Below are 144,179 nucleotides of genomic sequence, written 5' to 3'. Positions count from 1 at the left end.
CTCTGTTACCTTTGAACCTTGATTAGGTGTCTGTTGCCTGTAGACACTTCTGTAAAAACTTGTTTATTTGGCCACTTTCTACTAGATAGCTCCTTCAGGGGAGGGCTGTTCATTTTTCTATCTCAGCATCCAGTACATTGAGTGGGACATAGGTTCACAGGAAATCAGTTGACTTGAACAAATGATCTTTAGTCCCTGGGAGTTTAGATAAGTTATTTTCTCCTAATGTTAAATTATTGAGTTTTGTTTTCATAATTCATAATTTAAAGTAATATTTATTATTAAAAATAACATCTCTTATTTAGACTAGAAATTGTATGTTTATTTGTTCTAATGACTTTTACATTAGTTAGATAGACAGTATCACTGATTAATGATGACTTTTCTCTGGTACCATTTTAAAAAAAAATTTATTATTTATTTTATTTATTTATTTTTGGCAGCGTTGGGTCTTCTTTGCTGCGTGCAGGCTTTCTCTAGTTGCGGTGAGCGGGGGCTGCTCTTCGTTGCTGTGCACGGGCTTCTCATTGCGGTGGCTTCTCTCGTTGTGGAGCACGGGCTCTAGGCGTGTGGGCTTCAGTAGTTGTGGCACGAGGGCTCAGTAGTTGTGGCTCACAGGCTCTAGAGCACGCGGGCTCAGTAGTTGTGGCTCATGGGCTCTAGAGCACAGGCTCAGTAGTTGTGGCACACAGGCTTAGTTGCTCCACGGCATGTGGGATCTTCCCAGACCAGGGATTGAACCCGTGTCCCCTGCATTGGCAGGCGGATTCTCAACCACTGCGCCACCAGGGAAGCCCTCTGATACCATTTTAAATATGAAACTAGTGTAGAAAAAATGGGACTTAAACTTGTTTGGGGCTTTCATGAGTTAGCTTTACAATAATGAAGAACAGAACTTTTAAGCATTTTAAGTATTCAGGGAGAAAGGCAACCTATTCTGTTTACATCAGCATACAACTTGAATATTTTTCCCCTAAGTTTTAATTTACTTAGTAAAATAATGGACTTGTTATTTTGCAGTTTGACTTTGTTTTGTTTTGTTTTGTTTGTTTGTTTGGCTGTGCTGCACTGCTTGCGGGATCTTAGTTCCCTGACCGGGGATCAAACCCATGCCCCCTGCAGTGGAAGCATGGAGTCCTAACCACTGGACCACCAGGGAGTTCCCTGCAATTGACTTTTTATTTTCTCTGCCAGTAATTCTTCTTTAAATAGTATTAAGTCATTTAAAAATGACCTTCAGCTAACTGCAAATGTTTATGTTTATCATTCTATTGAGTACTGGGAAATATTAATTAAAAATGATGTGGTGGAGTATAGAGCAAACATCTCTAAGATAATACATACAACATTAAGTCAATGTGGTACCCAGGTAGCTGGGACCAGAAGTTTTCAATCATGATGAGATAATTTGGATGTTTTTTCAAATGAAGTCTTGTTTTTATTTTTTAAAATAAATTTATTTATTTTCTTTTTATGTATTCTGGCTGCATTGGGTCTTTGTTGCTGCACGCCGGCTTTCTCTAGTTGCGGAGAGCAGAGGCTACTCTTCGTTGCGGAGCACAGGCTCTAGAGTGCAGGCTCAGTAGTTGGGGCACACGGGCTTAGTTCCTCCGCGGCACATGGGATCTTCCCGGACCAGGGCTCAAACCCGTGTCCCCTGAATTAGCAGGCGGATTTTTTTTTTTTTTTTTTTTTTTTTTTTTTTGCTGTACGCGGGCCTCTCACTGCTGTGGCCTCTCCCGTTGCGGAGCACAGGCTCCGGACGCACAGGCTCCGCGGCCATGGCTCGCGGGCCCAGCCGCTCCGCGGCATGTGGGATCTTCCGGGATCGGGGCACGAACCCGTGTCCCCCGCATCGGCAGGCGGACTCTCAACCACTGCGCCACCAGGGAAGCCCTAGCAGGCGGATTCTTAACCACTGCGCCACCAGGGAAGCCCGAAGCCTTGTTTTTAGAAGCTAAGAGCCAAAGAAACTTCAGAGACTATAAGCTTTAAAAAAGAAATTAGAAGGAAATAGAAATGGTATTTGATTAGCTATGCTTTGTTTGAGTCTTATTTCTATTTCAGCTGCTCTTCAGAGGTAAGGAATTAATATGCATAAAGAGGGACTTATGTATGTGTAGTATACTTCATTAAAAATGGAGATGGGGGCTTTAGAAGAATTGGGAATTATTGTGTTCTTGCACTATCCATAGTACAAATGAGGAAACATTTTATTACCCACTAGTTAGGAACTAAGACCATAATCTTTACAGAGCAAGTCTCTGGTAATCTAATAGATGATATATATTTTTAAAAAGGCATAAAAACATGAATTGATTAATCATGTTTTGTTTAAAACAAAATCCAGAGAAGTAATTTGCTTTTTAGACTTGGGCTTTTCTAAATTATCATGAATAAATGTGATTAGTATTTCAAGTGGCTTTTAAAAAATTATAAATATTTAAATACCCTCATTTATCATTCCTTGCAGATTTGAAATGTTTAAAATGTCCTTTTCTTTCTCCTTCTTTTCCTCTCTCTTTCCCCACTCTTCCATCCCCTCTCTCCTCTACCCCTGTTCTCTTCCTTTCTTTTCTTCTTTAAATGTAAGCCCACACGTTCTCCTGATTTTTACTATAGTTCCTTAGTTTATTTGCCACCCCACCTATTGCGTATGCTCCTGGCAGCTTGGGTGTTCTGGTATGGAATGTTTTCGTGTTTGAATTAACTGTATAAGAATGATTTCTGATATAAGTGTCATGCAGTTTAGTTTCTCAGGGGCTTTAAGCTAAATGCTGGAAAAATAGGTTCTGTTTAATATTTCTAGAGACAAATAGAGCTGTGGATACTTTGAAAAGTGTGAGTTGTCCAAGTTTTTCCTAACTACCCAGCAGTTCTTAACATTTGCCATTTAAACTATTTTTAAGGAGGAGTAAACTATTTTGGGGTTGGAGGGGGGACCCTCCAATCAACCCCTAGCTTGATTCCATTTTTTCAAACATATATTAGAACTTAACCATTTGGAACACAACCAAGCACAAGGCGGTAACTGTAAAAGGTATACATAACAAAAGACATTTTCTTTGTAGAAGAGTATTCAAGCCATTATTCTAATCCTGTTTTCTCTTTTATATTCAGTTCTCTGGTAAGCTTGTTGATCTATTTTCTGAATCCATAGCAGATTAAAATTGAAATGGTAACTAACTGCAAAAGAGAAGGCATAAAAACTAGGGAAAGTTATAACTCAAAGTAGAGGCCATGGGCTTCCCTGGTGGCGCAGTGGTTGAGAGTCCGCCTGCCGATGAAGGGGACACGGGTTCGTGCCCCGGTCTGGGAAGATCCCACATGCCGTGGAGCGGCTGGGCCCATGGGCCGTGGCCGCTGAGCCTGCGCGTCCGGAGCCTGTGCCCCGCAACGGGAGAGGCCACGGCGGTGAGAGGCCCGGGTACCGCAAAAAAAAGAAAGAAAAAGTAGAGGCCAGGGTCATTTTAAAAAGGAGAAAACCATCTTATATATATTAATAGGCTTTGAGAGAATTGGCATATACTAATTAGTGTACTGCTCATGGTCACAATGGTGACTATGACAATTCAAGAAAAAGATATGTTAGGTTTAGCATAAAATGGTAGAAGTATGCAATGCACTTTAGAGATTTTATCCCAGTTGGCTAAAGTAAAAAAAAAAATGGTTATGATGTTTCATTATGATGTTTCAAGGCTATGTTTAAATCTTAGCTATCCAGAACAACTCTTCCACAGGAATTTTAGATCAAGTTTTATTGTGATTTTTATTGACATTTGCTATTTTGATGTGTAGATTTTTAGATGTAGAAGGAACTTAGAGATCTTTCTAGATGAATACTTTCTTTCATTGATTGGAAAACTAAGGTTCAGAGAGATTAAGTGACTTATTCAACACATGTAGCTGTGTTCAGGCTAACATTCAGGTGATCCTTCCTCAGTCTATAAAACAGAAGACTGTGTCTTTGAAATAGTCAAAAGTTACTCTGTCCATTAGCCACCGGGCACATTTATTTATTTAGTTAAAGTAAAATAAAATTAAAATTCAGTTCCTCATTTGCACTGGCCACATTTCAAATGCTCAGGAGCCACCTGTGGCTAGTGCTTACTGCATTGGATAGCACAGATACAGAACATTTCCATTGTTGCAGAAAGTTCTTTTGAACATTGCTGGTCTCAGACATAACTTGTTTTCATGAAGAAACTAGATTTAGTTGGGTTTTTAAAAAAGACCTCTGTAAGTGAGACAGAGGTTGTCAGTACACAGGATGACCATAGTTCTTGCTCCTGTTGGAATGTATTATTATCAAACAGTGAATAGCCCATGTCATGCCTTATTTATTCTCAAACTGAATTTTTTTTCTTTTAACTGAAGTATAGTTGATTTACAATGTTGTGTTAGTTTCTGGTATATAGCAAAGTGATTCAGTTATACATATATATGTATACATATACATATTCTTTTTCATATTCTTTTTCATTATGGTTTATTGCGGGATATTGAATATAGTTCCCTGTGCTATACAGTAAGACCTTGTTTATCTATTTTATATATAGTAGTTTGTATCTGCTAATCCCAACCTCCTAGTTTATCCCTCCCCCACCCCCTTTCCCCTTTGGTAACCGTAAGTTTGTTTTCTGTGTCTGTGAGTCTATGTCTGTTTCTAAAATAAGTTGATTTGCATCATATTCAAACTGAATATTTGAATCTCAAGGATGAAGAAGATGATGATGACTATGTTGAAGAAGGGGAAGAAGAAGAAGAAGAGGGTGAGTTACATTAGCCATTCAAAAATCCTAAAAAGCTATTATTCATGGATTTTAAAGAATGAGTCTATTATTCAAATTATCACTGATCTCTTTGATGTTGGTAACATATACTAGAACTCCTTGAAAGGTGTAAAACCTTTTTTAAAGAGGAGTGTTCTCAGGGTATTCATTAATTCCATTTAAAAGAAAAAAACAGCTTGTAACATTTATTTTCTAAACAGGAATGAAGAGATAATGGAACCATAAGCTCAATTTATGATTTTCTTAGGGCCTTTCATTTTGGAGGGGGTGAAACCTTATTTATAAGAGAAGAACAGTTGAACTCCAGATAATGCCCATTTTAGATTTGCTCTCTGCTTCTTTTTACCTAGGCCTTTCAAGAAATTTAAAAATTCACTAACAATTCCAATGATGTCAAGCGCTTGGTTTCTTGATCTGTACTTCATGATTTGGCCACAAGGGTGCATAGCAAGCTGTCATTATTTATGGATTTCTAAGTCTATTAAGGCGCATAGCAAGCTGTCATTATTTATGGATTTCTAAATCTATTAAGGCTGTTTCAATACTGAAATTGAAAGTAATGCAGAGGGGAAACTTAACCTATAATTTTCGTACACCATTAATTTTTCACTAAGATTCAAAATTCTGTAGCTTAACAAATATTCATTTGTTAAAATTAAGTATTTTACAGTTTTCCTTTTACTCTTTCAGAAGAAGAAGGTCTTCGAGGGGAAAAGAGGAAACGAGATGCTGAAGATGATGGAGAGGAAGAAGATGACTAGATCATTCTAAGACCAGATTCCCTAATGTTCCTGGGTGTGCAATAGAGTGATCACATCTTCTTTGTTTCTTCATGTACGATAGCTATCCCTACAGAAGATAATGTGTAACTTTTTATAGGAAAAGTGTGGTTTCACTATTTTTGCCTTACCATTCCAAATAAGATTAACTAGTCTGTTAATGATCATATTGTACGTAGAGACAAATTTTCATTGACCCCATTGTGAAATTCCCTAGCAATTTATTTAGAATCTTAATTTTTCTAATTAAAGCTCACTGTGTTAGTCATTTTTAGCATAATTAAAACATGATTGCTTTTACACAGGCATAATATGGTGCATTTCATTCATAGGGTTTTAAAATTATTTATAAATTAACTGAAATCACAGTTGGCTGGAATCTGGAATGAAAATAGTCTCTTGAATGATAAGTTGGTTATTTTTTTAGAGGCAACCCAGAGATCTTTAGTTTGAAGGCAGTGCAGTGACTTTTTTTTTTGGCTGAGGGTATTTGGGTGCTTTTTTGTCACATGAGTAGCTTGGAAAGTAGGAGCAGAATAGTAAAGGTTCTATTCAACAATATAGTTCATGGCTTTTGTGAAGGCTTCTAAAACCTTTTAAGCCAGATGACTAAGAGATTTTAGTTTTCAAGGAAAAATTGCTTATACTGAGTTCAGAGACATGTAGGAGAGCCTTTCTTCAAGTCGAAGATCATGACCTGCCAACGGTTGTTATTTTGTTTTAAGTGTGCATTCTTTGTTTTCCTCTCAGTGATTCTTTTATGATCACCTTCCTTTCTTGTTTCACTCCCCTCTTCTCAAAAAAGAGTTGGGAAACTTATGGATACCCAAGATGACTTTGTCTTATACCTCAACCACCTTTTCAGACCTGTCTTAGCTTTAAACAAGCTAAGTGAAAGATATTGAGTATTTTCTGAAATATGAATATTATTATCAATACAGTTTTATGCAACAGACTCTGCTTACTGTAAATCTCTTTCTTGACAAGATGTACAGACTGTATTAGGAGGAAGAAGAAAGAAAAGAAGCAGAGGAGGCTCTTGGAAGCAGCATGTGCGTTCCTCAAAAGTCAGAACAATTGCCTGTTGATAAATAATGAGACATTCAAATCAGATTAGCTTCCCAAATGATTTAGATACCACTCTGCAAAGTATTTCTAATTTTCCTGAGTAGAACCTTTAATTATTCTTTCTATAGTTTTAAAGCATTACCAGATATAGCATTTAATTGAAATATACTGGACAGTTGGAAAAATATTTGAAACTAAATCAGTATTAAAATTAAGATTTGGTTTCAGGTGGATGTCCATTAAAAATAGAAAAATATTTTGGGTAACTGTGTGTGTTTCCTTATACAGCTACTAAATATAATGAGTAGGCAAGTACATCTCCTTTTTTTGTTGTGGAGGCTCCATGTTCAAGGCAATTGCTTTCTTAATATTGGCTATCTAAAAATTTTTTCCCCTTTGTTTTGAATATTTGTAAGTTTTTAAAAAGTTAGTATCAGCAAATTAATTGAAGTTACACTTTCGTACTGGGACACATTTAAATTACTGAATATAGTATTGCTTCTTTTTTGGTTTAAAATGTATGACTTGGGGTTTTCAAGTAAAAAATTATGAAGTTATTTGTGGATAAACTACAAAAGTTGCATAACTGACTGAAATAAAACTGTTGGGATAAGTTTAGTGGGGGGATTGGAATCTCCAAAAGGCTAACATTTTACTCCTTTTTAACAATTATAATGCCCTGTTTTAGTCCGTTAGGGTTCTCATTGCATAGTATGCCAGATTATAAAATACTTATTTTAAAAGTTAAATCTATATATTGACTTTCTTATCAATCATCTTATTGTGCAATCAAAATGAGAGTTCTTTGGTTTGAAAACAACACTTAGAGCCTCCAAAAAACTTTTTAAGACTTACTTAGCTCTGTGGGTGGTATTTTCATGCAAATAAGTAAGGGTGGGTTTTATATTTTGTAGAAGTTTTTGGTCCTATTTTAATGCTCTTTGTATGGCAGTATGTATATAGTGTGTTGAATTCCTCAAAATCCTCCTTAAAAACTTTGAAGTTAATACTTTTGTGCAACTGTGTTTTGAATAAAGCCATGACAGTGTTAAAAACCAACAAAAAATGCAGTGCTCCTGATTATTCTTTTATTATTTCTGACTGTTCCGTGTTTTTTTTTTTCTGTGACTGCTGTAACTTAAAGTTTTTGAAACCGAATTGCTTCAAATAAATTGAAGATTTGTTGTTAATGATTAGTTTCACTGTATGACATTCATTTTTTGAACACCACCAGTGGGGGCTTTGAAGGTCTTTTTAGAAACAGAATCAGCTTGAAAGTTAACATTCAAACGCTTGGATGTGATATGAGCTACTACAATGTAATAGTTTAACTCATCAGCTTACTAACTTTCTTTCCAAAGAGCAGAAAAAATTGATTTTCCTTTTTGAGTTGCAAATTGAGCCAGTACTTTTTGTATTTTGATTTGAAGTAATAACTTATTACCTACAGTTGAAGTAACTATATCTATAGTTTAAACTAAAGTGATTATAAACCTCTTATACACCAAATCGTTTTCTAAAATGAGTCCAAAGTCTCCATTAATACTGTATAATGTTTACCTTCAGAGTCCTTAGGTAATGTAAATATAAATAATTCTTGCATGTTAACCTTGAGTAAATCCAACCTGAATCAAACATTTTTTCTGCTCTCATTTTGGCTTTCCTGTGATAAGTGATTTTTAAAATGTTTAATTTGTAGACAACTCTGGAATCTATTTTATAAAGTCAAGGCATAAGTGTAATGTTTTCATGATTGCTTTACAGTTTAATATCGAAAGGGTATTTTAATTATGGAATTCTGCTTCCTGACAGATGGAAAATATTGAAGTATATTTCAACTGCAGGAATTATTTATTGAAATTAGTATGGTATGTTTTGGTTTTATGGCTTAAAATATTCAAAGCCTTTCCCTTCTTGGTTAAAGAAGATGGTAGAAATACACTAAAAGTTTTTGGTGGAGGTGTTAGGTAGAGAAGCAATTCTGTGACAGATTGTGAAGGTAAAGAAGCAATTCTGTGACAGATTGTGATTCGAAAATACTTTTAACTATTGTTTATTCCTTGTTCTATATTTTAAAGAGAGGCTTTGGAACACGTGACATTTATTCTCCCTGTTGCTGAAAATTTCCCCTCAGTTGTTCCTAGTACTGGATGCAATGATATTCTGCAGCTGTTGCTTAATAATAGCATTCTACTACTGTATTCCTTTTTCATGTACTAATCAGCCTAAGATTTGAGAACCAGGCTTGGGTAATTTGGCCTGAGGCAGCTACTTGTGTTACTGCTAGTCTAATGAAGAGCCCTAACTTGAAGGAGAACAGGTTCTACCACAAAATGGAAATTACAAAATGATTTCCAGGAGAATCTTTAAAAAGCTTTATATATTGGTAAAATACTTTTATACAAATCTAGCCACTTTTTTGGGTGGTAAGACCCTGAAGCAGGGTTATCCCATGACAGCAGTTCTGCTTGAGTAGGAATCAGAAGCAAGTATGACTTTCAATTTTATGAATATTTACAAATAATTTAGATTTTTGTTGAGGCATCATTTGTACCTGGTTACTTATAAAATGGATACATCCACATTATTTGTCAATACTGACGCCACCAAATAGGCACACAACACGGGTGAAAACAACTCATTCTAGCTGTTCAAGAAGTGACTTCGTAAACAGTTCCCTATTTTCTCTGATTCTCCTATTAAATACTCAGACTGCACCATCTTGCAGATGAAGGCCATGACCTGTGCCCTCCACTTTAGTTGTAACTTTTCCTGGTTAGACTCACTCCACAGCTCCAGAATTAACTCACAGAGGCTATTGGGTTTCTCCACTGGAAGGCATTTTCTCCCACAGTCGTCTTCTCTTGGCACCAAGAAGCCAGTAGCAGTGTACTCAATGGAGCTCAATGTCATTTATATAGACAGCTGTGTCTGAGGAATACTGGGGTTGGTAGAAGAATCTATAAGTATCATGGAATGAACTGAAGTTGGAGCAACTATATTTCTTAAGAACCAATGACAGCAGCAACAGAGGAAGCTAGTGTCTGCAAGGGAAGCAGCAATTACCACCACGCTGCAACTCTAGCAGAAAAGCCAGTGCAGGTTCAGAGCTTTTAGCTGTGCACCCCGCCCCCGTTTTCTGAGAATATTCTGAGTTATGAACAAACTCATTTCTGCAGTGTTGAGGATTTATTATTTGTAGGAAATGAGTGAACTCTTCCTGAACAGGATTCCAGGTGAGGGGTCTTATTTTTACCAAGCTATCCATATTGCGATATGTGGAGGGAAATATCCTTTTTTTTAATTGTTTCGACATATTTGGCATTTTATCCTTTTGCAGTACTGCTTGATTTCCCAATGCCAAGGTTCCTGGGCTGTAAAAGTCAGTTCATGATGGATCAGAACCCTAGAAATCAGCCCCATCTATCTTGCTTTTACTCCATGCCCTTCTCACTTCAAGGACGCCAGCTTTAAGACTGAGTTTTTCTAAAACCTGTTTCTCATCATACTCCTCTGGGGCGAACCAACCACATCTTGCAGGTAATCTTATCCCAGTATCATTACTTCAGATTCTTGATAGCAGCCTGGAATAAACAGAGCGGGAGATTTTACTTAAATGCTTATATTGAAATAAAGTAGTCTTTTAGGGTATGTCTTTGAGGTTATCTGTGGTAGTCCTATGGTACACTTGCCTCTTTAAATTTTTACCTTAATTTCCCTAATCCTCTACCCCTGAGATATAAAGCAGTTTTTCTCTTCCTAGGGGATTGATTTTACAGAAAGGCGCCCTCCAGCGATTCTGGAGTCTCACGCAGTAGGAAGAGAACCTGAGCGTGCTGGGGAGAGAGCAACAGGACTTGAAATTACAGAAATACACTCTAGTTATAGAGAAAAATAAATAAAAAGTGCCAGTCACTTTAGAGTGTACCACTAATTTGATTCACGGAACACACGGCAGAAAGTTCTGACAAACTAAATTCTTAGATTCAAGAGCGGAGTCAAAAAGCCAGGAAATTACGGACGAACCTGGGCCACCCGAATTGCTCTGCAAGGGCGCTTTCCGAAACGCCTCGGATTGGGCCAGAAATGCCGCAACCCGGTCACGTGTTTTCGCCCCGCCCTCCCCGCCTCTAGATAAACGAGGGCCGGGGAGCCCCCTCGTCTTTAGGTCAGCGAGTTGCGCATGCGTTAGCGAGTTGCTCCAAGTCGCGCCGGGAGCTTGGGCGCCAAGGGTCCCGCTGAGGTGTTCCCTCCTCTTCTTCCTCCTCCTCTTCCTGAGTCCGCCAGCTAACGCGGACTGGAACTCTCCCGGAAGGTGGGGTCCTTACGACCTTCCTTTTCTTCATTCACGTTTTACAGCCCTCGCTTAACGGTTTACAGAGCTGTTTCCTTTCTAATTTTCAAATATTGCATGATTCTTAGTCCCACATTCACGAATATCATCCGATTTAACGACTATAAACTGAGATGTGTTATGTCTGTTTTCTAGATCTCTAAATGCGATTCGAGCTGAGGCCACTTTGTTTCTCCCTCTCCTTGTGCCTTCCTGCTTCAAGTTTGCACCTGAGTGACCTTCGTTTGGTGGTGAACTTTGCTTCTTGTCCCTAGGAGTTAGCCTGCTCTGCGGTTCCTATTCCCATTTTCCCTATCTTAAAGCCAGAATTTCTCGATTGATCTGAGCCATAATAGTTCAGTCAAGTCGGTACCTAAGGACGAATCAATTCTGGAAAATATTAGAGCAACCAACTAACTGGAGGGAAGTCACTAAAAAATGACGCTCAGCCCATATGTAAAATGATAAAGAGCTGTAACATATGTACGATCTTTTCTCTCTCCTAGAATGAAAGAACAGTTCTATTGGGGAAATTTTGTAAAGGTCAGTTTGCAGGCTTTTAGTTAAGGCAACTGAATTGTAGTTTGTTAGAAGTGTCTCAAACTATTGAAGAGAAGTTGTCATCAAATTATACTTTTTATTGGAATCGGTAAGTCACCTTTCAGAGACTATTTGATTCAGTTTGTCTTGTGCACCAGAAAGGTTTCTTGGGAGGTATGGAAAATGAAGACAAACGAATTCTTGTATACACATTTTTTTTTTTTTTTTTTGCACGGGTCTCTCACGGTTGTGGCCTCTCCCGTTGCGGAGCACAGGCTCCGGACGCGTAGGCTCCGGACGCGCAGGCTCAGCGGCCATGGCTCACGGGCCCAGCTGCTCCGCGGCATGTAGGATCCTCCCGGACCAGGGCACAAACCCGTGTCCCCTGCATTGGCAGGCAGACTCTCAATGACTGCGCCACCAGGGAAGCCCTTGTATACACAATTTTTATAAAAGTATTAAAGGATGGGGAATTCCCTGGTAGTCCACTGGTTGGGACACCACCCTTTCATTGCAGAGGGCACGGGTTCCATCCCAGGTGGGGGAATTAGGAGCCCACAAGCTGCGTGGTGAAGAAAAAAAAAAAGGAAAAAGTGTTCATGATTTTACAGAATTAGCAACTATAAATATTAAACCTCAGTAAAACTGATGCCAGTCATTTCTCAGGCATTTTCAATGGCTTTTACAAAACAGCCAAAAAATTGGGTAAAACAAAGGCCATCTTCTTCATTTAAAATAAAAGATGAGAACATACCTGTGTTTTTAGAAACCAAGATCTGTTGGGTAACAGCATTTCTCAGAAAAGGATTTTCCTTTTGTCAGAAATAAATATTTAGAAGTTTATTTATTTATTTCTCCTTGTGTTGAGGGATTATGTGTGTTTTCAGCATTGTTTTGATACTGCCACAGTACTCAGAAATAATTATTAGCAGAGGAGGTTGATAGTGAATTTGTTTTTTACAGCCCATAGGACATTGAGAAGCCACCTGCTGAGAAAGGGGCTATTGCCATCTGGTCTATGTTATGAAGCCAAATCATTACACTGATCCCATAATAAACCTCCATTTCTTTTTGTGTCATCTGTTTTCCCTTCCACCACTGTTTTATATTAGCCTCAGGTTGCTGTTGGAGTTCAGGGACAAATAAGAGGTCATATAATGTAGGTCACTGCATAATGATGAAATATCAATTCTGTAGTCTGTCTCTAAGGCTCTGTCCTTGATAATATAGTGTGCTGTGATGCTTATGAAGCTTTCACTCCACATTAGATATTATTATTTTTAGCTCACATGACTGTATAACTTCACTTTCAGGTTTTTATGTGTTCAATCTTTATAAGTGGCAGTTAACGGATGACGAAGTGAGGAGGTTATGCACAGTATTTCAAGGCAAGGAGACCTGTAGCTATGATCAAAGGCAAAGGATGTAGAAAAATGTTCATTTAACAAACTTTTTAATATCTTTGTTTAAAGCACCTAAGTGCTAGGAAAACAAAAATAAATAATACACAACCCTATCCTTTGAAAAACACAGTCTAAACACAAGATTATGAACTGAGAGAGAAAATGATGGAAGGTAGAGAAATGACTGAGCTGACAGCTTGTGCCCAGGAAGCTCAGAGGATGCCAGAACCTTGACTTGCTCACTTCAGTGAAGGTCTCATCTTCCATTTAGCATGGCTTAATTTTGTCAACGCAAAGTTGATCAGCCTGTGAGGGACAGGCTTGTGCCATGAAAACTCACAAGAGGCTAATGTCTAAACCAGAGGGTCAATTTATTGCTTTATAGGGAGATGGTATAATTACATTGACTGCAGTGTTCTTTTTCTTTTTTTAGATTTTTTTGATGCGGACCATTTTTAAAGTCTTTATTGAATTTGTTACCATATTGCTTCTGTTTTATGTTTTGGTTTTTTGGCCATAAGGCATGTGGGATTTAGCTCCCCAACCAGGGATTGAACCCACACCCCCTGCATTGGAAGGTGAAGTCTTAACCACTGGACCGCCAGGGAAGTCCCAACTGCAGTATTCTTGTTCAGTGTTCTTGTTCAATAGGAATATAATAATATCCACAAATGCGAGCCACAAAAGTAATTTAAAATTTTCTTTTTAACCATATTAAAAAAATAAAAAGAAACAGGTAAAATTAATTTTAACAACATATTTTATTTAACCCAACTTATCCAAAATGTTATAATTTCAACAGGTAATCAAGAAAATTATTACTGAGGTAGTTTATTTATTTATTTTTTCATACAGAGTCTTCAAAATCTGGGGTGGATTTTATACCTACAGCACATGTCAATTCAGATTAGCCCTATTTCAAATACTCATGCGGCTATGTGAAGGTCTAGGATATGCCTTTCCTAGAAGAAGTTAACTGGGAGCCCAAGATAATAATCAGAAGACTCTCTGGTGAGCATGGAATCAGAACAGGGGGTGCTGGATAGTCTTGAAGGATATTTTATTGGCCTGACAAGGATGATGAACCTACCCTGATCCAGTAGAGTATACCTTTTTGGTGGTTTTAGAGTTTGTTGCATTTAACATGTCTTGCATCAGCAGTAATACACTGATACTGCCAAATTCTTCTTTTGATTTTATGTAAATCACTTTTTTCTATTAACATTTTGTTCAAACAGGTTTAAAATTTTTTTACCTCTTTTATATTTAGTCATATTTGAATGCAGACTAGTCAATATTTGATTTGTATGTTCCTAATCTCTTCAGCCAAACAGTTATTCTTTCATGGGGTTAATACTTTCTACATCTAGCTAATTTCATCCATGATGTGTTTTCTAGAAATAAATATAAATTTATTGTAGATGTATTTTAAGAATGTAAATTACAACCATATTACCAACAATTTGGAAAATAGAGAAGAACAAAATTTGCCCCAGTACAATAATTGCTTATTAAAGTGCATATTTTTATTTAGTTGGACTCATAGACTGTAAATTTATATTCTGTTTGTTTTTTCCCTTCATGTAATAATACATTTTAAAAAAAAGCAGTTTCCCGCATTATTAGAATTCAAATGAAATGAAATTTCAAAACAAATGGAATTTCAACTGAAATAGAATTTTTTTAATGTGTTTAATTCCATATCTGTACACATACACAGATTGGCATGATAGATTTTTAAAAACATCCTTTACATGTAATTTTATATATATATATATATATATATATATATATATATATATATATATATATATACATATATATATTTATTATTTTTTTTTGCGGTACGCGGGCCTCTCATTGTCGCGGCCTCTCCCGTTGCAGAGCACAGGCTCCGGACGCGCAGGCTCAGCGGCCATGGCTCACGGGCCCAGCCGCTCCGCAGCACGTGGGATCCTCCCGGACCGGGGCACGAACCCGTGTCCCCTGCATCGGGCAGGAAGGCTCTCAACCACTGCGCCACCAGGGAAGCCCTAATTATATATATTTTATAGCCTTTTTCTTATTGTGATAAAAAACTAACGTGAGATCTACCCTCTTAACAAAATTTTAACTAAAATTTTACTACATTGTTAACTATAAACACAATGTTGTACAGCAGGTCTCTAGAACTTTTTCATCTTGCATAATTGAAACTTTATACCTATAGCCTTATTTTAAATTAATATATTAATTAATTTTTTTTCTTTTACACCTGGGTGCCCCAGTGTTGGAGGCCCCTTGTCCCAGACTCCTCCGTGAGGGGTGTGGCTCATCCCACCTATTAAGCAAACCCCAGTCCTCCTCAGTGCCTTCCCTCCTACTCAGAGTCACAGTGCAGCGCCACCTTGGCTCAGGGCCTGTGACCAGGTGTCCGGGACAGGGCTCTGGCTCCGAGGCTGTGCAGGGGAAGGACAGCCGTGAGGCCAGAACGGGGGAGTGAACTGCACACGCAAGGGGTGCAAGGCTCTTCTGGGGCAGTGACGTGAGCCCCTGGCCAGAAACCATGGGGCCCCAAGGTGCAAGGCCAAAGCAACCCGAACGCACATCGCTGGGGCCGGTTGTTCCCCCCAGCAGTAGTGAGGTGTCTAGAATTCGTCTCAGGAGACCATCGCTGCCTGTACCTGGAGCCTCTCCCCTGAAGAACAGACTCAGGGCACCGGTCTCTCAGACCCAGCCCAACTGCCAGCACCCTGCGATGGGGAAACTGGCCCATTTACCCAAGCCCCTCCATCCGGAAATGTTCTCTTTTCAACAGCATAGGGGACGCCTGCAGGCCGGGGCCAGGGCCAGGGCCTGGTCTGGGTGGGTGGAGTGTGGGGTTTCCCAGGAAGGTAAAAACAGTGCAGTTGGAGCACACAGGGTATACTTTGTGGCTTCGGGTGTGTGTGGAGGTGTAAATGTGGGTACAGATGGAGGGGCACGGAGAGAATGTGCTGGGACACGCTGACTGCGAGAGGTGTCTCAGAAGATGGTAGGATTTGAAATAGAATTTTAATCTGTGGGTATGGCATAATTTATCCAATGCTTTTTGAATTTTATTTCTCTTTTATTTTTATTTTTTTGTTTTATTTTTTAAAATAACACTCTAGTGAACACCTTGACATTATGATTACTTCCCCATATTTTAGGATAGTTCCTTAGAATAAATTCCCAGAAGTAGAATTTATAGGTTAAAGGATATTAATATTTTTATGACTTTCAATTCCAAAAGGATTTTTAACAAACTATCATTGATGATGAGAGTAACAGTTTTATTTCACTGGTCCTTGTAATGGTTATATCTTTCTTCAAACATTTATTTAACAGGCTTATCCATTTATTTATTCATTATTTATTCATTATTTATTGAACACTTGCTGTGTTCCAGCAATGTTCTAAGCACTTATGACACAGCAGTGAATAAAACAGACAAAAATTCCTGCCCTCATAGATCCTCCTGGGTGAAACAATCAACTAGATAAATAAATGAAATATGTGTGCTAAAGGGAAAAACTAAAGCAGGAAGGAGAATGTGAAGTGTCATTGGGGTGAACATTTTAGAGTGGCTAGTAAAGGTCTCATTGAATAAGTGCCAAATTTTAAAAAATGTTTTAAATTTAAATCACAAACCTATAGAAAACTTGCAAGCATAGTAGCAAAACCTTTTTTTTCCTGAACCATTTGAAAGTCAGTTACTTACCTATATAATGTTCCACCTACCCCCAAATACTTAGGGTGTCTTTCCTATAAACAAACACTTTTTTTTTTTTTTTTTTTTTTTGCGGTACGTGGGCCTCTCACTGTCGTGGCCTCTCCCGTTGCGGAGCACAGGCTCCGGACACGCAGGCTCAGCGGCCATGACTCATGGACCCAGCCGCTCCGCGGCATGTGGGATCCTCCCGGACCGGGGCACGAACTCGTGTCCCTCGGATCGGCAGGCAGACTCCCAACCACTGCGCCACCAGGGAAGCCCAAGACATTTTTTTACTTAACCAAAATGTAACCATCAAAATAAGGATATTAACCCTGATACATTATTACTGTCTTATCCTCATCTCTCCCCCCACCATCAAATTTTGTCAGCTGTCTCAATAATGCCCTTCATAGCAACAAGATCCAGTTCTCGGTTATGACTTGTTACACTTAGTTATCTTGTCTCTTTAGTCTCCTTCAGTTTGAAACAGTTTCTCAGTGTTTCTTCAACTTTTGTGACTTTGACACTGTTGAAAATTTCAGGCCACTTATTTTGTAGAATAGCCCTTAATTTAGGTTGTCTGCTGTTTCCTTATGATTAGACTTAAGGTTATACATTTTTGGCAGGAATATCACAGAAGCAATGCTGTATTCTTGTTGTATCTTATCAGATGGCACGTAATTTCTATTTGGCCCATTACTGATACTGTTTACTTTGATCACTTGATTTAAATGGTGTCTTCCAAACTTCTCCACTTTAAAGTTAGTCTTCTTCTCTTTGTAACTAAGTATTTTGTGGGGAGATACTTGATGACATTTCTCATCAAATTTTCAGTTTATTTGTCTATGTCATCATATGAGCTCATAGTTTCCTATTTTAATCAGAGAGCTAGTATCATTATTTTGGTGGTAAAACTATTTTCACATTTTCCCGTTGGAATATTTCAAGCTAAGCTTCTGTGTCTTTTCATCATGTCCCGATCATTCTTTGAACATGTCCTTGCTTTCTGGCATACCAAGACGTTCCAGGCTTATCTTGTACTTTCCTGCCCCAACCCTGGAATCAGGCATTTCTCCAAGGAGCCCTTGAGAATGCTATCTTGAAGCCACACTCTGTGTGCTAGGTATGATCATTGCTATTGGCATTTTGCTCCTTCCAGGTACTTTCAGTGGACCGAGAATATTTGTGTGTGTATACATTTACATATACATATATATCAACAATATACACATATATTTATTTATACTATGTTTATTATTTATACTATATTTATACTATAACTATATTGAAAACCATGAGTTCACTTCAATTTCAATCCAACACTTCAGTTTTCATTCTAGTTTTATCCCTTTCCATCTTTGTACCTCTATACTCTGTTAGCGAGAAATTAGCTGTCTTTAGCCTCAATGTGTTTACTTGTTTGATCAAACCCTCTGTGTATAAATAATCTCTTCCTCCGCTGCCACCCTTCCCCCTGCCTCGATGCCCTTCTGACTGAATATGGGCTCAATATGGGCTCCACCACTCCATGTAAGCACATCTTCACCCTGCTCAGGTCTGACACCCCATGCCAGGCCACCCCTCTGCATGGGTGCCCTCTTGGTCCTGCTTGGCTCTGACACACCACTATGGGCCAGTGTACCTTGTTCTGCCCCCACTGAATATCAAGACTGAACTGCCAGGAAAGGAAGGAAAGGGGAGGAGGAAAATAAAGGCATATTTTTAGTAAAGACCCAAAGGAAATTAGAAAGTGAGCTATTTGATATCTTGGTAAGAGCATTCCAGATAAAGAATAGCAAATACAAAGGCTCTGTGGTAGGAGCATGGCTTGTGTGGTTAGAGGGACACCAAAGCCACGTGGCTAGAAGAAGGTAAGCAAGAGGGACAGCAATATTAGATGGAGTCATGGCAATAAGGCGTAAGGTAGGGTAAGAAGGGAATAGATCATGTAGGGCTTGTAAAGTCTTTGGATTTTACTTTGAATGGGAATGGGCAACTATTGGAGAGTTGAGCAAAGGAGTGAGAGCATCTGCCTTCGGTTTTAACAGGTTCACTATGGCTACTCTCCTGAGAACAGAGGAAGAGGGGCAAGGACAGAAGCCAGCACACCAGTTAAGAGGTTATTGCAATAATCCAGGTGAAGATGATGGTGGCTTGGATCCTGGTGGGGGTGGGGGAAGTGAATTGAATTCTGGGTGTATTTTGGAGGTGGAGCTGACAGAAATTGCTGACTAATGAGATGTGGCATATGAGAGAGAGGAGTCACGATGGTACCAAGATTTGTGGCCTGAGCAACAGGAAGAATGGAGTTGCCATCATCTGAGAAGGAGAAGGATGGAGGAGAAGCTGGTTTGGGAGAGAGAGGCATTATCAGTAGTACAGAATGAGATATATTTGCATTAAGTTTGAGTCTGTTGTTAAAAATTCAAGTGGAGATGGCAAGTAGGCAGCTGGATATTCCAGTCGGAGTTGGAGATATACATTTTGGGAATCAGTGATAAATAGGTGCTATGTAAAGCCATGAGACTGGTTGAGGTCATTAGGTAATGAGTCTAAATACTATTGAATTCCTAGAGCACTTCAACATACAGAGGTTGGGGAGATGAAGAGCAAAAGAGCCTAAGAAGGAGCTGTCAGAAAAGTAGGAGGGGGCTTCCCTGGGCTTCCCTGGTGGCGCAGTGGTTAAGAGTCCGCCTGCCGATGCAGGGGACACGGGTTCGTGCCCCGGTCCAGGAAGATCCCACATGCCGCGGAGTGGCTAGGCCCGTGAGCCATGGACGCTGAGCCTGCGTGTCCGGAGCCTGTGCTCTGCAACAGGAGAGGCCACAACAGTGAGAGGCCCGCGTACAGCAAAAAAAAAAAAAAAAAGAAAAGAAAAGTAGGAGGAAAAGTAGGTTAAAATGGTACCTTGTTGTTGCTTTCATTTGCATTTCTTTGGTTACTGGTTGCATGGTCCTTTGAGATTGTTTATAACCTTTATCAATTAGACTTCAATGATTTGATTTAAAAAAATCAATTGTATTAATTTTTTATGTAATAGGGATTTTAACCTTTTGTCATATTAGATGAAATATTTCTTCTCTTTTTCTTTTTGTTGTTATATGAATGTTTAAAATATTTATGTAGTAAGTAGTAAATCAATTAGTGTTTTTATTTGTGATTTATCTTCTTCTTATGAAACCTAGAAATTTGTCTCACCCTCCAGAGATTTGAAAATCATTTAATTCTACTTTATTCTAGCTTTTCATTGTCTTGATTTATTTTTATTAACCTTTTTTTGTTGTTGTTGTTAACTTTATTTTACTGACTTTATTTTGTTTACCTTCCAGAATTAGTTTTGGTGCATAATGTGAGGTCGGGGTTTAAACCCATTTCCTCAAGCAAAGGGCTCAGGCAATCAACACCAAGTATTATTTGGTTCAAGCAGGAATTCATAAATAGAAGGGTCAGCAGGGTGCAAGGGGCCATGCACTCACTCTCCAGGAGAGTGGTGTACTTGCTTGAGTGCACCAGGTGTGCTGTGGTCAAACATGGGAGTGGGCTGAGAGTGGAGCTGAATTTGGGTGTCAAATAGCCTGAGCTTGGGTGCCAGCTCTTTAGGGAGCTGCTGGAAACACTAGTTGTCCAGCACTTGGAGACTTTGGAGGAAGGTGAGATCAGGCACCTCCAGATACCAGCCAGCTCATTGTCAGGCAACCCTGGGGGAGCCCCTGGGCCCATTCTTTGGACACTCCTTTTTGTCTCTCCATGCTCCCAAATTGTTAGTTTTTCCAGCGCCATTTATTATTGAATCATCTATCCCTTTGCCAGTGATTTTTGATATCTCCTTTTTAGCATATATTAAATTTTTATGGTTATATTTTACTTATGTCTAATTATTTTAAAATATTAATATCATTAACAGCAGGATAGTAAACTTCATGAAGTCAGATTTTAAGCATATATTAATTTAAAAAAATTATTTTATTTTATTTATTTATTTTTGGCTGTGTTGGGTCCCGTTGCTGTGCGCGGGCTTTCTCTAGTTGTGGCGAGCAGGGACTACTCTTCATTGAGGTGCGCGGGCTTCTCATTGCGGTGGCTTCCCTTGTTGAGGAGCACGGGCTCTAGGCACGCGGGCTTCAGTAGTTGTGGCTCATCGGGTCCAGAGTGCAGGCTCAGTAGTTGTGGCGCACAGGCTTAGTTGCTCTGTGGCACGTGGGATCTTCCTGGACCAGGGCTTGAACCCATGTCCCCTGAATTGGCAGGCGGATTCTTAACCACTGCGCCACCAGGGAAGCCGAAACATATATTAATTTGATATCCAAAACATATACTCTCATTTAATACAGGAACAGGTTAGCGTTAAAAGAAAGCATTATTTTATGTATTTACTATTCTTATTTCTGAGAAGTCTTAAGTTTTGTCCCTAATATCAATAGACTTTTCTCTCTAGCTTGAGTGCTATGGTTCTCTGCAGTAGAAAATTTTCCAATAAAGACAATGCTTAAAATAATGGTTTTCTATTTAATTAAAGCAGATATTTGCAAGTAGGTTTATTTTCACCTCACTTTTGAATACATTTGAATTGTTATACTCTTTTTTTTTTTTTTGGCCGTGCCGCTTGGCCTGTGGGATCGAACCCACTCCCCGTGCGGTAGAAGCACGGAGTCTTAACCACTGGACTGCCAGGGAAGCCCCATGTTGTTATACTCTTGAAGGTGAGGCATTTGTTTATTATTCCTTTATAATTATAGGTGGCTGCTAACATTCTGGTTCATCTTTTTTAAGTACCTAAAAGATGCCCTCTCAGTCTGAAAATAAAATTATCCATTGGAAAATAAAACTAGTAAGATTAATACTGAATACTAAAAATAAGTCTTGCCTATAAATATAGACTTCGAATCTTAAATAAAAAGATAAGCAAATAAATATTAAAATATATTAAAGAATAATTAATCACAACTGAGAAATGCTTATCTCAGAAATTTGAGGATGGCTTAATAATAAGAAATCTAATCTTAAAACACAGAAAATGAAAAATACAAGATCTTTTCAGATGCTGAAAAGATATCTGATAAAAAGTAAACATTCTATTTTAAGTACTTATTAGGAATGGAATAGAAGGATACCTCAACATGATAAAAATATTTTTCAAAATAACAGTATTCTTCTTTCTTTCTTTTTTTAATTAAAGTATAGTTGATTTACAATGGTGTGTTAATTTCTGCTGTAGAGCGAAGTGATTCAGTTATACATATATAAACATTCTTTATATTCTTTTCCATTATGGTTTATCACAGGAAATTGAATATAGTTCCCTGTGCTATGCAATAGGGCCTGGTTGTTTAGCCATTCTTAAAATAACAGTATTATTCCTAATGGCAAAAAAAAATTAAGGATGTTTCCATTAAGATGAGGAGCAAAATTAAGGAAGCCCTCTATTGCCTGTGCAAATAAATGAAGACCAACCAAATGAGAAAAGCAAAGGCTATTTATTCTGAGCTTGCTATAGCAAAGGAATCAGCCTCTGTTACCTGAGTTTTGTCAATGACTCAAAATCAGGTGCAGAAATGGGAAAGGTTCATAGTGGAAAAAGGGAAGGCTTCAGGTGTGCGCTGATTGGAGGCTGCTGGTGTGGAGAAGCTTGTAGGCAGGCTAACTAGAAATGGGGCATCCTGTGTGATTGGTTAGGGGTGCATATTTGGCTTTCTATAGTTGGTCCCACATTGGAAGTGGGGACCAAAATTAGGGAAGCTGTCAGTTATTAATGAAGTCCTGGCCATTTTGAGCCATTTGTTAGAGAAGTTATTGTTTAGCTACTTGGATTGTCACTATAGATAGCAACCTGGCTTCCTGCAAGTCTGACATAGAAGGCTGGCTTCCTGGGTTGTTTATTGTAGATAAGGGGCTGGTTTCCTGGGCAGGTGGGTGCAGCTGGTGGGTCAGGTTTCTATTTTCTATATGGTCTGGCCATTATCCATTTTTATATTTAGCCTCTCACTCACTATAATTTAAAATTGTTTTGAAATTTCTGACTCATGCAATAAGATAGTAAATAAATAAGTGGTTTAAATCCTAGGGGGAAATAGATGATAGAATTTTTATGTTAAACTGAACATTTGAATTAATAAAGTAGTTCAGGAAAAAAATCACTCTACTCTTCTGGCAATAATTAGGTAGAAAATGTAATGAAAAATATCTCATTCACTATATCAACAGATAAAATTCATAGGCATGCTTTTATTGAGGAATGTGTTTGACCTATATAATCCAAACTATCAAATTATTACCAGAGAGAAAAAATATTGGAAACACCCTTTAATAGAAACACCCTTAGTTTTTCACCACTGAATGAAAGGAGAGGCATGCTAAGTTTTGGATGGAAACCCTAAACATTTTGAAGATTTCACACCATCTTAAATCAACTTAAAAATTCAATACAATTCCCATTTAAATTCCTTATGGAGGTTTTTTAGGGGGGAACTGAAAATTTTTTATAAAGTTAGCCTAAAAGAATAAACAAAAAGACCAAGACAAGTTTACCTATTCAATAAGTACTTATTGATTTCTGTGTTCTAAGCCTAGGGATACATCTGTGAATAAGGTGTTACAATTTAAAAGTAATCAGGTGTAAGTATAATGTGTTATCTTCTCTTCTTATGAATTATTATTATCATTAACAAATGTAATTTTATGAAGATAAGAAGACATAGACCTGACATTAAAAAATTAGTGATAAAAATTTTTAAAGAAATCAAGTTAAAATAAAATGTGTTATTTTTTTCTCACTAAATTCCTATTATAGCATAATATTGTTTTTTAAAAGCAGGTATATTAAAATGATAATTTAAAATTCTCATTAGATTAACAAAATTAAAAAAAATCCTTATCACTGAAATATATTTAGATAGGATTATTTCTAATAATTTATTCTAAGGAAATAATCTGTAAAGCAGATAGTGAGTGCACTGGGATGTTCACTGCAGGGTTAATTATATTAAGGAAAAACTGGAAGCAGCCTAAATGTCCAACAGCAGAGTAATAGTAAATTATTCTTTACTCATAAGTAGGATATTATGGTGTTTTGAAATAATTTAAATGAAAAAGGGAAACACTGGAGTTGAAAGGAACATTGGTAATCATAGCCTCTTCATTTTACTAGATAGTCTGGAGAGGTAAAGTGATTTGCCCAAGGGTACACAGTAAGGAAGTATGCACTGTGGTTACCAGCATGGTCTCTGGAGTAAACTGACCTGACTTCGAATCTTTACCATTTACTAGTGTTATGAAGTTGGGGCTCATATGATCCCTGAGACTTAATTTCCTAATTTGTAAAATGGAGATGATAATAATAAGGCTTTGTGAGAGTTAAATGTACCTGTTGCAGATCAAGTCCTTAATAAATATTTGTTATTAATATGCATGTAATATAATAAAGAATAGATCTAGTCTTTGTCGCCAGTTCCTGGCACAAGCTTCAAAAACTTGGAATTTCCTGAGTATCTTTTTTTATTCATTACAAGCCCCTTTCTACCATACCTGAATTTATGCTAATGAAATGACTTTTGGCGGGCCCTTAGATAGATAGTTTCAAGTGAGGGACTGGCCTTACCAGAAAGACTTAGCACATGATTAAAGGATTGGAACTTTCAACCCCACTCCCCTAACCCCCATTCCCAACCTCCTGGGAGGGGAGAGGGACTGGAAATTGGATTCAATCACGTGGCCAGTGATTTAGTCAATCATACCTTTGCAGTGAAACCCCAATAAATATTCTGGATCTGAGGCTCAGTGGAGCTTCCTGGTTCATAGACACATTAATGTGCCAGGATGGTGATACACTGGATTGCATAAGGAGAAGGCATGGAACTCTTGTGTCCCCCTCCTCCCATCCCCCACCCCAGACCTTGTCCTATGTTTCTCTTCCATTTAGCTATTCCTGAATGGTATTTTTTATAATAAAATTGTAATTGTAACTACAGTGCTTTCAGTGAATTCAGTGAGTTGTTCTGGCAAATTATAAAACCTGAGGGGTTGTAAGAAACCCAAGAATTTGTAGTCCGCAGATGTGCAGGTGGCTGGTGTCTGAAATGGGGGCAGTCTTGTGAAGGACTTTGCCCTTAACTTGTGGGGTCTGCACTAACTCTCAGTAGATAGTGTCAGAGTCGAATTGTAGGACACCCAGTTAGTGTCAGAGAACTGGTGTTAAAACGCAATACAACTCACATACTAATGATAATAATCGTACCACTATTCTCCGAGTCCTCAAATTCTGTCTTACCTCATCTCTTATCTCCTATAACCAGTCTCTCTTGTATGTCCTATTCTTTATAAACCTTATGAGACCATTTTATTTGAGGCATCACAAACACGTTCTATTCCTAAAGTAACTCTCTGCATGTTATTTTGTATTTTTCTCACATGAGTTTTACATAATAATGACAACTTAATTTTCCCAAATGGATAGTTTCATTAGTAATACTCTTTTAGCTAAAAATATTCTGTGGGGTGGGCTTTCCTGGTGGCACAGTGGTTGAGGGTCTGCCTGCCGATGCAGGGGACACGGGTTCGTGCCCCGGTCCGGAAAGATCCCACATGCCGCGGAGCGGCTGGGCCCGTGAGCCATGGCCACTGAGCCTGCGCGTCCGGAGCCTGTGCTCCGCAACGGAAGAGGCCACAACAGTGAGAGGCCCGCGTACCACAAAAAAAAAAAAAAAAAAAAAAAAAAAAATTCTGTGGGGGAATTCCCTGGTGGTTCAGTGGTTAAGATACTGGGCTTTCATTGCTGGGGCTTGGGTTCAATCCCTGGTTGGCGAACTAAGATCCTGAAAGCTGCATGGCATGGCCAAAAAAATAAAAAATAAAAATAAAAAAAAATTTACGAAAAAAACAATTCTGTGGCACAACCCATTGCTTATTCATCAAGGTCTTCTACAACTCTTCGCTGTGTCATTTTCTTTCTTTTTTTTTTGTGGTATCCTTATAAGAATAGGAGAAGAGACACAGACACACGTGGAAGACAGTCATGTGAAGAGAGGCACACACAGGAGAATGTGATGATGGAGGCAGAGATTGGACTGATGTGTCTATAAGCCAAGGAACACCAAGGATTTCAGGCAACCATGAGACGCTAGGAAGAGGCAAGGAAAATTCTCCTCTAAAGCCTTCAGAGAGAGCATGGCCCTGATAACACCTTGATTTTTTATATTTATCATTCAGAACTATGGGAGAATAGATTTTTGTTATGTCAAGCCACTTAATTTGTGGTACTTTCTTACAGCACCCCTTGGAAAACAGTATACCATATCTCTCTGGTTTTGGTCACACTTTCCCCTTTGCCTGGAATGTCCCCCATCTCTGTTCACTAAGATCCTATCCATCGTCATGGCAGTTTCTTTTATGGATCCCTCTGGATACAGTCTTTCTCTAACATATCCTTGGATTGCTTGTCTAGACGTCCCACATGATGTGGCTGTTAGTCTCTTATCATCATTCTTCTGGTCCCCACCAAAATGAAAACTCCTGGAGGGCAGAAATTGTCTTTGCATCTTCCACCTTTTGCAGCAGTGCCTTGTTTATAATGCTTGTTTAGATTTTTAGAATTCCTTAGTTATCAGTTGCCTCATTACAGAAGTACAAGAAGGGAAAAATTTCAAGTATAGGTTAAAAATAGAGTTTACTTTTCTTGAAATATTTTTCCTTAAACTCATACTTTACTTGTTGCACTTTTATGTAACTTTATGTTACATAAACCATAAAGTTCTCTAGAGGCATTTTACCATATCACAGAAGGAGAAAAAATAAATTGTATAAAGCATTCCATAAGAGAAATACAGTAAAATCTCCAAATTACTATATATATATAGTATATATATATACATGTAATCCATATATTGCCAATTCAGATTAAACTGCTTAGTACAAAGGACACTTTGATGCCCAAAGTGATGCCAGGTGAAAATAAAGAAAATGTTCTGTAATGAATTAATTTACTCTGTAGACACTATTTTAAAAGTTTAAACCACCAGATGATACTGAAACCTGACAGGAGGAGATGAAGCAAGAGAATTTCTGAAGCTTACTTTCTTAAACAACAAGTGCTAAGCTAAAATAATTTCTTCCACTTCAAATAAGGAATACACCTTCTGGCCAGTTTAGGAAACAGCATCTGGATTAAAAATTCTTGTTTTTCATAAGTACTTTGGAAAAGATGAGAAAATAATCTGTATACAGAGTTTTCTTCATAAAGTTTCAAGAGTCAAAATCATAAGCAGTAATGAACATTGTTTGGAATTGTATCTTTGCCAAATTTGTCAGTGGGTTGGCAAAGGTAGGAAAGTTGTTTTCTTCTGGGAGTATATGCCATTGTTTAGTTATTTGAAGGTATTGTAAGCCTTAAAGATTGTAATTATAATTCCTTAAAGAATGTCTGAATAATACTTCTCCATGAAAAGGAAGAGTTTATGGATGCTTGCCATCAAAAGGATTATTGGGAAACTATATCAGAATGAGGCACCACAGGTGCTGTGTAATGAGCCTTCCCAGTGACAGCTTTCACTGTTAAAATCCTAGTGAAATGAGATGAGAATAAAATTTCAGCCAGTTCTCTCTACCTACCTGCAAGGGATAGGCCTATTTTTCATAATATATCAAGCTCAGTTCTCTCCTACAATGACTTAACTTGTTTATAACAACTGCTACAAAGGTCAGCTTTCTGCTAAAGGGTCACATCAAAGTAGCATTTTTAACTTTGCCATTTTTGTCTTTTGAAGTCAGATTCTATTTTATCAATCAAATTTCAACTTGTTTAACAGCCAGTATAGTTGGGCTACTGGACTTTTTTTGTCTCTTGAGATTTGATAGGTAGCTGTTGCCACATATTTAAATGCATGTTTCAAATTTGTCTTGCAGTGCTAGAGTAGATTCTCCTCATTGTATGTGTACTAGTGTCCAGGTTTTAGTCTTGAGATTCATGTTATTAAAGGTAAATAGCAAGTATGTTTAATAAAATGTGATAGTTATTAGCAACCAGAGAAAGAGAGCACCTGTACCTTTAAAAATTATAGACATGGTAATAATATGAGAGGTAATTACTCAAATGCTGAAATTCTGAATTAACAGGATATTAAAAGTACTAAAAGAGTAATGAAATGTTCCTGTATTAGTTTCTTAGTGCTGCTGCAACAAATTACCACAAACTTAGTCACTTTAAATAATACAAATTACTTTTTGTATAGTTCTGGAGGTCAGAAGCCTGAAATGGGTATTATGGGAATAAAATCAAGGTGTCGGCACAGCTGTGTTCCTTCTAGAGGCTTTAGTGGGGAATTCATTCCTTGCCTTTTCCAGCTTCTAGACGTGGCCCACATTCCTCAGCACGTAGCCTCTTCATCTTCAAAGCCAGCTATTGCATCACTGAGACCTCCACTTCCATCATTATATCTCCTCTGACTTTCCTGTCTCCCTCTTTCACTTACAAGGACCTTGTGATTGCATTTGGCTCGGCCAGATAATCTAGGATATGCTTCCCATCTCAAAATTGTTCATGTAATCATACCAGCAAAATCCCTTTTGCCATGTAAGGTAGCATATTCACAGGTTCTGGGGATTAGGACATGGACTTCGGAGGAGAGGTGGGGCGATTATTCTGCCCACAGTGCACAGGCTTCTAATTGTGGTGGCTTCTCTTGTTGCAGAGCACCGGCTCTAGGTATGCACGCTTCAGTAGTTGTGGCACGCAGGCTCAGTAGTTTGGTGCACTGGCTTAGTTAGTTGCTCCACGGCATGTGGGATCTTCCCGGACCGGGGCTCGAACCCATGTTCCCTGCATTGGCAGGCAGATTCTTAACCACTGTGCCAGCAGGGAAATCCCTTCCTTTAGCTTTTTATTTTGATCCATGTCATGTAACTTTTCTATGTTATTGTTTTTAACTTTTCTATGTACATTGTATTTAAGCAATATACATTCTAAATCATTTGGTTGTCCTTTAAAAGATCAGAGCCTAAAACCTTTTTGTCCCTGGCTTTATTATATGACTAGAAGACTTTCTAACTGAATTTAATTAGAGAGGATAGAATGAAACCAATATGAACATTCAGCAAAGCAACAGCCTCTAAGAAGAGGTCAGGAGTGATCACAGCTAAAATAGATATCCATTCCAAGGTTCTGCTAATAAGAGCTTGACAATTGTAGAGCTTTAATACTTTCAATTTCACTAAGCAATAAATAAAATATTAGATCTGAATGTGTTAATAAAAATGATATGTTTTTAATTATATAAGTGAATTAAAATTGTTTATTGATTCTTATTTCTTGTTTATTTCTCCAGTAAAACCAACTGGGCCAGTGAGAAATTTGATGAGAGGAGGAAGTTTCATTCAATGTCAGTCCAAACTATTTTTTATTTTTAAAATATCTAGTCCTCAGTCATTTGTAGGCTTTAAAATTCATAGAATCAGGACGTACACACATAAAGCACTTACATGAGGAAAAAGTCATTCATAGCAGATCTGAATAAACCCTCCTAATTAAACTTAGCTAAGTCCAGATTTGAAACATTCTCTGGTATTTTATAAGAATTTTCATATTATGTTTATGATCAATACAGATTCTCTGTTGCCTGACCCTCTAAATTTTGCTAGAACACAGTACAGACACTCATACCTCCCCCCACCCTTTCCCGATCATGTTTCCTATCTTCAGCTAGAAGTGCAAGCTTTATTTTCTAAGCACTTTGAAAGGAAGTGAATAGATCTAAGAAGTGAAGCTGCAACGTAACAGAGTAAAGAGTTTCCCACCAGCCAAGATTTTGGGGGTGGGGAGAAGAGCTGAAAATCTTAATTCTCTATTTTTTTTTTTTTTGTTTTTCATGCAGAGATGAAAGTTTCTTTTATTTCACTCAAATGTATGAATCTAGAGAGACTTTTTTTGTTTATAATTTTCAGGACTAATATGAATGTTTTGGACAGCCTTTAGCAGTTCTCCACCAGGGACGATTTTGCTCCCCAAGGGACATTTAGCAATGCCTGGAGACATTTTTGTTTGCCACAATTGAGGTAGCGGTGCTACTGCATCTGGTGGGTAGAGAGGCTGAGGATGCTGTTCAACATCCAACATTGCACAGGGCTGCCCCCACAGCAAAGACTTATTGGCCTCAAATGTCAATAGTGTGAAGTTGAAAAATTTTTGGTCAAGAGGACGCTATCTAATTTTTGACAGACTTTGATATGTCAGTATTTAAAAATTTTATTCTAAAAGTGTAAGCACTAGAGGGCAGTACCTGCCCAACAGTTGTGACTGATATTACTTTACTTTGGGGGTCTTTGAAGTTAAAAAGGAGCTCGTGATTTAGGTTACTTGAAGATAAGTGACTTTAGGAGACCCTTAAAGAACTATTTAAGTAATTCTAGACCAAAAGGCAGTTTTAATGACTACTCTTTCTGAAATCAGTAAAAGCAGAGCAAGCGTTTTTCTCTTCTTCTTTCTATAAATGATGCCCTGTGAACTTTTGCCAGAGAAAGGGGAAAATTCACGCTAGGTTTTTCACACACAGAAACACTAACATCATTGCCACCTACACTTCTGTTTGCTCTGTCAAAGCAGGTGATGGAAAGTCGCTATTCCTAGGGCATGTGGATCATTGTAATGCTGTGGAGGATGTGTCTGGAACAGGGGGACTAAGAGCAGAAAGGCAGAGCTGATTGAACCCATTAAATGAGGTAGAGAGAATCTGACTCAGCTCTTTGAGTCTCCAAAGCAGATAAATAATAACCAGTTTGTTTGAAGGTATTTACATTAGTTAACTATGCAAGAATGCAATACCATTTTCTGTTTTTTTCCTAAGGATCAGACCACTTTCTCAGAATGAAACAATATTTTCTCTTTTCAGTGTGAGACATCCAGGCTGAAGCCTAAGATTTTGGGTATTTTAATAAAAATTGAACCTCCCTCCCTTATACAGGACAAACCATTTGCTAAACTCACATTAAACCTATACATTCCTTTTTATTTATTATTAAACATTCAAGGTATACAACACAGTATAAAGAATGGACATTTAGGAACCAGTCCAATTGAAACCCTCTGTGCACCCTTCTCCAACTGCATCCTTCTCTTCCTGTCTCTCACCCTGCCATCATGCTCAGGTGCCCAGGTAAATGACTTTGATGTTAAACAATCCCATCTATTTCTTCATAGTTTTATTATATATGCTAAATATGCACAGTAATATATAGTTTTTGCATATTTAAAAACTTTCTATAAATGGCATGTAACTAAACTCTAATTTGTGTTTCCCTTTCAACATTATGTTCATAAGATTTATCCATGTTGATACAAGTATCTCCAGTTATACCAATATTATTTGTCATCCTCCTATTATAGTTATTTAGGTTATTTCCAATTATTTGCTAATCCAAATAATGATCTTATGTATGTTCTCATATGTAGCTGTTTTTGTGCATGTGTGAGAGTTCTCTAAGGCAGGAGTCAGCAAACTATGACCTGGTCCATAGGGCTTTCCACCAGTGCTTGTATGACCCAGAAGCCAAGAATGGTTTTTACATTATTGAGTGGCTTTTAAAAGTTTAAAAAGAAACACTGATATTTTATGACACATGAAAATTACATGAAAATTCAAGTTTCAGTGTCCATAAATAAAATTTTATTGGAACAGCCATGCTCATTTGTTTATATATTGTCTATGGCTGTTTTCAGGCCCAGTGAGTAGTTGCAACAGAGATTGGATGGCCTGCAAAGACTGAAATATTTACTACCTGACCCATTATAGAAAAAGTTTGCTGCTTTCTGCTCTAGTGTATACACATAGGATGGAATTGCTAGGTGGCACGTATTTATATTTTGCTCTCTTATCAATTAAATCTAAGTTTAAATCCTATAATCTGTTGCATCAGATTGTATATTTTCTCAAACTCTGAAACAGATATGAAAAGAATTCTCTGAATCTTACGCTTTCATTTGGTTTAAGTAATGAGCTTAAACACATCTTTGTTGTAGCTTCTTTCCCCTTAGCTCTGGGTAGGTACTAATTGGTGCAGTGTTACAGAATACTAATTAGGTTTATCATTCTTTTGAAAGGGTGCTGGGAATGGGGAAAAGACTAGGAAAATTTTTATAATTTTTGAGCTTACTTTTCTTTTTTAAAGAAGACGTTGGGGGTAGGAGTTTATTAATTAATTTATTTATTTTTGCTGTGTTGGGTCTTCGTTACTGTGTGAGGGCTTTCTCTAGTTGCGGCAAGCAGGGGCCACTCTTCATCTCTGTGCTCAGGCCTCTCACTATCGTGGCCTCTCTTGTTGCGGAGCACAGGCTCCAGACGCACAGGCTCAGTAGTTATGGCTCATGGGCCTAGTTGCTCCGCGGCATGTGGGATCCTCCCAGACGAGGGCTCGAACCTGTGTCACCTGCATTAGCAGGCAGATTCTCAACCACTGCGGTGCGTGGGCTCCTCACTGCAGTGGCTTCTCCTGCTGCTGAGCACAGGCTTTAGGCAAGTGGGCCTCAGTAGTTGTGGCTCGTGGGCTCAGTAGTTGTGGTGCATGGGCCTAGTTTCTCCGTGGCATGTGGGACCTCCCCGGACCATGGCTTGAACCCGTGTCCCCTGCATTGACAGGCTGATTCTTAACCACTGCGCCACCAGGGAAGTACCTTAAGGTCTCTTTTAAATATCCAAGAATATGTGATCTTAAAAATACCCAAGTAGTTCAGATTGACTTTATTGGTCATTGGCTTTACTGCCCTCTACTAGAATGTAAACCCCATGAAGACAGCAATTTTTGTCTATTTTTGTTTATACTTGTAAAAATGCCTAGCACATAGTAGATGTTCAAGGAATACTTAGTAGTTGAATGAATGGATATATAGAACATAATCCATCTGAATTAAAGCTTGAAATTCATTGAACTACCTGGATATTTATAAAAATCCCTTAATATTAAGCAACACTATATTTGGAATTATACAAGATATTTCCTGTTTTCATCTAGGTATTTTAAACAGTAAGGGCATAGTTTGTGACTTTGCTCTCCTTGGTGAATAATAATGATGATGAAAATAGCTAACACTAGTCTGTAAGTGCTAGGCACAGTTCTAAGTGCATTACATGTGTACAGTCATTTAATCCATATGTTGATAAGAGCTCTAGGAGCTAGGTACTATCATTATCATCATCTCCATTTTTACCAATGAGGAAACTAAACACAGAGAGTTTAAATAACTGCCTAGGGTTATAAAGCTAGTAAGTGGTAAAACAGAGATTTGAAGCCAAACAAATTTTGGAAGAATATATATATATATATTTTTTGCCAAGTCATATGGCTTGAGGATCTTAGTTCCCCCACCAAGGATTGAACCCGTGCCCTCTGCAGTGAAAGCGTGGGGTCCTAACCACTGGACCGCCAGGGAATTCCCTGGAAGACTGTTTAAATCCAGGAGGAGGGGTCTTTGAAGTCCTGTAGTCCCTCAGGGCAAGCTGTATAATAGGAATATAACGTGAGCCAATTTTTAAAAAAATAATTAATTAATTTAGTTTTGGCTACGTTGGGTCTTCATTGCTGTGTGCGGGCTTTCTCTAGTTGAGGAGAGCGGGTGCTACTCTTCATTGTGGTGTGAGGACTTCTCATTGCAGTGGCTTCTCTTGTTGCGGGGCACGGTCTCTAGGCGCACAGGCTTCAGTAGTTGTAGTACACGGGCTCAGTAGTTGTGGCTCGCAGGCTCTAGAGCACAGGCTCAGTAGTTGTGGTGCACAGGCTTAGTTGCCCTGCGGTATGTGGGATCTTCTTGGACCAGGGCTTGAACCCGTGTCCCCTGCATTGGCAGACGTATTCTTAACCACTGCTCCACCAGGGAAGCCCCTGAGTCACGTTATTTACTTTAAAATTTTCTAGTAGCCACGTTTAAAAAGTTTTAAAAAAATTGGTGAAATTAATTTTAATAATATATCTTATTTAACCTAATTAACAAAATATTATCATTTAAATATATAATCAATATAAAGACGGTTAAGATATGTTACATTATTTTTTCATACCAAGTCTATAAAATGTGATATGTGTTTTACACTTACAGCATATCTGAGTTTGCAGGAGGCACATTTCAAGTGCTCGATAGCCACATGTAGCTAATAGCTACTTTAAGTGAACAGTGTAGCTCTAAGTTATAAAAGAGGGAATGTAAACCTTGAAAGCACATAAGTTGTCCACAGTCATGCAATTAGTTGGGTGACTCACAGGTAAAGGTAAAAATTTTATGATTTTGGAAGTTGTGGGAGCAGTGCCAGGGATGATGGCCAACGAGAGTTTCTAAAACTCTAAGAAATGGACTGGGACCAGGGCAGACCTGTAGAAATACAGGGATAATGTGAAGTCCTGTAGAACCACTAAGTAGGTCTCAAATGGATTGATTTTAATGGCCAAGAAGTTATTTGTTCACATTCTGAATTGAGGTTCATTTAGTCATCTGGCATTTATTTGTCTGCCTAATATGGCGAGAGTAGTATTAATATACTGCATTTTTAGTAATTACCTGTCAATTATAGTAACTGGTCTCAATTATATTTGATCACTTTGCTAGCTGAACTCTACTTACTAGCTCTTTACCAATTAGAAAAACAAACAGTCATCATCACGAAGTTCTGATTATATGCAGAAGAGCTGGGGAGTGGGGTGGTAGGTTACTACGTAAAAACCATATGATCTTGGCTCTCATTAAGCTTGAAATCGAGTGGGAAAGTAATATTAGTATAGAGATTTTGTTAAATTTTAAACTATAGTCCTAAAGTGCTAAACTCTCAAAGTACTAAATTCATGGTTCCAGAAATGCAGAAGGAGAGAGAGTTCATCATGGATTCTGAGTTTAAATGAAATAACTAGTTATTTCAAAAACAACTTCATATTCATCCTAGCAGTCACACTGGCATTATTTACACATCATAGAGACAGTATGTTTTAAAGTTAAGCTTAATCTGTTTTGTTCCATTATGAAAAGTACCCTTTGAAAATTTTGAAAATATTAAAAAAAGAAAAACATTAATCCATAAAGACATCTATTTCTGTATATTTCCTTCCAAGTCTTTTAAAAACATTAAAAATACTTGTGATCATGAAATAGAATTGCTTATTTTGGCTTTTTCCTTAAAATTATATCACAAGCATTAAAAATGTTCATATATATCATTTAAAATACCTACTTGACAATAGTGAGATGTGTCATCATTTGTTCAGCCATGCCCATTTGATGCTTCAGTGACCATCTTTGTAAACAAACTCTTTTTTGTATTTAGGTTTTTTTTCTTAGGTCCAATTCCTGGAAGTTGAGCTGCCAAGCTAAAGAGTATACCTTTTTTTTTTTTTTTTTTTGGCGGTACGCGGGCCTCCCACCACTGCGGCCTCTCCCGCCGCGGAGCACAGGCCCCGGACACGCAGGCCCAGCGGCCATGGCCCACTGGCCCAGCCGCTCCGCGGCATGTGGGATCCTCCCAGACCGGGGTACGAACCGGGGTCCCCTGCATCGGCAGGCGGACTCTCAACCACTGCGCCACCAGGGAAGCCCAAGAGTATACCACTTTTGAGGTTCCTGATATATTTTGACACTTTGCTTACTGGAAGTATTGTCCCCATCAGTGTGAGGCCCATTTCACGGCAGTCAGCAGCACTGAAGTAGTCTCATTTGTTTTTCATTTGCTAAGTTGGGAGACAAAAAATGTTATTTTATTGTTTTAATATCAATTCTTTGATGACTACTATTAAGTACGTACAAGTCCTCATATTTATGGTTATTTCTTATTTATTTATATTATTATATACTTTGTAATTTTCTCAGGTTTTATCAGTTTGTTTGAGTTCTTGAGGTGTTAAGACATTGCTAGTTTTTTTTTTTTAATGGATAGTGTTGATAGTTCTTTTAAAATAATATTCCTTTAAACACCAGTTTTCAACATGTAGGGTTTTTGGGTTTTAAAAAATATATTATTTGGGGAAGACATTTAGTTTCCATTCTTTTTAGGCACTCTTTGAACTGCTTTCTTATGCTGTCAATGGATGTGGGCTCAAGTGGTGTAAACTACTTATACTAAGCAATTACTTTAAGAAAAATAAAATTACAAAGATACATTTTCTGTAAAACATACATTGGGTATACCGAAGTGTGGTAAAAAAATGTTTTTGGGAAAAAAAATGCTTTGGGAAATATTTACTACTTTGAATTATCTGCACTATTTTCCTATGGTAGTGCCAATAGAGTAGATTGTATGTGAAAAGATTTTTTGAGTTTATTTATTTATTTATTTTTTAAAGTTTATCTTTTGAGATAAAATTCACATGTGAAAAGATTTTTACCTTCAAATTTTGGAAGGCTATATTGTTTGATTTAGAAAGGAGGCATGGACTGTATACCTCTTCTTATGTACCCCAAAACCTGAAGTATGCCTTATTGTTAATTCCTAGTGCTCAGGACTGACTTTTTTTTGGTTTTGTTTTAAATTAGTGCTTGTTTCTATGGGCTGCAAACTTTTCCCAATAGCTGAAGCAGAGACTTCTGGGCACTGTTTTATTTCTTCTTTCTTCACAGTTTTAAAAGAGCCCCTTGCCTCCTCTGTTTGTCATTACGTGTACTGAAGTACAGAATAGAAAATGCAAAACAAGACAGCTGTACAGGAGGTTTTTCTTTTTAAAGAAGTTGATAGACAAATGGCACAGGGTTCACTGTTCTCGCCAGCTGAGAGTTTAGCTTCCAGAAACCGCTACTTTAGGGGAACAAGTGAAGTAGTGTGGAAGGCCTGAAAGGCTTCATTGACACAACAGCCGGGAGACTCTTGTACTACTTTGTCTGGTATGCAGTGCCCTTCGGAAACCAGCTCTTCAGAACTCTACACCCCTGACATCCCCCAAAGCTTAAAATATTAGGCTTTTTTATTTTTGGTGTTTTTTTTTTTTCCACTATACTTGGTTTTCTAAGTGAAATTACTGAAAAGGAGTTTGTTTTTGTTTATCTTTTGCCTTTGAGTGTCAGTCAATGATTCACACAATCTCTTGGCTTGCTTAGTGGTTACACTGGGGGTCTGGGCAGTAGGGCCAAAGAGTTGTCCCTAACAAATTAGTGGCCGCCTAGCATTAGTATTTGCTTTCTGAACTAGAATCTAAGTGCTGCAGCAAAAAGGAGTCCTTGGGTGGGGGAAATAAGACAAATTAGAAGCTGATGATTCTCAGCTGTCTTGAAGGTTGATCTGGAGAGATTTAAGTTTATGCTAAGGAATAACTTTCCAGTAGAACAAGGTATTAAAAGTTGTTAGATTTGTATCAGTGAAGTTGTAGACTCACTTGTAGACTTTGAGAGAGTGCTTCAAGGAAGACACAATCATCTGTGGCATGTTGGTTTGGTATAGAAGGGCTGAGGCCAGGCAACCGTTTCATCAATGGTGTTCATTCAAGTATTAATAGAGTTCCTGTTATGTGTCTAGCCCTGAGAAAGGATGTGGCCTGTGCTCCCAAACTTTGAGGAGCTCAGAGTCATTGACCCATAGACCGTGGAAGATCCTTAGAGATAAGTGGTTCAGCCTTATTCTGCAGGGAGCATTGAGGCCCGGAAAGTTGACTTGCTCAAGATTACATGGAGTTAGTGGCAGATTTTTGTCTGGAAGCTAGATCATTTTACTCCCAGTTTGGTATTTTTCCATTCGACTATTGTTGAAAGTGCCTATTGTTGTCAGAGAACAATTCAAGACAAGATATGCTGAAGTGTAAACTGAATAATCAATTGCCATTGCACATGGGGAGAGTTCATTGTTACCTGGTGTTATCTGGAAGTGTGGCAGATTTTGAAGAATGGGTATGGTGTGGACATTGCAAAAGAACCAGAAAAATCTGTTCTCTGTTCTGTGTTGTTGGGGGATATTTACATCCTTCAGTTCAAGTACGAGCCTTTAAATGTTCTCTCTGTTGGAGCACGTGCACACAGGAAGTTCCCTTATTAAACATCAAAATGGAAGCTGGGTGAGGGTTGGGAGGTGGGAGGTTGGAGGTGGGAGGGGAAGTGGAGTCCAAGTGATTCACAGATTTCTGAGTAAACTTGACCATCACACATTGGAGGATGAACTTTGAGTTCATTGCTAGAACTTTGAGTCTATGACGAGAGGGGCCCTTGTGGAGGTCTTGTGGAAGTCTTGGTGTAAAGAACTTGAGCGACCCCTGTGGAACTTCTGCCTGGCTGCTAGGAATTAGTTCTTGGCCTTAATATTTGATCTGTTCTCACTCTATGCCTATGCCTATAGGTTTCCTTTCCCATTTAAGAGCATTGCTAAGAGCAAAAGTAACAATCTTAACCATCTGCTACTTAAACAAGAGATTTATTACTTTTAATCGAAAGGATACTTGTTCCAACAGGAGAAGTGTATGCTTCAGAGAGGAAAGGCTGTGACAGCACATATATTTCGGTCACTGCTCTGCAGTCAAGTTGTGTGTGTGTGGGGTGCTCCCCAAAGTGCAAGCAGCAGATACAAGAGTTTAAGGCCAGAGAGAGCATTGCTGGTTCAGGGAACAGAAAGTTTAGTGCACATGCACTATGGCTGGAGTATAGAGCAGGGGGCGGGGCCCTGAGGCATCTAGCAAAGGGAGTGGGGAGAGGGAGATTGAGGCTGAAGAATCCAGATCTGGAGGGCCTTGTAAACCGTGTTAAAGAAAGTAGACTTTAACTCAAGGGCAATGGGGATATGACTGTGAGATTTAAATTTTAGATCAGTCTGATTGCTGTATTGGGTTGGATTATAGGAGAGGGAGAATGAGAAACAGTAGAATCAGTGAGACTAATTAGAAGAATGTTGCATTAGTTGAAGAGAGAAGGGTTGATGGCCTGAACCTGCAGGAACAGAACTGTGAAAAGCAATTTTGGCCCTCAAGGCAAACAGCTAAAAATTGACCTTCAAACAATTCTGTAATTCAAGATATGTCTTGTAAGTGGGTGTGACTGTGTGTGCCTTCCAATAGCTTTCAATTTAACTAAATATTGTGGATAACCAGGTGCTATTCTTTTTTTTTTTTTTTTTTTTTTGGCAGTACGCGGGCCTCTCACTGTTGTGGCCTCTCCCGTTGCGGAGCACAGGCTCCAGACGTGCAGGCTCAGCGGCCATGGCTCACGGGCCCAGCCGTTCCGCGGCATGTGGGATCCTCCTGGACCGGGGCACAAACCCGTGTCCCCTGCATTGGCAGGCGGACTCTCAACCACTGCGCCACCAGGGAAGCCCCAGGTCCTATTCTTTTAAAATAATTGTGTAAAAAAAAAAAAAACCCAAACATAAAAACTTCCCTCTCTGCATTTTTGTCTCCAAGGGAGAAGCACCGTCAATCCCTAGCAGTTAGTCTGGGGCGAAGGCAGGGGGAGGGAGGGAGGTGATCAGATTTAGGAGATAGTTGAGAAGTAGGCTGGACAAGGAAATCTTTTGAGGGAAAAATTTTTGAGTTCATTTTTAAAGTTGTTTTTTAATTGAAAGAGTAATACATGCCACAGCAAAATTCAAACCGTACTAAAGCTGCACAATGAAAAGTATGTCTCCTTAACCAGAGTCAACCACTGTTACTAGTTCTTGTGTATTCTTCTAGAAGTTTTCTGTACCACTGTAAGCTTAAATTTTTAGTATTTTCATTAAAAATATTTCTTTTTGTTAAAACATTTAATATTTTTCTTTTTATAAAAATGGGAGCATACCATACACCCTGCTCTTCCCTTTACTAATTCACTTAACATTATATTGTGGCAGTCTTGCCACATCTGCTTCATTCTTTTTAACGACTGTTTAATAGTCCATTGAATGGGGACTCCCCTGGTTGCTCAGTGGTTAAGAATCCACCTGCCAGTGCAGGGGACATGGGTTTGGGCCCTGGTCCAGGAAGATCTCACATGCCGTGGAGCAACTAAGCCCGTGCGCCACAACTACTGAGCCTGTGCTCTAGATCCCACAAGCCACAACTACTGAGCCCACGTGCCACAACTACTGAGCCCACGTGCCACAACTACTGAAGCCTGTGAGCCTAGATCCCGTGCTCCGCAACAAGAGAAGCCACCGCAAAGAGAAGCTCACGCACCACAACAAAGAGTAGCCCCCACTCGCCGCAACTAGAGAAAGCCCGCGCGCAGCAACGAAGACCCAACGCAGCCAAAAATAAATAAAAAGTAAAATAAATTTATTAAAAAAAGAACGATGCATTAAAAAAAATAGTCATGCATTAAAAAAAGAGACATGTACCAAAATGTTCATAGCAGCCCTATTTACAATAGCCCGGAGCTGGAAACAACCTAAGTGTCCATCATCGGATGAATGGATAAAGAAGATGTGGCACATATATACAATGGAATATTACTCAGCCATAAAAAGAAATGAAATTGAGCTATTTGTAATGAGGTGGATGGACCTAGAGTCTGTCATACAGAGTGAAGTAAGTCAGAAAGAGAAAGACAAATACTGTATGCTAACACATATATATGGAATTTAAGAAAAAATAATGTCATGAAGAACATAGGGGTAAGACAGGAATAAAGACACAGACCTACTAGAGAATGGAGTTGAGGATATGGGGAGGGGGAAGGGTAAGCTGTGACAAAGTGAAAGAGCGGCATGGACATATATACACTACCAAACGTAAGGTAGATAGCTAGTGGGAAGCAGCCGCATAGCACAGGGAGATCAGCTCGGTGCTTTGTGACTACCTGGAGGGGTGGGATAGGGAGGGTGGGAGGGAGACGCAAAAGGGAGGGGATATGGAAACATATGTATATGTATAACTGATTAAAAAAAAAGAAGATTATAGTAAAACAATTTAGAAAATACATAAAAGCACAGAAAATAAAATAAAATTATTTTTGCTCTGAGATAAAAAAAAAATAAAAATAAAAAAATAAATTTATTTATTTAAAAAAAAAGTAAAATAAATTTATTAAAAAAAGAACGATGCATTAAAAAAATAGTCCACTGAACGATTGTGTTATCATAATTTATTTAAATTGGTCCCCAAACTGATGGACATTGGGGCTATTTCCAATTTTTGGTATTTGAATTAGATTTTTACGTAAGAGAAGAGACATGAATTAATAAAGAAAGAATTTTAGGTCATGAAAAAAGGTTTTTATATAAACAGGGACCCCTGGCATTTTTGTGACTGAGGAACTGCTCTTGACTTGCCTAAGCCTTCGGGTGAATGTAGTTATGAGGGTGGAGGTGGGGGAGTAGTGAGTATTTATGCAGACCTTTGAGTCTATGTGACTTAAGAACTGGGCATGTCTAACAGGGATGGATTGAAGCTGGCATAGACACTTCTTCACCAATTAAAGATCTTTCAGGGGAGGAGGCTGCCACAGCTGTGAACACTGACCATATTGCCTCCAGTAGAAATGCCCTCTTGTCCACCCATGGCTGTCAGTCACTGTATTGTATCCTAAATCTACCTGCTGTCACAGTTGTTTATCTGGGTCCCATAGCCATCGTGAGAAACAGGAAGTATTTGTAAAAGACAGAGAGTTGGTCTGATAGCTTGGGAGGAATGAGAAATGGGCCATTCTGTAAGGCTACCGCCCACTTGTTCTTCCCTTTGGTTTAAGCACACTTTGTCCTCTCCCACTGATGTTGGAAGAGTTAGTTTCAGATGCAACCATTTACCAGTTGCATGATCTTGGGAAAGTATCAATATCTCCAAACTTCAGTTCTCCCATCAGCAAAATGGGTATAATAATTCCTGGTTGGCACAGTGTTGGTAAGAGTTAATAAGCCAATGGATGTGAAAGGGCCTGTATTCCATTTTACTTTCTTCCAAGACCTTGCCAGAATGGAGTTTGTAAAGCAATATGTAATCCAACCCAAGACAGTGCAGCATATTCTATTCTTTCCTGGGATGTGCCTCCCAGTGTAAGCCTCCCATACACTCGGCTTTTATGCTTTATTGAAGCTATCCCTGAAAGTTCATCACCTTTAGGAAAATATTACCAGATTTCTTTGCATTTCTATAGCACTTTATGGCTGGCAAAGAGACCTTAGCAACAATGATCTAATTTGAGCCTCCCATCAAACCATCTGGGGTAAATAGGGCATGTTTTATTCCCATGTAAAAGATGGCATAACTGAGGCTCAGAGAAATTGATATAAAGAAACTGAGACTCACAGAAGACACATTGGTAATCAATAGAGAGCAGGAAGAGGTCCCTCTAGACTACTACAGGACTGATGAGGTGAGAGGTAGCTTCCCTGCTCTCAGTCTGCTTAGGCTTGGAATTCTTGAGTCTGTTTCCCCAATCATATTTTACATCCTAGTAAAATACATGTCACTGTAAATATTTGTTTATTTATTTGGCTGCGCTGGATCTTAGTTGCGGCATGTGGGATCTGGTTCCCCCACAAGAGATCGAACCCAGACCCCCTGCATTGGGAGTGCGAAGTCTTAAGCACTGGACCACCAGGGAAGTCCCCATGTCACTTTATTTATTAAAAAATTTTTTTGTGATGTGGACCATTGTGATGTGGACCATTGTTAAAGTCTTTATTGAATTTGTTACAGTACTGCTTCTGTTTTATGTTTTGTTTTTTTGGCCACAAGGCATATGGGATCTCAGCTCCCCAGCCAGGGATCGAACCAGCACCCCCTACATTGGAAGGTGAAGTATTAACCACTGGACCACCAGGGAAGTCTCCCCATGTCACTTTAAAAATAATTTCTAACTGGAAAAAACATGTTGTATTAGTAAGATATTTCACAGTTTGCAAAATACCTTAAAATCCACGTATGCATTTGATTCTTACAATAACCCTATGAAGTAAGTAGAGTAAATGTGAGTAATTCCATTTTGCAGATGCGGAAATAGATTTAGGAATTGAGATATGCCCAAGGTCAAACAATCAATAAGGAGAAGAGCCAGAATGGGAACCTGGCCTTCTGGCCAGCAATTTCAATGCGTTTTTTTAAAAAAATAAATTTATTTATTTAATTTATTTTTATTCTTGGCTGCATTGGGTCTTCGTTGCTGCATGTGGGCTTTCTCTAGTTGCGGCGAGCAGGGGCTACTCTTTTTTTTTTTTTTTTACTAGTTTCTGCTTTATAACAAAGTGAATCAGTCATACATATATATCTGTTCCCACATCCCTTCCCTCCTGCGTCTCCCTCCCTCCCACCCTCCCCATCCCACCCCTCCAGGCGGTCACAAAGCACCGAGCCGATCTCCCTGTGCTATGCGGCTGCTTCCCACTATCTATCTACCTTACGTTTGGTACTGTATATATGTCCATGCCTCTCTTTCACTTTGTCACAGCTTACCCTAGGGGCTACTCTTTATTGTGGTGTGTGGGCTTCTCATTGCGGTGGCTTCTCTTGTTGTGGAGCACGGGCTCTAGGCACGTGAGCTCAGTAGTTTTGGCTCGCGGGCTCTAGAGCGCAGGCTCAGTAGTTGTGGTGCACGGACTTAGTTGCTCCGCGGCATGTGGGGTCTTCTCGGACCAGGGCTCGAACCCGTGTCTCCTGCATTGGCAGGCAGATTCTTAACCACCGCACCACCAGGGAAGTCCCTTAAAAAATATTTATTGAGTACCTTTGTGAACTGCTCACCATCTAGTTGGGAGAATGGAAAATAAACAAATGGTTACAATCAAAGACAAAACATACTTTGCAGTTTGGAGACTTGATAAGTGGTTTTTAATGACAGCATGATGACACATTTTCCTCAAAAGTTAATGATCACTATTGACTTTGTAAAGAGTGGGAGAAAGAAGCCACACATACACATACCCATAACGAGCCCCCACTCCCTGACATCAGTGAAAATCATCTGAATTTTACATTCCAATAAGTAACTGGCATTTTCTTGGCATGTTAATCTGTAGGGAATTACAGGCTGCAGGGTAGTAGTATATCATCAGAGAATGTCAACTAGATTACAGTATTATGTTACTTTGATGTCACTGCCCAGCATTGTTTTAGTCTTTTCCTTACTAACAGCTACATTTGCTAGATCTTAGTTCAGCACCATCATGTATAATGAAGAATTAACTTTACCCAAAGAGAGGCCTGTCCTTTGCCCTCAGCTACTGGGAGGTAATATCTAGGCCCCTAAAATGTCCTACCTGATAGGAGTGTCTTTGTCTGCCTGGGGGGTTTGGCCACTGACCCGTCTAACAATGTGATTTATGAAATATGCTGTATCAGTTCTGACCTCCAGAGGAACAGGAGACTACAGGTCAGAGGTGTGGGCAGTGTGTGACTGAGCCTCAATGAAAACTCTGGACACCAGAGACTTGGGTAAGCATCTCTGCTTGGCAACACTCTTGAATGTCGGCACACGGTGTAACCGGGAGGAGGTAATGCTATCCAGGACTCCGTGAGAGATGACCCAAAGCTTCATGTTTGGGTCTCGCCCACATTTCACCCCATCTGTCTCTTCTTTCAGCTCATCCTGATTTGTATCCTTTTGTACTAATACTTTAATAGTAAGTACAATGCTTTCCTGAGTTCTGTGAGTAGTTCTAGCAAACTCTCAAACTGGATGGAGTAGTGGGACTCCTGCTCTTGTGACTGGTATCTGAAGTGAGGGCAGCCTTGTGGGGGACTGGGCCCAGAACCTGTGAAGTTTGGCCTAAACCTGGTAATTGGTGCTGGACATCACTGCGTTTTCCCAAAACCTGATTTTAGATTTAGATTTTGGCACTTTCTAGCTTGGTTACTTCTCTCAGCTTCAAGTTTTTTTTTTTTATCCTTAATTTGGTGTCATCTCTGCCCTACTTTCCTCACAGGGTTAATTCTTAAGATCAAAATAAGTAATGTATGTAAAAGCTATTAATAGCAAACAAGAATATGCTATTTAAAAACTGTAATGGGGGCCTCCCTGGTGGCGCAAGTGGTTGAGAGTCCGTCTGCCGATGCAGGGGATACGGGTTCGTGCCCCGGTCTGGGAGGATCCCATATGCCGCGGAGCGGCTGGGCCCGTGAGCCATGGCCGCTGAGCCTGCGCGTCCGGAGCCTGTGCGTCCGGAGCCTGTGCGTCCGGAGCCTGTGCTCCGCAACGGGGGAGGCCACAACAGTGAGAGGCCCGCATACCGCAAAAAAAAAAAAAAAAACTGTAATGGGGGGATTCCCTGGTGGCACAGTGGTTGAGAGTCCGCCTGCCGATGCAGGGGACACGGGTTCACGCCCCGGTTTGGGAGGATCCCATGTGCCGCGGAGCAGCTGGGCCTGTAAGCCGTGGCCGCTGAGCCTGCACGTCCAGAGCCTGTGCTCCGCAACGGGAGAGGCCACAACAGTGAGAGGCCCACGTACTGCAAAAACAAACAAACAAAAAAACTGTAATGGGTCATCAAAATATATTAATATTATTACAATGGAACTAAATGGTTGCGATGAATTTGGCAGATGTGTGCATGGGTTAGGCACCATTTTATTCAGTCATTCGTTACGCAAACAATTTTTGCATTTATATTGTGTGCAGAGTGCTAGGGAGATAACAGTGAACAAGTCAAGGCCCTGCCCCTATGGGGCTTATATTCTACTCGGGGAGAGAGATAATAACACAGTAAATGAGGCAAATAATGAGACTGTGCTAACTGTTGTGAAAGAAGAAAATAGAGGGACATGATAGGGAGCAGTTCCATTGGAAGGGGTGCTTCTTGAGACAGAGTGGCCAGTAAAGAGCTCTCAGAGGAGCTGACATTTGAAAAAAGATTTTAAGGAAGAGAACTAGTGTTGTTTTAGGCAGAAGGACTAGGAAGGGCAAAGGTCTTGAGGTAGGCAAGAGGTTGGTGTGTTTGAAGAACAGAAACGAAGTCTGTGTGGCTGCTTCTGGGCAACATAAAGTGGGAGATGTGCATGGGTCAGATGATGAAGGGGAAGAAGTTTGGATTTTTATTTTGAGAGTGACGAGAAGCTTGGATGGCTTTATGTGTGTGTGCGTGTGTGTGTGTGCGTGTGTGTGTGTGCGTGTGTGTGTATGTGTGTAAAATTTTTTTATTTATTTGGCTGTGCCGGGTCTTAGTTGCAATACGTGGGATCTTCGTTGCCGCATGCAGGATCTAGTTCCCTGACTAGGGATTGAACCCACACCCCCTGCGTTGGCAGCTCAGAGTCTTAACCACTGGATCACCAGGGAAGTCCCTTGGATGGTTTTAAGTAGGCAAGTAACATGAAGTGCTCTAAGAATTCCAGCTGCTGACTGGGGAAGAGGAGAAGCAGGGGGAGCTCTCCAGGGTTCTAAGGGACTTTGAAAAGGGAGGTCTGTGGGACAATCACTGGCTGTTGCTGTGGTTGGTCTTGGGGCTACAGCTGGTAACTTATTGTCTCCCTGCTCCGTTATCTACTCTAAATTCCACTCTCCTTCTCTTCTGGAGATGAGTCCACTGTCACCTCTGCTGGTCTTGATGGCTTACTGGGTGGTGTAACCCACACCCTTGTTCTTGAGGAGGTCAGAGCCCTGATACCCTCACCCTTCACAGGCTGTGCTGTGCTTGTCATTCATGTCACAGTTAGGCCACAGAGTGCCAAGAGGTGCCCAAGTGGATACCTGAGTTCCACACATATTCCTGTGCCACGTAGTAGCAGTTCTACCTCCTTCTGCTGATGAGGCTCAATATCCCTGAGGCCCCACTCAAAGCTGCAGCCTTGGGGAGTGACATGCATGATATAACTTATATATGTATGTATTATGTATATGTGTTTTAAAATATTTATTTATTTATTTTTCTGGCTGCGATGGGTCTTAGTTGCAGCATGCGGGATCTTTGGCTGCGGCATGTAGGATCTTTTTTTTTTTTTTTCAGTCGCGGCATGCGGGATCTAATTCCCTGACCAGGGATTGAACCCGGGCCCCCTGCTTTGGAAGCGTGGAGTCTTAACCACTGGACCACCAGGGAAGTCCCTAACGTATTTTTAAAATGTCACTCTGGCTGTTGTGTGGAACCTGGATGGAAAGGGAGTGAGAGTGGAAGCAGGGAGACAAGCAGGGGTTCCTGTGGTGGTTCAGGTGAGAGATGGTGGTTGGGGGCAAGGAGGTGGCAATAGAAATACTTCTTCCTGCTAGACTACAAACTCCAGGAAGGCTCGGAGCTGTCTCTTTTGTGTAACTTATGTATTCCAAGCTTCTAGAACAGTGCCCAGCACATAGGAGGTCCTCAAAAAATATTAGTTGGATCAATGAGTGAATAGTTACTTTCTGGAGTCAGACTGGAATCAGGCTTAGGATAAATAAAAGTGTAAGCTCTTCAAAAAAAAAAAAAAGCTGCAACTTTGTATGTCTCCCAGTATATGGGCTACAGCAGTATTCCTAGGGGTGGAACATATTGTCTCCAGAACAAAGAGGTCCACCAGGGATTGTGTTTCCTTCTTTGTGGATGCAAGATGCAGCAATTTGCCTTTTCTTTAGATGAGTGTCCTAGCATACCCCTACCACTGGACCCCAAATGACTTTACTGAAGGGGCAGTTCCCTGAATGTTCCTAGAGTTTATATCCCACCCTCTTGAGTGCTTGTGTCTTACCAAGGCTTTAAGGTGCTAGCCACCTTTTGCTCAGTCTCCTGAAACAGCATAATGTCATTGATGCAATGGATCGATGTGATATTCTGTGGGATGTCGAGATGGTCTAGATCTTTTCTGAATATATCACGACATAGATTTGGAGAGTTACCACAACCTGGGGAAAAAACTAAATGAATGTTGTTCAGTCCACATGAATGCTGTTTCTGATCCTCTTTCCTGATTGGGATAAAGAGGAATGCATTTGCTAAATTAGTGGCCACATATCATGTACTTGAAGTCATATTTATATGCTCTAGCAATGAGACCACGTCCAGCATGGTGGCTGCAATCGGGGTTGAGTTGAACTGGCAACAGTCTACAGTCATTCTTCAGGATCTATCTGTTTTCTGTAGGGCCCAGACTGGTGAATTAAACAGAGGTATGGTAGCGACCACCATCCCTGCATCCTTAAGATCCTAAAGAGTGGCACTGATTTCTATCTTCCCTCCAAAATGGGGTATGGTTTTTTTTTTTTTTTTTTTTTTTTTTTTTGCGGTACGCGGGCCTCTCACTGTTGTGGCCTCTCCCGTTGCGGAGCACAGGCTCCGGACGCGCAGGCTCAGCGGCCATGGCTCACGGGCCCAGCCGCTCCGTGGCACGTGGGATCTTCCCGGACCGGGGCACGAACCCGTGTGCCCTGCATCGGCAGGCGGACTCTCAACCGCTGCGCCACCAGGGAAGCCCTGGGGTACTGTTTTTTATTTACCATCTTGTCTGGGGAGCAGAGGAGTGGGGAGAGATGCACAGTTCTGGAGGTTTCCATTTGTTCTTCTCCACTGTGAAAGCTCTTATCACATAAACCAATAACCCAATGTGGCGGCTTCGCCAACTGCCAAATATAGCAATCCCAGCTACACGTTCAGGGACTGGGGCAACGACCACTAGGTGGGGCCATGGACCAGTGGACCCCCTTTAAGCTGACTTCAGCCAGGATTCCATTTTGACCTGGCCCATGTTCCATCACTCTAATGGGGGTCCACAATGACATTTTAGGTCTCTGAATATCAGTATCATTTCAGAGCCTGTGTCCTGCCGGATGTTCCCCCCCAACCTCCTAGTTTACAGTCACCCAGGTAAAATGGCTGTGAGTCCCTTTGCAAGAAGGACTGTTAGAATTATTACAGTGTATACTTGCTGTGACATTGCAGGCTCCTTTCTCCTGGGGACTTGGACACTTTTTCATTCAATAGATTTCAAGTCTGAAAGCAGTTTCAGGTCTTTGAACTGGACAATGGATTATGACTTTTTTATAAAGTGTTTTTTAAAAAATATATTTAGCTGTGGTAAAAAACATAAAATTTATCATCTTAACCATTTTTAACTGTACAGTTGAGTAGTGTTAAGCATATTCACAATGTTGTGCAACCCAGCTCCAGAAATTTTTCATTTTGCAATAGTGAAACTGCATCCATTAAAAAACAACCCATTTCCCCCTCCCTGCAGCCCCTGGAAACCACCATTCTACTTCCTATTTATATGATTTTGACTATTTTAGATACATCATATAAGTGGGAGCATACAGTATTTGTCTTTTTGTGACTGGCTTTCTTAGCAGTCCTCAAGGTTCATCCATGGTGTAGCATAGGACAGGATTTCCTTCCTTTTTTAACGTTGAATAATATTCCATTGTATGTATATACCACATTTTGTTTATCCATTCATCCTTTGGTGAACACTTGAGTTACTTCCATCTCTGGCCCACTGTTAATAATGCTGCTGTGCACATGGATGTGCAAATATCTCTTTAAGATCCTGCTTTCATCTTTTGGATATATACCAGGAGTGGGATTGCTGGCTCATATGGTAATTCTATTTTTATTTTTTTGAGAAACTACCATATTGTTTTCTATAGTGGCTGCACCATTTTACACTCCCACAAACAGTGCACAAGGGTTCCAATTTCTCCACATCAGGGATCATGATTTTTTTTTTATTGGGGCAACAGTGTTCAGCTCCCTGTTCATCTAGTCTTGCATTCTTTTAATATATTAAACAATTGCCCATCTATTTTGTCCCTAGGGATATCGTGTTCTATTAACCAACTCAAATCTCTGTGGGTTAAGCCCCCTTGGTTGGCCCTTCAATCTTGCTGTTCATTAAGATAATTGTGACCCCCTGGCTCCTACTGTTGCCACTTGGCCTCAGCTGATGGAGATGGGGAGGGGGGTTGATTATCTCCATTGCTATCAATGATCCCAGCTCTGTGATTGCCTCTCCTGCTTCGCAGAGACGAGCCACCACTGAACTTCGTGATGCTGCTGCCCCTCTAATGGCTGTGGTGAATGGTTTGTCTTCTGGACCTTCCATGAAATATAATCCTTTGGTGGGTCTTCAGGCCTCAAATAATAGATCCATTCCACTATGTCCACTCCCTAAGCTTTTTTTTTGCGGTACGCGGGCCTCTCACTGTCGCGGCCCCTCCCATTGCGGAGCACAGGCTCCAGACGCGCAGGCTCAGCGGCCATGGCTCACGGGCCCAGCCGCTCCGCGGCATGTGGGATCTTCCCGGACCGGGGCACGAACCCGTGTGCCCTGCATCGGCAGGCGGACTCTCAACCACTGCGCCACCAGGGAAGCCCCTCCCTAAGCTTTTTAATCCTTTCCTCCACTGTCTGATGTGGCAATTCCGGCATTCCAACTTTGCTCAGTGTGGGACGTCACTTTTTCCAGGCTTCTAGGAGCACTCTAAGAACACATTGGAACCACCTCTGGTGTCCTTGCTGGAATGTAAACCCTATATCCCAAGAGAGTGCCCCTAAATTAATAAACTCTTTCTTATCCAGTTTTATATTCTGGTACCCTTGATCAAGCACACTCAAAATCTAATCTATGGCATCCTCTCCTGCTCCTGCTGTTACATGCTGGGTGTTGGTTCCTTTTCTTCCTTCTGAGGTACAACATGTTCTCAGATGAATTGTGCTGTGACTTAGCACCAGTTATCATCCTGGCAGCCAGAAAAGGGGATGGGGTCAGATCCTGACCTCTGCCACCTTCTAGGGAGGGGCCTTTACTGGGGACAGGTGGTGCTAGCTATTAATGGGGAGGGGTGGATCACCTTTGTATGCGAAACCAAAATCTTCAGGGACATCTACCATCCGAGGATACCAGATATCCCCACTCCGTGTGTCAGGGTTCCAGTACAGGTTTTCTCAACTAGGGCCCTGGTGCTGGCACAACAGATCTACCCTGTCCGAAGGTTCTAGTTTCCTGCCTCAGGTGAAAGTTTGTCTTTGAAGTTCTGCATCTCTACTAGTTTCTGAGTTGGGTCTTCATTCTTTACTGCTCTCTTAACAGCAGGAGAGAAGAACCTCTTGAGAGAAGAACCTCTTTGTAAGCTACCAAAGAAGCCTCAGGCTTTCACACTTAATTTCAATTGGTTGGTAATTGCTTTTCCTTGTCTCCCCGTAAGATGCCAAAGCAGTTTAGTAACAATCAGCCAATTTTCATGTCCTTGTATGAGTCATTTCCCTATACTTTTCAAATACCTGAATCATTTCACTGGCCAGGAGGGTCTCCTCCATCAGATCATCCTCCTGAATTACCACTGGTGAAAGTTTTTCTGGCTGGAGACTGTTACTGTCTATTATTTTTCCAATAACTTTTGCTTGCAAACTGAATGGTTCCTTCTTTGGTTCCTTTCTCTTGCAGTACCTTATCATTTACAGCTAAGAAAAGCTTACTGGTACTTTCAACATTCTGTCTGGAAATCTCCTTAGCTACCGCCAATAAGCTCATTAGGTACATTTTCTATCTTCCAAAGTACCATAGGTGACAGTTTCATAAATTATTCCACCACTGTTTAACACAAGGTAACCCTTTCTCCAGAGTCCAATGGTAATTTTCTCCCCAATCATCCAGCCTCTACTAATAGTCTCTTGGCTGCCCTTCTAGCCTTTGTTTACTGCCTGGTCCCAATGCCAATGTCCTGTGTTTTGGGTTTTAAGTATGGCAGTTTCCCACTTCAGTGTTTCAGTTTCTACTGCTGAATAACAAACCACCCTCAAACTTAGTGGCTTAAGACAACAATAATTTATTAATTTCTTACAATTCTGTGGGCTGACTGGATGGTTGGTCTTTGGTCTTGAATGTTGTGCTGCATTTAGCTTGTGTTTGCCCAGAGGCTCGGATGTTTGGGATGGTTTCGCACGGTTTCAGTGCCTCTTTCTCCACATGGTCTCATATCCCAAAGATGCTCGACCAGGTTTCTTACTTGCAGCTAAATCTTAAGAGGGCCAGAAAGGACACTGTGAGACCTCTTAGGGCCTAAACTCTGGAACTTACACAATTGCACGTTCTACTGGTCAAAGCAAGTCACAAGGCAAACCCAGATTCAGACAGCACTTGGAGAAATAGCAGTGCCTCTTGAGTGGGAAGAGAAGTAAACTCACAACGCAAGAGCATGGATGGAGGTTGATTCATTGAGGGCCATTATTTAAGGATCTACCACACTTAAATTTAAGGTGCCTGTTAAAATGGAATACTATTCAGCCATAAAAAAGAATAAAATTTTGCCATTTGCAGCAACATGGATGGACTTGGAGGGCATTATGCTAAGTGAAATAAGTCAGACAGAGAAAGACAAATACTGTATGATATCACTTATATGTGGAATCTAAAAAAATATAGGGAATATAACAAAAAAAGCAGCAGACTCACAGATATAGAGAACAAAGTAGTGGTTACCAGTGGAGGGGGGGATATAGGAGTGGGGGAGTGGGAGGTACAAACTATTGGGTGTGAGATAGGCTCAAGGATGTATTGTACAACATGGGAAATATAGCGAATATTGTGTTATAACTGTGAATGGAGTGTAACCTTTAAAATTGTATTAAAAGAAGTTAATAGATCCTAAGAGTTCTCACCACAAGAAAAAAAAAAAGATGGCTTTTAGACACCCAAGTAAAGATGCCAAATAGGTACTTAGCTGTAAGTGCCTTGATCCCAGAGCCGGGGGGTTAGGCCAGGGAAGGAAATTGGGAATCATCAACATACAGACATGATGCTATGTGAATCATCCTGCCCTGCAGGTTGCTGCGGCAGTGGACTGTGGAGGAGTCAGGGTGCTAGCAGGGTGCAGCGCTCTGAACGAGGCTGGGTAAAGGCTGGGGGAAGAAGAACATTCTGCTCTTGCAGTGGCTCCAAGTCCACTTCCCCACTCCGGTGTAGAGGATTCCACTAGCCCTCTCCTTCCACCTCCCACCTTGATAGAGCCACAGGAGTTAGGGATGAGGTTAGGACAGCTGGTCTGCACGCAGAGGATATAGGACAGGCAACCATCCCACTGCCTTGTTTTTATTTATTTATTTATTTTTGCGGTCCGCGGGCCTCGCACTGCTGCGGCCTCTCCCGTTGCAGAGCACAGGCTCCGGACGCGCAGGCCCAGCGGCCATGGCTCACGGGCCCAGCCGCTCCGCGGCATGTGGGATCCTCCCAGACCGGGGCACGAACCCGCGTCCTCTGCGTCGGCAGGGGCAGGCGGACTCTCAACCACTGCGCCACCAGGGAAGCCCCCCCCCCCACGCCACTGCCTTCTTTTGCCACCTAAAGAAAGGAACCCAGTAAAACGGGGAACGAGCCACATCGCTCTGCTCAATCTTCCTTTTGTTGCGCTGCATTTGCTGCCAGGTAGCACAAATTTGCAAAAAAACCTGCATTCCCATTGTTACCACTTGTGGCCATTTCCTCTCATTCTTCATCTAGAAGACAGTTCAGGCATCATCCCCAAATGTCCGACAACACTTTGTTAACCCAAAACTGATTACCCTTATTTTAGATTTTTCTGTGTTTCTTAGGAGGAAGGGGCTGTTTGCTGTCATGGTTTTACTATATGGAAGAGAAAAGCAAGAATGAGGTTGAGTCTAGTATTTTTGAAAGAAAGAGGTGATTTCGGAGCTATTCCAAACCAGCAGGAAAGACAGGGGAGATAAATCCAACTTGTCCAAAGGAGAAAGCAAAGAGGAGGAGGGAATAAGTCGGAGGCTGTGATGCAGATCAAGAGTTCTATGTTACCTGCTCTTCTCTAAGTTACTCTTCTCCGTATTGTCGTTACGAAAATGAAAACTGCCTATGTCCCTCCTTTTCTGTAGCTGCATCAGCCAGCCTCTCCCTCCTGATAACTTAGGAAGAGCAGGGAACCTGTATTCTCCAATTCTCCCCAACCTTAGCGCAGTTCTCTCCATACTTGTTAACTCTCCAAGATCTTATTTTTAAGCTGGTTTTGCTAATTTTTGCATTCTCCTCAAGCCTGCTTTCAAGCCCAGGCTGGGGTTGGGGCCGGAGCCGGGGTGAGGCAAGTACAAGAGTTTCTGGCTCCATCTCTCATTTCCTGAGCTGAGCTGGGCTGTACTAATTGACCTCGAGGGTCTCAGCTGTGCTAAGTTGTGTGTTTGTTAGATCTCGTTAGGATTGTAATTAGTGCAGAGAATCTAGGTCAGAGGCAACTGGTTGGATTGATGGTCTCAGGGGGCATGGATAAAGGCTGGGAATAGCAAACAGGTTCCTCGTTCTTGGGTGGGGTGAGAAAGGGGCAGGGAATGGTGGGACTTGTGTCAAACACACAGGCAAATAGACACAGGGTCACGTGCAGAGAGGCGCTCAAAAACTGTTAGCGTGTGTGTTAGGCTGTGTGTGTGTGTGTGTGTGTGTGTGTGTGTGTGTGTGTGTGTGTGTGTGTGGTGTGTTCGCTCCCACATTTACTCGGGTTTCTTTTCAACCTCTCCATATATGGTGTGGCTCTAGAGCAGCCTGGGGATTGGCTGCTGTTGTTGGGAGACTCAGAGGTAGGAAGAAAGCAGAAAAAAGAACGAACCCAGCAAGGGGAGGGAGTGTCAAGGGGAGGGGCTGTAGTTGAGCTTTGAGGGTTGCAGAATGGGGCTGGGTCCCCTTGCCTGTAAGGTTTAGAAAGGGGAGAGATTCTTCGGGACTGCTTTTTGTGTGTAATGAGGTAGACCTTACTGTTGGCAGAGGGTCTGGGAGAGGGCAGGGAAGGAGGCAAAGCTATTTCCTTAGGGTCGGCACGGCATGGTTTGTGAAGGCTGGAGCAGGAGTTAGAAAAACTTGTTTTTTTTTCCTTTTCTTTTCACCCTAAGCAACCTACAGCTATGCTGTGGAAATAGCATGCAAATTAATTCATCAGCTTTCCAGGTCAACACCTCAGATATTCTTCCTAATGGAGGCCAATCAGGACTGTACCGCACTCCGTTCCCCAAACCTCTACAAGTTAATGGGGGAAGAACAGGAAAAGTTGAGGAAAATGTCATTGAAATAGGAAATGGCATTTAGTCCTTTACCTGTCTCTACCCCTCACTCCATTTCAACTCTGTGTGTACTGTATTTCCTCATCTCCCTTGCCTGGGGCCTCCCAAAAGATTCTCTCTTTTCCAGTTCATTTGTGTAAGAAAAGAATATAGCAAAGATGTTGGAAGACAGGAAAGGAGGAAGAAAAATACACATCCTGAAAAACGTCTATCGGCAACTGTGTAGTAAAGCAGGTTGCCCCACACCGCTACTCAATCCACCCATTTGCCCCAGAACACGTGACTGGGAGGAAGTAAGGGAAATATTTCAGGTAAAGAAACTGGAGTGATGCAGTGAGGGAGGAGGGATCTGGGAGGAGGGAAAAGCTAGAGTTCCAGCATCATTATCCTCCAGCCACAGTGCCTGTGCTCATGCTTCCTTAACAGAGATCACGCTAGCAGCCCACCACCAGCGTACGCTCTAAGCTGTTTTTCTAGTGGGGAGCCTGGCTTTGTGCTAAGCTCTGAAATTCTCGAAGACAGAAGATCAAGCTTTCCCCCTTCTTTCTATCTCTGGCCTTTAGCCCAGTACCTGGTATTCTCTCTCCTTGAAGAAAGGCTTATGGGCACAGTCCGTGGACTGGATCAGCTTGTGTACCAGAACACAGTGACAGTAACCCCATCCCCTAAGCCTCATTCAAACTGTACTCCTACCACCTGAGCTACTGTCAATAGCCCACTGAGTCAAACTAATAATAGCAGCAGCTGCCACAGTAGCTACTTACCAGCTGGCAGGCATTTTCCATACATTGTCTTTACACTTCCACTTTGCAGATGAGAAAACTGACACTTGGAAAGCTTGTACCTTGCCCAGGGTCTCATAACTAAAAAGTCAGAATTTGAACCCAGATCTGTCTGGTTCCAGAGCTGGCCTCATTTTACCACCCTGTGGCCTGGTTTTGGTGCCTTAAGACTGCAGGAGCCCAGTGCCCCACTCTTAGTCTCCCAGGGTCCCTGATCTTTCTTTTCTGCTTCCCCTCACCTTTCTCCTCTCCGGTGTCTCCCTCCATCCTCTAGCTCCCCTGGGAGCCACAGATAATTGGCATGTTGGGATATACATTGTCATTCTTGCTTTTGTCTTTTTCTTCATTATGTGGGAGCGACAAGGAAGAGAAAGAGAGAAAAGGGAAAATGCTGGTGAAATAAATTAATACAAAAATGCAGACTTACACATAGAAAGTAAATATCATTTTAACCTAGACTTTCAATATTTGTGACAACGGGTAGCTCTGCTGACCATGCTTAGAGTTTAGGGGGGCGAAACTTGTTTGGAGGTCAGGAAGTCTGGAGACCCAGGCTCCCTCCCCTCCTACCCCAGGAGACTCTGGGAATGACATGTAGGTGGCACTCTGGTGTACTCTCCTCACTCAAGGATACATGTGATTTAGTTAACTACAGGATAAATCTAGGGAAAATCTTCATGACTGAGTGGTGGGGACCGAAAGAGCATGAGAATCTCTTCCCTACAGATGTTCAACTTGGACAGATTTCCCCCATCTTGCTTACCGGGGTTATGGAGTAATGTCAGAGCAGAAGAGTGGCAATTGAGGGTCTGTGTTTTGCCCAAAGGATTTTCCTTGTTTCCCTCCTACCCCACCTTCCTGAATGTCACACGAGGGCAGCTTCGTGGCCAGGATGTACACACAGTTTATCCCCATTTTCTCCTCTTCTCCCCTCTCACTCTTAGGTGAACTCTAGATTTTGGGTCTTGGAGGTGAGAGGGGATCTAGGGAACAGGATCAAGAAGCAAGGGGTCTACAATTGACTCTTGAACAACGTAAGTTTGAACTGCGCAGATCCACTTACATGCGGATATTTTTCAATAAACACTACAGTACTACACAGTCTGCGGTTGGTTGAGCCCTCAGATGCAGAGGAACCATGGATATGGAGGGCTGTTAATTTACAGGTGGATTAACCCTCGCACTTTTCAAGGGTCAACTGTACTTCAAAGTGTTTTTTTTAACCCTTCATTACTCGATTCATGGGGCTGTCCCCTTCTTTCCAAAAATCATTCATCTGTCGCCTTCTTCTCTGGACACTATCACTGTTATCAAACCTGATGTTAGAAACTTCAGAGGGAAGAAGCAATCACAGTGAGTTGTGTAGTCTCCACCACAGACAAGAATGTCGGGGAGTCTGGCAGCTCCAGAGGTGGTCAGTAGGGTGGTGGTGTGAGCATAAACATGTTTTTCTAAAGCTGGGGCTTGATTAGTGTTGGAAGCAAGGTTCGAGGAAGGAGAGGGAGAGGCTACAGGAAACCCTAGCTTGGCCGAAAGAGGAACCTGGGCATATATTTGGTTTTCCCCTTCATCCTACCCAGCTTGCATCACAAATCAGTTTCCTTTTTAGTTTGGTTCTTCCGTGGGGTTGACTGTCCCCGGTTCCCCTGTGCTAGGCGCCCCTAACCAAATGACCAAATCCATCCCATCCGTCCAGGGCTGTATCTCTGAATCAGTGTTGGGAAGGGTGTGAGATGAAGGGAAGAAACACCTCATACAAGAAAGCCAGGCAGCTTGATCTCAATCAGAGGCTGCTAGGCGTGAGAAGCCAGTGCCTGGCGGTGGGGCTGGAGGTGTTTTAATTGCACAAACCCTCCTCGGGGCTGGGATAAATTTCACTTCTGTGTGCGTGGACAGGTGGCACTGGCTCCCACATCTCTCGAGCTAGGGCTGAGTGGCTGAAATTTCACCCTCAGATTGAAAACTTGGAATGGGACACAAGAGACGCCCCACACCTCCCCCTCTAAACCTAGGAGCCCAGATACATCCTTGGGAGCAGCAGTATATTCCTCACCACACCTCAAGAGGGGTGGTGCGTGTAACATGGTCAGGCTGTGCCTTCGTTACCCTCTCTCTCTTCATCCAGGTGAAAGCTTCTTAATACTGCTGTAGGGGTCACCTCCTCCCCAGATCTGAGGCAATTTAGGTCTCAGAGAGACAGATGGGGGGAAAGGAGTTTGGGAAATAAGGGCTGTAGGAGGGTCGGGCAGCAGCAAGAGCAACGAATTTGATTGTGTTTTTGTTTTCTTTTTTGACTGAGGTAAATAAAAAAGCTGTATCCTGCAACACTTGAAGATAAGAGTCTGTCCACCCCCACATGTTCCAGACTCTGTCACCTTCCTCTACATCAGGCTCTTCCGGTACTGGCTATGCTGGCTGGGCTGTCTGAGGTGGGAGTCGGGGGTCTGCAGGTCCATCTGTCTGTACAGGTCCCTCAGCTCCCTGACTTCCTGCAGCACCCTCTTCGCCTGGCTCCAATTTGATGACGCCTCTCCCAGCAGCCGCTCCGTCTCCAGCAGCAGCTGTTCTGACTCAGAATCGGGAGGAGACCGAGGGGGGTCCTTGGCCTTTCGCTTCCCGTCTCCCAGTCCCTGAACCTCTGCCAGCAGCTCCTGAGTCTTCTCCAGTTTCCTTGCTACCAGGTCCTGGATCCGGGACAGCTGCCCCGGGTGGGGTGGGATGGGGGTCGGGGGGTCCTGGGCCCGCAGTTGGAGGGTGCGGGCTGCGGCAGTGTCCCGCTGAGACAGGATCTCCTCCAGGGAGGCACAGCGGCCTTTTTCTGCGGGGCTCAACTTCTTGGGTGCCTGGGGGGTGTAGGTGGCCCCTCTGTCTGGCTTTTCCCAAAGTCGGGGAAGGCCGCTTGCCCGGTCCGAGGAGGGCTGGATGCGGTCTGAGTCTGCTCTCCGCCGGCTGCCTGCCAGCTGGGCCACAGACTTGTCCAGGTCGACTCGAAAGCTCTCAGCACAGGAGGTTGGTTCCTCAGGGGAAGGGTCTTCCTCCTGGATCAGGTCCAAGGTCAGCATGCCATCCGAGGTAGAGGTTGAAGCCTGGAGAGGGAGAAGGAGGGAGTGAAGGGGGTAGATTGTCGTCAGTGAGCATTTCAGGACTGATTGCCTGAAAGAGAAGCAAGCTGTGGTCATCTCCCTCCTCAACGTGCCTTCCCTGAATGAGAAGCCCCCACTCCTGACACAGCCCTCTGACTTTGTTTGCTATTTCTTATTCCTTTGATAGTGACTTAAACTTCTTTCTTTTATTTTTCTGTGATTTAAAGTAATTTCTCCTGGGGGACTTCCCTGGTGGTCCAGTGTGTAAGACTCCACACTCCCAATGTAGGGGGTCTGGGTCTGATCCCTGGTCAGGGAACTAGATCCTGCATGCATGCCATAACTAAGAGGCAGCATGCCGCAACTAAAGACCCTGCGTGCCACAACTAAGACCCAGCACAGCCAAAGTAAGTTAGCAAATAAATATTAAAAAAAAATTAACAATTTATTAAAAAAATAATTTCTCCTGCTTGTTTCCCATATTTTCTACTTTACTACGAGCTTCCTGAAGAGTGTCTTTTTCCTCTGTATTGTGGACTCTAAGCATCAGTTGGGTTTGACACATACAGGATGCCTGGCATGGCAGGGTAACTGTCCTTTTCCATCTGTATCCTCTGAGCCACACACTTCAACCCCCTCTGCTATTTGGACCTCAGAACCTCTTGCCTTAAAATAAAACTTGTTCTATTTCCAGAATACTGTAATTTTAAAAAAAGTGGTAAGGGTATTCAGCACCTTATATGTGTTGATACATATGTTATTTCAATCATTCCTCACAGCAACCGTTCAAGTGGGCATGATTACTGCCCCACTTTACAGATGGAGGTGGGCAGCTTCAGAGTATACAGCAAAGCTAGGTTCCAACCCAGTTCTGTCTGATTCCAAAGCCCATGTTCTTTCTTTCTTTTTTAAAAAAATTAATTTATTTTATTTTATTTATTTTATTTTTGGCTGTGTTGGGTCTTTGTTGCTGTGTGCGGGCTTTCTCTAGTTGCGGTGAGCAGGGCCTACTCTTCATTGTGGTGCACGGGTTTCTACTGTGGTGGCTTCTCTTGTTGGAAGCATGGGCTCTAGGTGCACAGGCTTCAGTAGTTGTGGCATGCGGCTCAGTAGTTGTGGCTCGCGGGCTCTAGAGCGCAGGCTCAGTAGTTGTGGCGCATGGGCTTAGCTGCTCCGCGGCATGTGGGATCTTCCCGGACCAGGGCTCAGACCCGTGTCCCCTGCATTGGCTGGCGGATTCTTAACCACTGCGCCACCAGGGAGGCCCCCATGCTCTTTCTACTATACCTGACTGCCTCTTTCCCTAGACACTTAGCACTCAGACAAATGAAAGAAAATCCTTGCTCCTCTAAGTGCCTGTGATACATAATGCTGTTATCCGTCAGGATAGCTAGCCACCAGACAGTAGCTTATGTTGCCTTGTACTGTATTCATCTCTTCTACTTTTCACTTCCCTTGTGGGTATATCTCATTTTCCCCAAAGGATGATACATTTATTGAGGGCAGGACTTTCAAATTCACAGTAGGTGCTGACTAAATATTTTTGGTTTGGAGGAATCAAGAAAGGGAACAGGGTGGAGGGACTTCCCTAGCCTCTGACCTTGGTACACAAATGCCTCTGGTGGGCTGTCTGAGATACAGTCCTGTCTGAGATGAACTGACATGGAGTTGGCCCTTCAGCAATTTTTACTTTCTTATAGTCTTACATACCACAGCCATTAGGTGTCCCCGAGTTGGGGGGCGGCGGGAGTGCTGGATTTTTGCCCTGTCTCGAGTTGGGTGTGCGAGATAGCTGTCCTCCTCAACGGTGACCTGAAAGAGATGCACTGTGAGTCATGGGTGTTATTTGGAGACTCTGTCCCAACCCAGCTTCCCCTGAGGCCTGAACATGCCTGGACTGGGAAATAATCCCACCTCATGAACCGTTTCTGAGCAAATCCAAGGGCAAGGGATGTACTGGACATAAAGGGGCTCCTTAAGCTGGCCCAGGGCTGGCCCATGCATCAGAAAGCGGGGAAAGAGGAGTTGGCAGAAAAGACTTAGAAGTTAGAAGGAGAATAGGGTTTCAAAAGGGAAATAAAGAAGCAGAGCGGGGAGCTAGTAAACGGGGCCCACACCATCATCTTCCCTCTTCAGTGAGTCATTCTGCTCCCTCGCCTCAGCGTCCCCTTCCCCACAATAAACCTCCTAACCTCATCCAAGATGCGGTTCTTGGCTCGGGTGATGGCAGAGTTGAGGGCGTTGATCCATGATTCCTTCTCTTCTGGACTCACTGCCAGGAAGATCAAGTTGGGTGCCTGTGAGGAGAAGATTCTTGTTTCAGTCAGGGTTTTACAGTTGGCCTCACCTTGACAGGGAAGAAATAAGAAATTATAATCTCATTCTCTTAGACCCAGCTCTTGGAAGGAGAGAGATTCTACTTCTGGAGTCATCCGTAACTTAAGGAAATCAGCCTCTATTCCTGCAAAATGCCATTGCTTGGAGGCTGTTTTAGAAATGACCAGTGAGGAGCTTAGATGGGTACCAGATATTAATATGGCACTGGAGATCATTAGATGAAGTTTGGTAAAGGACAGGTACTAAAATAAAGATCTTTAAATGTTTGAAGAAATAGAATGTGACAGGAATGGCTTCCCTGGGTTTCCTCAGACAAGAGAAATTCGATTCAGAATTTCAACCACCTATCACAGTACAGGGAAAAGTGGCTGTCTCCCAAGAGCAGTGTGTGTGTGTGTGTGTGTGTGTGTGTGTGTGTGTGTGTGTGTGTGTGTGTGTGTGTGTGTGTGTGTGTGTGTGTGTGTGTGTGTGTGTGTGTGTGTGTGTGTGTGTGTGTGTGTGTGTGTGTGTGTGTGTGTGTGTGTGTGACAGAGAGAGGGAGAGAGATATGATCTTTGTGGCTGGACAGTTTAAAGGCTGCCTTGCCTGGAAGGAAGGAAATGGCCATGACATTCTCAGGTTAAATAATAAAAGCTGGCAGGAGAGCAATAATTCAGGGCCTCTGAGCCACGAGAGCTGAGAGATCCTGAAGGGGCAGGTGTTCTCCTCTGCTCCCCACACCCCTGACCTGGTCAGTGTTCCAGTGGCCAAGGCGGCAGGCAGAGCATACCGTGTTCCCAGGCTGTTTGGAGTGGGCAAGAGTGAACTTGCTATGATTCTTCTTGCTCCTGCTCTTGGATTTCCGGAGCTCTTCACACTTCTCATAGTCACTCAGGTCAAACACCTCTTGAATATTTTTCTCATCTTTTACCTAGGGGAGGGTTGGAGGTGAGGTGCTGAGGATAAAATTACTTAGTCCCTTCTCCCAAATTGTTAGTTATTGACCAGTCTTGGGAACCCAAAGAAGCCTGAGAGGGGAGGGATGACAGGTTAGGAAAAGGCTGTCCTACCCAAGGCCCACAGAGGCCTGACAGTGGGGGGCAGCCCCCATGTCCTGATTCCTCAGGTGGGTTTCCATTTAAACCCCTTGTCCCCACTCCCCTCAGCCAAGCTACCGTTTCCAGAGCCCCAGTAGGTCTCTCTTCACTGTGACTCCCACTTTGTCCTTCAAAGGACATGGTTACAGGGCTAACAGTTTAATCCTATCATCCTGAAGTAAGCAAGACCCGGATGGCCCTTGATTGTCCAGAGGGAGGAGGTAAAGGCAGGGCCAATATCAGGGGATGTCTGGAGGGAACAAGGGCTGCCCCCGCCCTTCCCTGTCTTATGTTTATGCTGTTGCCTTCTTATCCATCCCATTATCCCCTGGTTCCTTCCTTAAATATATACTATTATGAAGAGACTGATCTATCTCCTTCTTTTCAGAAGCTTCAGCACCATAGGAACAGCAGCCCCTGTGTTCAGTTTGTTGAGTTTGTTCAGACAGGGTGAAAAATACACCTGTAGTTCCTACCCCTCCTTCTTCCTTCCAAGGTACCATGACAACCCAACCTAGCTCCTGTGGGCTTGAGAAGCCACTTAAATCATCCACTGCTCTCTAGGCAAAGATGCATTTATACTCTCCCTGGAGGACTACTTGGAAAAAAGTGTTCTGCTACCTGTTTCCACGATTCCAGTTTGAGCCCTTACTGCCAGGAAGTTCTTCCTTGTGTCTAAACTGAGCCCTTCATGCTTGTAGAATCTATCTTGCACCCGGTTCCACTCTCAGCATTTCTATCCATCATTTGGCTCTTAACTCTCTTGTTGAAAGTCTAATCAGAGACCACAGTTCCGTCTACATCCTCCAACCCCAACCAGCCTTTCATGAGTGCCACAAAGCAAATTCTACTAACATTTCTGCCAAGGTCCGTTAACTTCTCAGGGTTTTTTCTCCTCTCTCCTAAGGTATTCCCATAGCCCTAATCCTCTGAAGCTGTGATTTGGCTTGCAAGAGGAAAGAAGTCTTCATCACTGGCCTGGATGGAGCAGCCTGTGATTAGAAAACCCTTTCACCCTCTGCTACTTGCGCCTGGGATTGGAAGACCCTGTGGAATGAGCTGTTCAGGTTTTCCTGGGATGAGAGATGAAAACCACCAGCACTTATCTTGTTAAAACTAAACAGTCAAAAGTAGCCTCATATGTTCCTTGGAAGACATCTACCCTCCCTGACTGGAAGTATTTCACAAAAGAGTCCCCACGTCTCAAGCTCTGAAATAGGAATTGTGTGCCTGGAGGTGACTTCATCTTTCCGCCTGGTTCTCTAGTCCATCCCCCAGCCGATCTCTGCTCTTGTATCTGCCTGTCCTTCTGACTTGGCGCTCGACCCAGGGGGCTGACACAGGCTCATTTAGGTGAATGGCTGCTCATACACCCACCTTTCTTTGTTTCCACGTGGCCTGGCTCCTCCAGGGCTCTCCTCTATCCTGGGTTCCCGGGTTTTGGACTAGGAAGTGACCAGAAGCCTTGAAGGCTTTTAGGTGAAAGTGGACAAGATGCTGGCAAGGGGTGTCCCAGAACAATTCCCAGAAACATGGAAGCAGGGATGCAGGGTGATGCATCACTCCTCTTCCCCTCCTTCCTCAGAGCTGAGACTATCAGCAGAGGCCAGAAATCTTGGAGAGGAAAGTGCTGGGTGTGTGTATGTAGCCAGGGGAAAAGAGTTACTTGTTCTGTTTTCCTTAGGGGAGGGGAGGGGAGGGGAACGGAAGGGGAGGGGAACGGAGGGGAAGGGAAGGGAAAGGGAGATATTCTGGCTTGGACACGACTGATAAGGAGCTCTGGGGAGCAGAAGGCATTGACAGAGGTTAGCCCTTCATAAGGCAGGGGTAGGAGATGGGGTAAAGCAAGCAGTGAAACAAGCATACTCCAGTGCCCAGGGAAGATGGACAACTCCAAGACCCTAGTTCTCCACTGTATTGTTTTTGCCCATCTAATTCCCACAGTCTCATTTATAATTACCACCCACAAAAGTCAACCCTTTCCCCTGATTCTTTCTCCTTAGCCCACAGAATTTTTCCCATGCTTGCCAAAAAAAGATGCCCTGAACTCAATTTCCTCTACCATGAGGTCTCCCTAAGGTCTAGTTTCTGTTCCTATACATCAGCTCCATGATCATAAGGTGCCCTTTGACTAAGAATGAAGAAAACGATTATTAACAACAAATACAGAAGGATTTCTTTGGTGGGGGCAATTGCAAAAAAAGACTGGTGCAAATTCTAGGGGAGAGGGTTAGGGATTTCCTGCATTAACATGTAAATTACTGGGATTTCCCTGGTGGTCCAGAGGGTAAGACTCCGAGCTTCCCAATGCAGGCGCTGGGGTTCAATCCCTGGTCAGGGAACTAGATCCCGCGTGCATGCTGCAACTAAGAGTCCGCATGCCACAACTAAAGATCCCACAGGACGCAACAAAGATCCTGTGCGCCACAACTAAGACCCAGTGCAGCCAAAATAATAAATAAATAAAATTTTAAAAGCCCATGTAAATTACAAACATCATACTATACTAAAAAAAAATCTTGACTCTGTTGGCTCTGGAGCTTTTGGGAAGTGGACAGAATAAAGCCTATGGTCCTTGATCAGTTTCACCTTTAACCTAGGCCTTTGTAGCGTGGAAACTGGCCCCAAAGAAGAGTACTACCAATAGGCTTGTTCCCTCTTTTCCTATGCCCTTCAAAGCAGTGGGCAGTTGGCCCCATGATCGGTCAGATGCTCCTGACTCACAGGACATCAGACATCCTAAGCTGAGGTCATTCCATCCTTTCCCCTGTCTCAGTACCCCTTCCTCCACAAACAAGGGTCAACTACGCTCTTTTGCCCCCTGACTCTGTTCTTTGAACAAATACAAACAAGAAAAAGATGTCTTGTTCCTTCTACCCTTTCCCTGATCACATGTTTTCCCCACTGACGTGTGGGAAGTTCTCCCTGATTGCTCACTAGAGTTTCCTGCCATTATGGAGTTCAGGGAAGACAGGAGATACACTTTGACACTTGCCTAAGAAAAAAAAAAAAAGCCAAAAAAACCCCCTGGAAAGCCCACAAATTGTGGAAAAACCTTGGGTAGGATTTGGGGTTGGGTAGAGGTGACCCTTAAAAATAAATTCTCCTGTCAAAGTGTTTTCTCACCTCGCTCCATCACCAAGTTCTCAGCTTAGTGTAAACAGCAAGGTTTAAATACCCTTATGAGGGATCTCTTTGGCCCTGGCACAGCTTAGTTCTTTCTTAGCTGCCTCAGTAGATGTCCTGTTCAGATGAATACTTTCTCTAGGACTGCGCATGTGTCTATTTCAATACCATAAAAGGATTTATTTACCTAAATATAGTCTATGCAGAAAGCAGGAGAGGTTAGAACTCAAGGAGGACTTCCCAGTTAGCCCTGGGTGAGGAAATACAGAATGGGGGAGGGTGGAGGGTCATCCTACCAGGGGAACTCAGGACAGTCTCCTAGGCGATGCTGACATAGTCGCAGAGGTAGGGACTGGAATGACTTCTAACCCACGGAGGGGCAATTTCAGTTTCTCAATATTACTATGTGTCATTTATCCCAAGAATTAGAGATAACAGAGAGAATAATCTGGATTCAATATGTGGGCTCAGGTTCTGACCCAATGTGGACTGTGGTTTTCATTTTAACTATAGCCCCAAAGAACCAGAGACACACAGGGGTTCATAACTCCATTCTCCCTTCTGATATAACTGGTGGGGGGCAGCTGGGCAGGTAGGAATGGAGAATGAGTTCCTTGCTTCTTTTTTTTTCAGTGGAGTGGGGATGGGGAACAGAGAACATGTTGGTTAGGGACACTGGCTTCAACAGAAATAAATGCCATTTACAAATACTCTACCTGAGGTCATGTGAGACTGACCCTGGGTTGTATGTGTGTTTTCTGTGATTCAGGGCAGCTGTACTACTGATATGACTTGCATATGTCCCTGTGAGAGACAGGAAAGGGGAGGCTAGCTGGGTTGGGGTGGGGAGGGCAGGAAGGAGTGGAGAATAAGCTGAACAGTGTTTCAGCAGCAACAGCAAAGAAAAAATAATCCTACGGTCAGCTAGAGGCCAGGATAGGGTAGGGGCCAGCAGGGGACACTTAAAACTTTTGGGACATTCTTGGGAGGGAGTTATCATGGTTGTCAGCAAGGTATTTCCAAAGAAAAATTTTTAAATAAGATGCAAACTCAACTTCTAATTCTAACTCCAGTCTCCTCATTAAAGGGTGACCTTTCTCTGCAGATAAGATGGGGGTAGAGACCAACCGGACCGCTGAACTAGCTTTTGGAACAAAATGAGGGATGAGGTAAGGGGGAGATGAGAAGTAGATAAGACCCTTGAGGAGAGACAAAGTGGGGACTATGAGAAAACAGGGATAGTTAGCGGCAAAGGGCACCTACCTCTTTTTCGGAGATGTAGAGCTGGTCCCCTTTCAGCACCACGTAGCGGTTTTTCCAAATCTCCCTGAAAATCCCTTTCCCGCAGAATTTCCGGACCCAGCCGACCTTCTCAGGCGGTGCAGACTGATGATTTCCATCCTGAGGCCCCTGCCCCCCGAGCCAGATGAGAACCACACGATTAGGTGATTACAGCTTTTTCCTCCTCCCGTTCCGTCCCCGGCGCCCTCCTCAGTCCCCGGTCCCCTCCTTCCCGCGTCCGCCCCGCCGCAGCTGGAGTCTGGGAGACCCGCGTTCTATCCCCACTTCTTCAAAGCCTTTCACTCCAAGGAACTCGCTTCCCCATCGCTCCCCTCCCCCTTCTCCCAAATAAACAACTGGAACTGCCAGTGGAAGGGGTGAGGGCCGGGCTGGAGCCGAGGGGTGGCCTTCGGGTCTCCGCCGGGCCCCCCGCCCCCTCCCCCAGCCTCCCTCCTCGCCGCGCCGGGATTAACGGCATTTTATTTTATTTCTCATTGTCTTCTCGCCGCTGCAGAGCGCGATGCCGGCGGCCGCCCGCCGCCCGAGGAAGGGGAGGCCGGGGGTCGGGCAGAAACTCAGCCAAGTTAACCCCCAGCCCAAGTAAACAAACAAAAGCCCCCGCCGGTGCCTCGTCGTGGGGCCCAGCGCGCCGAGGCCGAGGCTAAGGGGACCGGCGACCGGGCCACGGGGCGGAAGGAGGGGGCTGGCGCGGGGCGTTCCCGGCCCCCAACCCGGCCGCCCGCGGCCCCGACGGGGCTGGGGTCCTCGGGGCACAAAGTCAGCGGCGGGCACGGGGCGGGCGGGTGCACTCACCCGCTTGGTGGAATTGTTCTTCTTCATCATTCCGGGCGGGCGGGCGGGCGCGGGCGCCGAGGGGCGGCCCCGCGTCGGGGGCCGAGGCCGCTTTGAGGGGGCTCCTGCCCAGGGGGAGGGTGCGGAGAGGACCCCGGCGCCGCCGCCGCCGCTCCTCCCTCCCTCCCTCTCCCCTTCTTTGTAGCTCCGGTTACACTAAAGGCCGGCCTCCCTCGCGCTCGCACACACACGCACGCCCGCTCCCCGCCCCTCGGCGCCCTCCATCCCGGCGCCCACGCGGCCCGGGCCCCCGAAAGCTCCTCCGCCGCCCGCCCGCCCGGCCCGGCCCGGCCGCTCCCCCGGCCCGGCGCGCTGTGGGCGGCCCAGCCCGCGCCCCGCAGCTCCATCCACCCGCCCGCTGACGTTGCGAGTTCAGAATAAAGGGCGAATCGCCGAGCCGGAGAGAGTGCGCTCCCTCCACCCGCCTCCTTTGTTTCTGACTCACTGAGGGTGAAGAAGACAGACCTAAACCCCGCCGGAGAACGGCGTCTGAAGGGGCAGGGAGTCCGAGACTCGCACAGACCGCCGGAGCGAGAGGTGGAGCCAGAAAAGACAGCCCGGGCCGACCTGCCGAGAGAGACGGCAGGGGCGGATGGAGCGGATGATAGAGAGACAGGGAGGTTTATGAAGACCGGCGATAACCTAGATCGGGATCCTCTCCCCCTCAAAGCCAAAACAAAAACAAGAACGTGAGCTGGGAGGGCGCGTTACCCAGGACTGGCAACTGGAATTCACACTCCCTAGGTGGTACAGATAGTGGTCTGGGCAGGTCAACCGTTGGGGAAAAGTTTTATGCTTCGGAGGGTAACCGATGTGTAGGGCGACTCCGTGGAAGAGAAGTTAATATTAATACACATTTCTTCTAGCTTACAAAGCCTCAGGCCTTAACTGAGCCTCAGGAGAATAACCCTAAGTACGAGGTACATATTATGATCTCCATTGCACAGAGAGAAAAGTGAGATTCAGAATGGCTGAGGGATTTGCAGACACACTGTAAGTGCTGGCAGGAATAGAACTGTCTGTCTCCAGAGCCCTGGTTTGTTAGACCAAGTGGCTTTACAGACAAGCTCCAGGTGAGGCTTAAACTTCCTACTACCTGGTATCTCTCCCTGATGCACTGACATGTAAAAATTCCATCCTGTCTACCGCAATGCCCAGAGGATGCCCTAGCTGGAGAAGGCTCTGCTGATCACCCCTAAGCCATATCTGCCTCAGAGCCCACACACCAGCATCTTGGTAACTTCATTTTTTCCCCCAGTACCCATTTAATGGGAAGAGGAAAGTCAGGAAACCTAGGTTTGGGTACTAGTTTCATCACTGCCCCGTGGCCTTTGGTCAAGTCACTGAATTTCTTTGGGCCTCAGTTCCTCTACATATTAAGTAGTGACTGCCAATTCCATCAACAAGGAAAGATAGGGGAATATATGAGATAACCCATGAAAGTCCTTTAAAAATACAGTATTGCCCTCTAGGGCTAATTACTAAATAATAATGAGCTAACGAACACATTGCCTGGCATATGGTAGGCAGACAGTAACTTCAAAATGAATACAAATCCCTGGCACAGAGAAGCAGGAAAAAGAAAGGACCCCTTTTTTTAGAGATGTCTCAAGATAAAAGAAAATGTTGGCCAAATTAAGGAGTGGAGTGGTCTTGACTTTTTCTGGTATCTGTCAAATAAAGGAGTGGGCTTCTCTCTTTTCCGAGCCCCCCTTTTCCCCTAATTCAATAATATTCCTCTTAACCTCTTTTCATTTACCATACTAATTAATTCCTGTATTTTAGACTCATATAGAAATGTATCCTTTCAAAATGCTCTCATACATCATTTCTTTAAATCTTTAGTGCCACCTTGTGAGGTATATATCAATAGAATAAATATTATTCCCACTTGGAAAATGAGGAAACAGGGCATGGCAAATCAACGGACTTGCCCAATTTACACAGCAAGTTACTGGCTAAATAGATTAGAATCTAGGTTTTCTGACTCCACTCTGTTTAGGTTTCATACACACACACACACACACACACACACACACACACACACACACTCCCCTTCCCACCATCTCTATTTCCCACCCTCTCTATTTAAAAAGTGATTTAAAAAGAATGAGAAAATCCAGGGTATCTTTATAAGTAAGGAAGCAAAATGTCCCATCATACTGGTGAGAACACTACCCTGTTTGATCTTTTGAGGGCTTGCTTGCCAGGTAGATAGGAGTGGTTTGGACTTTTAGTTTAAATAGATTCCGGTTTATGGGGAAAAAAGTAATTCATGACTTGCCCCATCTTCCTTTAGTCAGCAAATATTTGAGTACGTCCTGTATACAAGGTACTAGGGTCCTATGTGCTATATCAGGCAGGAGCTGGAGCTTTGTGGAACATCAGGCAGAGGGACTCCTAAAAAATCAAAACCCTCCAAAGTAATTTTCAGATTCCAGACCAGATGCATGTGGGCTGGAGAACCTTCCTTGCCTATTTGCTCCTGGAGATGTTACATAAATCTCTGGTTTTCTCTCTCATTAACCTGCACCACTGCACTGCCTCATCTTATCATCCTGCCCCTACCTTCCCTTACTTTGTCTCCCTTTGTCTTGCTACTCATCCCTCTTCCCATAAGCCATACTCCTCCCCTGGCCTGTTCCTCAAGCTTTACTTCTCTCCACCAGGTGAACCTTGTGGCACCTGACTTGGGATCTATGAACTGAGACTATTTCTGAAGACCAACTCATAAGTGAGAAATCTCAGAGTAACAACTTATGGGCTCATTTTCTCATTTTCACAGCACTGTCTCCTCAGTGAGCTTGACATTACCGCACACACAAACCACAAAAATAACTCAGATAACTCAATGTCCTTCTTTGGTGGAGATAAGATACTGGGGGAGGGCTTCGCGGGGGGGCTTCCCTGGTGGCGCAGTGGTTGAGAGTCCACCTGCCGATGCAGGGGACACGGGTTCGTGCCCTGGTCCGGGAAGATCCCACATGCCACGGAGCGGCTAGGCCCGTGAGCCATGGCCGCTGAGCCTGCACGTCCGGAGCCCGTGTTCCGCAACGGGAGGGGCCACAACAGTGAGAGGCCCGTGTACCGCAAAAACAAAACAAAAAAAACAAAAAAACCCACTGGGAGTACTCATGGTGGGGTTACCTCCCTAACTGCATCACCATGGATAAGACACAACTGTCAGTAGCTTTATTCTTAAATTGACTATTTTATAAGTAACTCCACTTAAGCGACGAAGAAGTGAGCCATCAGAGGTAAGGATTTTGAATTGCTGCCTGCATATTTACTGGGCAAAAACTGTTATCCAAACAGTTGTTTACCTAAAGACAAGCACCTTGGCTTTTGTAGAGTAAATGGGACATAGAGGTTTTGACTAGGCATTTCAATCTCTGGAAGAGAGGTCATTAAAAGCATGAGACCTGGGCTTCCCTGGTGGAGCAGTGGTTGAGAGTCCGCCTGCCGATGCAGGTGACATGGGTTCGTGCCCCAGTCCGGGAAGATCCCACATGCCGCGGAGCAGCTAGGCCCGTGAGCCATGGCCACTGAGCCTGCGCGTCTGGAGCCTGTGCTCCGCAACGGGAGAGGCCACAACAGTGAGAGGCCCGCATACCGAAAAACAAAAAAAAAAACAAAAAAAACCCCATGAGACCTTAATTAAAATGACTTTTTTAGGGACTTGCCTAGCGGTCCAGTGGTTAAGAGTCCATGCTTCCACTGCAGGGGGCCCTGGTCAGGGAACTAAGATCCCACATGCCGCGTGGTGCGGCCAAAAGATTGAAAAAAAAATGATGACTCATTTTAAAATGAGTCATTTAAAACAAATAAACAAACAAACAAACAAATAAATTTATTTATTTATGGCTGCATTAGCTCTTCGTTGCTGCACGCAGGCTTTCTCCAGTTGCGGTGAGCGGGGGTGACTCTTCGTTGCAGTGTGTGGGCTTCTCATTGCAGTGGCTTCTCTTGTTGCAGAGCACGGGCTCTAGATGCATGGGCTTCAGAAGTTGTGGCACGTGGGCTCTAGAGCACAGGCTCAGTAGTTGTGGTGCACGGGCTTAGTTGCTCTGCAGCATGTGGGATCATCCCAGCCCAGGGATTGAACCTGAGTCCCCTGCATCAGCAGGTGGATTCTTAACCACTGTGCCACTAGGGAAGTCCCATTGACACCAGAATTTATTATTTGTCTCGACATACTTTACATATCCTTTGGGTAGAGGCAATGCCTTCTCTAAGTTTGGTGTAAAGCCAGCTCATGCCTCATCACATAAATAGTTATTAACCCCAAAGAAACAAAAACAAATCACTTGTGTCTTTTCAGAAAATGGATTTTTATTGTAGTCATACATGGTTTCTCAGTACCACAGAAAATTGCAATTTAGGAACAATTTTTGGATGGCTCTTACAGAAATATGATGGGTTTTCAGAAATGACTTGTTCAGGAATGTGGTTAATGAAAAATAAAAGGGGTCAAGAGAAGAGTCTATAGTATGTGCATCTAATTTTTACTTTTTAAAACTCCTTTAAGCTCTGATAACCCTTTTCTCAAGTAAGATCCCAACAAAATTTGCCAGAAACTAAAGTGATTGTGCTATCAAATACAAGGAATACATTTATTTATTTGATAAAGAAAACATGAGAAAAGTGGGTTGGAATGGGCTCAGACTTATTCTCAACTCACCACTGGAATCTTGGTGTCTGTGCCAACAGTTCAGGATTCAGCAGGCTACCTGGAGATGGGTTATAACAAGAAGCACAAAACCCAAGGCTCTTCTCCAACACCCCTCTGGTCAGTGGAGAAAGCCTGCAGCGAGGCAAGAGGGGAAGTTGCGCCATTCTTCTCACCTCTCCATCACCATTTCATCTTCTGCTTGCTAACCTTGATGTAACTTGAGAGCTGTCCTTGCTTCGGCTATGCAGTCCAGAAGCCAGAACTTCCTCTAGGAAACTGACCAGTAGACTTGAGGTTACTCAAGGGAAAAAAAAAAGCATCTCCAAAACAGAATGTCTTGCTCATGACATTTAACTAGATGAAAGGATATCATGAATAGAATGGAAGAAGCACTGATCTAATATTTGGGTGCAGAACAGAAGCACCAGTTGAGCACTAAAACATCCAGACTAGAAGGAGAACCCCTTTGTGCACTTCCCCAGGGTTCTCACTGTGTCTTTTAGCGTTAAACTTGTAAGATCTGTTAAGACTAATATTTCAGGTTTGAAATTTCTAGTCAGGAACCCAGAATTTTTAAGGGCAAGGCTATTGTACATCAACTCAGAACCATGTTATATCAGCACCTCTTATCTAAACTCCTGAAACTGCCTCAGAACTTGTATTGTGCCTCTAGTCTTTTCTTTATCCAGTCTACTCTCCAAAGCGGCACCACTTTTCTAAGATACAGATTATATCCTGTTGCATACTCTCCCCTCTTCTGCTTTAAAACCTTTATTTTGCTTACAGAATAATATACAGATTAAAATTCAAGGCCCTTCATAATGTGGCCTCATAATAATACTTGTATTTCTTTTGTTCTGAGAACTGGTTTGAGCTGTGTGTAGTATAAACATAGTATATGTATATATGCTATTATCCTCATTTAAAAAATGAAGAAACCAAGCTATAGAGAAGTTAAGTGACTTGCCAAGGTCACAAAAGCTAGTTAGTGTCTTAGCTGGGATTCAAACCCAGCTCTAGAATCCGTGCCCTTGAGTACCACACAATACTCTCACTTGTCTGGTTCTATCTCCCACCAACCATGCAGCCTATGTGCCTTCCATGCCCAACCATTCACTGTTCCCTAAACATGTCCTGAGCTTCCATACCTTTAAGCTTTTGCTCTTATTATGTCCTATGTCTGAAATGATAGACTACCCCTTCTTTGTCTGATGAAATCCCTTTTATCCTTTAAGGCTGAGGATTAAAAGCCACTTTTTCTGTGAAGCCTTCCCAAACTCTCCTCCATGCTGAACTAATCACCCCCATCATTATTATCACTTTGTCCTAGTGCTATTTTAGCACCATATTATTATTAATTAGGTACTCTATACATTATTGATGCCAAAATAGACTGTGAGTTACTTAGGGTGGGACTAACACTTATTCATCTTGGATCTCCAGGGTTTACCACAGAGGCTGACACCTAGTAGGTACCCCATAAAGGTATATGGAATAAATGAAGTAATTAAAATAGCTACCCATTGGCAAGAAAACCTTCTCTATAACACAGGAGTTTGGGGGGCATTACTTATAAGTATGCTGGACTCGTTCTCAGGATACAGATCTATAGCAGATTGAGGGTTGGAGAAATGACCAGGTACCTTATTATTACCACAGCTGTGCAGTCTTAGAGCTGGAAGATTCTAGGCTTAGAAAATTTAAATTCCAAACTCCTTTGCAAAAGAAAAAAATGGTGAAGTAGAGGGAAAGGAGCAGAAGCTAAATTCATCTATTCCTCTACTGAACACCTCTGTTAATACTGGCACCTCTGTCTAGCCTGGCTCTTTGGCCAGTTGGACAGGAGACACTTTGAGGCCAGAAAACAAGTGTCAGGAAATGAGGCAGCATTGCCTTTTTTTTTTGAAAGATAACACAAGAAGTTATTGATTAGGGACTTTTAGTAAGAATGAAACAAATATGCTGGGAAACCCTATAGGAATTTATGAGGTGATCTTTGCTTCACATGAGACTCCTACCTGTGCAAAGGAAAGGAGTAACTTTCCTGAAATTATACTTAAAGATCCTCCTCTGTGTATCAACAAGACCCTACATTCTTTTTTTTTTTAACTTTAGGTGTTTTAGGTATCTATTCTTTTTTTAAAAATTAATTTCATTTATTTATTCATTATTTTTGGCTGCGTTGGGTCTTCATTGCTGCGCACAGGCTTTCTCTAGTTGCGGCGAGCAGGGCTACTCTTTGTTGCAGTGCATGGGCTTCTCACTGGGGTGGCTTCCTTGTTGCGGAGCACGGGCTCTAGGCACACAGGCTTCAGTAGTTGTGGCTGGCGGGCTCTAGAGCGCAGGCTCAGTAGTTGTGGTGCACGGGCTTAGCTGTTCCACAGCATGTGGGATCTTCCTGGACCAGGGCTTGAACCCGTGTCCCCTGCATTGGCAGGCGGATTCTTAACCACGGCGCCACCAGGGCAGCCCAAGACCCCACATTCTTGACTGCAAAGAGAAAACACTATTTATATTTGCCAGGCCTAATTTTGTTCCCCAGGGCCACTGTGGCTTTTTAAAAAGTATCTATTTGGGGACTCTGATGAGTCATTGCAGAATGCTTTAAAAATTATAGGTGATGAATATATTGGTATCTGTATCCCAAACTTTAGACTATGTTTAAAAACAACAAAAAAAGAATGATTTTTCTTTTCTAGATTTGCTTTAAATCAGTCTTACTTAAAAAGCAAACTCAAAAATCCCCTTCCCCTGTGGTACTATAATCCAATTCAATTCAGCTCAGTTCAATTAAATTTAACCAGTATTTACTGAGCATGCATTATGCCATAGGCACTGAACTAGGTGTACATATGAACACTTGTTATGACTCCTAACTTTAAGGGGCTCTCAGAGAGATACACAATCACAGTGCAACATGAGAGATGTTATAAACAGTGATGGTACCAGGAGCTAATCTAGTGGATTAGCACTATTGCTTGCCTTGGTTTGTGCTGTCATCAAGGGTGCTTTCCCAGCTCTATGTAGAGAAGGAAGGTGGGCAGAAAAAATCCCTGATTTTAAAAAGTCAACCTCAAAAAAGTCTTGCATCACACATTGAAAAATAAGTTTCTTCACTTTAAGTCTTTGGTAAGGGACTAGACACTAACATTTATAGGATTTTAAATTTTAATTACTAAAATAATTGAGCTGAACAACTGTGTTCCTAAACAAAGCTACATATTATAACAAAACTATCTATCTATTTATCTATCTATCTACCTACCTATCTCTTTTTTTTTTACTATACTCCACAGATAGAAATTACATGTGAGTTTCTTATTATAACAAAGACATTGCAGGAATTTAGAATCAAATCTGAAGAGTGGTATGATGAAAAAAATGAATGGACATTCTGGGGAGCAGGAAAATAGAAAAAGACTTACAGGAAAATAATGAGAAAAAAACCCAAGATATTTGCCTTAATGGAGTAATAAGCTTCTAATTATAGCCAAATACTTAGCTGGAACATAGGAATTAGTGAGAGAGAAGGATAAGATGTAACTTTTATTTTTTAAAAGACATTATTATTTATTTTATTTTTGGCCGCGTTGGGTCTTAGTTGCGGCACACGGGATCTTTTGTTGCAGCACACGGGATCTTGCGTTGCAGTGTGTGGGCTTCTCTCTAGTTGTGGCGTGCAGGTTTTCTCTTCTCTAGTTGTGGCCCACGGGCTCCAGAGCGCTTAGGCTCTAGCTGGGGCGTGCGAGCTCAGTAGTTGTGGTGTGTGGGCTTAGTTGCCCCGCAGCATGTGGGATCTTAGTTCCCCGACCAGGGATGGAACCCATGTCCCCTGAATTGTAAGGCAGATTCTTTACTACTGGACCACCAGGGAAGTCCCAAGATGGAACATTTTAACATCTTTATTGGAGTATAATTGCTTTACAATGTTGTGTTAGTTTCTGCTGTATAACAAAGTGAATCCGCTGTATGTATACATATATCCCCATATCCCCTCCCTCTTGCGTCTCCCTCCCACCCTCCCTATCCCACCCCTCTAGGTGGTCACAAAACACGGAGCTGATCTCCCTGTGCTATGCAGCTTCTTCCCACTAGCTACCTATTTTATATTTGGTAGTGTATATATGTCAGTGTTACTCTCTCACTTCGTCCCAGCTTACCCTTCCCCCTCCCCGTGTCCTCAAATCCATTCTTTACATCTGTGTCTTTATTCCTGTCCTGCCGCTAGGTTCATCGGAAGCTTTTTTCTTTTTTCTTTTTTTTTAGATTGCATATATATATGTTAGCATATGGTATTTGTTTTTCTCTTTCTGACTGACTTCACTTTGTATGACAGACTCTAGGTCCATCCACCTCACTACAAATAACTCAATTTTGTTTCTTTTTATGGCTGAGTAATATTCCATTGTATATATGTGCCACATCTTCTTTATCCATTCACCAAGATGGAACTTTTAATACCTCAAAATACTGATTACAGTTGTCAGAGCTACCACTGTGTTTTATACCTCTTTGCTGTTTGCACATACTATTCTCTCTGTCTAGAAAGCTGTCTCATCCCTCTCGCATTTAATCTAGTGGAACGATGCATCTTTTAAAACCCAACTTGCTGTCACAATATTCCTCTAGGAATTTACTTGTTTACATGTCTATTTTCCATGTAAGCCTATGAGTTTTTTGAGGGCACAAGTAATACATGAATACATTCTTTTTGTAAAAGTTTTAAAGAGTATACATAAAGTTCAAATCTTCCTTGACTCTTCTTCTCCCCATTAGTCTTTCTAGAGATAACAATTTGATCAACAGACATTTATTAAGCACCTATGTGCCAGGCACTGTTCCAGAAGCTGTGACTATAGCAGTAAGTGAAGTAAAAAAAATTCTGCTCTCATGGAATTTATAGTCCACTGGGGGAGGAGGGAAGATAAGCAAAATTGATAAGTAAAATATAATAATAATGGTGAAAACATATCACTTACTATATGCGAGGTACTATTCTAATGAGATAGAAACTATCCTACTTTACAAAGAAATTGAGGCACAGGAATCAAGTCTTATATCTTAAAAGTGACCAGGTTGTGATGCAAACCCAGACAATCTTGTTCTCTTATTCAAGAGAACTCTCTCTATTATGTTAGATGACTCTCTCTAGTATGTTAGATGAAGAAAATGCTATGGAGAAAAATAAAGCAGGTTTGAAGGAGACTTGGAGGTGATAGTGGTGGTGTGAGATTTTAAATCTAGTGGTCAAGGAAGACCTCACTGAGAAACTGACATTTGAGCCAAGACTTGAATAAGGCAATAGAAGACATATCTGGGAGAGGAGCAAGTGCAAGGGGTCCAAGGCCTGGTATGTTTAGGGAACAGAAAGGAGGCTGGTGTGGCTCGAGTGAAGTTGGGTAGTAAGAGATGAGATTAGAGAGATTAAGGGAAGGGGATGGAGGGGAGTGTGAAGATGAGATCATGTAAGGCCTGGTAAGGATTGTAAGGATTTTGATTTTTACTTTAAGTAAGATGGGAAACATCTGGAGGGTTTTGTGCAGAGATGTGACATGCCCTGAATTACATATTTTCTCAGGATCACTCTACTGCTGTATTGAGAACAGACTATAGGGGTTAAGGGTAAGGCAGTTGTAATGATCCCGATGGGAAGTGATGGTGGCATGAACCAGGGTGGTAGTGGTGAGGGGGCAACAGATTCTGGACACACTTTGAAGGGAAGGATCACAAGATTTACTGGTAAATCAGGATGTAGGTGAGAGAAAGAGGGGAGTCACGAAGACAACAAGGTTTTTGGCCTAAGAAACTAGAAGAATGGATAAGTCTGAGGGGTATTATATTTAAGAAGAAATATCAGAAGCTTGGTTTGATCATTGTTAAATATGGATGTTTATTAGACATTCAAGTAGAAGTGTCAAATAGTTAGATATATAAATCTGGAGTCTGGGGGAGAAGCTCAGACTAAAAATAGAGGTTCTCAATGGGGAAGGGTGTGATTTTATGCCCAGAGGACAAGTGGCAATGTCTGGAAACATTTTTGGTTGCCATAACTGCTGGAGAGCTACTGGCATCTGGTGTGTAGAGGCCAGGGATGTTGCTGACCATCCTATAATGCACAGGACAGTTCCCCACAACAAAGAATTGTCTGTCCTCAAATACTAACAGTGCTGAAGTTGAAAAACTCTAGACTAGAGATGTAAATCTGGGAGTCATTACAGGATAAAATTTAAAGCCATGAGACTACGTGGGAGTGAGGTGCAGACAAGAAGAGAGGTAGTCCAAGGACAGAGTTCCAGGGATTCCAAAAACAGGAGAAATGAACAAAAGAGACAGAGAAGGAATGGCAAGTGAGGGAGGAGGACTAGGAGAGTACAGTCTCGGGAAGCTAAGTGACAAAAGTCTTTCAAAGTGAAGGAACTGATCAACTGTGTCAAATGCTGCTAATATGTCAAGTAAAATGAGTACTAAAAGTTGACTCTGACTTTAGCCATGTGGAGATCCCTGGAACCACAACAGAAGAAATTTTGGGGATTGATGGGCATGAGAGCCTGAATGGAGTGGCTTAAGAGAAGAGGTAAGGTTTAAAAGAAGATGGAGGTTTAAGAGAATATATAAGGAGAGGAATCAGAGGCAGTGAGTAAAAACAACTCTTGAAGAATTTTGCTATAAAAGAGAACAGAGAAATAGTATAGAACGTGGAAAGAGATAGGATGTTAATAGAAGGTTTTTAAAGATGGGGAAAAATCCTAGCATGTTTCTACACTTCTGTGAATGATCCAATAGAGTAAGAAAAACCCATTCAGGATTGAGAGAGGAGAAGGTTTGGAGTGATGCCCTAGGGTAGGTGAGGGGATGGAATCTGGCGCCCCAGTAGGAGTGCTGGGCTTAGACAGGAGCATTCTCCACTGGGATGTGAAGGCAGAGGATAGCAGCAGTAGTGGGAGCTGTGGAAGTTCTCTTCTAATGACTTCTCTTACCAGTTAATGTACACCTCGAGTAATATCTTCTTGATGTGTGTATCCTTAGTATAAAGTAGATGTTGAATTAAGTATTTGCTGAAGGAATACATGAATCAGATTCATATTTTTTAAAGAAGTTAAGACCTCAGCTTAAATGTCACCTATGTGCTATACTTTTGCTACATATTCAACAGCAATTTTGTCAGGAGTAAGGAAAAAGTCTGGCATTCAACACTTATGTTGGAAAATATTAGGAATCTCACACACACACATCATCTTGCTCCTCACTGGATGTATATACTTTACCCAGAAAGAACTCATTATTTCTCAAATGGGCTGTACCTTTCCCCACCACCTCCTGTCCTCAGTTATGCTGTTTTCTCAGTCCTGAATGCTCTTTCTTCCTATGGGAATCCAACTTACTCTTTAAGGTCTAGCACAAATGCTATCTCCACTGTGAAGCATTTCCTGATTACTCTGCCAGAGTTAATTATATCTATTTTGGATGCATTTTATTTAACTTACATTAACACTTCTCAAATTTCTGTTCCTAAGAACCCCTAACAACAGAAGACAATGAATTTATTAGTCCTGAGGGTACAGTCCAAATTGGTTTACCAGCTTACATCTTTCTTTGAGGTCTGGTATTTTGTTTTAAAAATACATAATAATTTTGTTATTTTTCATAAAAGGACCTTTTAAATTTCAATATAAACATATTTTTGACAAGGAATTTACCAGTTAAATTATTTAATTCTACCCCAGAACATCCCCTCCCCCTGGCAATTCTAAGAAAACAGACACTCCAAAAGATGTGTCATGTTTATTTGGTGCCTTTGTGTGTCCCTGGTACTAATCATATCCTAATTTGAGAAATACAGATTTGTTTAAGTCCCCTATCTGGACATAAGATCATCAAAGAAGGGACATCTTATTTTCTTTGTATTTTAGGCCCTGCTTTGGAAGTGTACTTTATATAAAGCAGCTACTTAATAAATATCTTCCCTCTTGCTCCCAAACAGTATAATCATAACATTCTGTCAATATCCTTGGCTCACATTTTTTTTCTTGCTGCTCTCTGACTGAAGAAATAGTAATAGCAATAGTAAACAAAACAAAACAAAAAACCAACACCTCAAATATCTATGGACAGGTGAATGGAGAAGCAAGCTGTGGTATGTTCACACAGTGGAATGGTACACAGCACCGACAAAGGAATGAACAAGTTTACATGGAACAATACAAATGAATCTTAGAAGCATGTTGAGTGAAAAAGTATGATACAATTTTTTATTAAGCTCAAAAATAAGTAAAACTAAACAACTCATTGTTTAGAATTAGTGATAAAAATACAACTCTCCCCATCAAAGCAAGGGAATTAAACACAAAATTTAGGATAGTGCTTACTTGTTGTAGGGAGATAAAGGATGTAATTTCAGCAGATCACACAGATAGATCCATGTTATTGGCAATTTTCTAGTCCTTAGGTGAAGGATCCAAGGGTATTCATTATATTATTATATTTTCTAACTTATATTTATACATACTCTTTAATAAAAACATTATATTAAGATAGAATTAAGAAAAAAAGCTTCTATATCTATAGGGTTTCTATACTCTGAAGTTTCTCACAATCTTAAGCATGCTAATGTGAATATCTCTCCTTTCCAGGAGGATACAGTGATTTTTCCAAACTTAGCTGGCTAAGAATCTTTTTAAATGGAATATCTATCAATATCTCCCCAAACAAATTTTCTATAGAACAGACCTTGGGAAACACTGAATTAAGATATAAAATATTTCCTTGATTATAACCAATTCCATTGAGGTTACTTTACCCTATGATACTTTCTTACAAACAGTGTAACTGCCTATTAAAAAACGTAGCTACTCCTTCCCAGTTCCCACCTTAGTACTGGACACCTGATGTATGAAAAAACAAAAAGCAAAGCAAAGCAAAACAAATAAATAGGAGCCCTTGGTCCTACTTCCTCTCCCTCTGTGAAGAAACAGGACAAAAAAGCAACCAATGGGATTCTCCATGTATCCAGCACTGTGCATGTGTCATTCATTGGAGTATCGTGCGAGGAGAAAGGATTATCTTCATAGTCCACAGGGCAAAAGGTGGACTCCTCAAAGAGTGAACTGCCTGTCATATCAGTTACATAAAGATATGAAAGGAGGTTATCATCTGAGAATGAAGAGAGCTACAGATGTACTTTCTCACCACTGGGAACATTCAAGACCACGTCAATTTGTCAGAGCAACCACAACTAGAGGAGTAGAATGGTGACCGCCATACCAAAACAAACAAACAAACAAACCCCCCCAAACCCAACAGGAAACAAAGCTCCAAATTACCTATCTGTAGCAAACATGGATGTTGAAGACTCTGTGCAAGTCTATTAATTATAGAGGTACTGAGTCTGGAGGCTTCAAAGGGGAAATTTGTGTGAGCACAAATGGAAATCAAGCTACTAAAGCTTTTTCTCCAAAGACTACAAAAGTCACCTGGCAATTGGACTACCGTCAGAGTAAATTTTACCACTGCCCCAGTATATTCCAACCTGGCATAATAATATAATTCTGCTCTTGAATTACGTTAAAGTAGTTTTCAAAACAAGTGATTTGGAAGTATGGGTGACAATAGAGGTGGTGACAATGAGTATCCAAAGTCTTTTTTTTTTTTTTGCGGTACGCGGGCCTCTCACTGTTGTGTCCTCTCCCGTTGTCGAGCACAGGCTCCGGACGCGCAGGCTCAGCAGCCATGGCTCAAGGGCCCAGCCGCTCCGCGGCATGTGGGATCTTCCCGGACAGGGGCACGAACCCGCGTCCCCTGCATCGGCAGGCGGACTCTCAACCACTGCGCCACCAGGGAAGCCCTCAAAGTCTTTTTTACTTTATTTTCCCCAAATGTAATAGTAATAACAACAGCAGCAGCAAGCAACACATATTAAGTAAGTGCTTACCCTGCACCAGAGTCTCCTCTAATATTTTATATATATCACCCAATCATCATAACAATGATATAAGGAGCTATTATTACCTCCATTTTATAGTTGAGAAAACTGAGGCCCAAAAAAGTTAAATAATTTGCCTAAGGTCATACAAGTGGACATATGGCAAAACTAGGATTTAAAAAAGGTAGTCAGTTTGTCACTAGAGGTCTTGCTCTTAATTGCTGTGCTACACTGCCTCTTAGACCAAAGAGTACAATAAGGTGATTTATAAATAACAGGTCTCATTCAAGCCCGGAAGTTCTAATGATAATCCTAGTGAAAGAACTTATGTCCTAAAGGATGCATCATTCAACTGGGGAAGGTAATACAGTTTTGCAGGACTGTGTAGAGGATAATCAACTACATACTTTACTACTTAATAATCCCAAGGGACATCAAATTGACCTTTAAAAATTTGTAGAACATCTTAATATTTTTCTCATCATTAAAAAACATTAAAATGTAGATAACATAGGAAATAAAGAAGTAAACGAGTCACTCATGTGTCACTACATGGGATTAGCATTTTTGAGCTTTTCCTTTCATTTAAAGTTTTTTATTGTCTAACCCAACAAATCCTGAAACAAATATGCAAACAATGGATAAGGTCTTATATACCACACAAAAAGCCACATCCTATAAACTTTTAAAAGATAATATCATTTTCCTAAACTGCAACCTTCTGGCTGCAAGAGACAGAAACCCATTCAAACTAGCAAAAGAAAAAAAGTGTACTCAACGACATGGGGGTGGGGGTCTATCACTGAACCAGTGTAAGATCAGTGCCTCATAAGGGGCTGGAATCTGGAACTGGAGGCTGCTTTGAAACCAGACAGTACATACCTCTCTGACTCTGTCTCTATTTCTGACTTTTTCATTTATTGGTCTCTTCTTTTAGCTTTGCATTATTCATCTGCTGCTTTCTTCTTTCTTTTGAGTTGAAGTAAAATGTTTTTTAACTAATTTTCTCCATACAAATTGATGATTTTTTTCTTTTCTTTAATCTATTTTTAAAAAATTATTAGTTTTATTTATTTTTTGGCTGCGTTGGGTCTTCGTTGTTGCGTGCGGGCTTGCGATTGGGGACCACTCTTCGTTGAAGTGCACAGGCTTCTTATTGCGGTGGCTTCCCTCATTGCAGAGCACGGGCTCTAGGTGCGTGGGCTTCCATAGTTGTGGCTCACAGGCTCTAGAGCACAGGCTCAGTGGTTGTGGCGCTCAGGCTTAGTTGCTCCGGGCTTAGTTGCTCCGTGGCATGTGGGATCTTCTTGGACCAGGGCTCAAACCTGTGTCCCCTGCATTGGCAGGCAGATTCTTAACCAGTGCACCACCAGGGAAGTCCCAAATTGATGATTTTTAAAATTTGTTTATTTTTAAGAATCAGGAGCAGTTAACTTCAGGGTTGGAAGGGCATGGTGTGAAGCTATAAACGTAAAATTTTTCTGGCTGACAAATTCATATTTAAGCATCTTAAAAATGTTAAATTCTCTGATGCAGTAATTTCATCTCAACATTGCTAGTAGTGCATTGAATCTAGGATCACAAAAATCTGAACCTGAATTCTAGCTTTGCACTTCCTTGCTATATGACTTAAGGCAAACTACTTAATTGTCTTCTCTTAATGTTCCAGTTTCTTCACTTGAAAATTGGAACCACAAGAATATTACCTTTCGGATCATGAAGATTAAATGAGATAATATATGAAATGAAGTCAGCAGATTGTCTGGCATATAGTATATGCCCAATTACTATTATCCCAAGTGAACAAATGGACGTGTGTAAAGATCTATATAAAATCATGTTTGTTACAGCACTGTTTATAAGAGTAAAAAAATTATAAACAATGAATATCAAAAATATTTGTTTTGTTTACTGCCATATATCTAGTCTCAAGATAGCTCTTGGAATACATAGGTGCTCAATAAGTACTTGTTGAGTGGAGTGAACAAAAAACTGAGGATTGGTTAAATAAGTTGTGGCACAATCGGACAATAGAATGCTATTCAGTTATTAAAAATGACATATATAAGTATTTTCATTGAAAGTACATGTATAGTATATTCCACTTTATTTAAACATACATGTGTACACATTAATAGGAAAAAACCTAAAAGGGCATACATCAAGATGGTTGATATTTCCAATGGTGTGATGGTGGTAGTATGGATGTTTTTATTATCTTATTTTTGCTTAACTGTATTAAATATTTTTTCCTATAAGGATTACGTATTGATTTTGTAACAAAAAGCTATTTTTAATTAAAAAATATGTTTCAGTGTACAAATAAATTGGAATCAGGGGACACAGATTTGAATCTTGGGTTAAATTTAGTTTTTTAAAAAGGCATCTTGTTAGAGTTATTCATTTATATGCCTATTATTCCATTAGACACTGAGATCTTTAACGACATAGAATATGTCTTCATCTTTCTAACACCTGCACAGAACTTTACACATAACAGCGCTCAATAAATGCTTGTCAGTGACAGGTGATACACTCCATCACAGCTCTTGGCAATGGTGTTTTAACACTTTGGTTACAGGAGAAAAGTAAACTCTCCCAAAAATCTCCCAAGAGATGGTAGATGGTGATGGTTCCAACAGTTTCAAAACTGATTCTGAAATACCTACAAGTGAAGAAGTGTCCTCTGAATTCCTTTTCCTTTGAAATGTAAATTCTGTCACAGGATCCTAATTTTTCAGTAAATAATTCAGAGATCAAACCAACTCGTGGTTATAGGAGAAGGTCCAAGTCTCTAGTGTTACTTGTTTAGGTAGAAATCTATAAAGAACCTGTTGATAATATGAATCGGCATCCTCCCAGCTTCAAATCTATCTACAGAAATTCAAAATGCCAACTGTTTTCTAAGCTCTAAACTGCACTCTCTACAAAAAAACACTAATGTCCTGACGTTGTCAGAATTATATTATTACCAAAGCTCAGGCATCATCTCGGGTAGTAATGAAACTAACAGCTGCCACTAGTTAATCAAGTTAGTCATTTTTATCCAAAGGGCAACACTGTCTTAAATCTCATTCTTAATTATCTCTGGATGACAGAAATCTTTAAATAAAACTAAATGATTCCTTACTTTTATACTGTTATTTCCCTTCTTTGGTTTACAATATTTTTTAGTAGGCAGAAAGCTTCACATATTTTCCATTTGATAAAAACATATTTTGCTATCTTGTGACATTTATAAACAAGGGATTTAAAAAAATTATAGCTAGGGCTTCCCTGGTGGCGCAGTGGTTGAGGGTCCGCCTCCCGATGCAGGGGACACGGGTACGTGCCCCGGTCCAGGAAGATCCCGCATGCCGTGGAGCGGCTGGGCCCGTGAGCCATGGCTGCTGAGCCTGTGCGTCCGGAGCCTGTGCTCCGCAACGGGAGAGGCCACAACAGTGAGAGGCCCGCGTAACGCAAAAAAAAAAAAAAAAAAAAAAAAAAATTATAGCTAGATAAATCTTCCTAAAATATTATTTCAACTGAGTGCCCAGACTGGAAACAAACTGAGTTCAATTCCAGTTTTGCCACTTACTAGCTCTATGACTTTGGACAAAGTACTTAACTACTCTTAAGTCTCATCTGAAAAATAAGGTTGATGATAATAATAAAAATACCTACCTCACTGGGTTGTTATGAGAATTAAATAAAAATTTAATGAATAAAGCAGCACTATCCAATAGAAATGCAAAGCAAGTCACAAATGTGAGTGGCTATGTAATTTTAAATGTTCTAGTAAGCACATTAAAAAGGTAAAAAGAAATAAGTAACATCAATTTTAATAGCATATTTGTCTTAATCCATATATCTAAAACATTATCAACTTAAAAAATTATTAATGAGATATTTTACACTTTTTGTGTACTAAGTCTTTGAAATCCAATATGTATTTTATACTTGTGGCACACCTCAAACTAGACTAGCCACATTTCAAGTGTTCAATAGTTACAAAGGCTAGTGGCTACATTTTGGATAGCATGGGTATAAAGTATTAAAACAGTGTCTAACACATAGTATATGGTAAATAAATTTTACTTCTTAGTGTCATCATAATCCCCTCTTAGGAGTTGCTATGGATCAGTGTTTCTCAAATCATGTGCTCGTAACACCAGCTAATATCTGGTGGTTCTAGGGCATGTCACTAAATAACACTGAAATACATAGTAAGAAAACTATTTCTTTTTATCTTTCTATCTTTCTAACCATGTCAAGGAAAAAATGTCAGTTTGGTACTACAGTGCTTTGTTTTTTAAAATTTTAATTTTTTAATTGAGATATAATTCATAGGCAATAAAATGTACCACTTTTAAGGATATCATTTGATGATTCTGACAAATGTATACAGTCTTGTAACCATCTCCTTGATCAAGATATAGAACACTTCCAACACCTGAGTTAGGGCTTCGAAAAAATCAAGAAACTAAAAAAACCCCTCAATAACAACAAGAGCCATGAAGTCAACCCCATGCCCTTGAATATATAATGTCAGATTGCTTTCCAGAAAAGTTCTGGATTTACACTTCTACTAGCAATATTTGAGACTGCCTCACTGTACATTTAACTTGAGGAAATATTCAGAGATAGGACAAGGGTTTATCAATATACAAGATGCTTACTGCAGTATTTATATCAAGCAAAAAACTGTAAACAATCTAAATGTCAAATGGTAGTGGTTAAACAGAGATACATCCTTAAAATGGAAACTATAGAGCCATTAGGATCATTTAAAGTAATTTTAATAACTTGGTAAAATGTTCTCAGTATAATTAAAAGTGGGCAAAACAAGTATAAAACTTTATAGACAATGTAATGTGATCCTTATTATGTGAAAAACAAACATAACACACACAAAACTCAAAAACCTTCAGGGAAAGAAAAAAAACACTAGGAGAAAATATACCAAAATATTAACAGTGGTTAGCTCTGAGTTGTGTGGTAGTATGAATGATTTTGACTTTTATATTTAATTTTTTTTTATTACAATGAGCATGAATTATTGGGGGGGGAGCCTATTTTTCTTCATCTGTCTTTGCTAGTTAGAGAGAAAATAACTGAAAAATGAGACCATTAATTATTGTGCAGGCTTGTTAATGAGGGTTTATTTGAATCCAGTAGTGTTATAGAGAACCTACTATGTGTAGTCATTATTATTGGTTTGAAAGAGAATCTGGCAGTAAGAGGACTGTTGATCTAGGGTTACTTTTCCTCCTGGTCAAAAGTCTTTTTTTTTTTGCGGTACGCGGGCCTCTCACTGCTGTGGCCTCTCCCATTGTGGAGCACAGGCTCCGGACGCGCAGGCTCAGTGGCCATGGCTCACGGGCCCAGCCGCTCCGCGGCATGTGGGATCCTCCTGGACCCAGGCACGAACCCGTGTCCCCTGCATCGGCAGGCAGACTCTCAACCACTGCGCCACCAGGGAAGCCCTCAAAAGTCTTAAGAAAGTACTGAACTGACTGACAGCACTGGGGAAGACTAAAGAGCTCTCTTCATCCACAGTTCAGGCAGGGCTCAGGTAATGTTGGCAGCACTACTAATACATTCACCTCACCTCCCTTTTCTACTCCACTTCTATCCTGTTTCTGAGAAGACAGAGGGATTTCTTCTATTGGGAGAACAATTCCATCCGTGCTGATCTGGTTCTTGGCCTCTCAGCTCACACAGCTAACCTAACATGTCAACTGCTGCCAGCAAGGACCAGAACTCTTTAACACTGATTGACTTGTGAAGTGATAAGGCAAGCCAGCTCAAAACCCAAACCAAGATGCTCATTTATTTGCAAGGTACGATCATGTGCTTCAGAAACACAACAAGAATAATGACTCAGTAGGTGAATACATAATGGGTATAGTTCATTTATATATGTCTAGGAAACTTGCATTTTTATAATAACCCATATTCATTCTGAATATTTTAAGATAAATAATACTTCTCAATTCATATTAACTTGATTGCCAGGGTGATCCTGCTAAAATATAAGTCAGATGCCATGGTTCTACTCAAAACTCTACAATACACACAAAAACTTGTACACAAATATATATAGCAGCATTATTCATAATAGCCAAAAGGTGGAAATGACTCAAATGTCCATCACTGACATATGGATAAACAAAATATGGTATTTCATTTCACACAATGAAATATTATTCATCTGTAGAAAGGAAAGAAGTATTGATCTAGGCTACAACATGGATGAACCTTGAAAACATTATACTAAGTAAAAGAAGCCACTCACAAAAGACTATATATTGTATGATTCCATTTATATGAAATGTCCAGAACAGGGAAATCTATAGAGACAGAAAGTAGATTAGTGGTTGCTTAAGGCTGGGGGATTCTTTCTGAGGTGATGAAAATGTTCTAAAATTGACTGTGGCGGTAGTTGCACATATCTGCGAATATACCAAAAACCAAGGAATACTTTAAAGGGGTGAATTGTGTGGTATATGAATTTTACTTCAATAAAGCTGTTAAAAAAAACCCAATGTCCTACAATGCTCTCTAATTCATAGTGAAAACCAGTCCTCAAAAGAGTCTACAAGGCCCTCCACAATCAGGTGCCTGATACTTCCCTGACTGCAGCCCCAGACTCTTCAGTCTCCTTGAACACACTGCATGATCCTGCCTTAGGACACAGCGCTGCTGTGCCTGAGAGTCTCTTCCCCGTATCTGTTTTTGGCTCATTCCCTCACCTCCTCCAAGTCTTTGCTCAAATCTCTTCTTCATGAGGCCTGTCCTGATACCATACTGAGTAGTGTGACGGAACCCTACTGCCTCTATGCATTACTGATTTCCCTTCACCTTGCTCTGCTTTTTTCCCCCCATAGAATTTACCATCTTCTGATTTACTATAAAATATACTTATTTATTAAGTTATTGTTTATTTCTGTCTCTCTCTGCATTCAAATGTAAGCTTCTTGAGGATTAGGATCTTTGCTTTTATTCACAGAGGTATTCCAATATTCAGTAAATATTTGCTGAAAGAGTGAATGAACTATTGACTATGTTCTTCTCATTTGTTCAATAAATGTTTATGTATTCTAGAACTCATAACTAGGGCAATATTACTTCTGACTGTTTCACAAAGACTTTGGTGAAAATATTTGTGGTGAGTAGAACAACCCATGTCATATATAATTTCAGAAGTTGAAATTTGACATATTCCCTGCTAACTGAGGATCTATTAGGCCAGTATGACTAATGAGACAAATGAAGAGGGAAGTAGTAAGGGCCAGGGGGAAGTATATCCATAAGATGTGCAAATACTGACACAGGAGATGACAGTCTGCACACTGCAAACCTGCATGGACCCCAGAGACTTAACAGACTAACTGCTTAGGGCAAGCACTTGCATGTGTTCAGGTCACTGCTGAATCTATTTACCTAGATCCTTTTTCAGGGCAGGTTCTCTGCTTTGAAAAAGGCATGAAAATTATGCCTGTAAAGAGGTCCCTGTGATCAGTTACTATATTTTCTTTCTTTGATTTCATTATGTATAAAAGGAGAAGGGAAAGCAATACAAAATTCATATTAAACTTCATATGACTATGGAGGGAGAAGAAAATATTGACTACCTCCCTTCATTCAGAAGGCAGTTTTATTAAGAATGTTGCTAAGGAGATAATTAGTTTCTGCAAAGTTCCTTGGTGTCTTAGCAGCAAACACACACCATCTATTTTAAATAGTGTTTAAAGCTAAACAAAGATAATTACAATTACACATCATCAGAGCAGGTCCTATAGAAACAACTCATCTAACTACAAAAGGCCTGTAGAACTCTGTTTCACTGTGATCAGTGCTTGAAGCACTGAACAGTATTGTCACAAAAGAACTATTTTAAAGAAATAAGGTACTTAAGAGAGAGCAGCTGAAGTTAGAACTCTAAATGGCAAGTTGAATTTCAGATTCAACTAATGTGTATTTCCTTTCAAAATCTAAGGGACGTTTTAGGTAGAACAAAAAACTTAAGAAATAAAAAATGTTAGAATTTTCAATCCTTTCACAGAGAATGGCAACCACATTTAACATGGAATAATAGTCCTTTATTTTTAAAAATAAAGCAGATATTTTATAATAAACAAAAAACCTCTAAGTGACATTTATCTTCAGGTGCCTTCTGGCTTAAAACTTAGCTTACTTATACCTATTCTCTCACCAAAAGTTACTTTCATTTCTGGAAATATGTCAGCGAGGGAAGGAAAGAATTGCTTTTTATTTTTTGGTTTTGTTTAAAACTAAGATTTTGTTTCAATTCACAGTGAAGGCAATCTCAATGTATTTTAGAAACAGAAGGTATCCCAGGATGAAAGCTGTTCAAATTGCTACATGTGAGGTTCATGTGATTTTCTAGGATGCAAGAGACAAGTTTTGACCCATCTACCTATTACATTAAGTATCTTGCTCCAAATCATAAACTAGTAAGTGGTAGTGCTGGGATCTGACTGCAAAATAAATCTGTCATAATCTCAGATTTTATTTAATACATCAGGGAAATCAAGTGTCACAGAAGTATCTTGCAATAGGCATTTCCCACTCTGGAAGGATAGTAGCTTCTATATCAGCATATAACACTCTGAGCTACAAGATATGGTTTCTTTTTTCTTTTTTTTTTTTCAGATGCACCGCAGGGCTTGCGGGATCTTAGTTACCCAACCAGGGATTGAACCCGGGCCATGGCAGTGAAAGCGCGGAGTGCTAACCACTGGACCACCAGGGAATTCCCAAGATATGATTTCTTTTCTGCTTATTACAATGCTCACCAATCCAGATCTTTGTGGGGCATATCATATTTTACATAATTCCAAGTATAAAAAGAGGACACGGAGCTTCCCTGGTCATGTAGTGGTTAAGAATCCGCCTGCCAATGCAAGGGACACAGGTTCGACCCCTGGTCCAGGAAGATCCCATATGACGTGGAGCAACTAAGCCCACGAGCCACAACTACTGAACCTGCATGCCACAACTACTGAAGCCCGCGTGCCTAGAGACTGTGCTCTGCAACAAGAGAAGCCACCGCAACGAGAAGCCTGTGCACCGCAACGAAGAGTAGCCCCCACTCGCTGCAACTAGAGAAAGCCCGTGCACAGCAGCGAAGACCCAATGCAGCCAAAAATAAATAAATAAAATAAATTAAAAAAAAAAGAAAAGCTTAAAAAGAGGGCACTCATCGTGGCACATCTAAAAGTATACTCTGTTTCCTGGTTGCCATAGTCTCTCAAAATAATACTTCTGTACGGTAGAGTTTTGAGGTTAAGGCTGTGTCTTTGTCACTTATTCCTTTGGACTTTTAAGAAATAATCCATGTATTACATAGGAAATTGCACAGACTCCCACAAAAATTAAACCCTAACAATTCACGAAACAAATTGTTCAACTTCTCCCCCCATATTTTATTGCTGCTCACAGCAGCCCTACTATATCCAGGTATAAAACTGAGTTTTAAAAAATATTAACCTTCCCATTTACTGAGAGTCTGGGATTTCAATATGTATTAAGAGTTGTGAACTCTTAATTACTTAACAGTCTAGTAATACCCAAGGTAATCCACATTCATCATGAAAATTGAGCCTTTCCTCTAAAAGCTGAAACTGTTGTTTTTCAATTACTTAAGCCTTTATAATAACTGGACTCTGAAATACAAATTGCACTATGTTCTTACTGATAGTGAAAAATTTCACTATTTACTTATTGCTGGAGGCTATATATTTATGAAAGTAAATTAAAAAAACCAGATTTTGGAACATTTATGTATCGCAAACATTAAATTTTTTCCAGGTTGGTAATTATCATAGCAACACCCTCTTCCTAAAAATTTCATTGGTTGGGGACCACTGAACAATCTCATTCAAGATTTTATTGACCTTCTATTGCTTAAGGATATCTGCTCAAATGTAATTTAGTGTACTGCTTAGCATATTGTTAGGTCAGACAAAGAAATACTGAGCTGGCTAGCTGGAAGAATCTAGTATAAAGCTTTTACAAAGCTGCCTTACTTTTTTTTTTTTCTGCCTTTCCTAATTTTACATTAAAGATTATTTTCTCAGGACCTGGGACACTAATTTAAGGAAAAACCTAGATGTTTAGGTTCCCCCCCATTTTTAATAGTAAAATGCAGTTTTATTCACAGTACTATTAATTAGCCAAACACATGTGAAAATATATGCATTTTTATTTGTATGTAATATGACTAAATTACAAAGAAATATATAAAAATCTTTGCCAATCTATCTTTCCATCTAAATCCAAAGTATTTTCAAAATTGAGATACAGATGTTTAGTTTTAAACGTCTAATGTTTCAAGTTAAAGAGAAAATGCTATGGGCCATGGGGCTACTAATACTCAATGGGAAATATTAACTCTCAGAAAGATCATTTAAAAGTCAATTAGTCTTTCTGAATTCTGATATTAAAGCCTATTTAAAAGCAGATAATTATATATACATTTATGAGAGAACTTATTTAGATTAAGAAGATAAAATCCATTATGGCTATCTAGTAATAAAACATTTTGAACACTAAATTATTAAATATTATTTAGAGAACAATAGAGTGTCAAGCATTCAAGTAATACTTATGAAGGAAATACATAGTGATTAAAAGCATGGACTCTGGCTTTGAGTCTTGGCTCTATCTCTCAGTAGCCATGTTTACTTGGGCAAGTTATTTAATCTCTCTGCCTCAGTTTCCATATACAGAGTGGAGATAATAATGTACATACCTTATATGAGGATTAAATGACTTAATATATGTAAAGTACTTAGTGAAGTGCCTAGCACATAGTAGATGCTCAATAAATATTTATTATGATTATGATTATGATTTTTATTTATTTATTTATTTTTGCGGTATGCGGGCCTCTCACTGTTGTGGCCTCTCCCGTTGCAGAGCACAGGCTCCGGATGCGCAGGCTCAGCGGCCATGGCTCACGGGCCCAGCCGCTCCGCGGCATGTGGGATCTTCCTGGACTGGGGCACGAACCCGTGTCCCCTGCATCGGCAGGCGGACTCTCAACCACTGCGCCACCAGGGAAGCCCTATTATGATTATTTTTATTAGCAGCAGCAGGAACAAAGGGAGAAACTTGCATAAAATAGTTGTGATAGTATTGTATCACTCTGTGCTCAAAATTATTCAATGGTATCCCACAGACTACTGAATTAGGTACAAAATCCTCAGTCTGACATTTTAGGATGCACGGTTAAGCTTCCAAATACTACCTAAGAGTTTTCAAATTAGAGTAAACTTCGCATAATGTCACTAGCATTTTAAACTTTTCCAAGATCATAACCACACTTATACTTCGATTTCTGAAATTAAGGCCAACTAGATAAGGCGAAATTAAATAAAACACATAGAAATGCTGGATAAAAATTACCTACATACTTTTAAATGAATAGCTTAACCTATTAAGAAATTCAGGGAAATCTCCAAGAGTCATCACAAAAAGGGAACCAAATTTTAGGTTGATAAGTATAAACCAATGCTTGTGACTACCCAATAGGTATATGCCAATGTTCATAATATGCCAATGTTCATAAACAAGGGCACTGTATTTTAACAGCCGCAGAGGGTCAGGAGACAGGGCTTAGGCCTCAGTAAGAAAGGGAATTAGAATTAAGACTCTCACATAATGTAGAGGCCCTCACTGAAAAGAGAGAATAGAAAAACAAAAATCTTCTATCTGCACAGGAAGATCACAAGGAAACTTGAAAATAAACCAGTATAAGCTCTGCATGGTTCAGGAACCCTTCAGTACAGAAATAAACATTAAAAAAAATTCTGAACTGATAATACTCTTTGGGTACCTGGCCTAAATGAAAGACAGACTATGCAGAAGAGATATATCTTCAACTTAGGCTCCTCATGAGCCCTGTGAGTCTTCTTTAAGATAACTTGTAATACAAAATTACATGCAGAAATGAGCCATCAGGAGCTAATGTCAGCAGACACAACAGCAGAATTAGACCTCCAAGTACTTCAGATTATAGAATTAATGTGGTTAAAGAAAAATCTGAAAAGGCTTTGAAAACATAAGAGAAGAAATTAATGAAAAATCAGGCAAATTTGAAAAAGAAGCAAATAGAAATTACAGGCATAAAAATATTACCTTTGAAATTAAAAACTGAATGTACAAATTAAACACAGATTATACATAGCTGAAGAGAGAATTACTGAACTGAAATAGTAATGTGAAAAAAATTACACAGAAGGCAGCACAGAGAGATAACAGGTGGATAATATAAATAAGAGGTTAAGAGACATGAAAAATAGATAAATGCCTAACATATAGCTCCCAGGAGTTCCAGAAGGAGAGAACAGAATAATTGGGGAAAAATGCAATATTCAAAGAAATAATTTCCAGAAATTATGCCAAACACGTATTTTCATACTAAGTAACATAAATAAAAATAAATCCACATTTAGATACATAATACTGAAACAAGAACACCGAAGACAAAAAGATAATCTTAAAAAGAGCCAGAGGGCTCCCCTGGTGGCACGGTGGTTGGGAGTCCACCTGCTGATGCAGGAGACATGGGTTCGTGCCCCGGTCTGGGAAGATCCCACATGACGCGGAGCGGCTGGACCCGTGAGCCATGGCTGCTGAGCCTGCACGTCCGGAGCCTGTGTTCCGCAATGGGAGAGGTCACGGACGGCAGTGAGAGGCCCGCGTACCGCCAAAAAAAAAAAAAAAAGAAAAGAGCCAGAGAAGAAAATATTGCCTACAGACGAAAAACAATTGTATCGAGAGTAGATTTCGTTAAGAAGTCTACTAAGAAGCAACAATTAAAAATAGTATTATTCCCTTGTCTTCTTTTTTTGGGGGGCGGGGCCCCACAGTACTGGCATTAGGGATCTTAGCTCCCCAAGGGTCGAACCCACGCCCCCTGGCAGTGGAAGCACGGAGTCTTAACCACTGGACTGCCAGGGAAGTACCAGTATTCCACTGTCTTCTGATTTGTAAGTGCTGAAAAAAACTATCAACCTGAAATTCTAAACTTAGCTAAACTAAGATATTTTTAGACAAAAACGTCAAGTTGACCAGAACCTGAAAGGACTACTAAAAAGAGGTTCTTTAGTAAGAAGAATACTGGATCAGAAACAAGGGCCAGGATGAAGAGGGGGGAGAGGCAAATATGTAGGTAAATCTAAACAAATATTGACTATTGAAAATAATAATGATTCATTTGGGGATTATAAAAACAAAGTGGAACCAATATGCTGGACAATGATAGCTTGTAAGTTGGAAGGAAGGTGATTAGAGATTCTTCTAAGGATCTGTTTGTGAGAAAGGCAGAAATAGATTAATTTTAACCACTGTTTCTTCATTCATTCAACAATTATCTTTTATGGACAGGTAAAACTAATCTATAATAACAGAAGTCATAATAGTTATTATTTTGTGTGGAGTTGTGCAAAGGAGGGGACATGAGGAATAAGGGAGGCTTCTAGAGATACTGGTAACATTCTATTATTTGATCTGTGTGGTGGTTACATAGATGTATTCACTTTGTGCTATTTCATTGCTTATCATTTGTATACTTTTCTGTATGTAATGAAGTTATGTACATGTAATATTTCTGTAAAATTTATAAAAGGAAACTACTGCACAGTTTACACCAAAATAAAATTTTGATAGATTATAAATATAGAAGTTTAAATACAAGTCCTAAAAATAATGGAAAAAATAGAGGTTAGTATTTATATAATCTTGACTGGGAAAGAACTTTCTAAGCATGACATCAAAGGCAGAAATCACTGGTAAATTTGATTACATAAAAGTAAAAAAAGAAAAGTTTTATACAACAAAACACTGTGAATAATATAAAACAAAAATATCAAATAGAGGAAAATATATTTTGCAAATATATAATATTAGAAAATGATCAATATCCTTAATTATACAGATATAATTCTTGCAAAGAATATGAACTGGCAATTCACAAACAGAAATATATAAATGGCCAGTGAGCTCTGGAAATTGACAAAGAGGTTAACTAATCTGCCTAAATTCACAAAAATAGTAAGAGGGAAATATTCAAATCCAGCCAATCTTACCTTTCAATTAATATTTGTTTAATGAATGAATGATTATATATTTAAGACTATGTTTTTATCACAGACTACAAAATACAGGTTATAAAACAGAATGTACAATGAGGCAAATAATAATACAAAGTGAAAAAGTACACAAACACCTCTAATGCCTCCCTGTTTATCTATGTATACATGGCTCAGCATGGATCTCTCAGGGTCCCCAATCATTAAATTCAATTATCATGCCATCGGTCTCTAGTTTCCTCCTCATCCTCTGTCTTTCCTACTCTTAGTTTCCAAATTAATCTTCCTAAAATACTATGACCTTCTTGTAATTTTACTGCTTAAAACTTTCAATGATTCCTCATTTTCTACACAAGAAAGTAGAAAAAGATTCCTCAGCATGGAATTCAAGACCTTCTACAATTATGGCATTCAATCAACCTTTTCACTTATTACACACATTCCAGCTAACTGACTACTTGCTGTTCTTTTTCTATGTATGTTGCCTATAGCTTTCTGTAGCTTGTTCATGTGGTTAAATCCGCCTAGAATGTACTCTCCCTCCATATGTCCATTTTTTATCCAAGGCTCAGGTTATACACTATCTTCTCCATGAAACATTTGCTAGTTTCTCTTAGCCACTCTGAGAATCCATGGCTCTTTTACATCTCTCTCCAGGCACTTATTTTCTTATTTTTTATGTTCTATCTTTCCTAATAGACAATGACTTACTTGAGGCAGGATTTTTATCTTCTTCATCTTTGTATTCTTCTTACTAATATTTACTGAATGAATGTACTTAATCAGCAAAACAGAAAAACTCACAGAATTCAGTAGTATTATGTTTGGGTATCTTTAAAATGCCAGTCTGTTCCTTGAACATAGGAAACAAAACTGTTAACAGTGAAGGTTGGTCATTACTCTCCAGGTATTTGACTGAATTAAGTGATTATGAACTTAATAGAGTATACATCCTTCATCTCACACAAACTCTAAATTATTCTATGAACTGATGCATTTTGGTCTACAGCAGTTTGGTCAGCACTGATCTTACTTTTCCTACATAAAGGGAATTTAAGCCTTCCTCTCTGGGAAAGGGGAAAGAGTTATAGGACTGAATGTTCTCCCTTACCTTTTCGTGTTATGCACAGTGGTTCCCCCCAGGACAATCCTCACTCCAGGAGTGGTACGGTTCAGGTTATAAACTGTTAGAGCCTCTTCATAGGTGGCTCCTCCAATTATAAACACAATGATATCCTGAGGTCTACAATAATGAAGGAAGTTAATATCATAGGATAAGGGGGAAAAAAGGCAAAATTTGCTGTTACTATCACAGTTTTAATTTCTCAATCTTTCTTTTTTGGTGAAGGAAGCAGAATTAAAGCAGAATAGAATAAAAGGTTTAAAAAAAGTTTTAATTATCTGAAATTGGCAGGAAACAGAGCAGGAAATGCTGAATAGTGATTTGCTTTCTGTTTATGAGCGGATGTCATAATTTCTGTGCTGTGGATTTCAGAATAGCACAATAGTGTTTGCTGGAACCAAATGTAGGAATATTCTTTTATATTCAAGAGACTGAAGAGTACTTCACTGTGATATGGTATCAATATAGCAGTAATTTATGCTTGTACTACACATCTCCTTTCACATATAAGCCCTTCGTCAAATACTTAGTACAGTGTCATTACAATGGCTTCTGTCCAAGGACCTCAAAGTATTTTGGAAAGTACTGGTATATTTGGATGTCCCCATAACACGGGAACAAGAAACATTTAGTATTTTGAGTGCAAAAAAAGAATGGGATACATAAATTAATGACGCTTCTAGAAATCCACCTCTTCTTAAAATCTTTGTTCCTCAATCCTTTGATAAACCAAGAAAAAGAAACCATGGAAACAAACAAAAAACCCGTGGGTGTAGTTTTGATACTGGACATGCTGACGCATCAGCTCAGTCACTAGACTCATTTAGGTTGCACTGTGTAGTTTTACGGTGTTTCAATCTTTATCAAAATAGCTTTATAACAAAAGTGAGTGGTCCTCCTATTAGATCCTTCTGAAGATATGAACAAGAAGGAGATCACATTATTTTCAAAACTGTTAAAGTCTGCCTTGTTTTTCTTTTCTCATGCCACCAAGAGAAGATAAAATTACTTAATCTTAGTAGGCAAATAATTTTGTTAAATCACTTACTGGCCATTATTTAAAATGACATCAAGCAGAAGCAACCATTTTGGAGGTTATAGCACAAAACTAAATAGAAATATCTTTAGTCAAAGGATGTACATGCTTATGTATAAATCATGGGAAAAAAACCAACAACCAACCCTACATTTCCTTTCTGTTTGTCTCTCTGTCTCTTTATAAAACACCTTGAAGGAATCACTAACTGAGAGAGTATTTGTTCTTGTGGGACTTCATGAAAACAGAATCAGATGTTGTGGCTATTTAAAAATGTTCTGGTGCAGCCACTATGGAAAACAGTACGGAGGTTCCTCAAAAAACTAAAAATAGAGTTGCCATATGATACAGCAACCCCATTCCTGGGCATATATCCAGACAAAACTATAATTCAAAAAGATACATGCACCGCTATGTTCACGGCAGCATTATTCACAATAGCCAAGACATGGAAACAACCTAAATGTCCACTGACAGATGAATGGATAAAGAAGATGTGGTACATATATACAATGGTATACTATTCAGCCATAAAAATGAATGAACTAATGCCACTTGCAGCAACATGGATAGACCTAGAGACTATCACTTACTAAGTGAAGTCAGAAAGAGAAAGACAAATACCATATATCACTTATATGTGGAATCTAAAATATGACACAAATGAACTTATCTGTGAAATAGAAACAGACTCACAGACACAGAGAACAGACTTGTGGTTGCCAAGGGGGGGAGGGGGGATGGGAGAGGGATGGACTGGGAAGTTGGGATTAGTAGATGCAAACTATTACATATAGAATGGATAAACAACCAGGTGCACAAGGAACTATGTTCAGTATCCTGTGATAAACCATAATGGAAAAGAATGTATATATTTGTATAACTGAATCACTTTGCTGTACAGCAGAAATTAACACAACATTGAAAATCAACTATACTTCAATAAAAAAAACTTAAAAAAATAAATATAAGAATGTTCAGATAATCTCTGAATTGCAGAGATACCCAACAAAGGCTCCCAATAATGAAGGGGTGGTTATTTTGCAACTGATTTAGCAGAGTCAATTATGACATTTCTATGTGAACTTGGGACTTAAAATCATGCCTTTGAAATGCTACATTTTAAGACAAGGTAAGCTTCATTTTAATCTACCCACCTGAAACAATGTCATTAGCATCACGATGCTTTAAGTGTTCTATAGTGTTATATATTCTACAATCATTTTTTGTTACTTTAAAATATACTGTTTTGGGGAATTCCCTGGCAGTCTGGTGGGTGGGACTCTGTGCCTCCACTGCAGGGGACCCTGATTCCATCCCTGGTCACGGAACTAAGATCTTGAAAGCCGTGCGGCACAGCCAAAAAAAAAAAAAAAAGTTATAAAGTAAAATATCTGTTTTTGACTAGATAAATGTTTGCACATGGTATAATATAAAAAAAGGGCATATTGTAAAAAAAAAAGTAAGTTTCCTTCTCACCTCAGTCCTCTTGCACCCCAGTTTCTCTCTAGAGGCAAACTCTATTACTCATCTCATGAATATCCTCTCAGAGATACTATCTATGTGTATATACATATATTTACAAATTTACATATTCATATTATAAGATACATGCATATGTATGTATATATTTAATATATATTTTATATACAGTCTATAAACTGCATTTTATATACAGTTGTGTGGACATACTGTGCATTTTAAATTTTGGTAGGTATCTCCAAGGTGTTCTACAGATGTCATTCTACCAGCAATTCAGGAAAGTGCCTATTTTTCCACATCCTGTCAGTACTGTATATTATCAAGGCTTTTGGTCCTTTTAAACTAAGTTGATCACTTGCTCCTCCTCAATACTTTCTTTACTTGGTTTCCAGGACATCACATTCTTTTGGTTTTCTTCTTACTTCATCAGTTGACATTTTTCAGTGTCTCTTGATGGTCTCATCTCATCTCCCTGAGCTCTTTATTTCTTTTCTTTTCTTTTTTTTTTTTCGGCTGCGTGGGGTCTTAGTTGCGGCACACAGGATCTTTCGTTGTGGCACGCTGGCCCTTTGTTGTGGTGTGCACGCTTCTCTCTAGTTGCGGTGCATGGGATTCTCTCTAGTTGTGGCATGCGGGTTTTCTCTCTCTAGTTGTGGTGCGAGGGCTCCAGAGTATGGGATCTGTAGTTTGCGGTGCGTGAGCTCAGTAGTTGTGGCACGTGGGCTTAGTTGCCCCATGGCGTGTGGGATCTTAGTTCCCTGACCAGGGATCAAACCCACATCCACTGCATTGGAAGGCAGATTCTTTACCACTGGACCACCAGGGAAGTCCCTCACTGAACCTCTTAATGGTAGAGTGTCCAGAATCCATTCACCGGCCCTCCTTTCTTCTTGATCTACACTTACTCCCTATATCTGTATAATGTAGTAGCTAGTAGCCACATATGGCTATTTAAATTTAAATTTAAATTAATTAAAATAAAATAAAAAATTCAGTTCCTCAGTGGAACTAGCCATATTTCAAGTGCTCAATGGTCACATGTACCTAGTAGCTACCTTATTAGATAGATGGATATAGTACATTTCCATCATTGTAGAAAGTTCTATTGAACTGCACTTCCCTAGATGATCTCACCCAATTTTGTAGTTTTTAAATACATTTATCTGCTGATGACTCCCAAATCTCTATCTCCAGCCCAGACTGCTCTCCTAAATGCTAGACTTAAGCATCTGTCTATTCGACATTTCTACTTGGCTGTTTAGTTTATTTCTGAATTCGGCATGTCCAAATCCCTAATCCTTTCCCCCAGGCTTGTTCCACATATAGCTCTCCCCATCTTAGTGGATGGCCAACCTATCTTTTCACTTGCTTAGGACAAAACTTTGGAGCCATTCTAACTTTTCCTTTATGGCTGCAGATATAGTGAGAGGAAGAGAGGGAGAATCTTGCATCTTATAGGCCATGGGGGGATCACCGAAGGGTTTTAACAGGTTACCATGATCAAACTTGCTTTTCTGAAGGATAATTTTGGCAGCTATGTGAGAATGAATTGGGGGTTGCTGGTGGGAAAACCTGGAGAACAAAAGTCTACTGTAAGACTTTTGGGAAGATATGATAAAAGTTGGAACTAAAGAAATACCAGAAGTGGTGGGGAAGGACTGGATATAGAAGACACAAAAAATGTAGACTCTTCATTCAGTAGTTGGTCAATGATTAAATGTGAAGGATGAGGTTAAAGGAAGAATCTGTGATATTTAAGTATTCTGGTTTTGTTGACTAGGTATAGTGGTTTAAGTTTGAGAACAAAGAAAGCAAGACTGACTGACTTAAAGGAAGACAAAAACATGCTGTTGGGCTTCCCTGGTGGCGCAGTGGTTGAGAGTCCGCCTGCCGATGCAGGGGACACGGGTTCGTGCCCCGATCCCGGAAGATCCCACATGCCGCGGAGTGGCTGGGCCCGCGAGCCATGGCCGCGGAGCCTGTGTGTCCGGAGCCTGTGCTCCGCAACGGGAGAGGCCGCAGCAGTGAGAGGCCCGCGTACAGCAAAAAAAAAAAAAAAAAAAAAAAAAAAAAACGTGCTGTTTTTGAGATACCTGTGGAACATCCCAATGGAGATGTACACCAGACATCTGGACATTGAGACCTGATAATGTCCCTGAATACAGGTGGCAGCTGAAGCCGTGGGAATAGATGAGTTCTACCTAGGGGGATCATGAAGAATGAGAAGAGAAGCAAAAGACAGAGTTTGGGAGGATTCTTTAACATCTACAGGATAGGCAAGAAGAGTAGCTAGCAAAGGCAATTGAGAAGGAAACTGTCAGAAAGGTAGGAGGAGAACCAGAGGGAGAAGCCAAGGGACAAGTGAGTTTGAAGAAGAACAGAATGGTTAAGTGTTAAATGCAGTAGTGAGGTAAATAAGTGAGGATTGAAAGAGACCACTGTGCACATTCCTGCAATGTGATTTTGCAAGAAGAGTTTCAGTGTATTATAGTGGAGCAAGAAGCCAGGGTACATGGATTGAAGAGGTGAGAAGTGAAGATAGCGACTTTATCCAAGAAGCTTGACTGAAGAGAAGACAGGTTAGAGGAGGACCCAGGCTCAAGGGCTTTAAATACATTACTTAACAGGGGAAACTTGAGTATGCGTGTAGTCTGTGGAAAAGTAATTAGAGGAAGACAAGCTGAAAATACAGAAGAAGGAAGGAGGGAGAGGGAGAAGAAGGGGGAGACAAAGAGAGAGAGGAGAGAAAGTGCAAATAATTACAGAAAGTGCAAGTAATTACGGAGAAAGGCTTCCTTCAATGATGGTAGGAGTCTAAAACAAGTGTTGGCAGAGAGGTTCGTTCTGAATTGGAAAAGAGGATGTATTTCCTTTAGAATGAAGGAGGGAGATTAGGTAGATATATGTAACTAAGTTTATAAACATGGGGGCTAGACACTGAGGGAGCTAATGTCTGACAGACTCAATTTTTTCCACTGTGAAGTAGGAAACACTGGTGTGGGTTAGGTGACTTAGACATTATGGAAAACATTCTAAACTGATGTAGTGAATGAGGCAAAGAGAGAGAACTACTAAGTTTGAGCATCCCTGAAGGCCCAAGTGAAGTGAGAAACAGTGAATTTGTAGTGGCCCTAATCTATAATTTGTATGATTTCCTCTGGTAGCACAGAAAAGAGATATGAGCCTTAAACCTAAATTATTAATCCAATATTAATCTGGTGCTTTAGGCTGCAGGGAAAGAGGTTCTTTATAAACTTATAGGAAAGCATTACCACTGTTCACAAATGACTAAAATTTTCTATACTATCAAGGTTTTTTCCTTCAAGTATTTGCCTCCAGTTACTGGCCAGCTTTTTCTTGCTGAAAAAGGTCATTTGCTTAGGATGAGTTGTATAATTGTGATAGCAATATTTTTCTACCAAGTATGATAAACTCTATTTGGGGACTGAATATTCAGGCAAAATACAGGTTCTTGTCTTTTTCTACATTTAGTATGTGTTGTTTCAATTCTTACTAATATTTCTACAGAAGGGGAAGGGGAATATGAACATCTAAAACTCAAGTTCAGTTCTTGTCAGGATCTTTAGGGGTGTATTTCATAAGAAAGAGATCAAATAAACTACAATTGATTGTAATTTTAAAAACTGATATGAGTCCCTGTAACTTTTACCATAGTATTACCCTCAAGAATATACACTAAATTTCTAAGGATATATATATTTAAATCTTCCCACTATATTGGTTCTAGAGGTACCAATGATCTGAGATAATAATGGCTTCTGAAGTGTAGTCCCATCTGGTTTAATATTCATTAAGGGATGAGTTTTTTGGAAAAAAAAATCCAGTGTTATAAGAATGTGCCATCAAGGAGACAGAGGACACTCTACCAATAGTTTGGCCTGTGTTGTAACTATCTAGGGTCAGCCTAGGTGGAAAACAGGAGGAAAAAAAAAGGATGTAACAGTATTCAGAAACAATAAAATCCTCAAGACTGAAATGAGTTTTTTTGCCAGAAAATGAGTATTTTTTTACAGTAACATTCCATAAGCAGTGCTCTTGATGCTGAGGGACAAACCTAGCTTGAGACCCATTATGCAGCTTATCTTGAGTAAATACTCATGAATTACACAGAATACTCCATTAAGAAGAAAGGAAGCAGGTTTCTCCCTTACAGGGGTACAGTGACTGATGAGAAGAATTAGACAGTAACACTTTTGTTTTGAGCTCTTGATCTGGTAAGTAAATTTAAAAAGCAGCTGAGGGACTTCCCTGCTGGTCCAGTGGTAAAGAATCCGCCTTCCAATGCAGGGGACGCGGGTTTGACCCCTGGTCAGGGAACTAAGACCCCACATGCCACAGGGCAACTAAGCCCATGCACCACAACTACTGAGCTTGTGCGCCTCAACGAGAGAGCCCACGTGCCGCAACTAAGACCCAACGCAGCCAAAAATAAATAAAATAAAATAAATAATAAATAAATCTTAAAAAAAAAAAAAGAAAAGCAGCTGAGTGGAGTAATAAGGATCACCCTGGAAAATGATGTCGCTTTTCCATAGCTGCCCTCTGCCTATCACCTGCCTCTAGAGTAGATATCTTTCTTATGGAAAAGAAAGGCAAGAACTGGGAAGGAATAAATTCAAGCAAGTTTCTAACATAGCCAGAGAACACTATTCTTTAGTCTGATAATTTCAGGGTGCCACAGTATTTTCGTACTGATGGAGAGGGAAGAAGATGCCACGGGTGGTAACTGTGGGTGTAGGCTATATCAATGTAATGACAAAACTTACATGTAGGGATAGGCTCTTAGAGCTTGACTCAGTTGTGTACCTAACAAAGATGACTATGTCACATTTGGTTATGAAAACATTAATAAATGTTTTCCTGAGCCTCCTACTACTTAGTCAGGCTGGCTTAAGGAGGAACATTGGTGAAAAAATTTTTTAAAAAAAATCCCTGACATTTTTCCTTTTAATTCCTTCCCCTGGTGAATTTTAAAAGTAGATGTTCTGATGAGGCCAACAGTAAAACATACAGCAAATCATTTTTATATGATGGTTGAAGCTATGTGGAATACACAAGTTCAATTCTTTGTACACATCTTCCTGTGCTCTGTAATTCTCCATAGCAACCAAAAGCATTAATTAATGCAGATAGCAAACATTAGAAAACAGCAGTCTGTTCATGCTGTGTATATATATATATATATATATACATACATACAAGGACACCTTGAGAACCTAACCAATTTATATCTTATTGTATTAGAAAAATAAAAAAAATTTTCACACATAGTGTTTCTGGAAATCATTACTTTAATCGTTAATCATTCAGTTAAGCAGAAAAACAAACTTTTAAGAGGCAGTATTTTATCTACTTTGTGGACTGTTACACTTATGGCTAAAATTCAAATTTTTGAATCTAGTACTTACAGGTAGTAAAGATCATATGAGCATTGACTATAGGAAGAAAAGGCCAATGAGAAAGGACTGCTGCTTTCATAGAAACAAAAACTACAAGATTCTACTAAATTTGTATAAATGTGAAAGAGTACTTCCTTTTTGAATTGACTAATTCTGGAATGCATGACCAGATAGCTCCCTTTTCTCACCAAATGTTTAAGTTGCTTGTTTTTATCAGGGGTAAGAAGCAATTCTGGAGAAAAAAAAAAATCTAGCCTGATAAATAGGATATGTGGGAGTCCCATCTTCCGAGAAAGAGCAAACCCAATTTGTGGATATAGCTATACTGCTAAACAGGTTAACCACTAACTTAAAGCTAAGGGCTAAAACATCCCTACAACTGTTCCTGGTTTTGCAGAGTTGTGTTCTTGCCAGATCTCCTTTGATATCTTCTAATATGACAATAACAACAAAACCAAGAAGTTCTATCATGATGAGACTTAAGTTAACCATAAAGATGACTAAAATCAATGACTCTTTTAAATGTGATAACCCAGTGTGAAGACGGTGCCTAGAGCTGAGGGTGGGTCTAAGTGAATACAGAGCCAAAATACTGTACAGGCAAACTGCAAAAGTCAAAATTGTCTGGTAACATCAACCAAATTTACTCTCTAGTTTATATTTCCCAACTGTAAATCTTGTCATATCAACTACTACAGATGCCTACATAAGAAATCTGACAATATCTATTGAACATCTATATGTAAAGCACTGTGTTAAATATTGTGAAAAACCCAAATATTAATAAAACATAGTTCTTACTTCAAGATTACAATGCTTAATACAATACCTAGTGGGAAGGATAGATATGTATACAACTAACCACTATCTCAGTATCCAGAGGTAACCATTATGAACAATTTCTTATTTATTATTTCAGAAATATTTACTGTATACATAAACATATACATACTTGCACATATATATTATATATATGTAGAGTCAAGCACATTTATATACACATATGTACACAATCACGTTTATGCTTATATAAAGCTTTTTTTTTACACAAAAGGGATATTATAGCATCTTAATTTTCTATCAAATATATCTTAGAAAGTTTTGATATTATCCCATGAAGAGTTATGCCATTTCTAAAGAAGAATGCACAGTAATGTATTGTAATCTAGGTAACCAGTTCTCTATTGACAAATATTTAGCTTTTTTGTTTTTTTACCATTACAAATAATGTTTTGGTAAATATCCTTGTGTACATGTCTTTGTGTACTTGTGCCCGTATATCTACATGGCAAACTAAGAAGTGAATTGTTTAGTAGGTCTTTTCAAGTCCTCTGTGGTCTTCTTTCTGTTAAACAGGGCCAGGAAGTGGCATAGGTATCCTCTGTGCCCCCTACTATGGTTTCATAACCATTTCTCTGCCTTCTTCAAAATTTCCACTATCTTAGAAGCTTATGATATAGTTGTACTGTTTTCTCCTGACCTCCTTTCCTGGTCACTTTCTTATTCCCTGAAGACTTCAGCTCTGGTTTACTGTCCTCCTTTTCATTCCTGCTCCTTTCAAGATTTTCAGTGACTTTAACACCAATGTGGATTATTCATCTCACATCCTGGTCTCCTCACCCACACTGATTCGTTCTTTCATCCCTCACAGCCACCAACATCCATGATTATAACATAAACTTCTGCATTACAAGTATCCACAATATGAAATCTTGAAGACCTCTTTCTCTAATAACCACCCCCTCAACTTTTAATTCACTTATGCTAATGCCCCTACTGTAATATTTCTTTGACCTCATCAATACCTCCAATTCATTCAACAATATTTTTTTCACTATCCAATACCCTCCTTCTTTTTTTGTTTCCTAAAATCCTGGTTGGACCCAGCTATCAGCCTTCTCCTCATTTAATCTAGTGCAGCTAAAAGTTGCTAGAGAAAACCACACAACTAGGTTCATGGGCTGTATTTTAAATTAATGACCACAGAACTCCAGTGGGCACTCAGTCATGCCTAGAAGTCCTACTACATTTCCCTAGTAAATCTGATTACAAGCCTACAAGATAACAATTTCACAATGTTTTCTCTTTTTATCCTGTACTTTACCTGATAACTTGACATTATATTTTACTGAGAAAACAGAAGTAATCAAACAAGATGGCTCCCATGTTCTCAACATCAAAGCTGTTACAGTGGGGCTTCCCTGGTGGCCCAGTGGTTAAGCATCCGCCTGCCAATGCAGGGGACGTGGGTTCGAACCCTGGTCCAGGAAGATCCCACATGCTGCGGAACAACTAAGCCTGTGCGCCACAACTACCGAGCCTATGCTCTAGAGCCCCTCAGCTACAACTACTGAGCCCATATGCCACAACTACTGAAGCCCGTGCGCCTAGAGCCTGTGCTCAGCAACAAGAGAAGCCACCGCAATTGAGAAGCCCGTGCACTGCAACAAAGAGTAGCCCCTGCTCACCGCAACTAGAGAAAGCCCACGTGCAGTAGTGAAGACCCAATGCAGCCAAAAATAAATAAATTAACAACAAAAAAAGCTGTTACAGTGAAAGAAGTACCTCTGCTCCTATCAAAATCTTCTCTGCTTGTGTTCTAGATCTCCTAAAGACTTCACTTCTGCAACTCTTGCCCTTTCTCTTCTGCATTACCTATTTCTCCTTCTTTAGGATAATTCTCATCAGGTTATAAGTATGCTCTAGAATCTCTCATTCCCCCGAGCTTACAATCTCTTCTAGCTACAATCCCATTCTCTGACCATTTCAAGCAAAACTTCTTAAAAAATGTTACATACTGTTTGTTATCTCCATTTTGTCTTATCTCTTGTAACCCTCTCTAATTTGGCTTCCAAACTCATTGAACCTGGGGAATAGTCTGATGGATTTTTCACTGTCCTCACCTTTTTTATGTCTCAGAAGACTGGTCTCAGGTAACCACTCACTCCTTGACATTTATGACACCAAGTTTTTCTGGTTTTCCTCCTATCTTTCTGTCTCTTCTTCAGTCTCCCTTGCTGACTCCAATCCTCTATTCAGTGCTTAGTCCTGCATCCTCTTCTTTTCCCCTAAGTGATCTAGTCTAGTCCCACGGCTTTAAATCACCAAAATCTTGTTGACTCCCAATTTAGCATCGAACATTTCCATTTGATTATCTACCAGGCATCTGCAATTTAACAATAAAACTCTTGATTTCCCCCCAAAACCTGAGAGTTATTCTTGGTGTCTCCCTTACCCTTGTCCCATTACTCTACTCCATTAAGTCTATTGATTCTACCTTCTCTCCTAGGTTCCTTATCCAAAGCACTTTCATTTCTTACCTGGACTATTGCAGCCACCTCCTAAGTAGTCTTTCTGCTTCTAACTTTGTCTTCAATAATCCATTCTCCCCACAAGGTGATCTCTTAATACATAATTCAGTTTATGTCACTTGAATGATTAAAGCTCTTCGGTGGGTTCCTATGACATTTAAACATTTAAAAAACCTCTTTACCAGCACCTATAAGACCCTATGTGATCCAGCCCTACTTATCTTCTCAACTTCTTATTTTCTTACTTGTTATGCTCCAACCACACTGGACTTCTTTCTGTTCCACGAACTTGCCAAGTTGTCTTTCCTCAAGGACTTTGTTCTGGTGTTCCCTCTGTTTGTGATGTTTTTCCTCCTAATCATTATGAGATTGGTTCTTTCTTGTAATTCAAAGCTCATCTTAAATATCACTTCTTCAGAGAGGTTCTCTCCATCTAAAGTAGCCCTCCCCACCTCTACAAAGTTACTTTGTAGCTTATTACCCTATTTATTTCCTCAATAGCACTTATCTCATTCAAATTATATTCTTTATTTGTTTACTAGTTTACTGTCTGTCTCCTTCATGTAAGTTCCTTGAGGGCAGGTGCCTTGTCTTTCCTGTCACTTCTATTTCCCCAGCAGTTCTTGACATATTGAAGGCATTCAAATATTTGTTATATAAAAGGATGAGTAACTGAATTATTAACTATATATATATTTAGGTAATAGTGACAAATGCCAACAGATGCTGACAACTGATAAATGTGTGTTTTGTTGGAAGAGCCTCATTTTGAACTCTGTTTGGAAATGAATTCCCCAAATTAGAAAGGTTTGCTGTCATGAACTAATCATCCACAATATTCTTCTGGTGGTCTATTATGTCCCTTTAGCAATAAGTGGCTAATTTCTTATTCAATAATTCTTATGTGAAATTCATAAGAAAATTAATATTTTTACTTTTATCATGTTAATTAGAAGGCTATTTAATAGAGTTATACTGTTTTTCAAAAAGCCTTTCAGATAGGTGAATAGCTTTGGGCTGGTTTTCATTCTTACCACTTAGCTGACATTTCTAAATTTTGATGCCAAATGAGTATACTCTCTGAATTTAACCCCAGATGTTCTGCTTCTCAACCTTGGATCTTTAAAAAGATTTCTTTTTTTTTCTTTCTTTCTGTTCTGTTACCAAATTACAGAGTTTTTTTTTTTAAAGGAAAAACGTGAAAAAATATATTTTATCATACAAGAGTTATTTATGTACCTCAAATATTTTTCTCCTTTCAGAAATTCATTACATTTATAAAACACTATTATTCCAAGGCCTTAGATTATGATTAGCTAAAATAATATAAGAATTATACCAACAGTAACAATTCTCACATTAATCTACCCAATAGGACTCAGCTACATATATTAGGCTCTTTATAATATGTGGTCCCAATAAAAAATACACAAGAATATAATTTATAACTAGGTAGAATTTGTGTACATTTAAAATTTCAGGTTGGCCTATGTAAGTTGTTCTGGACAACTTTTGTTTTTATTAAAACTAACAAACCACTGGATTAAAATGACAATTAATTGTTTCCTTTAGTTAATACCCAAAAAGAAAGCCATCCTTTTCTCCTGTGTGACAAAAGGCCTTTGTCAATTAGGTCTCAGTTTATATACTGGCCACATTTGGCAAAGTCCAGTCCTCACCAAAAATAGTAACAACCTGCTCTGGATGGCAATCAAGCAGCAAATCTATTTTCAGCCTTAATGTTTGAAACTCCAAATGCTAGATACCATGGAACTGAACCTTAAATGGCATAAGTAAACTGGTCTGATACTAAACGACAGTACACAGTATTTGGGGCTCTCCAAAACATCTGTTTCTTTATTCCAAAAGAAACAATGTTTCAGGCTTAGTAGGGGAATTTAAATCTAACTTTGACACATGTAAAACCAAAACAATCTTAGAACTGAAACAACTGGGGAAGGGAGATTAGAATGATATAACCTTTGTTGTAGTCTCTTACATTACCCTAAATTTCCTATTTTCTTAGTGTCTCTGGTTTTTATTATTAATATCTTTGTTATCTTACCTGTCTCTGAGTGTGCTGGGGCCTAGATAAGGATACAGGTTTTCCTTGAGCTTTCCTTTGATGAGATGGTCCAGGGTCTCATGTAAGAAAGGCTGATGCTGAGTATATACATTTTCTACTCCCTAAGACAGGGGGAAATGGTTCTTATGTCATTTTTTTGGAACTTGCAATATAACAGTTAATGATACTCATATCAGAAAAGGACATGCACTCAATAGAGATTTCATGGGACAAGAGTCAAGCAGGAATTTTAGGAGAATTTTATAGTTAATTATTTTCATCAATTAGAAATGTTCTAATCTTATGAAAAAACTCTGTAATTTAAGGTTAGCTATTATAAAGGAATTTTTTAAATGCAGTTGCTTAAATCCTTTATTATCTCTTCACTGACAACCTTCCTTTTGTGGAAATATTATATGATATGTAGAGCAAATAAAAGGACTATGTAGCAAAGGAGACTAGAAACACTCAGGAAAATGGAAACATTTCAGGAAACATAAGAAAGGCTAGCAGATTAAAACTAATTTTTGACCATTTTAAGAAAATAGGTTAGTATTTTTAAAAGATCTACAATTGTTTGCTTCATCTTTAATTTCCGTCAGAGAAAAAAAAACAACCTAACAAATCTTAAACAAATGGAGTAAAATAGCTATGACTAACAGAACTGTCTGCCTTTTTACTCTTGGGTATTTCCTGGAAATATCTCATTATTCCCTTCTCAGCTATTTGGGCCAATGATGATGCTGTTCCAATACAGAAAGTATTTAAAGAAAAAGCTTTCAAGAGGATGTCTGCTTTAATTTCATTTAACTGACATAGTACTAGATCAGCAGCAATCCTGAAGTTACTTTGAAGATCATATTCATTCACTCTAAGCTTCAGGGGCTTCAACTGTTTCTCATTTAGGAAAGCATAGAGATATCATACCTTCAATCCTTTGAGGAACTGTTTGGTAATAGCCACAGCATCTTTGGGGCTGAAGAGGTCACTTCCTCTGATCCGTTTACCACCATATTCAACAACTGTAGACACAAGCTTTAAAAAAAAAAAAAAGATAAACAACCTCTTATTGCTTGTGGAACAGGAAGAAAATAACTTTATTAAGGAAATGAAAACATGAGAGGAAAGAATTATACATTTCTGTGAATAAAAACAGTATGACATAATTTGTCAGAGTTAAGGCTATAATACTAGAGTTTGGTTCCTGTTTGATGGGATTAATATATAAATCTGGTTACCTTTCGATACTTCTCAGAAACACCTTTATTCCTAAGGTCCATCATTAATCCTGGTAGGCTATTGCTGCTGTGTCGCTCATAATGCAGAGCATAAAGCATCACCAGGCGCGCAGCATCAAACTCTGTCACTTTGGGGTTCTGCAGGAGCCTCTTTACATTCTGAAAAAAGAGAGAACTAAAATTTATCCTCCCTTCACTTGGGTGATGTATAATATCTTAGTTCTAATAATTATTGAATGGTAGTGATACATCTGACTAAAATACATATGACTAAGATCACTACTATGGCAATGTACAAGTCATAGGTTTAGCAACTGTTTCAACTACAGAAAATCAAATGCCTTTTGCCTAAGATAAGAATTAAATAAGGACATAAATTCTCATTGTAATTGCTTTAAGACAAATATGAGTTTAACTATGGTTATTTCCCCTTTTCTTTCCTTTGATTGAGATGGTCCAGGGTCTCATGTAGGAAAGGTTGCAATTTCCTCACTGAAATAAGGAACACATACTATTTCCACCACTATTTCTACCACTTCAATCAATACAGCACAGAAGAGAACTGACCAGTTGACTTGTAAAACTCTACTGCCTTTTCTTAGTGTCAGTGGCCGACCAGTGAAATGGAGACAATTTGGTAGAATTTTACATAGGAGGACTGGGCTTAATCTCCAAGAAGCATCATATATAACAATATGTCTCAACATGGCTTACAGAGATATGAATATGTAACAGCATATAATCTCTAAACTGAATACGTAAGATCTTAAGAGGGCAGGTACTGACAGCAAAGGAAGCTAGACAAAATCATGTTTAGGTTGTATCAGTCCTCACATTAAGGGACTTCCCAATACTATAGATTTATATTTATTATGCAGCAGAACAAATTAATTAGAGCCAACAAATACTTTTTGATCACTCTCTAAGAAAAAGGCACTATGCCAGGCACTGGAGGGGACACAGAGATGAGTTGGAGACAGTTTCTGGCCTCAGTGAGTTCACAGACAATGGGATAAAGGGGGATAAAACAAGTATGTTCCATTCTGCTATAAAGTATGTTTCTTAATACACTTAGCTCTATGAGATTGGTAACTATGGGAATAACATAGAAGGCATATTGGTTTACATGTAAATTTTTCAGCAAGTTAATATTTAGAAAAGATCAGGCACAAGTTTCCTCTTTAAAGAGGAAGCTTTACCAATATGTTAAGGAAAAAAGATGAAAATCCTACAGAAGTGTTTTTTTTTTAGAAGTAACTGGTTTTGCAGCTTTAAGAACTGCTGTGCTTTCCACAATGTTAAGCTATGTGGGGAAAGGGCAAGTGCAAATGAAAAGGATGCAAAGATATTTCTGTGTTAAAAAGCAAAACAAAACAACACCCCCAAACTGACTGATATCCCCATATTGTATTTTTAATTTTGATGACACAAGTCTCTATGAGAAGCAAATATTTTTGAGACCTTATATGTCGAAGAATAAAACATGAGCCCCAGGAGTAACCACAAAGGATGGTCTGAGTGCATCTCTAGGTGCAAATGCCAGCGAAATTTAACTGTGCTAGCATTTTAATTAGGATTATTATTTTATCAGGGCTCTGATTACAAAGTTATATAGATTTTTCTTTCTCTTTTTTAGTTATATAAATTTTAAGTGATCTGCTTATAACCCTATTTTCTCATAACCTTTGTTTATTTTTAGTGCATGATTTTGCAGAATGTGAGGCTTTTTCAGGAACACATACATGGTATTATAACAGAAACATATGCATGCAAAAACCAAAAACTGAAAATCAGTGTAATGGGGGACAGGGGACACTAAGTGAAGAGAAGTTCATCTGGTTACTGAGGGATCAATTGTAAAGGGTCTTAAAAACTAAATTTTGGAATTAGTTTGAGACACTGAAAGAGATGCTATTAATAGGAATATGGAAATCAGAGAATGAAATGAGTTGGGCTGAAAGACTAGTAAGAGCATTGGAGCCTTGGAGGGCACTGGATTCTGAGGACATAACAAACAACTAACATCTGTATAGTATTCTGCAACTTACAAGATGCATTTACATACATTGTCTTTTTAGTACTTCACAACAACCAGGTCTAATGACTAAGAACTCTTTTTTTCACACTAAAGAGGGACTATGATGAAATGGGGAACCTCCCAGCTAGCTTTCAAGTAGAAAGTTCTCTGGGTAGGATTCTTATTGTTGCTTTTTAGGTGAACATTTCACTACCATCGTCCTTACAGGATCAAAAGGAAATAAATTTCTCTTGTACAGATTTAAACCCTGCAGTTATAAAATTTTCCTTACCTCTTTTTCCTTTTGTGGTAACATTTCCACACAGCAGTGACTAAATACAGACTATTTAGAATATTTGTTTAAATGTTCCACTAAGTTCTACTATAATATGGAGAAAGTTCAGGATACAAATTAATTATCAAGTAAAAATACACAATTTCATATGTATCTCAGTCAACCTGGCATAAGTTTAAAACATCCATCTGGGATCTCTGTTGTCGCTTTTCTTATAGGCACAATGTTTCATTTTCTGCCCTTGCAGTCACACTCTTTTTACCTCAAATCTACTCAACTTCTGACTGACCTGTCCCTGTACTTCTAAGCAAATCTGAGATACTCAAGTAACTGTAAACCCACAAAAACTGGTATGGGGACAGTCAAAGACTATTTGTAGCAATCAGTTTATACCCTTCCTATTTGCTCCTTTCTAATTACCTTTCCTTGAATCTTGACTCTTGGCTCTGTTTCCCATTTAAAAAATCCACTTCTAATCCTTGAGATTTGGTACTGGTATTTAGAGTCCCCAGCTTGACTCTTAGCTCTCCCTCAATGGGAGGCCTTCTGATCCAATAGCCCAGATCTGGTCCAAGACTACGCTGAGTAGAGTACTTTGCTTACTTTTGAGCCCTTAGGACCCAACCCATGGCTCAGGTCAGTTTCCAGTTAGACTTATCTATTCCCTCATGAAAAGAAACCTGTAGATACAAGCTGAATTCTTTCTTCTTTTTCATCTATGTAAGTCCTTGAAGAAGCAGGGTCTTTTTGTCTGCCTGGATCCCATGTTATCCTTTGACTTAATTTTGAACTATTTCCCTCACGGCTACTTGACTCATCAACTTGACTGACAGTGACATACATTATATTGAGATTCCAGTGTACTAACCAGAGAAGAGGAGAAAAAGAATCTGAGAGACTTTAATTACATAGGAGGTATGCGTTACACAGTGGTATTTATATGTTGGAAATATGACTGAATTATATAATGAACTTTTTGGTATCTCTTTTCTTATTAAATTTCCCGTAAACCTTGAGATAATCAAGGGAGAAAAGTATACTGTTACATAATAACAATGGCTGAATAAAAAGTGAAACAGAAAACTATTGTCCACTTAAGAAGATGGGATTCAAAAATCTTCCACTGAATTCTAACATTAGTGTAGGCACAATGAAGAAATAGGAAAAGAAATGCAAAAACACTATCTTTGAAGGTCAAGTTTCAAAAAGGAGCTAATGTTCATTCAAAAGACATTGATTAAAAAACAATTCTTCTCTTCTGATATTTAGAGATTCTTCCATTATTTTGGGCTGACTACTTTTATACTTTTCTGTTTTTTTTCTACCAAAACTATGATATAGCAGTACAAGAAAAAACTTTTGTAATGACATGCCTATACTTTAAGCCAGTGTACAAATTATAGTTGAAGTCTGCAATTAAAGATAGTCCCGGGGGCTTCCCTGGTGGCGCAGTGGTTGAGAGTCCGCCTGCCAATGCAGGGGACACGGGTTCGTGCCCCGGTCCAGGAAGGTCCCACATGCCGTGGAGCGGCTAGCTCCGTGAGCCATGGCCGCTGAGCCTGCATGTCCGGAGCCTGTGCTCCGCAACGGGAGAGGCCACAACAGTAAGAGGCCCGCGTACCGCCAAAAAAAAAAAAAAAAAAAAAAGATAGTCCCCATTTTTTTTTGCTTTAATTTAAACTGAAAACAGGATCTGTACCTTGTTATCAACTATCACAGTAATGTAGTAAAACACTCAATGAATAGCATTATAAGCCAACAGATTAGAACAGCAAGCTGAAATTGGTGGAAGTCTTCAACGTGCTGATATGATTAAATAATGAGTCTAATCTAACAGTTTGAGAGAACAGTGTTATGGGACTATAAAGAGCTTATCTAGGAAAAATGATAGAAAGTAGGCAGGACCCAATTCCACTAACTGGTAAATACATGAATCAGTATTCTTTTACTTAATGACTAGTCAAATTTAGCTTTGGTGTAGGTCTTCTGCTGGTCAACACTGTTTCTGAAATACTAGTCAAATGATAGTTTAGAGAGAAATAGATCATTTTTACTCTTAGCTGGTAAAAGTAAAATTGTCAGCTCAATGTATCCAAAACAATTTTCTTACAATTTTAATGAGAAGCAAAAAAACCCTTCTAAAATCAGGGAGAGTTCCAAGATCATGAGTGAATTAAAAAACATGTCCTGGATGCCATAAAGAAAAGAGAATGTACCATCAAACAATAATACTGAAAATAGCGATAGTTAATATTCATTGAATGTTATAAGTACCAGGTACCGTATTAAGTGCTTTACATGTATTAGCTCATTACACCCTCACAAAAATCTTTGAAGTAAGTACTGATATTTCCCCCTATTTTACAGACAAAGAGACTAAGACTTGGAGTGGTTAAGAATCATTTTCAAACCCAAGGCATCAAAGATTCAAGCTATTAGCCACTATTCTATACTGCTTCAAACAGAACTCTTTATCTTCATTTCTCTAATGAGTATTTATTGTCCTTACTACACGTTATTAATGGGATGATTTGAGATCTTTTACCCAAGGTGAGGAAAGAAGGATATAAAAAGACTAGATCCTCCTTCCAAATGAAAAGCTGTAATATGACAACAAAAGGGGGAGAAATTATTTACTTTCTGAAGATTTTTCTCTTTATGGTATGAAAAAAAATCTTCCTTACTAATCAAATGAGTCTTTTCCAAGGCTATGCATATGTCTCAATGATAGTATATTGCAGTTTGGTTCTAGTGAAATTCTTCTGAATCAAATTTTTTGTTACCCTGTAGGGTAACTGGTTAGAAGTGGCAGCAATTTATAAGTTAATTTTTAGCAATGTATGAGCTTTTTTTGCCTCACCATGATACAGTTACTACTCAATAAAGCAAACCTCATCTTTACTCAAAAGTCAATTCATTGCTTATTATCACCTAAGGTCAAGCCAAGGAATGCTGTAACCCATCTAGGGATCAGGCCCCTGGCATCTACTCATTATTAAAAGTTCTCTTTGGGGGCTTCCCTGGTGGTACAGTGGTTGAGAGTCCGCTTGCCGATGCAGGGGACACGGGTTCGTACCCCGGTCCAGGAAGATCCCACATGCCGCGGAGCGGCTGGGCCCGTGAGCCATGGCCGCTGAGCCTGCGTGTCCAGAGCCTGTGCTCCGCAACAGGAGAGGCCACAACAGTGAGACGCCCGCGTACCACACACACACATACAAAAAAAAAAAAAAAAGTTCTCTTTATTGACTATTTAAATCATGTTGTCTAAGAAATCCTTTATAATGGGGGAGTCCAAATCAACTGCTCACTGTAAAACCCTAATACCCTGGGCAAGAAAACCTTCAAAAGATAATTTTTAAAAATATAAAGTGGATCACAAATGGAATTCATATTTTAAAGTATCTGTTTTTCTTTTAAAATGAAAAGAAAATAAGATTTCAGGCAAGGAATTACAGTAGCCTTTTCTAACTGTTTTCCACATGGTGAGATACAAATAAAGATACTAAAATTGGCTAGTGATTAAGTTTGGTTCTATTGTTTTAAAGGGAAAAATAAAATAATAAAGAAACATAAGGAAATTTAAATTTAGTTATAGGACACAATTCTGTTTTTACTTAATAAGAGAAAAAAATTCATTTTATTAAGAAAAATAAAAAGTTTTCATAGGAATACTTCTATTAGGCCCACAAACCAACTATAAACTGTTATTAATAGTGTTGTTTAAAGTAAGTTGGCCAAGTTAAATAGATTGTGATGCATCTTTATAAAGGAATACTATTTAGTGATTTAATAGAATGAGTGTTTAGGTTCTGGTCTGGAACAATCTCTGAGATACACAGTTAAGTGAAAAAGCAAAATGCAGAGCTATGTGTACAGTATGGTATCATCTGAATTTTAAAAAGAGAGAGAAGGAAATATACACACTCATAGAGGCTTGCACACACACAGAATAACTGTAAGGATGCAAGCGAAACTAACAGACTCAGTTTTTACTATGTATCTCTTTCATCAAGTACTTATATTATCTATTTAAGAATTAGAATTTATGATAAACCATAATGGTTTATCATAACAATGATATAAAGAATATAAAACAATGTTGATATATGTATAACTGAATCACTTTGCTGTACAGCAGAAATTAATACAACAGTGTAAATCAACTATACTTCAATAAAAAATAGATTTTAAAAATTAGCATTTAATACAACTAAAAATATAAAGTCAGCCTAAAAGTTCTTTGTGAAGATTTAAGAACACAGAGATAAAATTAAGTGTTGACAGAAGTACTTTTCATAAATATAAAGCCAATAGCATCTTTATGATTTTCAAAATGATGGTGTTTTCAGAGGAACTCTTGATAAACATTTTAAAAAATTAAAAACCAACAACTATCAACATAAATCACAGTGAACACTTTGGTATAACTAGAGCAACCACAGGTGGGTGAATTTCTTTATTTTGATTGTACCATATCTTTAAAAAATTATGCTTAGAGGAAGGAAACTAACCTTTACAAAGTAACTACCATATAGGAAGCATTTTATATCTCATTAAATCCTGATAACAACCTAAAAGTTTGAAATCATTATCCCTGAGGCTTGGGCAAAATAAGTAACTTTCCCAGAGAAACTTTGATACATAGAGATAGGACATAAGCCAGGACTGTCTGGCTCCAAAGCCTGTGTTGTTTCCATTATACCATGCTGGCTTTATTTTATAAAGCAGAATTGCAGCAGGGAAAGAAAGAGACTAAGTTTTAGAATATAGGGTCCTATTAATAAGGAAATGTGCTTCTTATAATAAGTGGCTTAGAAACAGCTATTTCCCAAAGGACTCTCATTCCCAAGTTACTTACTTTCAGTGATACCACATTTTGCCACTTCTCAGGAATTTTGGAATTATCTCTGATTTGTTCTGTCTTGTTATCCTTATATCTAATCTGTCACTAAATAGTTATTTTCTCCCTTTGAAATGTCTTTCATATTTGCCCTTCTGTACATTTTTACTACTATCACTATGAGTCTTCTAGCCTCTCTGGCTTTAATTTTTTTCATCTCCAAAGCATCCTTACTGGATTAAATTTCCTAAAATACTGCTTTCATCATATCAACTTCTACGTAAGACTCTACACTGGATCTCTTTGCCTACCTCAGCAAGTACAAATCCCCCTTACAAGCGTCTTCGTAAACTAGTTCCTATTTACCAATTCAATTTTATCTCCTATGTCTCTTGCACACCCACTCTCAACAGGTCATGCTGTTTATTATTTTCTGCATAGTTCTGCATCTTTTCTTTGCTGAAATCCTCCTCCAGATTCTATTCATTCTTTATGGTCCATCTTAATATCACCTTCTCTAAGAAACCGTCCTTAATAACCTCAAATCTTTAATTATAGTCAGTACCACAATTTTGACTTAATTAAATATTAATTTGAAACACTGCCTAATTGTTACTCATGCTTTAGTTTTGTCTCTTCAACTTATACTGTAAATTTCATGAGGTTAGGGTTTGATTATGTCACTTTTTCCTAAAATCCTCTGATAGTTCTCATCATTTTAAGATTAAAGCCCAACCTCCTTTCAGTGGCCATAACCAGGCCTCAATCTGTCCTTCTGGCTTATCTAAGACCACTCCTCATCTTATATCCAGCACTGGCTACAGTGAATTAGTCTCTGTTCCCTTAAAAAAAAAATGGTTTTTTTTTTTCACATCTCCATGCCTGCATTCCCTCTGCTGAGAATTTCCTTCCTTTTCTCTGGTTGGTGCACTTCTACTTAATTACTTGTCCAGAACCAAACCTAATGTCATTGTCTCTAAGAAGCTCTAAGAAGATTCATCCTTAGGGAAAACAGTTGTCCTTCCTCTGTATTTTCATATCCCTTTGTAATACCTCTAGTATAGCACTTATTGCATATATTATAATTCCTGGTTTAACTTTCTTTCTCCCCTACTAAAATGTGAACTTTTTGAGGAAAAGGATGGTATCTTATTCATTTTTGTACCACTAGATCCTCACAGCACCATGAACATGGAGCAGGCATTCACATGTTTGTGGAATAAACAGCAGATGTTCAATAATAAAAACCTAGATAATGCATTTTAATATATTATACCTTTAAAATCTTCCTAACAACGCTGTGAGATAAATATCATTATACTTATTTAACAAATGAGGAAAATGGCTCAGAGATTAAGCCAACAGCTCCAGGTCACAAAGCCAGCAGTGGCAAATCAAACACTGAAATTCAGATCTTCTGATTTTAGTCTAGCATTCTTTCTAGTTGACTAGGCTGCCCTCCTAAACACTCAATTAATTGCCTGAACCCTTTGAGATTGCACATTTTTCTTCTACTGTCCCTCTTATCATACATCTATCTTAAATAATACTAATTTGTGTTCTGTCTCAACTCCCTGTTACACTGTAAATTCCATGTTGGTTAAGAAGGATTACTTGCCTTTGTATCTCTTGCTCTGCCTGGCACAGTGCCTTACACATAGTAGGTGCTCATCAAATTGGATTGAATAGATACCTGGAGAGCACTAGAATGGTCATTTTGACAGGCGAGTTCTTGCTCAACCTCCGAAACCTCCAGCAGATTCCGCTCACTGACCAACCGAGACAGCTCTCCAACCACTGTCACATGCTTTGATACAGTCCCAGACATCTTCTTGAATTGTGGGTAATTCTCAACAAAGGCCTGCCATGGGAAAAACATCAATTGGGGGTTCTGTTATTTTTTGATGAGGATAGGCATGTATGAAGAAGGAAAAAAAAAAAAAAAGGCAGGGATTATTCTTCTGCCCAGACTAAGGCATCTAATACTTTCAATCACATGGCATTTTGTTATGCTTAAGAGAAGAACTAGTATATGTCAGTAGACTGAGTCTTTAAATAGTCCAAATATGACTGATGAATGGAAAGAAGTACATGGCTTATTATGAAGTTTTCACTATATTTTTTCCTAAAGAGAAGTATTACAGAAAATAATCTCAAACCAAACAAAAGGAATCAAGGCAGAAATCAGACCCAGAATATTCCAGAAATGCTGCTTACATGAATAGTTCCAAAGTCTTGCATGTTAATCATCCATGTACATGTTCAATTTACCTTCATGTCTGCTATTGATTCTAGTTTTTGCTGTTCTTTTGGTTTCTTCTTCTGAAAGTCTTCCATGAGATTCTTTATGTTGCTACCAATCTCAGCAAAGTTCAGGTACATATTCTGTGAAAAAGGAAGTTGGAAACACAGTTCTATCAACAAGTCTGACTTTCAGACAATTTAAAAGAAGTAAAAAAGAACACTGAATACAGTGAGAACTGAAGGGCAAGAAAATTTCATTATCATTACCAAATCTGGATATTGGCCAGGACACTGGTGATGAATAACATTACCATTTTCACAAAGGGCTAAGGACAGGAGGGAAGTAAATAAATTGGTAAATAAATTTTAAATAAATTTTAAAAGTACAAAACTAAGTATGTGATTACTGTGAAAAAAAATATTGTTAAAGGATCAGAAAAAAGTCTGCCTTCCCTTGAGATGCAGTTTATCTACAGGATGCCTCTATCATCCTTCTACATGAAATCCCAAACCTGCTCTCAGTCTAACAAATCAATATTAACCTTCTTACATAAAAACAACTAAAAAAATTTAAAAGAATTTAAAACCACTTACATTAGCGTAGAATTCATCATTTTCAGCAGATAGGACCACCTCTCTCAAGTCTTTACTGATCCCTGGCACTCTGGAAAGATCAATCCGATTGTTGTTTATGCCCAGTAGTTCATGGACCATGGCCTGATATGTCCACTAAGTAAAGAATTATGACAAAAAAAAATTGGTAACTGACAAAACATGGAAATAGTAAACGTTCAGGAAAACAAATAAAAACTGATAACATTCTTAGTAACTAGTCTTGTTTACATGAAGGTTCTCTATTTAGCTCAAATTTTATTAATACTTTGCGCTATACTAAGCATTAAGATTGTCATTTTAATTGGTTAAACATCCGACAGTCAAAATACTTTTAGATTTCACACTTTTGGAAGAAGGGCAGCCAGATTAATATTCCTGATAGAAAGAAAACAAATTAGATCTATCATTAGCTCCAATTTTTGCCTGTGAATTAAGAGTATATTTTTGGCTTCATAGATAGGACTATATTGGTACTGCAGTTACAAGCTGTACCATTTCCTGTACACTTCTGTGGTTTTCTGCAGCATGAGAAGTGTGTTCTTGTAGATCTCAGTGGTGCTATATTTATCCTGGGAACACTAATATTACCAGAAAAAAACCTTGTGAGTTGATCAAAACACACATATTCAGAAGCTTGCCTCTGAATCCATTTTACTTTATATTTTTACTTAATATGCATTGTGAAGAAGGACCGGTTTCCATTCTTACTTATTTTGTAAAACTGGAAAGGAGAAACCTCCAAATTTGCCTTCTCACCTTTTATGGAGAACAGGTTACTTTTAGTCACAGGTCCATTAGAGAAAATTAAGTATTTTCCAGCAAATTACCCTCTAAATCTAGAGTCTAAATACTAGATTTGTTAAAATAACTTCAGAGGTTATAAAAGTAGGTGCTTTATTTCCTAAAATATTTGCCAGTGAGTCCTTGAAAAAGCAAGTTTCATTACAGCATTTAAAATAAGTACAACAAAATGCTTTATGCTTCCATAGACAGCATCCTGTGCATGCTTTTGCCATTAGCACATACTTCATAATTAAAATGATGTTTACTTTCTCCTCATTGGATGATTAACTCTTTGAGAGCAGAGACTGTATCTTTTAACCTTTTATCTCTAGTACTTAATACAGTACCTGGCACATAATAGGTCCTCAGTGAAATCTGTTGAATGAATGATTGCTTTTCTTTGGGAAACTAAATTATAAGCAATTATTTTTCTTTCTACTTTTTTATATCATCAAAATTTCTTTAGTTATATTATTAAAATGTATATAAAATATGTAACATATAATATGTAATATATAGAACATATAAAGTTATATTACTTTGAATTTTAGGAATATAAGGCTATCTATCATATCATAGAGAAGTTGCATTCCACAGCACAGATTTCCCCTAGCATTAACATTATTATTACCACACACACACACAGAAAAACAAAAACAAAAAACATTACTATTATAAGCTGGGATGGAACTGAAATATAGACTGTGCCTTTTCCTATAAATTTAAAGTCACTATTAATAAAGTATCTACAAAGTGTAAGGCACTGTGCTTGTATTCACAGAAGAACAAACATTAGTAAGACACAGTCTGCCTTGAAGGAATGTATAACCTAGGAGACTGTGAAAACAATCAAAGGTACAACATAGAAAGTGCAGCATGAGACATAAGATGTTTCAAAAACACTTAAAAATGTTTCAAGTGGTTTTAAAGGATAAGAATTTTGAGAGGTAAAGATGGGAAGAGAATGTATTCCAAACATGCCAGAGTTCAAAGAGAGGTTACAACATGAATAAAATGATGGCAGGAAATCATGAGGTATATCTACACAGTAGTGAGCTGCAGGTTTTCTATAACGTTGAGCCTACATTGTGAAGGCTCATGGATGCCAAGTTCAGGACTCTGTATTTCACCCAGTAGGCAAATGGGAAACAATTAAGATTTTTAAGCCAAGAGTAATAGGATCAGAACTGTGCTTTAGTACAAGTAATTTAACAACATTGTGTCCGTGAGATATATTTGAGTGGAGAGAAATTAAAAGTGGGGAATCAAGAAGATGACTATTTGAGGATTCCTATAAGAGATTAGATACACCAAGATAATGGCAATATGAATGGAAAAGAACTGACACTGGAAAAGTAGAATCTACAGACCCAGAAGTTGCCTTAATTAGGGATGGTGGCAGAAAGGGACAGGAAGGATGAGGCAGAAGAAAGAGCTGAAGATGACTGTGGCTGGAAGAACACTGATACCAGAATGCTAGGAAACACAAGGCAAAAACAAGAATAGCTGAAAATAAGGAGGCAAGTAAATGGACCATGTTGTTCATTTCCACATCTGCATTTTGGCGAATACCACTTGAAATCATCCTTTCATTATGCTAACAAAGGGCTCTGCACCTGGTTTAGCAATGGTGTGATGGCATCATCGCAGCGATCTAAAATAAGTAGCAATGGAGGAACCTCAGTTCGCCGGAATTCAAACAGTTCATATTCTTTAGTTATCACTTGCTGTGGGTAAGAGAGAAAGACGGTTTGGTGAACCAATTAGTAGCAGACAGAGATGATATAAATAGAAAATTAATACACAAAAACCACATTTAACGATAGTTTCTTGCACTTTCATAGGCCTTCCATAAAAGGATTCAAAAGCTTGACAAAGTTTAGTAGTTTTCTGTTTAAGGGGTTAGGATTTGAAACTCTATTTTACAAGCGGTTTAAATTAAGGATCAAAAGAAGTTAAGTAGCTTGCAAATGTTTCTTGGGTTAAGCCTAAGAATCTTAGCTCTAATTTGTTGCTCTTGGTCTTGAATTACAAATGCCTACCTCTTTGCCAGTAAACCTAACACATCATCTCCTTAGTTTTAGATAAAATATTTCTTTAATTTCTGAAATATGAAAAAGAAATGAATGGTCTTGATGTTTTGGAACTGGAGATAGAGAATGCCATACCTTAACACATTCTGCAAGTCTCTTTGCTGCCTCTGATGAAAGCTGGTAACGAATCATGGGACATTTCTTCAGAGATAAAAGGAGAGCTGTCAGTCCTTGAGTTGCTCTGGATAGTTGGACTGGATCCCAATTTCGACCCTTTTTGTTAAAACATATATTCAGAGAAAATATTTGAATTTTATCTTACAAGTCCAATTACTTACTGAATTAACTCCTACCTGATAAATAAACTTAAAAAAAAATCCTTTCTTTCCATACCTGGCAGCAACCCAGAATATTGAGGGAAAACAAATGTGGATTCACAGCAATGTAATCACCATAAAATTCCTGTGAACAGAGCACCAAGATCAGTCAGTCATTCCATAAACCCCTAACTGTATCATGCAATAATATTTTTCATGTGTGATATAATACTATGTGATACAATCAAATTTGAGGAAATGCAGGTATAAAAGAGAAAAACTGATCAATTAACAATTGAGTAACAATAGTCAGTGTGAGGGAATTAATAAGATAATCATAAAATAGTAGCAATCGGGCCTCCCTGGTGGCGCAGTGGTTGAGAGTCCGCCTGCCGATGCAGGGGATGCGGGTTCGTGCCCCGGTCTGGGAGGATCCCATATGCCGCAGCGCGGCTGGGCCCGTGAGCCATGGCCGCTGGGCCTGCGCGTCCGGAGCCTGTGCTCCGCAACGGGAGAGGCCACAACAGTGAGAGGCCCGCATACCGCAAAAAATAAATAAATAAATAAAAATAAAATAAAATAGTAGCAATAATAATAAATCTTTAACAAAAAACCCAAAAAACAAAGTTGTTTAAATATACATATCATACTTAAGGAGACTTATCAATTAGTAAAAATAAAACACTGCTAAAGATATACAATGTTACACTCAGTTAGATGAATAAGAACTTTGCTGTCCAGTGTATTCTCATGAGGGAGAATATGATTTAAAATAGGTCATTCTTTTTTCATTCCTTTATCACCTAGCACATCCTCCTGAAAATCCAAAACTTGTTTATTTGCTTCCCTGAGGACGATATTCTTCACTTAGCTGATAAATGTATTCAAACATCTGTGATAAATGTATTCAAGAACACTAAAGGGTTTTAGAAGGAAAAGGTAACATGAAATGTTCTAATGTGAAGTATTACTTAGCATGCAGAATAAACATTTAGGAGTTGCAAGTTTTAACCTAATGACAAATCTGCTTACTACTTCCCAAAGCAAGATAATCACAAACAGAACTTTAATAAACCTCATTCACATCCTTTACTTCCTATTCTCTCCCAATCAGACATAAACTATAACTGTGTAGATGAATAATCTTATAGTATAGCTCATAAAACTAGCATTAAGACATATCTGGCTCTGTCCCCAACCCTGTGAAACCATCCCTACCAATCCAGTCCCTTTCCAATCTCCTCATTCCCACTGCTTCCTTTAATTCTATTCCCACTCAATTTGATACCTCTTCCAAACTTTCTAAATATGAGTATAGTCTGGTGCAATGCATATTTATTGTGTCTGATCAATAGCTTCCTTTCTTATGAGACAACACCTTCCATATTTTTAGACTCAAATCTTTAGAAAGGGCCAATATAAGATATGTATTAGAGGACCAATATGTTTACCTGAACCTCAGCCACCACTTCCTGTTCATCAGCTTCAGCTAATGACTTCACATCACTCTTGCTGATCACATTACTGAAATCTGAAACAGGCATATAAGTTGTGGTTGGCTCAGAGGAGATCACCTCTGCTGCAATTAGACATAAATGGGCCTGACAGTTAAAGGCTAAAGACTAAGTGAAATTTAGTATACATTGTGGTATATGTCAAACACCTTCACATTGGAATGAACAGCACAAATATGTTTAAATCTGTAAATTCATAATACTTAAAAAAAAAAAGAAGGGAACCATCATTGTAGGCATTGGAGGATGCTAGGGAACCAAATCACTATATTGAAAATAGCAAATACTGGGAAAGAAGTAAGCTTTTATCCTTTTATATGCAAACTGTACCACCAGATAACCAAACAGTAGATGAGGGGAAACTCCACTTTAAAGAAATTTTCCAGCTAAAAAAGCAAAGGAATGATAATGATAGAATTAAAACACCATCATTTTTTTCAACCCCTAATGAATCAATGGATGGAACTAGGCATTGGGCATTAACCTCTGCTAGTATCACAGTAAGAGACAATCAGTGGAAGCACACAACACTACCTATGAAATATTCTCATCAAAAAGAAATCAAATCTGAATCTAATTAAGCCTCTGTATCCAAGTACCAATTTACAAGAACTAGAGGACAGAGGGAACATTTTAAATTGCAAAGAACATGTTAAAGTACCCCATGCAGACTCAATCAGCAAGATCCAGGCTGTGGGAAACTTTAATAGAACAATGTAGTTTCTTCAATAAATAGACCACATGGGGGTTGGGGTAGAGAGAGGACTTATAGAAGATTAAAGAAACTTAAACAACATATCAACCAATAGCAATGTGTGGACCTTACTATGATCCTGATTCAAACAAAGAGTGGTGGGAAAAAAAGGCATGAAAGAATTTGAAATTTGAACACTGAATATTTGAATAAATAGGAATTTTTTTCATTATTTGGATATAATAATGGTACTCTTTAAAACAAGTCCTTGGGGCTTCCCTGGTGGCGCAGTGGTTGGGAGTCTGCCTGCCGATGCAGGGGACACGGGTTCGAGCCCTGGTTTGGGAAGATCCCACATGCCGCAGAGCAACTGGGCCCGTGAGCCACAACTGTTGAGCCTGCGCGTCTGGAGCTTGTGCTCCGCAACAGGAGAGGCCGCGATAGTGAGAGGCCCATGCACCGCGATGAAGAGTGGTCCCCACTTGCCACAACTAGGGGAAGCCCTCGCACAGAAACGAAGACCCAACACAGCAAAAATAAATAAATTAATTAATAAACTCCTACCCCCAACATCTTCTTAAAAACAAAAAAACAAGTCCTTATCATTTAGAGATGCACATGGAAATATTTATGGATGAAATCATGTGATGTCTTAGATTATCTACAATATAATATTGATGGGGGAGTAGATAGCAGTATAGCTAAAACAAGATTGGCCATGGTACAATAACTGTAGAAACTGGGTGATGGGTACACTGGGATTTATTAGACTATTCTGTCTACTTTTTACATATTTGAAAACTTCCATAATAAAAAAGTTTTTTTAAATAAAGGAAGGGAGGAGCCTGTTATACAAGATGTTTAGTAGACATAAGAATATACAAAAATAAAATTAAAAATGACATGAGCAGAAGGCCAGTTTTGTGCTAATTAATATAAATTGTGCTGAAAGTCTGTAAAGAATAACATCACTATATATACTCATTTTAGTTTATTTCAATCAAATAAAATTGTGAAGTTGATTGCTCCACCCAAGACATTTCAACAGTCCATTTTTCCTAGGCTTTAGTGCTAACTACTTTAACATATATAATTTTTTTTCGACTTCATAGATTTATAGCCGAAATCAAACAAACTTTACAACCAGAAGAGTAAATATGAGACTTATTTTTGGTTATTAATCTCAACCACTGCATCAAATAACTCTTTTCAGAGGAAAAGGGAGTCTTTCATCTCATGATCTATTCAATTTTTAGCTAAGAGACTCAGCAAAACAGTAATTCTTTTGGATGTCCAGATAAATTTGACAGCATGGGGAATCAATCTCTCTCTCTCTATAAATATATGTGTGTGTGTGTGTGTGTGTGTCTATGTGTGTCACTGAATACAAAAGTTTTTATACTTTCCTGTCCTCAGTACCTAGCTTGTAATCAGACTTAAAAAATACTGGAATGACTACACACCTATCAGGATGGCTAAAATGAAAAACAGGGACAACACTAAATGCTTGTGAGCATACAAAGAAATTAGATCACCTGTACACTGCTAATGGAAATGTAAAATGGCATAGTCATGTCAGAAAACATTTAGCAGTTTCTTAAAACACTAAGCATGCAACTACCATATGACCCAGCAATTGCTCCCTGGGTATTATTTATTACAGAGAAATAAAGACTTATGTTCACACAAAAACCTATACACAAATATTTATAACAACTTTATTTGTATTAGCCCAAACTAGAAATAACTCAGATGTCCTTCAACAACTGAACAGTTAAACAAATTGTGGTACATCCATACCATGGAATACTACTCAGTAATTAAAAAAATAAATAAATAAATAAAATGAGAACTTCCCTGGTGGCGCAGTGGTTAAGAATCTGCCTGTCAATGCAGGGGACACAGGTTCGAGCCCTGGTCCGGGAAGATCCCACATGTCGCAGAGCAACTAAGCCTGTGCACCACAACTACTGAGCCTGTGCTCTAGAGCCCGTGAGCCACAACTACTGAGCTCGCATGCCACAACTACTTAAGCCCACGCACCTAGAGCCCATGCTCTGCAACAAGAGAAGCCACCACAATGAAGCCTGCACAAGGCAATGAAGAGTAGCTCCCGCTTGCAGCAACTAGAGAAAGCCCATGCACAGCAACAAAGACCCAATGCAGCCAAAGATAAAATCAAATAAATTAAAGAAAAAAAAGAAAAAAAAAAGAAAAAGAAAAAGCTTAATTGAAAAAGAAAACCCGTGATTATTAGCCAAAAATAAAACAAAAACAAAAGTAGGATGACAGAAGAGAATAAAATTGCCTGTTTTTACCTCCTGGGGTTGTTTTAAGGGCTGAATAAAATATGACAGAGTTCTTATAAACTATAGTGTCTTATCACAAATGTTAATTTTTTGTACCATTATTAAATTGTAGTATATGCGGAAGAAAGTATATATCTTAGACTATAGTTTAAACCCTAAAACTCCAAAGCCTTCAAGTAAACAATACAAATGCTATGAAGATCAATAAGGACATCTAGAGGAGAAAAGATGTAACTTCCAAAGCAGAATGTATTACATTAAAAGAATCCATATAAATTGTATAGTAACCACAAACCCAGTTTATTTCCAGGCCTCCACCCCTTTTCCCCTCCCCAAACGTTATGCAAATAGGAGATATCTACCTGATGACTTGTACTTTCAAGTATTACATAAAGTTGCAAAGAGAAGTAGACTGTTTTCATCTGGTATGTAAAGTAAATCTCTGCTTTTCCAACAAACTCAAGTATATCCTCCCTCCAAATAAATAAATCAGCTTCTATAGCTCAGTTCATAAAAGTGTAAAATAGAAATAAGTATACATACTTTTTTGGCAAAGGTGGAATGTGAAAGTTGACTACTTACAACTTTTGACTTACAAAGAAACTTGAAGGGCAAAGTAAAACTTAAAAAAAAAATTTGTTTTTAACCTAAGCAGTCTATGATGAGTGGAAATCACATTTAGCTCTCAGAAACAGAATGTTGGTCCAACACTTTTAATACTTTGAAATGACAAAAAAACTCACCAGACTCTTACAGTGATGGATTCAATTAACTTACTGATGATATGAAGTACCCAATAGAACATATTAGCTAGGATTTAGTTACATGATTGAACAGGTGAAATAACATACTTACAAATAAAATATATACTGTATTTGGGCCTTCGGAGCTCCTGAATCAGATAATCCACATTCTCCTAGAAAAGAAAAGAACAAACAAATAAAATATGAGAACTGCTTAAGTGAAAAAGTAATAAATACGTATCATCCACTGATTTATTTAAGTATTTACTGAGTGCCTACTGTGTGCTGAGGTCTAGGTTAAGTGTGTGTATGTTGGGAGAGGTGAGGGCTGGGGATAAAAAAGAGCCACATTGAATATAATGATCAGGAATCATATGTAACATTAACTAGCTGCATTGCCTTGGCCAAATTAAGATTAAAAAATATAAAGGACATAGATGTTGAAATACAACATAAAATAGACAATAATTCTGAAAATTTGCCTCAGGCTGTTTGTTTATAAATTTTATTCATCTGATCAAAATTCTTATGTGGAACATCAAAATGTGTCTAGTCCTTTAAAAACCAACATTCAAGAGAAAATATAGTTAAATATATTCACTTGGGCTTTTAACTAATTGGGACCAGAGGCTGCAGAACTGCAATATTTGTGAAGTATTTGCAAACAGTAGGCTAGGACCTTTTGTATAATTACATTATTTAAAAATAAAACATGAAATTTAGAACTAAAAAATAGTTGATTTTCAAATGGTCAAAACATAATAATTCCAATTACATACAAACATAATGCAGGTCTTATCTACTTTTGATACTATAACATATGGTTAAATTTCAGTATAAAGTTGATCCCCAAATTATACATAATATATCATTTTTGAATGTTAAAAAACCATACATTTCCTTACAGAATTAAAAGTAATGTAAGTAATACATATTGCTTGTTAAATGGGAAAGAGACTTTAAAAACTGTCATTTAAATTTAAAAAACACATTAAAAATTAACTTTATAATGTAATCTTAAGGAAAAATTGTTTTTAACAACACATTTTGAGTTTGAGAGAACATACATATGGCATTGAAAGAGCTTCTCTAATAAAAAATGTTAGGAAATGATGGACTGATAATCTCTAAGATCCCTCCCAGAGCCAAAATTTCATGACTAATATGAAACAATTGGAAACTACTGTATCAAAGAATTAATTGATGTATTAATTAATTCAGGAACTATTTACTGAGTATCCATTATGTGGTAGGCACTGGGGACATAACAGTGTGAAAATGTGGACATTATCTCTGCTCTCCTGGAGCTTACTGCTGGTAGGTGAGACATATTAATTAATCACACAAACCATATAAGACTTCAACCAAGACAAGTAATAGGGAGAGGAAGATGGTGCTATAAGTGTTTATGAGAGGGGAGTTTGACCTGGTCAGCAAGGCCAGGAAAGATTTGCTTGAGGGAGTGAAAACGTTCCAGGCAAAGAGAAGAACCTGTGCAAAGGTCCTGCGGCATGACAGAATACAGTGGACTGAAAGATTAGTGTGGCTAAGAGCAAAAAGGGGAATGGTTTGAAATGAGGCTATAGAAATAGTAGGAACTAGACCATACAGGGCCTTGCAGGCCACACTTAATGGAGTTTTGTCTTTATCATAAAAGCAATGAGCAATCATTCAAGGATTTCAAGTGTGGTGACACGGTCAGATTTGTATATTGGAAAGTAGATAATGTACAAGCACTGGAGTTAAGAACGTGAATATAAAACAAGAGAACATAAAAAATAAGATTGAAATAGTAAAGGATTTTTAAAGGAGGACTCAAGTTAGATTTAGAAGATGATGGCTGAAAACTGACAGAAGGCTAAAGAATCTTTAATCTGGGGAAGAGAACAAACAGAGGACAGGAATGAGCATGTAAAGGGATCATAAAAAGACCTATCTGGCTGCAGTGGAGGAGCAGAGGTAGGACATATGAGGTTGAATACATAAGGGCAGACCAGACGAGCTAAAGGAGGGCTCTGAGGGCTGCGAAATATAAATTTAATCATGGAAGTAAAATTGAGCCATTAAAGGTTCCTGAGCATAGATGTGAATAAAATGATAAAGACTCAAAACACTGATATAAGTATGTAAGATTAAATGGCAATGGTGGCCCTGAACCAAGATGGTGGAGTAGAAGGACGTGCTCTCACTCCCTCTTGTGAGAACACCAAAATCACAACTAGCTGCTGGACAATCATTGACAGGAAGACACTGGAACTCACCAAAAAAGATACCCCACAACTAAAGACAAAGGAGAAGCCACAATGAGATGGTAGGAGGGGCACAATCACAGTAAAATCAAATCCCATAACTGCTGGGTGGGTGACTCACTAACTGGAGAACAATTATACCACAGAAGTCCACCCACTGGAGTGAAGGTTCTGAGTTCCACATCAGGCTTGCCAACCTGGGGGTCCGGCGACGGGAGGAGGAATTCCTAGAGAATCAGACTTTGAAGCCTAGTGGAATTTGATTGCAGGACTTCAACAGGACTGGGGTAAACAGAGACTCCACTCTTGGAGGGCACACACAAAGTAGTGTGCGCATCAGGATCCAGGGGAAGGAGCAGTGACCCCAGGGGAGACTGAACCAGATCTACCTGCTAGTGTGGGAGGGTCTCCTGCAGAGGCAGAGGGTGGCTGTGGCTCACCATGGGGGCAAGGACACTGGCAGCAGAAGTTCTGGGAAGTACTCCTTAGCGTGAGCCCTCCCAGAGTCTGTCATTAGCCCCACCAAAGAGCCCAGGTAGGCTCCAGTGTTGGGTTGCCTCAGGCCAAACAACCAACAGGGAGGGAACCGAGCCCCACCCATCAGCAGTCAAGCAGATTAAAGTTTTACTGAACTCTGCCCACCAGAGCAACAGTCAGCTCTACCCACCACCAGTCCCCCCCATCAGGAAACTTGCACAAGCCTCTTAGATAGCCTAATCCACCAGAGGGCAGACAGCAGAAGCAAGAAGAACTACAATCCTGCAGCCTGTGGAACAAAAACCACATTCACAGAAATACAGACAAGATGAAAAGGTAGAGGGCTATGTACCAGATGAAGGAACAAGATAAAAGCCCAGAAAAACAACTAAATGAAGTGGAGATAGGCAACGTTCCAGAAAAAGAATTCAGAATAACGATCATGAAGATGATCCAGGACCTCGGAAAAGAGTGGAGGCAAAGATCGAGAAGATGCAAGAAATGTTTAAAAAAGACCTAGAAGAATTAAAGAAAAAACAAACAGAGATGAACAATACAATAACTGAAATGAAAACTATACTAGAAGGAATCAATAGCAGAATAATTGAGGCAGAAGAACGGGTAAGTGACCTGGAAGACAGAATGGTGGAATTCACTGCTGCACAACAGAATAAAGAAAAAACAATGAAAAGAAATGAAGACAGCCTAAGAGACCTCTGGGACAACATTAAACGCAACAACATTCGCATTATAGGGGTCCCAGAAGGAGAAGAGAGAGAGAAAGGACCCAAGAAAATATTTGAAGAGATTATAGTCGAAATCTTCCCTAACATGGGAAAGGAAATAGCCACCCAAGTCCAGGAAGTGCAGTGAGTCCCATACAGGATAAACCCAAGGAGAAACATGCCGAGACACATAGTAATCAAATTGGCAAAAATTAAAGACAAAGAAAAATTACTGAAAGCAGCAAGGGAAAAATGACAAATAACATACAAGGGAACTCCCATAAGGTTGACAGCTGATTTCTCAGCAGAAACTCTACAAGCCAGAAGGGAATGGCATGATATACTTAAAGTGATGGAAGGGAAGAACCTACAACCAAGATTACTCTACCTGGCAAGGATCTAATTCAGATTCGATGGAGAAATCAAAAGCTTTACAGACAAGCAAAAGCTAAGAGAATTGAGCACCACCAAACCAGCTCTACAACAACCGCTAAAGGAAATTCTCTAAGTGGGAAACATAAGAGAAGAAAAGGACCTACAAAAACAAACCCATAACAATTAAGAAAATGGTCATAGGAACATACATATCAATAATTACCTTAAACGTGAATGGATTAAACGCTCCAACCAAAAGACACAGGTTTGCTGAATGGATACAAAAACAAGATCCATATATATGCTGTCTACAATAGACCCACTTCAGACCTAGGGACACATACAGATTGAAAGTGAGGGGATGAAAAATGATATTCCATGCAAATGGAAATCAAAAGAAAGCTGGAGTAGCAGTACTCATACCAGATAAAATAGACTTTAAAATAAAGAATGTTACAAGAGACAAGGAAGGACACTACATAATGATCAAGGGATCAATCCAAGAAGAAGATATACCAATTATAAATATATATGCACCCAACATAGGAGCACCTCAATACATAAGGCAACTGTTAACAGCTCTAAAAGAGGAAATCGACAGTAACACAATAATAGTGGGGGACTTTAACACCTCACTTACACCAATGGACAGACCATCCAAAATGAAAATAAATAAGGAAACACAAGATTTAACTGACACAATAGACCAGATAGATTTAATGGATATTTATAGGCTATTCCATCCAAAAACAGCAGATTACACTTTCTTCTCAAGTGCGCACAGAACATTCTCCAGGATAGATCACATCTTGGGTCACAAATCAAGCCTCAGTAAACATAAGAAAACTGAAATCATATCAAGCATCTTTTCTGACCACAATGCTATGAGATTAGAAATGAATTACAGGGAAAAAGAAGTAAAAAAACACAAACACATGGAGGCTAAACAATATGTTACTAAATAACCAAGAGATCACTGAAGAAATCAAAGAGGAAATCAAAAAATACCTAGAGACAAATGACAATGAAAACACGATGATCCAAAACCTATGTGATGCAGCAAAAGCAGTTCTAAGAGGAAAGTTTATAGCTATACAAGCCTACCTCAAGAAACAAGAAAAATCTCAAATAAACAATCTAACCTTACATCTAAAGGAACTAGAGAAAGAAGAACAAACAAAACCCAAAGTTAGCAGAAGGAAAGAAATCATAACGATCAGAGCAGAAATAAATGAAATAGAAACAAAGAATAGCAAAGATCAATAAAACTAAAAGCTGGTTCTTTGAGAAGATAAACAAAATTGATAAACCATTAGCCAGACTCATCAAGAAAAAGAGGGAGAGGACTCAAATCAATAAACTTAGAAATGAAAAAGGAGAAGTTACAACAGACACCACAGAAATACAAAGCAACCTAAGACACTACTACAAGCAACTCTATGTCAATAAAATGGACAACCTGGAAGAAATGGACCAATTCTTAGAAAGGTATGACCTTCCAAGACTGAACCAGGAAGAAATAGAAAATACGAAGAGACCAGTCACAAGTAGGGAAATTGAAACTGTGATTAAAAATCTTCCAACAAACAAAAGTCCAGGACCAGATGATTTCACAGGTGAATTCTATCAAACATTTAGAGATGAGCTAACAACCATCCTTCTCAAACTCTTCCAAAAAACTGCAGAGGAAGGAACACTCCCAAACTCATTCTATGAGGCCACCATCACCCTGATACCAAAACCAGACAAAGATACTACAAAAAAAGAAAATTACAGATCAATATCACTGATGAATATAGATGTAAAAATCCTCAACAGAATACTAGCAAACAGAATCCAACAACACTTTAAAAGGATCATACACCATGATCAAGTGGGATTTATCCCAGGGATGCAAGGATTCTTCAATATATGCAAATCAATCAATGTGCTACACCATATTAACAAATTGAAGAATAAAAACCATATGATTATCTCAATAGAGGCAGAAAAAGCTTTTGACAAAATTCAACACCCATTTATGTTAAAAACTCTCCAGAAAGTGGGCATAGAGGGAACCTACCTCAACATAATAAAGGCCATATATGAGAAACCCACAGCAAACATCATTCTCAATGGTGAAAAACTGAAAGCATTTCCTCTAAGATCAGGAACAAACAAGGATGTCTACTCTCACCACTATTATTCAACATAGTTTTGGAAGTCCTAGCCACGGCAATCAGAGAAGAAAAAGAAATAAAAGGAATACAAATTGGAAAAGAAGAAATAAAACTGTCACTGTTTGCAGATGACATGATACTATACATAGAGAATCCTAAAGATGCCACCAGAAAACTACTAGAGCTAATCAATGAATTTGGTAAAGTTGCAGGATACAAAATTAATGCACAGAAATCTCTGGCATTCCTATACACTAATGATGCAAAATGTGAAAGAGAAATTAAGGAAACACTCCCATTTACCACTGCAACAAAAAGAATAAAATACCTAGGAATAAACCTACCTAGGGAAACAAAAGACCTGTATGCAGGAAACTACAAGACACTGATGAAAGAAATTAAAGATGATACCAACAGATGGAGAGATATACCATGTTGTTGGATTGGAAGAATCAATATTGTGAAAATTACTATACTACCCAAAGCAATATACAGATTCAATCCCTATCAAATTACCAATGGCATTTTTTATGGAACTAGAACAAAAAATCTTAAAATTTATATGGAGACACAAAAGACCCCGAATAGCCAAAGCAGTCTTGAGGGAAAAAAATGGAGCTGGAGGAATCACACTCCCTGACTTCAGACTATACTACAAAGCTACAGTAATCAAGACAATACGGTACTGGCACAAAAACAGAAATACAGATCAATGGAACAAGATAGAAAGCCCAGAGATAAACCCATGCACATATGGTTAACTAATCTATGACAAAGGAGGCAAGGATATACAATGGAGAAAAGACAGTCTCTTCAATAAGTGGTGCTGGGAAAACTGGACAGCTACATGTAAAAGAATGAAATTAGAACACTCCCTAACACCATACACAAAAATAAACTCAAAATGGATTAGAGACCTAAATGTAAGACCGGACACTATAAAACTCTTAGAGGAAAACATAGGAAGAACACTCTATGCCATAAATCACAGCAAGATCTTTTTTGATCCACCTCCTAGAGAAATGGAATTAAAAACAAAAATAAACAAATGGGACCTAATGAAACTTCAAAGCTTTTGCACAGCAAAGGAAACCATAAAGAAGACAAAAATACAACCCTCAGAATGGGAGAAAATATTTGCAAACGACTCAATGGACAAAGGATTAATTTCCAAAATATACAAACAGCTCATGCAGCTCAATATTAAAAAAACAAACAACCCAATCCAAAAATGGGCAGAAGACCTAAATAGACATTTCTCCAAAGAAAACATACAGATGGCCAAGAAGCACATGAAAAGCTGCTCAACATCACTAATTATTAGAGAAATGCAAGTCAAAACTACAATGAGGTATCACCTCACACCAGTTAGAATGGGCATCATCAGAAAATCTACAAACAACAAATGCTGGAGAGGGTGTGGAGAAAAGGGAACCCTCTTGCACTGTTGGTGGGAATGTAAACTGATACAGCCACTATGGAGAACAGTATGGAGGTTCCTTAAAAAACTAAAAATAGAATTACCATATGATCCAGCAATCCTGCTACTGGGCATATACCCTGAGAAAACCATAATTCAAAAAGACACTTGCACCTCAATGTTCATTGCAGTACTATTTACAATAGCCAGGTCACAGAAGCAACCTAAATGCCCATCGAAAGACGAATGGATAAAGAAGATGTGGTACATATATACAATGGCATATTACTCAGCCATAAAAAGGAATGATATTGGGTCATTTGTTGATACGTGGATGGATCTAGAGACTGTCATACAGAGTGAAGTAAGTCAGAAAGAGAAAAACAAATATCGTATATTAATGCATATATGTGGAACCTAGAAAAATGGTACAGATGAACCAGTTTGCAGGGCAGAAATAGAGACACAGATGTAGAGAACAAATGTATGGACACCAAGGGGGGAAAGCTGTGGGAGGTGGTGGTGGTGGTGTGATGAATTGGGTGATTGGGATTGACATGTATACACTGATGTGTATAAAACTGATGACTAATAAGAACCTGCTGTATAAAAAAATAAATAAAATAAAATTCAAAAATTTAAAAATAAATAAATAAATAAATGGCAATGGTGTTCAGTGTGATAGGTATGGAGGTTAATCCAGGAATAAAGTGATGTGGGTCTCTGTTGGGATAGTTAGTGGCTTTGGAAGTAGCTGAGAACCTTAAAGACATCTTGAAGGAAAAACTGGCTGTAAGCAGTGACTGAGATGTGGAAAGGAGGAGAGTCATGGTTATAACTCTGATAAACCAGGATAATTATGATGCCACAAATGATGATAATATAAATTTATTTTGCCTTAATAATACTTCCAGATCATAGTGTGCTGTATTTGCCTAAGCAGACGGCAGCTGTTTACGTAGTACCTTTGTAGGTCGAAGAAAACAAATTGCTTTCAGGTGTTTCATGACCTCTCGATTTTGAGAATCAATGCGTTCAAAAAGGTACACTTCCTTCTGGAGAATTTCCGATTGTGTGTATACCATACTCACTATGCCGGTCTGTAAAGAAAAAGAATTAACTAATATTATGCTAGTCCAGAATAATAAAAACAAGCAGCCATACCTAAGCCTTAAAATTTTTTTTCATTAATACTACTTAGTTGGATAACTTAAATACTAACATATGTAATAACATTTACTGAGCATCTAAAATAATAAGTAATAGTACCAAAATGAAACGTTCTCTCTGAACACGAACAACCCATAAATTTCCAAATAAAAAATTTCCCATCACCTTAAAGAGTTCTTTTTTTAAATTTTGTGACCAATAAATAATAACCTGTCACCTCAGTTTGAGCCCTGACAGCTTTCCTTTAAAAACATAACGCTGAGTGGAAATAACAGGACCATCCCAAAGTCCTCCAAGTGCGCTGTCTTATATATTATTTCTTGGCAGAGGCATTTAGAAAAACGATTTCTGATTTCAATAAATTGTTCTGGGTACGAGAACCTCTGGCAGTGGTTAGAGCCATTCAGACTGAAAACCTTCTAGGCAAGCTTTATACAACCTTTCAGTTCCACACTGAACTGACCCTCACTTATAAATCTTTAATTAAATACTAAATCCTACAGTGGAATGGGACCAGCTATTGCAAGGGAGGAGGATTCCCTCACAAACACTGAGCAAAAGCAAACTCACCGTCTCTTTATCCATGAGAAGTACTTTCATGCCCGGTCCGCTGTCCTCTATCATTTTGGAAATGTACTGCTTCACAGCAAAAACCACGTTCATGGTAGCGAATTGACAGGTTAGCACTATAGCTCTTCCCGCCCCCCGTTTTTCTTGCTAAATTAACCCCCGGCCTCTTGTCCGGATCTCAGCAGCTTCCTCCCCGCCGGGCTTTGGCTTCCGGAAGTCCGGTCAGCTGTGGTCCTGGGAGTTGTAGTTCCGCTACGCGGTTCGGACACCCAGCCTCCCGGCTGCATGGAAGAATTCGGCTGAGACACCCTAGGCCGCCACGCCCGGACTTGATTCTCGATCCACCTCCAGCCCGGAGGTGTTTGAGGCCCGGACGCTCAGATCTCTCCCGGCCCTTGGCCCGGGGTCCGGGCCGCGGCCTGACGCCCCTCCTGCTGGCTTGGGGAGAGGGTGGCGCCTCGCGGTGTGGAGGAACTTGGCATAATGCTGGCTCGGAGGCAAGAACAGCAGAGCTTGGCCGTGGTCGCTATTTGCCATTAACGCTTTCTTGGGTGGCAGTGAATGATGGAGGGAAGGGAGATGGCCTTGTGTTCCCGGCAGATGCTAGGGACTCGGAGGGACGGCATTTGGTAAATCTCACGCGGTATTTGCTAAATAGTGGCCGAGATTCGTCTTCCCCGGCATATTTGTGTCATTAACAAGGCGAGGACACAGTTCGGGCAAAGTGAGGCCCGAATTGCTTTTCCGAAGAATGAGGGGCATCGGAAATTGAACAAATACTTACTGAACGAATAAACAGGGAACGCCCTTTAGGAATGTTCTGGGAGAGGCCTCGGATCTCCCAGGAAGGCCTGGAGGTGGGGTCTGCCGCCGGAACTCGCAGGCCGTGGGTCCAGCGGAGCCCGGAACCACCCAGTTTTCGGCTCCCTGGGCGTTTGGACTCCGTGGGCTTAAACTCTCCCGGGTTGCTGGGGACTTGCGATGCTGAAACGGCGGCAGGAGAAGAGTTAACAGAGTCAAAAATGGGTAGGGGGCATGTATTCGGTGGGGCTAAAGCAAAGTAGCGCGGGGATTTTAAGGAAAAACTCAAAATTTTAATTTAAGAAACGACAAAAACTTAGCAACAAAATGAATCTTAAAGCCATCAACTTCCACATGTCTGCATTTGTGTTTATACCCCGCAGGTCTTCTCTCCATCGTGCCATTTCTCGAAAAGGATGGTAAATGTTAGTTTTCTGCACCTTTGCGTTGGGGAATTGTAAAATCAGGAAGGCAACAAGAAACAACTGCAAGAAATCAGTGACTTTAATTGCTTGTAAATATTTCTACCCAAAAAATGACCAGTGTTTGTTGTGTTCACAGTTTAATCAATAGGTTCAGCATTACCAAATCAATTTTCTTTCATTACATTGTATGAAGTTTACAGTTAAAACTAGACCCAGAGCACGTCAACAGGAATCTGGCTGTTAAGATCACTTTATAAAACTTTGTATACAATTTTCAAATCCTTTAAGGGAGATCAGAAACCACTTGAAATACCATAGGTTTTTGTCACCTCTGAAATTGTGAAGATGTGTTTATTTTCTTTCCTTTTCAATTTTTCTACCACATAAATAAAACTTTCCTTTGGGCATTTTTTTCTATTTTTGAGATACATTTTGCAAGAAAAGTTATATTAAAATGAAAATGAATCTTTAAATGGATACAAATGAGAAAAATCTTATGTTATCTGAAAATTCTATTCTTATTCATTTAAAATGTTTTTTAAAATTTTAAATACATTAAATATTTTCTTCAAAGTATATTACAATTTAAAATATAGAAAACAGCAAACCAATGCTAATGAAAAATTAAGTAACTGCAAATCCTGTAAGTTACCAATATTTGAAAATTAATTTCCACTCTTGTGTCACTTGGTTTTTGTTTTTTCTTACCTATAATTTGGATTTCAGTATAGTATAAGGTTGTTTTCCATTTTATGCATTTTTTAGAAAGAACAAGGAGAGAGAGGCTTGTCTATGAACTTTGTGCTTTTTTTAGACAATTGTCAATCTGTAAGTAATACATGGAAACTGCATCCTTTTAAGTATTTATATTTGGACAATTATAACATTTTAGAGGAGTAAGAAAAATGCCTATTTTGACAAGACTTACAGAGTCATTCCTTTGCCCATGAAATTCCACTGATGTCAGTGGCAGTGTTATTTTACACGTGGGTAAGATACAATGTTTAATAGAATGTAAACATTTTGTACAAAATATTTATTATATATTTAATGGATTCTATGATGGTCCTGAAGTTTGGCAGCCCATTTCCTTTCTGAAGAAAACTAAAAAAGCCATTTTAAATGTCTCCAGATTAAGAACTTCTTTTGTATTCCCATACCTCTAAAAATAGGACTGAAACCAATGATCAAGTCCAAACTTTTGCTTTGTGACTCATCCAGGATAAACCCAGTGACTTGTTTTGTTGTAGGCAAGACAGCAAATCCAGAAGCCAATATGAAGCACCTTACTTATTTTTTTTAAAAATCAAGGGTGTAAATAAACCATAATAATAAGAAATATTTTTAATAATAGAAACTTCAAATTTAAACAATAAATACTTTAAATATAAATGATTACATTAATTATAAACTTTCTAATGCAGTTACTTGAAAATTTTTTTACTAGGTTCAAGGAATCAGTGTTTTAAGGGTGGAAAACAGGAAGTTAAAAGTTATGGTGTTTATATCTGTACATTTTGTTTAGACTTGTAAAGATGTGTGTAAATGAAGTAATCAAGAATGATTACCTGAATAATGACATGTGCTTCAGCTTCTTACAAGGTGTGTACTATTTAGAGGTTTAACTGTCCATTTTATATTTAATCAAAATCATGTTTCTCCTCCATAAGAACTCAGAGTTTGATATAAAACAAAGGATATGTAAATAAGTTTAGTATAATTATAATAACAATATGGCCAACTCTTAATTATCTTAGATTATTAATTATTTACCATTCTCATTGTTGCTATGTGTTAACATAGCCCTGCATAGGAGGGAAGTGAAGATGAAAGTCAATGAAACTCAAATTAATTAGATTTTCTGCTTGTTAGCAATTGGAAAAATATTTAGAAAAAGAATGACAGTATTGCTTGTGTCAGACAACCCATCCTTATGCAGTGTTTTTAACCTTTCTAGCCATTTACTCATTTGAGAAGTGGTGGTAATATAATCTACCTTATGAAATTGTGAGAATTTAATGAAATAATGTGCAAGAAAAAAATGTGCCTGGTACATAGTAAAGGCTCAATAAATATCAGCTTTACTTATTTGAAATCAAAAGGTACACATAACTTTTATTTTTTTACATATGGCATATTTCAGTTTCCTTTGTCAATAATATTTAAAAATAGAATGGATTTCAGAATTTGTAAACTATCTTCCAAATATAATTTCCATAATAACTGTATCTTGCATTACTATATGATAATAGAAATATTAATGGGAATATTTGGCCTGCTCCATCATAATTTCTTTAAAGCATACAGTTTTCACGAAGACGAAACTTAAGAAAAATGCTTCAAGTGATTTCAGAGACTTAGTGCCTACCCAGCCTCAAATCAAACAGAATTTGTTAAGTTTTTGTCACAGTTGGTAGTTTAGTACCAAACTTTATGGTAGCAAAAACACTGAAGAGCTTTAAATCATTAAGTAAAAATTATTTGCATGGAGGGTTCTGTCTGTACATTCAGTAATTAAAGTGATTCCACCTTTCTGGTGGTGATGTTAACTTTGATCACTTTATTTAGGTTGTATCTGCTGGATTTCTCCACTGTAAATTTACTATTTTTCTCCTTATAATTAATAAATATCATATGGAGAGATGCCTTGATGAGTTGCAAATATCCTATTCTCGTCATGCACCTGTTAGTTTTAACTGGAATCTGTTGATGGTTCTTCCTTGCAACAGTTGGTGTTTACTGAATAGTAATTATTTTCCTCATTCCTTCTATAGTTATTATTTGGAATTCTTCTGTAAAAAAGTGATCCTTTTCCCCCATTTAGTTATACAATCATTTATGTCAGACTCATGGATATTTAAGAAAATTGTCACTTTTAAGTAATAGAAAGGTATAGATAGAGGTTGAGAGTGCAGACTCTGGAATCAAGCAGCCTGGATTTGATTCTGCTGTGTACTAGTTACAGGACATTGGTAAGTTACATAAGTGATTAGTGACTCAGTTTCCCCATTTGTAAATGGAGAAAATAGCACCTATATCAGGTTAATGTGAGATAATACATGTAGTCTTTAGCCTAGCTTTAACTATTTTTTCTTAGTGAATATTTTGTACTGTGCTTAGTTTTGCTATTTATGTTTCCCCACCTACAAACTGAATAAAAATTTTTTTGTTATGTGCTTGCCCCCCGAGAAATTATTAAAATTCACAAAATAAATTTTAAAGTGCTTTGTAATGTTAAGGAGATGCATAAGTTCTTATTTCTAAAAAGAAAAAAAAAGATTGAACTAGAAATTGCTAAGATCCCTTATATGATCATGATTCTGTTCTTGGGCTGCTTTTATGTTAGAAATGTAGCTGATCATGAAACGCAATGAAGTTATTTTCAACATTTTAGATATTTCAAGAGAATAGGCAAGGCGTATGAAATGAGTACCAGAAAATGCATGTTCTTATGAATCCTAAATTTCGGTAGTGGTAAAGGAGTCTTAACTATATTTTTTATACTGAAATAATTCCTTTAGAAATGCCTAATTATTGATTTAATCAAGCATTTGATCAGGATCACTTATTTTTCTTTGCTAGAAAGAATAATGTTGAAAAAGTGAGATATAAAATATTTTGTTTACGCATCTTTCCATTTGAAGCAAGTGAAATTTAATGTAGGATGCTGTTATTTAAGATCTCTCTTAATATTAATAAATAAAAACAACCACCTTTTACTGAGCTTTTACTATATGCTGAGTCCATTGCAAATATCTCAGTTAATTTGTGCAACTTTCCTTTGAGTTGAGTATTATCTCCATATTACAGATAAACTGAGGTTCAGAGAAGTTGAATAACTTTCCTGAGATAACACAGAAAGCAGCACTGAGAGAAGCATATCTTTTTCAGTGGACATCTTACCCTATATTTCTTTGTTCACATCCTTATTAAGAAAGTAGATTGTCATTTCTTTGAGGATAGAGAATTTTTTCCCCATCCTTTTCACCAAGTACAGTGTCATGTACACAGAGATGCCCAATAAATATTTAACATTGGTGATACTCATTACTGGGCAAACGGCTACAATGGCATGTTAAATAAAGTA

General features: G+C 39.5%; 3 protein-coding genes and 1 non-coding gene across 8 annotated transcripts in view; 1 reads left to right on the top strand and 3 right to left on the bottom strand.

Moving 5' to 3' along the window:
* Positions 1–7,706, top strand: part of ANP32E (acidic nuclear phosphoprotein 32 family member E) — a 15,387-nt gene extending 7,681 nt beyond the window's left edge. For both annotated transcript variants that reach the window (XM_060090462.1, XM_060090461.1), the window contains 2 exons: positions 4,718–4,772; positions 5,484–7,706. In XM_060090462.1, coding sequence (XP_059946445.1) covers positions 4,718–4,772; positions 5,484–5,554 — 126 coding nt within the window. In that variant the 3' untranslated portion in view covers positions 5,555–7,706. The remainder of the gene's footprint in view (positions 1–4,717; positions 4,773–5,483) is intronic.
* A 38,716-nt stretch (positions 7,707–46,422) lies between these two features.
* On the bottom strand, positions 46,423–46,495 carry TRNAW-CCA (transfer RNA tryptophan (anticodon CCA)). The gene has a single exon. It is a non-coding gene; the product is annotated as a tRNA-Trp (tRNA).
* A 9,854-nt stretch (positions 46,496–56,349) lies between these two features.
* On the bottom strand, positions 56,350–67,085 carry PLEKHO1 (pleckstrin homology domain containing O1). The gene is made up of 6 exons (XM_060090459.1): positions 66,911–67,085; positions 66,080–66,226; positions 61,384–61,524; positions 60,470–60,574; positions 59,988–60,089; positions 56,350–58,280 (listed from the first exon to the last, which is right to left on the bottom strand). Exons 1-6 carry the CDS (start codon positions 66,938–66,940, stop codon positions 57,576–57,578), a joined length of 1,230 nt encoding a protein of 409 aa, XP_059946442.1. The 5' UTR covers positions 66,941–67,085; the 3' UTR covers positions 56,350–57,575.
* A 4,197-nt stretch (positions 67,086–71,282) lies between these two features.
* VPS45 (vacuolar protein sorting 45 homolog) lies at positions 71,283–139,672 on the bottom strand. Of its 4 annotated transcripts, none has more exons than XM_060090456.1 (15): positions 138,867–139,670; positions 138,092–138,226; positions 129,834–129,894; positions 125,913–125,992; positions 124,538–124,606; positions 124,280–124,417; positions 123,728–123,838; positions 121,308–121,442; positions 120,741–120,854; positions 120,163–120,330; positions 111,318–111,476; positions 111,007–111,114; positions 110,080–110,201; positions 96,754–96,885; positions 71,283–71,897 (listed from the first exon to the last, which is right to left on the bottom strand). In XM_060090456.1, the coding sequence occupies exons 1-15, from the start codon at positions 138,957–138,959 to the stop codon at positions 71,810–71,812; spliced, it is 1,713 nt and encodes a 570-aa protein (XP_059946439.1). In that variant the 5' UTR covers positions 138,960–139,670; the 3' UTR covers positions 71,283–71,809. The 4 variants fall into 4 exon arrangements, with proteins under 4 accessions (XP_059946439.1, XP_059946441.1, XP_059946438.1 ...); XM_060090455.1 differs by lacking the exon at positions 71,283–71,897 and adding an exon at positions 94,291–94,859 and having other exon boundaries at positions 138,867–139,672; XM_060090458.1 differs by lacking the exon at positions 96,754–96,885.
* Positions 139,673–144,179: the final 4,507 nt, after the last annotated feature.

This window comes from Mesoplodon densirostris, chromosome 2 (assembly GCF_025265405.1).
Source record: "Mesoplodon densirostris isolate mMesDen1 chromosome 2, mMesDen1 primary haplotype, whole genome shotgun sequence".
Lineage (NCBI taxonomy): Eukaryota > Metazoa > Chordata > Mammalia > Artiodactyla > Ziphiidae > Mesoplodon > Mesoplodon densirostris.
The sequence above is the reverse complement of the archived record's forward strand: the minus strand, read 5'-3'. Positions and strand labels throughout refer to the sequence as shown.

Coding starts and splice junctions, on each gene's coding strand:
- VPS45 (XM_060090455.1), bottom strand. CDS start 138,959: ATGAACGTGGTTTTTGCTGTGAAGCAGTACATTTCCAAAATGATAGAG. Junction 125,993..129,833: donor ATACAGTATATATTTTATTT/GTAAGTATGTTA, acceptor TGCCTGTTTCAG/ATTTCAGTAATGTGATCAGC. Junction 110,202..111,006: donor AGTTCCTCAAAGGATTGAAG/GTATGATATCTC, acceptor CCCCTGTCTTAG/GGAGTAGAAAATGTATATAC.
- PLEKHO1 (XM_060090459.1), bottom strand. CDS start 66,940: ATGATGAAGAAGAACAATTCCACCAAGCGG. Junction 60,575..61,383: donor CCAAACAGCCTGGGAACACG/GTATGCTCTGCC, acceptor TTCTCCTCACAG/GCACCCAACTTGATCTTCCT. Junction 60,090..60,469: donor AGAACCGCATCTTGGATGAG/GTTAGGAGGTTT, acceptor CATCTCTTTCAG/GTCACCGTTGAGGAGGACAG.